This window comes from Schistocerca piceifrons, chromosome 9, assembly GCF_021461385.2.
Source record: "Schistocerca piceifrons isolate TAMUIC-IGC-003096 chromosome 9, iqSchPice1.1, whole genome shotgun sequence".
NCBI classification, from domain to species: Eukaryota; Metazoa; Arthropoda; class Insecta; order Orthoptera; family Acrididae; genus Schistocerca; species Schistocerca piceifrons.
This window is the reverse complement of record NC_060146.1, coordinates 199,689,481-199,818,849: the sequence shown is the minus strand read 5'-3', so window position 1 is coordinate 199,818,849 and position 129,369 is coordinate 199,689,481. Positions and strand designations below refer to the sequence as shown.

At 40.9% G+C, this 129,369-nt stretch overlaps 1 protein-coding gene across 5 annotated transcripts; it reads left to right on the top strand.

The window, feature by feature from the left end:
• Positions 1 to 17,869: 17,869 nt before the first annotated feature.
• LOC124717114 (zinc finger protein 239-like) lies at positions 17,870 to 75,242 on the top strand. Of its 5 annotated transcripts, none has more exons than XR_007005710.1 (6): positions 18,079 to 18,233; positions 30,122 to 30,184; positions 37,506 to 37,574; positions 46,585 to 46,634; positions 52,885 to 53,248; positions 53,459 to 54,073. XR_007005710.1 is itself a non-coding variant. In XM_047243835.1 (6 exons), exons 1-5 carry the CDS (start codon positions 18,231 to 18,233, stop codon positions 53,610 to 53,612), a joined length of 339 nt encoding a protein of 112 aa, XP_047099791.1. In that variant the 5' UTR covers positions 18,079 to 18,230; the 3' UTR covers positions 53,613 to 53,658; positions 53,720 to 54,073. The 5 variants fall into 5 exon arrangements, 4 of the variants coding, with proteins under 4 accessions (XP_047099788.1, XP_047099791.1, XP_047099787.1 ...); XM_047243835.1 differs by lacking the exon at positions 52,885 to 53,248 and having other exon boundaries at positions 53,459 to 53,658; positions 53,720 to 54,073; XM_047243832.1 differs by lacking the exons at positions 18,079 to 18,233; positions 52,885 to 53,248; positions 53,459 to 54,073 and adding exons at positions 17,870 to 18,050; positions 74,096 to 75,242.
• Positions 75,243 to 129,369: the final 54,127 nt, after the last annotated feature.

The window sequence follows — 129,369 nt, the reverse complement described above, 5'->3', positions numbered from 1 at the left end:
CCTACTTGTAGTACTCTTCTGGTTGGTGTGCGTAAAGGGTGGAAAGACATTCGTAAACAATCGAACATTATCATATAGAATGTACTGAAGTTTTTTAATGATCTGGCCGACAATGAAGAAGAGAGAAATAACTTAAATTTTGCGCAAATTCGTAAACTTACTGATAAAGCGTGTGGTGACTCCAAGTCAACTGTAGGCTGTATTAACAAATCTGTGTCATTGGCACAATCTCCAGACATGAATGAGTGTTTCGATTCTCCAGGAAAGGGAAACGAACGTGAACAGAAATCAACCGACTTTGACGATTTTAACAAAGAGCTCGTGCATAGAACTGTAGTTGGATATTACAACAGAGTATCCAAATGCTAAAAAAATACAGGTTGACCTCTGTGAAAAAATTAATTACTCAGGCTCAGAGGCCTCCGTTCTTCGTCTTCTCCGCTCCCTTGTTTTCCAATTCAAGAAGTGTAATGACAGACGGAAATTATGGAACACAGAGACATTGCGGCAGCAAGAGCAAAGTTTTTGCGTACAATGCCCTTCTTGTGTGCTGTAGACACCAGGCCTGAAACGTAGTTGGATGAAACTTGGGTTTCACAGAACCACACCAATAAGTATATATGGCACGACTCCAAAGGAAACGGCGATTTGAAAGTGCCTACTGGTAGAGGTGGCCGATTAATCATCGTCCACGCTGATTCATTAATCACAGGCTTCATGCCAGAAGCCAAACTTGTTTTTCGTGGTGGGAAAAGTTCTTTCCAATCCGATTACCATGCAGAAATGAATGGAGAAGTTCCTAAGAATTGGTTTATTCGACTGTTGTATGCTCTGGAAGAAGGGTCAATTATCGTGATGGATAAGGCCAACTACCACTCCATTCAGGTAGAAAAGCTGCCACATTCAATTTGGCGCAAGGTAGATTTTATGGAGTGGTTAAAGAGAAAGAATGTTTCATTTTAAGTCGATGAAACGAACGCTGAACTCCTGTCCAAGGAAGAAATCGTAGGTGCCAAAAATACTTGCGAGTTAGATCAACTGGCAAACGAAATGGGACACAAAGTGGTACGTCTACCATCGTATCACTACCAGTATAATCCCATTGAATTGATATGGACCCAATTAAAGCGAGAGGTAGCGAAAAGAAATACTACTGTCAAACTTGCTGACACAGAGAAGCTAAGACACAAAGCTCTTGACAATGTTACTCAGCAGGACTGGGAGAGGTGAGTAAAACACGCTGAAGCATTGCAGGAAACTGATTTCTTTAACCCGGGGTTTAGGAGACACCATAGTGGAATCTGTGATTATACCCCTGGCTGAAAGAAGCGACAGTGAACCTGAAGACACGGAGCCAGAAGATCCTTCAGTTTAGAAAAGTGCCTTCTATGCAAAAAGCTGACTTGATTTAAATGTTTGTCTATTCATTTCAGTTATAGATGACATACTGCGAATGTTTTTCCCCTCCAGTAGACGTCTGATAAATTTATCACAAGTGGTGGCGATTAGTTTATTAGACAGTAACTGTCAATTAAAATAAGATTGCCAATTCTGCATTAATTAACAACAGTTTTTCCTAAAAACCTATATCGAATGTCTTTACATTCGGATATAATCGTAATGTATTCGGTTTACTTGTACATTCGAAATTTAACCCCTTGTTTTCATAGAAGGATTTACTGGCTGTTTCGTAGTAAGGGTAATGCAGTTCATACCGTATATATAAACAGCGCAGTTAACATCAGAACAATCCCAGCCCCTATTCTGATTCTCCGAGAAGAGCATAGAAATCTGTGATAATTGACGACATTTACAAAAAGCCAGAATGTAGAATTGTATTACTTTAGTATGACAGAGGATAGTATCCTCTGGCTAGAGAAATACAGGGTAATGTCCGTGATAAAATTGGTTATTCTGGCCAGTTACTTCAATGCACTGCCTTCTCCACCCACTTGGTTTTTAATTCGGGAACTGTAATGATGGAGCCGGCCGCGGTGGTCTAGCGGTTCAGGCGCTCAGTCCGGAACCGCGCGACTGCTACGGTCGCAGGTTCGAATCCTGCCTCGGGCATGGATGTGTGTGATATCCTTAGGTTTGTTAGGTTTGAGTAGTTCTGAGTTCTAGGGGACTGATGACCACAGATGTTAAGTCCCATAGTGCTCAGAGCCATTTGAACCATTTTTTTGTAATGATGGACGAAATTTGTAACACAAGCCAGGGACATTGCAGTAGTAAGAGCGACGTTTTTGTGTACCAAGCACGTATTACGTTCTGAGAACAACAGGCTTACAGCAAATTTAGATAAAACTTGGGCTTCACAAAACCTTTAGAACAATTTTTTTGCTCGACTTCACTGAAAATGCTTCAAACCCATTTACTTTTTGGTAGCGTACATTGACGTTTTGAGTTATGGATGCAATCATGAAGGATATATATTAGCAGACAGTAAAATATTTTCGGAAATTAGGGAATATTTTTGATCATATTAAAGCGAGCTGTCCGAAGAAAACTTGGCGGCGGCCTTCAGCGACTCGCGCGCTGCTGCGCACCGAATATCGCAGAAGTAGTTTGCCTCTGTACGTGATACGATACAATAATGTCTGAAATGTTACCAAAAATAATTTTGTAGTTTTCTTAAAAACTTTCTCGCGGGATGTTTCTTCGTAGTCCTACAGAACCGATATTCATCAGCGACTACATTTTTCGCTACGCACTCGGTTCAGTTTCACACATCTTATAATATTTTATTTTTTATCTCTGAATGCTTTTACGTTAGTGAAATAAAAGACGCAACATATGCATCTGTAAACTCTGAGGATGTTCTTTTTTTTCAGTCCAATTACATTAGTGATTCTGTTACTACCACAGGTTGAAGTAAAAAATTATTCTCTTCCAAAATTTCTTGTAACGTTAGTTTTTATTTATTTCCTAGCAGCTAGTGAGAATTTTCATTTGGAAAGTACTCCATCATATTCTAGACTAAAAATAGAGTTGAGTTGCCCAATATTTTTTTTGAATTTTTATGAACATTTGAAATTACCACTATAAAAAATCTGGCAATGCTGTAAGATGGCGAGATGACCTTGAAGCCCTATTCTCGTGCCAGACACTATAGCAATACCCTGAAACATTCCTCCTGAAATCTCAGAACTGTTCCATCTTTCTTCTAACTCAGATTCTGAGTATGCTCTTGAACCACCCGATAAACTAGGAGTACTTCTGACGGATTTCCTGAAATGTTAAAGTGGATACACATTTTGTTTCGTAATCTGCAATAACCATTATAACAGAAATACGAGAGTCGCTGTTTTTAGCTCGCCTTTTTTGTGATTTCAGCGTCATCCGTTTCCAACAACTGCTCTGCCATTTAGAAATTCGTCATTCTTCAGCTTTCGAACTGAACATTTTTGCATTCTCCAGTGAACATGCACTGCCATCTTCATATCATAGTCTGAATGCGCACTTTGTTCCTATAAATCTCACAGGCGTCACAGTGAATATTTTAATTCATACCCAGCACAACAATACATTGAAATTGAGAATATCAAAATGACTCTGTAGTGTGCTAGGATTCATCAAAAGAAGCTGCTTATGGATCAAGTAGGATAATTTGGCCGTATGAGCACAGGGAAACTGCCCGTGTGCTATACGCGTTCAAATTACTCACCTCTGGATCGAGAACTTATGGAAGGCTTTCTGCGTTTGTGTCCGGACTGCATCTGTTCCTGTTCAGTTTCAGCTCGCAGTTGATTTCTAATGTTATCTTAGTCTGAAGTATTGATATTTGTAGAAATTATCTTATCTCACTACCGATATAGAAAACATCGCTCGTGCGTAGGTGAGCTTGCCCTTGTCTTACGAGATATCCAACAAACCATGGATTAAGGGCAATAACAAGCAGATGTCATATTTCTAGATTTCCGGAAAACATTTGACATGGTACCCCACTGCAGATTGTTAACGAAGGTACGAGTATATGGAATAGGTGCCCAAATATGTGGGTGACTCGAAGACTTCTTAAGTAACAGAACTCAGTGTGTTGTTGTCGATGGCGAGTGATCAGCAGAGACAAGGGCAACGCCAGGTGTGCCCCTGGGAAGTGTGACAGGACCGCTATTATTTTTTGTATACATAAGTTATCTGATGGACGGGAGTGGCAGCAGTCTGCAGTTCAGTCCGGAAACGGTATGTCAATCTGGCGAGATCGTCGTGAGCAATCTATTGCATAACAGGTACTTTTTAGCTGCCTTTTTCTCTTTTGGTAATTTATTGTACAGTTTTATTCCTTGGTAGATAATGCTGTTTTGAGATTTATGTTTATTTTTTTCTTGGTAAATGTCAGTTGAGTCTATCTCTTGCTGCATGGTCATGGACAGAGCTGTTTGTGCAGTAATTACCAATGTTATTTTTGATGTGTACAACTGACTGATAAATGTATTCACATGGAGCAGTTAAAATCCCCAGTGTTCTGAACAGATCTTTGCAATGAGCTCGACTAATATTTTTGGTTATTATTCTGACTAGTAGATCCTGGCCATGGAAGCCTATGCTATTATTTTATCTTAGATGTCATAAGTTTTAAGATAGTCTGTCAGCTGTTCCTAAACAAGATACTCCAAAGCTTTGTACTTTGAGTAATATGTTGACAGTCCTCTATTCGTCAGGTGATTTTGGGTTAGCATACTGCAGTACTGGTCAAATTAAACTTTTCTTCCACTCAGTAGGATATGTACCATTGACAAGAGAGAGAGAGAGAGAGTGAAGTTGTCTGTGAGAAATGGAATAATAGTACTGATAACGTTTTCAATTATGCCTATTCTCACTCCATCGTTACCTATGACAGTCACATGTAAAGCTGATCGAAAACGCTCGTCATTGTCATCGAACCTATACTTTGCGCCTGTGTATTTGAGTGTCATTTTTCATAGTCATAGTTGCAGGAAAGAAGTGGCAATGAAAACATTGTTTAAAAGACCTACTCCACTGAAAAGAATTAGGGGACCACGTGTATCAACGCCTGGTCTGTTATAACTACTTCGATATAGGCAGTACCGTTTGTTCACTTTAAGTTGGCGATTGGCGCTGTGGCTTTCGTGAACGGCTGTGCCGCTGCATTACGACTGCCGAGCGAGAGGAGAGATGAGGGGAAGGCAGCGTCGGCTATTTGTAGCACTGCTGCCACAGCCGCCCGCGTTTTGTTCTTGACACGAAATCGGAGGCAGCACTCGCAGAAATATTGCCCGTTTGAGTGACACTTGCGTGAGACCAGAAATCCCTAATTTGTTGACATATTCATGCTCGAGAGCTTTACCTACAAATTGTGTATTCTTTATTTATCGAAAACAATGGAAAAGAAAGTAGGTGAATGTGCAGCCTACGACAATATGAACTGAAAGAAAAAAAAATGATTTTTGGTATTTGTTTGCGTATTGTATTTATTAAAGGCAGCACAGAAGTAATGTTTACAAAATGTAATGAATTGTGCCTGAAAGGACTTTCAAACTGATGTTCACTAAATATCACTGTCAGTTGTGTTTGATTCAAGATCATCATCACGGCTTGAGGATGTGGCATTAATGATAACTTCATCGATGGCCATTTCCATTATTCCATCTCGTGTCCAATACTCCTGCTCCAGCTGCCGAACATTCCTGAAATAAGCTTGCCAGTCGTGTGCAGTAACTGAAAGGAAAAATGGTTCAAATGGCTCTGAGCACTATGGGACTTAACGTCTGAGGTCATCAGTCCCCTAGAACTAAGAACTACTTAAACCTAAGAACATCACATACATCCATGCCCGAGGCAGGATTCGAACCTGCGACCGTAGCGCCGCTCGGCCACTTCGGCCGGCAACTGAAAGGAAAGCGGCGATAACAAGGTTCTGCAATATTTCCTTCGACATGTGACCAGCGACATTGTTCTCCATCAAATCGTGTTTATTTTGGCCTATGCCACCTCTTTCGGATTCAGATTTCAGTTTTAGGGCGGTAGAGGCACTACTTTTTGGCCTCTGATCTCAGCGATTTTATCCGCAACGTACACTTTCCGGACTGGTTTGTTTTCCTTTATTGTAGATTCAGGCTTCCTCACTGAGTCGCTGCAGTTTATTTGCCCAAATGGCTCTCAGCACGATAGGGCTCAACTTCTGAGGTCATCAGTCCCCCAGAACTTAGAACTACTTAAACCTAACTAACCTAAGGACATCACACACATCCATGCCCGAGGCAGGATTCGAACCTGCGACCTTAGCAGTCGCGTGGTTCCCGACTGTAGCGCCTAGAACCGCTCGGCCACACAGGCCGGCTAATTTCCCCATTTTGCAACCAGTCTAACATCGCAATCTGTAAACCATATTTATTAGGCATTCTGTAGAACTCGCTGCTATTGTATGGCGCATTATCCATACAATCACAGAATTGCGTGTAATTTACGAACCACCGTATCTGCAAACCCCACCCCCCCCCCTCCCCCCTCCCCTCGGCCCTTCTAGTCGACGTCCACTAGTTGCGTCAATTTCAAGAAGTTCGCAAGTTAGTGGAAACGCTTTCGTGCATGAAACGTTCTGACAAAACTGTATGCCAATCGAGTTCTCAGGTTCGAGTCTCGGTCCGGCACACAGTTTTAATTTGTCAGAAAGGTGAAAATTCGTTCTAGTTTCTTGCATTTTGCTGCAAGTACTTGCCCAATTTGGCTTTTAGCGGAAGTTCTTCTCAAACTTACAGAAGACCGGTGCGAAAATATTGTCGAAAAGGAGAATGACGCAAAGACAATGGGCCGAAAGAAATGTACCGTTGGAGTCCCTAAACGCACATAATTGACACCATCAATCAAGGAAATGTGAAATGAGTTTACCAGTCAGTTCGTTTTACCTAACGGGAAACTAGGTTGGCAGTTCGTCTTTAAATTTTAGCTGATTTTTTTAATGTTAAAGTAAACATAGATGCGCTACGTTTGTGATAAAAGCAGTAAATACTGCTTGCAAAAATTGAAGAGTAATTAAAACGCAGTCTTGGTGAGACATCGGCCCTCAGTTTTGTTTTCTGTTATCGAGTATTTGATTATACAATGGACAAAAGATGTTCGAAATTTGCATTCGACATCCTCAAAGTTTTTAATTTGAATGAAATCCTCTGATTTTAGTTAGTTGAATTCTGTTTCTTAATACCATAAATATGCACTCCTCTAATATTTTTCTATTTTTTTATTTTTGTTTTTAGTCACTAGCTTCATTCATTAATAATAATTATAATGCCACAACAGTGGCGACCGCTCTGGTTTTAAGAATAACTGCACTACTGTAACAAAGACTTGCACAAGTTCCTCAAATAAATTTACTCCAGTAGCTTGAAGAAGTAAAGTTGAGTAAGTTTTTGCTCTAATGTAAACACCTCAGCTAGTACTTACAGCTCGTGGGCGCAAGACTTCTGTACCACTTTGCATCTAGGGGCAGCTTGACGTTGGCAGTGCTCGGAGACAAATGAATATCTTTCAAGTAGTGTTGATTTTATCCGGTTCTGGCAGCACTAGTGAAATCTTCAAGTTATCGTGGCCAAACAGTACATGTGGCCTTATTACATGGCTTGAAATCTTCACTTTCATTGTAGGCAACAATTAAAATCGCTCGCCATCTATTGGCTGTGTTGTGTATTACAGTAACAGTTGGCTCCTCAAAACGAGGTCGGTACCGGTGTCGCAGTGTTTTCTAGGGAGACACAGAGACTGCAGTTGTCATTTCTGGACGTTTTACTCGACCAAGCTCATGCAATGCGGCATCTTAATGCAGTGCAAGTTGCAAGGGCAGCCTTTTTGATTCGATGTGTCTCCATAGGTTGTGGACAAGCTACAGCAAGACAGGTCAGTACACAAGGTGAGCTGGACAAGCTACAGGAAGACAGGTCAGTACACAAGGTGAGCTGGACAAGATCGCTGAAGCATTACAACCCCACGTGAAGACTCCATGTCTGGCCATCTCTTCGTTGCATCGTCGTACAGCACTGCAAGGCGATCCCAGATGAAGTACTGGAACTGCTGTGTCCGATCAGATTGTAATGAGCAGGTCTCGAGAAAGAACCTTGCGACCCAGATGTCCTGTTGACACGGTAACATCTTGAAGCTCCCCTTCTACATCTACATCTACATGGTTACTCTGCAATTCACACGTAAGTGCCTGGCAGAGGGTTCATCGAACCATTTTCATACTACTCCTCTACCATTCCACTCTCTAATGGCGCGTGGGAAAAAGGAACAACTAAATCTTTCCGTTCGAGCTCTGATTTGTCTTATTTTATTATGATGATCATTTCTCCCTATGTAGGTGGGTGTCAACAAAATATTCGGAAGAGAAAGTTGGTGATTGAAATTTCATGAATAGATCTCGCCGCAAAGAAGACCGCCTTTGTCTCCGTGACTGCCACGCCAACTCGCGTATCATATCAGTGACACTCTCACCCCTGTTGCGCGATAACACGAAACGCGCTGCCCTTCTTTGCACTTTTCCGATGTCCTCCGTCAATCCTACCTGGTAAGGATTCCACACCGCGCAGCAATATTCCAGCAGAGGACGGACAAGTGTAATGTAGGCTGTCTCTTTTGTGGGTTTGTCACATCTTCTAAGTGTTCTGCCAACAAAACGCATTCTTCGTTTCGCCTTCCGCACAGTATTATCTATGTGGTCTTTCCAATTTAAGTTGCTCGTAATTGTAATTCCTAGGTATTTAGTCGAATTGACAGCCCTTAGATTTGTGTGATTTATCGTATACCCAAAATTTATCGGATTTCTTTTAGCACCCATGTGGATGACCTCGCGCTTTTATTTGTTTAGTGCCAACTGCCACTTTTCGGACCATACAGAAATTCGCTCTAGATCATTTTGAAATTGGAATTGATCGTCTGATTATTTTACTAGACGGTAAATGACAGCGTCATCTGCAAACAATCTAAGGGGGCTGCTCAGATTATCACCTAGATCATTTATGTAAATCAGGAACAGCAGAGAGCCTATGACACTACCTTGCGGAACACCAGATATCACTTCTGTTCTACTCGATGATTTACCGTCTATCACTACGAACTGTGACCTCGCTGAGAGGAAATCACGAATCCAGTCCCACAACTGAGACGATACTTCATATGCACGCAATTTGATTAATAGTCGGTATCAAAAGCCTTCTGCAAATCTAGGAATATGGAATCGATTACTTCATGGGAATAAAGAGCTAGCTGTGTTGCACAAGAACGATATTTTCTGAATCTGTGTTGGTTATGTATCAATAAGTCATTTTCTACGAGGTGATTCGTAATGTTCGAGTACAGTATACGCTCCAAAATCCTACTGCAAATTTTCAGCGATATGGATCTGTACTTCAATGGGTTACTCCTATTTCCTTTCTTGAATATCGGTGTGACCCGTGCTACTTTCCAGTCTTTAGGTACAGACCTTTCGTCAAGTGAGCGGTTGTATATGATTGCTAAGAAAGGCGCTATCGTGAAACTTCCTGACAGATTAAAACTGTGTGCCGGACCAAGACTAGGACTCGGGACCTTTGCCATTCCGCGGGCAAGTGCTCTACCAGCTGAGCTACCCAAGCACGACTCACGACCCGTCCTCACAGCTTCAGTTCCGCGGGCAAGTGCTCTACTAAGTGAGCTACCCAAGCACGACTCACGACCCGTCCTCACAGCTTCAGTTCTGCCAGTACCTCGTCTCCTAGCTCAGTTGGTAGAGCACTTGCCTGCGGAAGGCAAAGGTCGGGAGATCGAGTCTCGGTCCGGCACACAGTTTTAATCTGTCAGGAATTTTCATATCAGCGCACAGTCCGCTGCAGAGTGAAAATTTCATTCAGGCGCTATTGTGTCTGTATACTCTGAAAACAACTTGATTGGTATACCATCTGGACCGGAAGACTTATTTATTTAGTCCTTCAAATCCTACATGTATAGAATATATACAAGGATATTGGACATGGTTAGATATTTACAAGATAAAATACAGATTTTACTGCAATCCTAAGGACTAGATATTGAAGTAATTTAGCAAAGAGTCATACATACAACAAACATTAGAGGCAACATACAAAGTAGAATATTCATAATGCACCTTTATTTTTGTTGTTTGGCTTCTATGTACTCTGTCAGACTGTAAAAGCAATGATCAATTAAATATGCCTTTACTTCAGCCTTAAAATTACAGAGTTTACCTGCTGATTTAATATGGTTAGGCAGATTATTGTAAATCTTTATACCAGTATGTAGTGTACCTTTTTGGCACCTGTTTCATATGAAGGTCAGATTTTTGCCTTGTATTGTATGCATGTATATCTTCATTTTTAATAAGATATCTGGGTGTCTATCGATATAGTGTGTGATGAAAACTGATATTTGGTAGATAAAAATGCAAGGAAGAGGGAGAACTGACAGTTTTTTGAATATGGGTCTGCATGATTTTGTATTGTTTACCCCTTCAACAATTCTTAATATTCTCTTTTGCATCCTGAAAAGTTTAATATTTGTTGTTGCATTGTCCCAGAAGATTATGCCATATTTAATTACAGAATGCACATAGGAGTAGTATACATTTAACAGGCTGGCTTTGCTGCAACAAGTTTTTTTAAGATCCTTATAATGTAGCACGTTTTGGTTAGTTTTCTTTGCCTTTCTTAAGTGTTTTAAGTTGTTTCACAACACCTAAGGTATCTACTTTTGTGTCACTCATGCTAACAGCTGTTCTGGTTTCGAATTCTGGAATATTTACTTCGTCTTCTGTCGTGAAGGAATTACGGAAAACTGTTTTCAGTAACTCCGCCTTCAGTTCTGCCATCGCCATGTCAACTGGCAACTTCGTCACCGGCATAACGTGTTATTCACAGACGAGTCCAGGCGTCTGTAACGCAAGGTGATGGCTGTGTTCGTGTGCGGAGACCCGTGGTGAGCGGTACCTGCCAAATGACAGATTTCCAAGGTTCTGCGATGACGTGGGGAGGCTTCAGTGTTGATGGCCGTATGATGCCGTTGTCCATGGTAGCCGTGACGCCAGGCAGCACATCGAACAGCTCCTGTTGGACCAGGTGGTGACTGACGTATGTGGTGGTGGCCCTGAACTCCTTCTAATGCCAGGGTGAATGGGACGGGCGTCAGAAGAGATGTCTCGCGAAGCCTGGACATTGAAGCAGCGGAATGGCTGGCGGTGAGTCCCGATCAAAACCCCATCGTACACATGTTGGACGTGCTTGATAAATGTGTTCGTGGTTGTACTGTTCCATCACAGAAACACTAAGAACTCTAATGGGGCCCAATTGCCAAATGGGAACGGATGCCACAGGATGACAATGATGTAATGATGTTTGCCTGTGTACTTAATTCGTGAAAGATAAAGTTATAATATACCCAGTTTTCAATAATTGCTCAATGGAGTATGGCAGATGCCCAAGGTCATGTTCCACAATTCTCTTGAGTAGTGTATACAGGGTGGTCCATTGATCGTGACCGGGCCAAATATCTCACGAAACAAGCGTCAAACGAAAAAAAATACAAACAATGAAAGTAGTCTAGCTTGAAGGGGGAAACCAGATGGCGCTAAGGTTGGCCCGCTAGAAGTCGCTGCCATAGGTCAAACGGATATCAACTACGTTTTTTAAAATAGGAAACCCCCATTTTATTACATATTCGTGTAGTACATAAAGAAATATGAATGTTTTAGTTGGACCACTTTTTTCGCTTTGTGATAGATGGCGTTGTAATAGTCACAAACATGTGGCTCACAATTTTAGACCAACAGTTGGTAACTGGTAGGTTATTTAAATTAAAATACAGAACGTAGGTACGTTTGAACATTACATTTCGGTTGTTCCAATGTGATACATGTACCTTCGTGAACTTATCATTTCTGAGAACGCATGCTGTTACAGCGTGACTACCTGTAAATACCACATTAATGCAATAAATGCTCAACATGATGTCCGTCAACATCAATGCATTTGGCAGTACGTGTAACGACATTCATCTCAACAGCGAGTAGTTCGCCTTCCGTAACGTTCGCACATGCATTGACAATGCGCTGACGCATGTTGTCAGGCGTTATCGGTGTATCACGATGGCAAATATCCTTCAACTTTCCCGACAGAAAGAAATCCGGGGACGTCAGATCCGGTGAACGTGCGAGCCATTGTATGGTGCTTCGACGACCAATCCACCTGTCATGAAACACGCTATTCAATACCGCTTCAACTGCACGCGAGCTATGTGCCGGTGCCGGACATCCATCATCTTGGAAGTACATCGCCATTCTGTCATGCAGTGAAACATCTTGTAGTAACATCGGTAGAACATTACGTAGGAAATCAGCATACATTGCACCATTTAGATCGCCATTGATAGAATGGGGGCCAATTATCCTTCCTCCCATTATGCCGCACCATACATTAACCCGCCAAAGTCGCTGATGTTCCACTTGTCGCAGCCACCGTGGATTTTCCGTTGCCAATAGTGCATATTATGCCGGTTTAAGTTACAGCTGTTGGTGAATGACGCTTCGTCGCTAAATAGAACGTTTACAAAAAATCTGTCATCGTCCGGTAATTTCTTTTGTACCCAGTGGCAGAACTGTACACGACGTTCAAAGTCGTGAGGAATGTTGTGAAACAAAACTTTAATTCAAGCAAAATGCTGAATTTGAAATGTTCGATGGGATACATGTCGAGTGATATGAGTGGTCAAATCATTAGCTCGAATTGCCCAGAATATTCTTCAAACCAATCGCGAACAATTGTGGCCCCATGATATGACGTCATTGTTCGGATACATGAGGACCATGAATGGCTGCAAATTGTCTCCAAGTAGCCGAAGATAAACGTTTTCAGTCAATAATCGGTTCAGTTGGACCAGAGGATCCAGTCCATTCCTTGTAAGCACAACCCACACCATTATGGAGCCACCGTCAGCTTGCACACTGCCTCGATGACAACTTGGGTCCGTGGTTTCGTGTGGTCTGTGCCACACACGAACCCTACCATCAGCTCTTAACAACTCAAATCGGGACTCATTTGACCAAGCCATGGTTTTCAAGTCGTCTAGGGTCCAACCGATATGGCCACGCGCTCAGCAGAGGCGCTACAGGCGATGTCTTGTTAGTAAAGGCACTTGCTCGGTTGTCTGCTGCCATAGCCCATTAACGTCAAATTTTGATGATGATTATGTTTGGTTTGTGGGGCACTCAACTACGCAGTCATCAGCGCCCCTACTAAGTCCCAATTTTTACACAGTCCCATTTTTTTACACAGTCAAATCTAGCCACTGTCACGAATGATGAGGATGATGATGATGAAATGACGAGAACAACACAAACACCCAGTTCCCGGGCAGAGAAAATCTCCAGCCCGGCCAGGAATCGAGCCCAGGACCCCGTGATCCAGAATCAGCTCAAATTGTGACGCATTGTCCTAACGGATGCGTTCGTCGTACATCCTACATTGCTTTCTACGGCTGATGACGATTGTGAGGTCCCACACTCGGAGGAGCGTAGGGGAGGATGCAGGAGACCCGCACTGCCGACTAGGCAAGGTCCTAGTGGAGGTGGTTTGCTATTGCCTTCCTCCGACCATAGTGGGGATGACTGATGATGACGATGAAGACGACACAACAACACCCACACACCTCGAGGCAGGGAAAATGCCTGACCCAGCCGGGAATTGAACTTGGGACCCCGTGCGTGGGAAGCGAGAACGCTACCGCGAGACCATTTCGCACTAATGTTACTTGTCTGTTCGCAGTGACAGCTCTATGCGAATGCCGCTGATCTCGGTCGTTAAGTGAAGGTCGTCGGCCACTGCTTTGTCCATGGTGAGAGGTAATGCCTGAAATTTCGTACTCTTTGCACACTCTTGACACTGTGGTCTTAGAATAATGATTTCTCTGAAGATTTCCGGAACTGAAAGTCGCACACTTCTAGCTCCGACTACAATTCGGCGTTCAAATTCTGTTAATTGCCGTCAGCGGCCATAATCACATTGGAAACCTTTTCACATGAATCATCTAAGTACAAATAACGGCCTCGGCAATGCACGGCCCTTTTATACTTTATGTACACGATGTTGTTGTGGTCTTCAGTCCTGAGACTGGTTTCATGCAGCTCTCCATGCTACTCTATTCTGTGCAAGCTTCTTCATCTCCCAGTACCTAATTCAACCTATATCCTTCTGAATCTGTGTAGTGTATTCATCTCTTGGTCTCCCTCTACGATTTTTACCCTCCATGCTGCCCTCCAATACTCAATTGGTGATCCCTTGATGCCTCACAATATGACCTACCAACCTATCCCTTCTTCTTGTCAAGTTGTGCCACAAATTTCTCTTCTCTCCAATTCTATTTAATACCTCCTCATTAGTTATGTGATCTACCCATCTAATCTTCAGCATTGTTCTGTAGCACCACATTTCGAAAGCTTCTATTCTCTTCTTGTCCAAACTATTTATCGTCCATGTTTCACTTCCATACATGGCTACACTCCATACAAATACTTTCAGAAACGGCTTCCTGACACTTTAATCTATACGCGATGTTAACAAATTTCTCTTCTTCAGAAACGCTTTCCTTGCCATTGTCAGTCTAAATTTTATATCCTCTCTACTTCGACCATAATCAGTTATTTTGCTCCCCAAATAGCAAAACTCATTTACTACTTTAAGTGTCTCTTCCTAATCTAATTCCCGCAGCATCGCCCGATTTTATTCGACTACATTCCATTACCCTCGTTTTGCTTTTGTTGATGTTCATCTTATATCCTCCTTTCAAGACACTGTCCATTCCGTTCAACTGCTCTTCCAAGTCCTTTGCTGTCTCTGACAGAATCACAATGTCATCGGCAAACCTGAAAGTTTTTATTTCTTCTACATGGATTTTAATTCCTACTCCGAATTTTTCTTTTGTTTCCTTTACTGCTTGCTCAATATACAGATTGAATAACATCGGAGATAAGCTACAACCCTGTCTCACTCCCTTCCCAACCACTGCTTCCCTTTCAAGCCCCTCGACTCTTATAACTGCCTTCTGGTTTCTGTGCAAATTGTAAATAGCGTTTCGTTCCCTGTATTTTACCTTCAGAATTTGAAAGACAGTATTCTAGTCAACATTATCAAAAGCTTTCTCTAAGTCTACAAATGCTAGAAACGTAGGTTTGCGTTTCCTTAATCTAAGATAAGTCGTAAGGTCAGTATTGCCTCACGTGTTCCAACATTTCTACGGAATCCAAACTGATGTTCACGATACTAGCGCCATTTGTATATGTACATATCGGCATCCCGTGACTCTTGTCACCTCAGTGTATACCTCTTAACGAGTACATTACGACACCATTTTAAATTTTTAAATTCGGTCAATATAGACGCAAAGTATCGAAGATGAAAATTTTGTTGTTCCTGGAAGCTGTTAGACAGGGAACGGCAGTTGGTTTTGGTTCCCGAGACACAAATTTGTCTGGAGTGTAGCGTGAAGCCTCCTATGTTGCCTAATGGCACTTTCACAATCAGATAAATTTTAATTTCTTTTTTCTATGCCGAGCCCATAGTCTTCACCCCGTCGAGATCGAGGTACGTGAAAGCGTGGCCACACAACACTATCCGTCATTGCTACCAATATTTGTTGACAATGTCCGCTCTTTACACTAATTTGAGTCTATAGTCGGGTTATACTAATCTTTTGAAGTCTCGTTCTTTAAGTTTATGTTCAAAATTATTATTGTCGGCTTGCAGTTGCCGCCAAAGATACTCGGTAACAGTTACTAGGCGGCCGATTCGTGTTCCAAAATGAATTGATATCTTCGATTAGCGTAGCACCGTGTTTTCTCCGTTGAAAACTATTCCCTTTAACATTAATGTGGAATAAACTCTCATTCTGATGATGGAAGCTGTTGAATTGAGTTAAAATTTGTACCGCAGCCAGCGCTCAGACTCACGTCTTTCCGCTTACAACGCAGAAATGCTAACCATTACACCACTGGAGTACTGTGGTCAGCATTGCTGCACCAACTACCCAAGTCCAACTCTCTACCCAACACAAACTTCATATTTTCAACTTTTTTCCCCATTTCCAGAAGGCTTTCGACACCGTTCCTCACAAGTGTCTTCTAACCAAACTGTGTGGCTATGGAATATCGTCTCAGTTGTGCCACTGGATTCGTGATTTCATGTCAGAAAGGTCACAATTCGTAGTAATAGACGGAAAGTCATCGAGTAAAACACAAGTAATATCCGACGTTCCCCAAGGAAGTGTTATAGGCCCTCTATTGTTCCTGGTCTATATTAACGACATAGGCGACAATCTCAGTAGCCGTCTTAAATTGTTTGCAGATGTTGCTGTCATTTACCGTCTTGTAAACTCATCAGATGACCAAAACGAATTGCAAAATGGTTTAGATACGATATCTCTGTGGTGCGAAAAGTGGCAATTGACCCTGAATAAAGAAAAGTGTGAAGTTATTCACATGAGTACTAAAAGAAATCCGCTAAATTTTGATTACGCGATAAGTCACACTAACCTGAAGGCTGTAAATTCATCTAAATACTTAGGAATTACAATTACAAATACCGTAAATAGGAACGAACACACAGATAATGTTGTAGGTAGAGCCAGCGGAAGAATGCGATTCATTGGCAGAACACTTAGAAGGTGCAACAGGTCTACTAAAGAGACAGCTTACACTACGCTTGTCCGCCCTATTCTGGAGTACTGCTGTGCGGTGTGGGATCCGCATCAGATGGAAGACATCGAAAAAGTTCAAAGAAGGGCAGCTCATTTTGTATTATCGAGAAATAGGGGAGATAGTGCCACAGACATGATACGTGAATTGGAGTGGCAATCATTAAAACAAAGGCGTTTTTCGTTGCGACAGGATCTTCTCATGGAATTTCAATGACCAATTTGCTCCACCAATTGCAAAAACATTCTGTTGGCACCCACCTACACACGGAGAAATGACCATCACGATAAAAAAAGAGAAGTCACGCACAGAAAATTTTAGTTGTAGGTATTGGCGTTTTGGTATCGTCACCTGTAGTTGACCTATATAGGTCAAGGGACGTGTCCGATTCCTGCATATTTTTGTTGGTTTAGCGGAATGTCGCAATTTTTTCGTTTTTGATCGTCATTTTTTTTTGGACCGTGGTGTGTGCTTTTTATTTATTTTTTACTGTTATATTTAGCTTGTCCTCACCTTAGAACCCCTGATTTCCCGCGGTTGCCCCGTTAGTTTGATTGTATTTTAGGGGGAGATGTTATTGTCTTATTTATAATTATTTTCGTGATTGTTGCCGTGTGTATGTAGTGACGTCATAAGCGTCATATTGGATACGCTTAGTATAGACATTTCCTCCATATTGATGACGTCATGGGTTAAAGCAATGGCTGGGATCAGACACTTCTGTAATCCTCAAATTTCTTCACAGAACCAGGCAGCGCAAAAAAACTTTTTAGTAGCTATTTGTTCGAATATGTGTGCGTAGAGAATACTTCAAAAGGTGAATATGTTCATTCATTTCATGAAGAATCCAGCAACAGTGTACAAACCGTAGATCCTGTTAACACACACTACACCTAATGTAAAAGAATATAATGATAACACTTGTGTTAAATCATTTAGTACGTGCTTCTGTGTGTACATCTTTTCCTGAGAAACTTCAGTTCTGTCGCGCTATGATACGTACTGTGCTAAAGGATGTTATCTTGAAAATCAAAATTCGTTTCGCCCGCTATTGAAACCAAAACATCATTCTTATTGGCTACAAAAATCAGCTATCCGTCATTTTCACCTGTCACAGCTGGCGGAGACGTTACCAACATGCGCCGCCAGAGATCACTGAAATTCAAATGTGAGCACCATGTGTCAACTGAGATTTCACGGAAGAGTTCTGTAGCTAAGAATCTGTTTACTGTCTAGCAGAGTGCGTATTTTCTGCGCGTCTGAGTTGGTTATCTTAGTTACTAATTTCTGGGCAAAAGTATAGAATAGGACCAGTGGCGTACTTACGTGTTTCGTGTAGGAATGTTGTCTCGCATGCCACGAGGTAAACTGGAACAAAAGAATGTGTATCAGCTGTCTGTGTTTCTGTATTCTGTATAATAAGCGCATAGTGTAAACGTAGTTAACTACTACTGTATATATCTATGTACTTCTCCCCCGCTGATTCGAAAGACGCATAGCAGAAAAATGAACTGAACTGTTCGTCGGAACGTTCACGCTTTAAATGGTTAGTTGTATCGTAACGACAATTATCGTAATCCTTATTTATTCGAGCCATGTGATCAGATATTACACAGTGTGCTACAAATGCCGGACAAAATGTGCTAGTATTTTCATAGTGCATTTGCTTCCCTGAATAGTTAATGTGTTGCAGTTAATCACAACCAGCGCACTCACTGAACTACAGTGACACAGTAAATAAGACTTCATGTCTTTTCAAAATTACAAATTGTCATCTATAGCCTCTATACTGTGCTTGTGGAGAACTTATTGGACAGCTTAAGGTCATTCTGGAATGCTCCATTTGAACAAAATTATATTTGGCGTGTATTACTTGCAGGTTAATTATAGTGTAATGTGAATTTTATTATTTTTCTTTAGTTAGCATTCGGTTGGCACTATGTAGTTCTTTTTAAAATAATTTTAATTCCTCAGAATATACAAGAGTTACATTTAGATGTACTTTTCTTTCCAATTGATACACAGTGAGGAGATCCTCTAAGACGTAGAACATGTCAGAGAACAAAAACTCACAATAAATATTTCCAAAATAGGACCAAATATGCTAATGTACCTTCCACAGATCCCACATGAAATTTCTCTTATGGATTTGGAATCAGTCGAGAAAAATTCTTAAGCATATTTACATGTAAAAGGATATAAAACTTTTCACCAAATGTTAAAATTTCAATACACTTGAAGAGTGTGATAATTCTTATGCTATTGTAGCCACACATCACCAAATAAAATAAATAAATAAAACATTTTATAGTGTGTATTTACAATGATAGCATTACTGCACAAAATTTGTACAGAAGTTGGACTGTATGCAGTATTGACATATGCTATAAATAATAATACACCCATCAATCCATTCTGCTAAGAAATTCATCAAGTGAGAAAGTGTTAGAATCTTCAGCTTTATGAAAATGGTTTTTGTGAGTCTCGAGGTTTGCTTCAATTTAAAATCCTTGTGGCTGTCTCCTGGATTCTAAAACTGCCAATGGCAGCTGGAGAATTACTGCAGAATGTCACACCATATCTCAGATGATTGTGTATGTTTGCATAATATGGACTTAGCTAGGAATTAATTTCCCTAGCTTTCACTTTTCATAGAAAACATTGTATATAATAATATGCAAAATGTGTCGTGTATAAAAACTGCATAGGCAAATTTGGTATCGGAAAAGTGTCATAGAACAATATATCAATATTACACTAATCTGTGTGTAGGTTGTATGAAACTCCTGCGGGCATCTCACAAATGTGAAGCTTTAAGAGCTAACTAAAATAGGGTATCTTGTATTATTCCAGATCTTTAAACTGAAAATGTGTTAGAAGGATCCTATGTTCGTCAAAATACTACTACTTGTTTATTTTATATTCACTGGATTTAGATTTATTTGACTTAAGATGCATACTGTTGTTCTTGTCACTATCTCCTGCTGGTATAAATGTTATTTTAATGAATGTTATCTGCAAATTTTTGTTGCTTGTTGGGTTCTCACGGTGTGAAAACTCTTATGACCTAAGTTTGGAACATGCAGTTCTTCACTGAATAAGTTAAATGAGAGAAAAAAATTGTATTCCTTAAGGCAGGTTCTTCAAAAAAATATGCTATGATTACCAAGGTGCAGGTGTGCATAAAAACATGTCACTCCTTGGCAAAACCATGGATGAACCAGCAAATGGGCATCTGATCCAAACCATGCTTGATCCGTGAAACATCACCAATACTCTGCACTTGTGCATGGATCAGATGCCCATCTGCTGGTTCATCCATTGTTTTACTGAGGAGTGATATATTTTTATGCACAGTTGCACCTTGGAAGTCATGGCATGTGAAGTATTAGTTTTATATTGCCATTCATTTCGTAATGGTATTTTTCATTGATGACTTTTGAAGTATTTTCTTTTTGCTTCTTTATGTTGCCTAATATGCAATATAATACTATATCTTCTGTCATCCATAAAATTCCATTCTGTGTATTTTGTGACTTTCCCCCAAGACATCTTAGCCAGTTTTGTTATTTTCTGTGCTGCTGTGTGTGGTTATTTCCTTTCATCTCTCTGTTTCGTTCTGTTTTTGAATGATTCTCTCCATGCATTACTCTTCTTCTTGACTGCTTCCCATTCCATCACACATAGCTTTTTTGTCTTGATTGTTTCTTCTACTGCCTTGACTAAGGCCTGTTTTAATCTCATCCATTCTTCCTCCACTTCTTTCCACTCATCTTTAGGAAGCTGTGTTCTGATTTTTTCCTTATATAAGGCATGGGTTTCTCAATATTTAATTTTCTAGTATTTTATGTTTGCTGTCTTTTTCCCCCATATTTATTATTTCCGAAGTTCCTCAATGCCCCTACAAATAGTCTGTGGTCACTGTTGACATGAATACTTGGTATCACTTTCACTTCCATTGGGTGGCTTCAAATTATTACTAGATTGTCTGTTATGGATTTCTGTTGCAAATTCCTACTGTATTCAGTAAACTTGTGACTATCTCTTTTTTGATACCATCCAGTAGCAATGACCCATTTATTTCTCAGACATCACCTTCATCTTTTTTGTGATCTTCTCTAAGGCTTCCTACAACTGTTTTATATCCTTTTCTATCACTCCAAACTCTTGCATTTAAGTCTCCTCTAATCCCAGTCATGTTAGATGTTACAGCCTCCTTGACTTTAGTGAAAAGTTCTTCCTTTTCATCTATCATTGTTGTGGGGCATAAACCGGGATTATGTCAAGGGTATTTCCTTCCATCATCTTAGCTTCAATTACACTATCACATCCATTTTCCACATTAAGTCCTTAGTTCATCAGCCCTTTAACCACTGTTGTTATGACACCATTTCTTCTTTTTTCTCTTCCTGGCCACCACATTTTGTATTCTTTTTCCAGTGCCTTGCTCCCATGCCCCTTTATCTTACTTCACTTAGTACCATTATCAGTATGTCCCTCTCTGCCATAATCCATGTGATTTACTGAATTCTTGCATCATTTTCTAAGAATACAGGATTAGTCCCATTTCTTATCATTTTTCTTCAGATACATCAATCTTCCATCACAGCCATGTTTGCTGTTATACATGACAGGTATATTCAAAGTCTTTGGCACTTTTGATATTGGATTTGATCTGAAGCTTGTTTGATTTTTGAAAGCGGTGATGGTACCACTGGCTTTCTAGGCCTATTGTTGATCTCTGTGTTAATATTTTGTTGTGCACTAATTGCCCAGTGCCTGACGTATTTCCTCATGTGAGTGACATCTGTGGTTTACCCGTCAGTTCTCAGGAGGTTGGCTGCAGTGGTTTCCCACTGGGCAATGGGATCACCTCATCTCTGTGCCATAATTTGGAGATCTATTAGTCATGTACACAGGGTGTTCCAAAAAGGACTTAAAAAATTTAAAAATTCATATAAATTTATTGAAAGAAGATATAGAGCTGGGTTTAGTGTTATTTTGTAGGGAAACTCCTAAAGTTTTTTTTAACCTTAAACTAAAGATGTATGTGGCTTCCATTGGTTACCCTGCACACATCCCCTCGGAAGTCAGTCTTTCCAAACTTGCTGTAGCATTGCAGGTGTAACTTGCTCGGTGGCAGTGTAAATTCTTGTCTAAGTTCAGGTAGTGAAGCTGGCACCAGAGGTACAAACATGATATTCTTGATGAAACCCTATTAAAAAAAAATCGAGTGGTGTAAGATCTGGGGAACAGGGGGGCCGTGCGATTGGCACATCGCAGCCAATCCATTGACCTGGAAAGCAGTCACTGAGAAAATTCTGTACATCAGCCAGGTAGTGGCGTGGTGCGCCTTCTTGCTTGAAGTTAACGTTTCATTCTTGGTCCTCCTCATTGGTCTGTGGTATCAAAAATTGGGAAATACGGAAGCGTCCGATCCCGCCCGTCTGCTTTGACCCATGACTTCACAAATATGGCGTAAACAAAAACAAACACACACACTTTCCACAAGAAGCCTATTGACACTAACGGGACAAGCGCGGGAAATGGGATGTTTTGGGTGGGGGGGGGGGGGGGGGGGCAAACTAAATATAAACAAATTTAGACACCTTGTGTAGCTAAAACGTGTAAGTGAAGACAGCCATGCATGAATACCCACCCACCTCCCCAGGGGTCGTAACCCCTGCAACCCATAGAAGATAAAGATGCTTCAGTAGCTGATTAGTGTTTTTTGTCTTTTAAAAAAAAAAAAAACTCACGGGATGGAACGAACAGATCAGAAAGATAAATATAATAAACTAAAACAGAAATTGGAGGAAATGGATAATTAAAATAAGTAATAAGTGTTTTTAAATTAAAAAAAAAAATCCTCACGAGATAGAACAAATAGATCAGAAAAGTAAATAAAATAAGATAAAACAGAACTGGGGACAGCCACACTCAAACCAAACTCCGCGCCGTCATGACGTCACACACGACAACACCCTTATGTCACAGGTCAAAGCCGACGCGTGGGATCGGACGCTTCTGTCGACCCAAAAATTGTTGTAAGTATCCCATTGATGGTGCTTGGATGACCTGATGATTTCCCATGTCTTACTTAGCACTCTGTTTCTACAAAACATTTATGCCACTCATAAATTGTAGGCCTACTAGGAGGATCTTTAGCATACCTGGTACAGAAATTACGCTGAAATTTTGTCACTTACTTCGATTCTTCAAACCAAAACACACGGCTAGCACACTCGGGTCCAGTGAAGGCAGCCTTCTTTAATGCAACTGCCACTAACAACCTTGTGGTGTGATTCAGTACTAGCGAACTATGTGAAACAAAACTTGTTGTATTTCCCTACAAATTGACACTACAATCATTTCTGTACGTAGTATGAATTAATTTATATGATTTTTCAAAGTTGTAAAGTCCTTTCTGAAACACCCTATACTTGTACTGCTGTGGTGGCTCATGGCTTTGTGTTTATCCTAGCTGTCATAATCTGTTCACTATACTGTCTATAGAAGTTCACAAATTTAGATGTACTTCTGCGCAACATCAAATAATTTACCTTGTTACTCTCACATTGGCAATTTCTGTTGTTTCAGGTTGCCAAGATGTAATATCTTTGGTTACACATGTATATGAAGACAATTTGCTTGGTATCTTAAATTTTCTGTTTTGTTGATTGGTGTTATGCAGTAGTAGTAACAATCCCTTTATACCTGCTATTTCTTGTTTGATTTTAACACATCCTTTCCAGCTGCAGTTTATTTTGGGTAAGAAAGAAACCAATGAATTTCTCTTGCGAGAGATGCTGAAATGTTTATATGAATTGATGTGGTGATTTTTTTTACTTCTGTGCACCAGTTGGTAAAACTGGAATTCTTATAGGACCACTTTATTGTCTGCCTGTTAAGAACCCTTTTTCTCAGGAACAGGTAGATGCATCTAGTTGAAATTTGTCACGTACTAAGTCCTACAGTCCATTGCTGGTGTCAGAAGTTTAACCTTCAAATTTAATACAATCAAAAGGTATGGCTAGTTATGTTACTTGTTTCAGTGCTCACAGGTTCACTCAGCAAAACCTGCAGGGTGCTTCCGGTTGACCTAAAATGCTGATATTTGGCAGGAAGCGAGGTTCACAATAGAAGCAAAGGAAAAAATCCAGAGATGGTTCATTTGTAAATATATTGTACAAAAAATATTTTTTGTCATTTGTTATTCAACTGTCTGTCGTGTTAAGGCCCCTTTTTCTCAGAAATGGGTAGACATATATCTTGCCTGTATCGATAAAAGGCAAAAATCGTTGAGATACTAGATTCCTGGGATGGGTGAACTTTCTATGTAAATAATTAAGTTTGTACAATACCCTTCACCCTTCGTGCACACACACACACACACACACACACACACACACACACACACACACACACACTCTCTCTCTCTCTCTCTCTCTCTCTCTCTCTCTCTCTCTCTCTCTCTCTCTCTCTCTTCTCTTTCTCTACCAGTTTTTTTTTAATTATATATTTTAAGTTACAAGAAGTAAAATACTTAGTACTTTGATAAGTTGCAAATTGCAAACTTCAGAACTGTCCCCATCATTCCTATTTCTTTTCTGTAAGTAACTTTAAAGACTTGTGTCTTCAAATTCTAGAAAAAATTATCTTTAAGCTTACATATCAGTGAAGGAGTGGGGCTGCATGAAATATTTCGTGAGAAAAACTATACGTATTACAATGGCATTAAACATTTCCTCCTTTTTTTTTTTTTTTTGACACAATGTTTTAAAGACTCCTTTTCCTTTGTTCCATAGAATTCTCAGAGATGTGAAGAAAATACATAATCTGTTCTTGAGTATACTGCTAAAGTTAACCATTTCAGTTGATTACAGTAATAACTATAAATAAAGACAAACAGCTTTTGTTATAATACTACTGGCCATTAAAATTGCTACACCAAGAAGAAATGCAGATGATACACGGGTATTCATTGGACAAATATATTATACAACAACTGACATGTGATTACATTTTCACACAATTTGGGTGCATAGATCCTAAGAAATCAGTACCCAGAACAACCACCACTGGCCGTAATAACGGCCTTGATACACCTGGGCATTGAGTCAAACAGAGCTCGGATGGCGTGTACAGGTACAGCTGCCCATGCAGCTTCAACACGACACCACAGTTAATCAAGAGTAGTGACTGGCGCATTGTGACGAGCCAGTTGTTCGGCCACCATTGACCAGACATTTCCAATAGGTGAGAGATCTGGAGAATGTGCTGGCCTGTGCAATAGTCGAACATTTTCTGTATCCAGAAAGGCCCATACAGGACCTGCAACATGCAGACGTGCATTATCCTGCTGAAACATAGGGTTTCGCAGGGATCGAATGAAGGGTGGAGCCATGGGTCGTAACACATCTGAAATGTAACGTCCACTGTTCAAATTTCCGTCAATGCGAACAAGAGGTGACCAAGACGTGTAACCAATGGCGCTCCATACAGTCACGCCGGGTGATATGCCAGTATGGCGATGATGAATACATGCTTCCAATGTGCCTTCACCGCGAAGTCCCCAAACATGGATGCGACCATCATGATGCTGTAAACAGAACCTGGATTCATCTGAAAAAATGACATTTTGCCATTCGTGCACCCAGGTTCGTCGTTGAGAACACCATCGCAGGCACTCCTGTCTGTGATGCAGCATCAAGGTTAACCGCAGTCATAGTCTCCGAGCTGATAGTCCATACTGCTGCAAACGTCGTCGAACTGTTCGTGCAGATGGTAGGTTGTTGTCTCACAAATGTCCCCATCTGTTGACTCAGGGATCGAGACGTGGCTGCATGATCCATTACAGCCATGCGGATAAGATGCCTGTCATCTCGATTGCTAGTGATACGATGCCGTTGGGATCCAGCACAGCGTTCTGTATTACCCTCCTGAACCCATCGATTCCATATACTGGTAACAGTCATTGGATCTCGATCAACGCGAGCAGCAATGTCGCGATACAATAAACTGCAATTGCGATAGGCTACAGTCCAACCTTTATCAAAGTCGGAAATGTGATGGTACGCATTTCTCCTACTTACACGAGGCATCGCAACAACGTTTCACCAGGCAACGCTGGTCAACTGCTGTTTCTGTATGAGAAATCGGTTGGAAACTTTCCTCGTGTCAGCACGTTGTAGGTGTTGCCACTGGCGCCAACCTTGTGTGAATGCTCTGAATAGTTAATCATTTGCATATCACAGCATCTTCTTCCTGTCTGTTAAATTTCGCGTCTGTAGCACGTCATCTTCCTGGTGTAGCAATTTTAATGACCAGTAGTGTATTTAGAAGTGCTTGCTGTGCTCTGTATATATTTTTAAAAATCTGCAGTTTTGCATGTTACATTATTAACAACACTTACGTCTATTATTAAATTTATGATTGTGTAGGTTTATCAAGTGAAAATTTTGACTGGATTGAGTATTTCTTGATAGAGGACAGAGCATGTGATCTTAGATGGAGAGTAAAAGTAACTGGGTGTGCCCCAAGGAAGCATGTTGCTACCCTTAATTGATTACCATGCAGACAATGTTAATAGTAACCGCGGTGTTTTCATGGGTGATGCTGTTACTTGTGGTGAAGTACTGGCTGAAAAAGCTGCACAAATATTCAGTTAGATCTTGATAAGTTTTGAAAATTATGCAAAGGTTGACCAGTTGCTTTAAATGTTCAGAAATGTAAAATTGCGCACTCCACAAAATGAGGAAACACAGTATCATATGACTACAGTATCAGTAGAGTCACAATTGGAATCAGTCCACTCTTACAAATATTTGGGTATAACAATTTGTAGAGATATGAAATGCAACAGTCACATAGGTTAAAATGTAGGTAAAACAGATATCAGACATTGGTTCATTGAAAAATACTGGAAAAATGAAATCCATCTACAAAGAAAATCTCTTTCAAATCACATGTGTGACCCATTCTAAAATGCTGCTCAAGTGCCTGGGATTTGAACCAGCCATGATTACCGGGCAATATTGAACGAGTACAAAGAAGGGCAGTACAAATGGACACAGGTTTGTTTGACCCATGGGAGAGTGTCACAAAGGTTGTGAAAAAACTCGCTTGGCAGCACTTGAAGATAGATGCAAACTACCCCAACAAAGTGAGTCTACAATAGTAATGTAGGTTAAATACCATCTTCAGTGACTGTAATGGTTCTTCCCTTACAACAATGTTAGCTGGAAGTGTGTGGCAGAACATCCAGAGGATGACCAGTGCTAAGCCAGTGTATTCATTAATAGTTTTGCTGACTGTTCTAAGTATTTGTAAGGCTTGTGCCCACTGCACCAGTCCTCCACGGTCCTGATCATCTGACCAATATATGATGTGCCACAGCTGCAAGGAACACAATAGATACTTGCCTTATGCAAACAAAGATCATTCTTTAGAGAACCCAAAAGGGCACTAGTCATAGATGGTGGTTGAATAACACATTTAACATCATCTTTCTGCAGAGTATGACCAATCCTGGGGGATACCCTCCACCATGTACTATACGGTGGTTTGCTGATTATGTGTTCATTTAGATGTATCATATTCCTTGTAGTTGTGGCATGTCATATTTGGTCAGATCATTAGGACCGTAAAGGATGATATATTGATCAGAAGTGTCACTCACTCTTAAACAGCGGAACAAATCTGCTATTTCAGAACACTGCCTTGCCACCAGTCATCCTACAGAATACATACCTACCATCTTTAGTTCTAAGTGTGACTAAGGCAAAGAGTCCAGGAGTAGTAACAGATGAAAATCTAAACTGGGTTGAGAAAGCAACTGCAATGTGGAAGAGGACATCAGGATCTCTCCATTCCCCTCAAAAATCTAAAAAGCTCTTCCCTCTTGATCTGAAAAAAGAAACTTCTGCAAATACTTACACTTCCAATCACTGACTACAGTGATGACGTCCTGCAAAGTCATTCACAGAGAAGCTGACAGTGCCTGAAACTGCTTATGAATGCCCGTGTTCAATGTAAATGTTGTGTTCAACTCTTTCATTATATTTCACCATCATATGCACAGGAGTTCTGGCAATGTGCAGCCAAGTGCAGAGATTTCCATACACTCTGTCTTCTGTACTGTCTTATCAGCATACACTGTCCCTCACATATTTCCTTGACCTTAATGCTCTTGTCTGAACAACATGCCAGAAACACCCATTCTCATCAGGGCTAAATCCTTTCTGTCACACTCCATCAATGAGCCATTTTCTCCTCGAAGTCCTTTTCAGTAGCAAGAACCTGTCCCTGGAATAACTCCCTCATTATACTAGAGAGCTGAATAACATTTCCAGTTTAAAAAGACAGTTAATGACATATCTACTGAAGCAATAATAATGACTATCGTTATCTCTGTACGCACATGTTACCCCTTTACTTCATTGTTTCCAACCAGATCCTCATTTCCCAGTGTTTTTAGCTGGTGGCATCTTCTTAAATTTCCCTTCCCTGGAACTCAATATATCAGAAAATGTGTATTTTGTACATCTGTAAATAGTTTTTATATCTGCCATTAATCGTTGTTGTTGTTGTTGTTATTGTTATTGTAGTTATCATCATCATCATCATCATCATCATCGTTTGTGGCAGCAGCAGCAATAGCATAGAAATACTGCCAGTACTACTGTAACTTTATTAGTTCTTAGTCATTATTATTTATTTACATTGCCTCTACAGACACTCAAGACAGTTCATTATATTGGTCATATTAAAACTATCATTATTTCTTACATAACTATGATGTAAAAAAAGGGAATGTATTTAAGAGAGGATGGGAAGGTCCTAATCTAGCCAAGTTAAAAAATAAAAAAAATGTAACACAGATATCCTGGCAATTACTTCCAGCTATTGGGATAGAGTTATTAAGTAAGCAGAGTTGATGCTACCTCACACATTAGTTGTTAGTATTCACTATCGATAACTTCAGATGTTGATCATGTTTGTTGCGTGATGACATTAGTATTTATGGTGTGCATGTTGCCGTTCATCATATGGTCTGCATACATGGATTTTAAATTTACTTGCACAATGCCCTCTCATTACATTAGTGTCTTGAAAATGACAGGGTGTGCTTCTGTTGACATTTTGGTGTTTGTTGAAGATGTCACCTGGTTGCATTCTCGAGAGTTATTTGAACATTTTATACAGAGGAAGAAACTTGTTTTGAGGTTCAAACAACTTATGGGAATTCAGCCAGGTAATATTAACAGCGACCGCCGATATTTCGGCATTTTCAAGGCAAACTGCTGCAGACAGACAATGTACAGGTAAATTTAAAACCTCCCTCACATTGTTTTGAGGTGTAAGTGGTTATACCCAACATGAAAATAAAAACACATTTCATGCAGTGAAGTGCAGCTTACTAAAATTGGACTTAGGTGTAGAAAGAAATGAAGTAGAAAAAATCTGAGTGATAATAGAGATTTAATACAGTTTATTAGCAATAGTAATAATTGAAAATGGTAGCTTCTTTATGAAATTGACAGACATATTTGTTAGAAAAATCATTGTTACCATGACCACTGAAGGTGCTGAAAAGTAATGTGAAACATGTTTGGTCTAAATAAGACTTTAATTACAATCACCAAAGACAGTATGTAATTGATACTACTTGTAGAAATATCCTGAGGACAAGAGCAGCCTAACCACAGTGTGCACAAAGACATTGAAGCAATCACTCTTCCTGTGCTCCATGTGTGAATGGAACAGGAAGAATCGCTAATAACTGGTACACTTGGGAGTATCCTCTGCTATGCACAGTACAGTGAAGATATGTATGTAGATGTAGATTAAGAGAAAGTCTGCTATTTTAGACTATTCAGTGAATATTAGATCTTTTGTGGCTTCATAAGGTAAGTAATCGCCATTGAAGAACAGAAGATATTTGATGCTGTATCATGAAAGGTTATATCCAGTGAACTTGGTTTCCTCCAATGTTTTACAGATTTTTACTCTAGGTGTTGAGATAATAATTTAGAAAATGAGTAGCCAACAAGGTATTCCTTTCATTTTGACTTGAATTTATGAAATATCTGTATTTTCGTGTCTTAGGAAACTAAGGGCAACTTAAAAAAGATCTAAATTCTTTCAAACAGAAAATAGTTCCAGTAAACTTATAGTTGGTCCCCTATTCACTGTATCTATATATGTATAGAACAATTAATGTTTCAAAGACTGTCTTAATTGTCAGCTTCCACCAAACAGTAATAAACTGGGTGAAGCTTTAGTCAAACAAAATAAAAAGCACTGCTTCAAGTACATCCTGGAATTCCATGGTACATAAATCTAGAACTTTTCACCTACTTTACTTATGGCTCATGATTTGGCCTTGGATTGCTCTCGATAGTTCCTTCACATATGGTGTTTCTTTTTCAGATGGCGGCACCAGAAAAACATCAAAATTCTTTCTGTGGTGCAACCTCTGTCAAACAAGAGCCAGTAAGTAATATAACATGAGCAATTATGTTGCTTCAAACAGTAAGTCAAGAATAAAACTGGCAAGAATGTTATTAAGAAAGTTAAAAGAATAAGTCTTATTAAATCAGGTTATCATTTAGCACAATCACATAATATTTCAAACATAAATTGTTGATTGAGGCTGTCACCAGCCATCGTCAGATATTTTGTTACTCAGACCGATTTTCTCACCTGTAAGCTGTATCCTGTAGAACTTGCTTATCTTTTGAGAATATAGTAAAAGTTTAACTTTTTTTAATTGTTTTAACTCTTAACAGTTATACTATGTGAATTTAACCTACTTGTTTGTGAGTTTGCTTTGTCTTTAAAATCAGCACACAGATGTAAACCACTTGATGTCATGTTGAGGATGGTAGGACCAGATTCTTGCCGAAAACAAATTTGGATTTAGTCCCCTGTAGGTCAGGTTTATAGGTTGAGCGTAGACCAAGTAGCACCCATGGGAGAGCTTCCTACCAGAGACAATCATCGCATCGAAGGGCCGTCTGGAGGGTGCGGTGACACCTCTCTGCCAACTCATTGCTTTGTGGGTGATAGGTGGTAGTGTGTATTTTTTTAATACTGCAGATATTGCAGAGGATGGTGAAAAGGGAGGATTCGAAGTGTCGACCCTGATCGGTGGTGATAGTGGTCGGGCACCCGAAACGAGCGACCCGTGAGCCAATGAAAGCCTTGGCTACTGTCTCGGCAGCAATGTTAGGGAGAGGGACAGCCTCGACCCAGCGAGACAAACAGTCGATAGTTAAGATATATGGCCCTCCAAAGGAGGAAGAGGCCCGATCAGATCAATATGTACACGATGGAATCGTCCTGCGGGAATGTCGAACTTGCCCAGAGGCAGGCAGGTGTGGTGGCTGATCTTGTTGCGCTGGCAAGCGATGCAGCTGTGTGCCCAGTCCCATTTGATATTCTTCCAAACAAAATGTTCTGACACCAGACGTGTGGTGGCTCAAACGCCCGGGTGGGCTAGGTTATGCAGTGCATCGAAAACCTGTCGGTGCAGCCTGGGTGGGAGCAAAGGCCGTAGGGTGCCAGTCGAAGAATCACATCACACCTCGTCGAAAAAGCCAGGAAATGTAGCCTTTGTGAAAACAAGTGATGTTTGTGGGTCTAATAGGAGAACCTGAGAATCTTCGTCAGAAGCTTAGAGGGAGACCAGCTCGGAAAGATCAACAATGCGGGAAACAGCACTGATCCATGAGAAGAAATCCGCAGCAATGTTATCTGCACCCTTGATGTAACGGACATCCGTTTTGAATTGAGAAACCAGGTCAAAGTGGCGGTAACGTCGAGGGGGTGGGTTGCAGTACGCTTCTGCCTGTGGTTTGTGATCAGTGAGGACGAAAAATGAATGTCTCTAGACGTCAGTGTGGAAAGGTTTGATTGCCTCGTAAACAGCAAGCAGCTCTCTAATGAATACAGAATATTTTCTCTGAGCCATAGATAGATTGTTGGAGAAGAGAAGAAATGAAGGGGAGAAATCGTGTTGTCCTTGCGTTGTTGCAACACTGCCCCCATCGCAATGTCACTGGCGGCCATAGTGATGAATAACTTTGCCGAGGGGTCGGGGTGGACGAGTGTCACAGCGTGAGCTAAAGAAGTCTTCAGAGCCTTGAAGGCCTCTAGCATTGGAGCAGTCCAAGAGAGGGGTTTGATACCTGAAGTTTGTTTGCCTGATAGCGCGTCCATCAGGGGTGCCTGAACAGTGGCGGTGGAAGCCAGATGGCGATGATAGTAATTGATGGTGCCGGGGAAACGGCATAGCTCTTTGTAAGTAGCTGGGGGCAGCAGAGATGTGATAGCCTGCACACGAGATTTGGGAGGCTGTATTCCATCAGCAGAGACGGTGTAACCTAGGAGACTCACACCTGGCGCAACTGAAACTTGTCTTTGTTCACCTCGACACCATTGGAGTTCAAGGTCTGGAGGACTGTAGACAGATGATTTTCATGTTCCTCCACTGAGCTGCTGAAAACAAGAATGTCGTCCAGATAAGCAAAGCGAAACTTGAACTGTCGCAAGATAGTCAATGAAACATTGCCACGTTTGTGCCGCATTTTTTAGGCCAAACAGTATGAAGTGGTATTGGAATAAACCGATCGGCATGATAATAGCTGTCTTAGGAATGTCTTCTGGCGTCATGGGAATCTGGTGGTAGGCGCGTTTACAGTCGATAACAATGGAAATTGTGGCGCCCGATAACATACGAGTGAAGTCATTGATGTTTGGCACTGGGTAATTGCCCATGACAGTATGAGCATTTAAGTGTCTGTAATCGCCATATATTTGAAAAGATCTGTCATGTTTGGGGACGAGGTGGATTGGTGAAGACCAGTTGCTGTGTGAAGGCGAGAGTTTGAGCTAGGCTCAGCCGAGCAATCTTGTTTATGTGGCAGCACCGTGGACTCCAGTTGCAGAAGTGAGGTACGAGCCACGACAAGCTTGCTGTAAGTGGATGCGATGCATTGTTTTAGTTTCTCGTTGTCCTGGCAGAGTTGCGTCGCCGAGTCTTATTCTGACAGTTGGTCGGTAATACAGGTCACAATGTTGCCCACGAGGGTGGAGCATTCGCGTATGATATCGTATGTTGCGGTGGAAACAGAATGTTGGACATAGGTGCATGTGCATGGTATGTGAGTGTTCGTAGTGTGGTGGAGCAGTGAACCCTGTATGACGTTCGGATATAGTTCGTAATGAGACAAAAAATCCATACTGAGGATCTATTCATCAATGTCGGCAATGTAGAATGTCCATGGAAGATGTAGAGGAGGAGATGGGGTCACTGTAACCTTTACTGTGCCTGAGGTAGGTAACATAGTTAACATGGACGCGTTGACAGCGCGTAGAAGTAACTTCGTCTGTGAAGAAGTGGGTGGAGCCATCGAAGTAGGTATGATCACATGTCAGCACCAGCGTCAACCACAAAAGCTAGACCTGACGCAATGTCAGTCACATAGAGACGACCACTCGGCCGGGCGAACGAGTGAACAGTAAGAGGACGCCTTTTAGATTACCTGCAGGACTCGGCGTCTCTTAGTTCCTGCGGTTGGCATTTGGGTGTTGGCATGGCAACCTGCACTTCTTGGCATCGTCGCCAAACACTTTGTGGTACCAGCAGAAAGGGTGAGGAGGAGGTGGAGACTGCGACAGCGGGGTCGGCTTGTCCTCATTGATTTGTTCCAGTACATAGACCAGGACGTAAGGGGTGTGGGCGATCCTGGAGTGCTCAACAGCAGAGAGAGTGAGCTGACACTGCCAGGAGAAGTAGACGAGGTGAAGGCGTGGTGAGCCCTGCCTCTGGCGGCCAAAGGTTGGTATGTGGGGGCGGCTGTGCCGGCAAATGGTGTGGAATGAACCAGCTGATGTTGTCGCAGCAGTGAATACAACTGGTCAGTGATGCATAAGCGGGGGCCGATGGACTCGAACGAGTGTGGTAACAGATGGATCTGTAGATTGGTAGGTAGTCTGGCTGACCACACAGCCCCTAGCATGGCGTCGGGCACGGTATGCTCGTTCACGAGAAATCAAAGGCAGTGCCAGAGTTGTGAGGGAGTGTGTTCCCCCAGGTGCTCTTTGTAGAGAATCTTGATTATTAACTCTTGTGGTGAGCAGGCAAGTCGTTCCATTATAGTCTTCTTTGCAAACTCGTATTTTGGTGCAGGCGGTGGCGAAAGGAGCAGGTCACAAATCAAATCTGACTGGTCGTGGAGGTGTGTGACGAGGCAGAGAAACTTTGAGTTGTCATCAGACACACGATGTAACTCGAACAGATGCTCGACGAGTGTGAACCACGATGCCGGGTTGTCTTCATATAAGGGCGGTAGCTTCAGCATGCTGCCAGGAGGGGGTGACAACGGTGGCTTCGGTGTCTCCTGGGGTAGCGGCTGAACTGAGGTTAAGTCAGAGGCCGGCATGGTAGACCTGGTTTTAAACCAGGTGAGTGAATCCGTAGTAGTAACCGTGGAAACAGGTGGATGAGTGACACATGAGGGGGGGGGGGGGGCCCAGAAACTAGACCGTGAGTGACGAGTGCTGGATAGAAACGACCCAATTCCAGAACAGTGCAAGAGACCGTCGTGGCAGACACAGGCAGTGCTGTGGGAGCGGCAGGCAATTGAGCGACCGGAAACGGGGACCCCTGCAAGTGAGGGGGGGGGGGGGGGTTGAGAACGCCACACGTGTGGAAACTATCTGATGCATAGCATGCCTGTAGTGCATGTGGCAGGCCACTGAAGTGAGGTAAGGGGTCCATGTTACGTGGAACACTGAATTGCGCATGTAAATTAGACACAACTGGAACACCACGTGTGCAGAACGGATCCGGCGCGTTTTGCGAGATATCGGTGTGTTTATCAATGGATTCGTTGATCAGTGATCATCAATCCTTGCTTTTTCTACAATTCCCATAAGGATAGCAAGCTGAAACCATTTTCTAATTTCAGGTCCTGTAAGGTTGACAAATTTGGCATTATTTGTATCCTGTTTCCTTCTATTGCAATTTTGACTGTAGTAATTGTTGGGCTTCGTTGCTAATATAGTCAAATAGATCATTCCCAGTATATAATTCTACGATATTCTTGACACTCTGTGTATCTTTGGGAAATATGTTCAGACCCGGAGATCTTTCAAATTTATTATTGGTCCTCAGTAAATCAAAGTCTGACCACTGTGCACTGTCTTCTTCATCTGATTCATCTGAATCAGTTGGCAAGTGTAGAATTTGCCGATTTCTTCTTGGATGTATTTCAGTAGCTTCCGACGATTCTGCTTCAGTTTCATTTTTTTTTTATATCCAATGTCTTCTTCTTAATTGGCCAAGTTGTCCGGAACGTCAGACAAGATGTCCACTTATTCATCATAAATAACCGTATCGTCCCTTTCGTCTGCTACGATGAAAGGGCACAAGTACTTATATGTAACTTATTGTTACCTAAACAAATCACCAACAGAATGCAAAAGATACTAAAGTGCTGTCACCGGCCAGTGCGCGATACTATGCTCACGACACCACTGAGGTGTCACTGGCCATTGACCGCTATTTTGGGTACAACACCATTGTGGTATCACCGGATGGCATAAGGTTAAGAAGAAAGATCTTTCTTTCTTTCTTTATATCCCCATTTACAGCTGTATTTAGTGTTGTTGTAATGGCCTTATGAAGACTAATTCTGTGCTCTAAATTGAGGTGAAAAGTTTGATTGTGTTTGTCACCAGCAGATTAAGATGTTGATTCCACAATTCCTCTCTGATTAATTACTCAAGATAATTTTCGTATAATGCATTTAGAACAATTTCAAACAATTCCCTGTCCCTAACCACTTGAAGCTTCTAGTATACAGCTGGTAAGTTGAAATCTTCACCTAAATCTATAACATGAGTAGGAAATTTACACAAAATATTGTCCAAGTTTGCCCTCAAATGTTCCGCTACTACTTCTCCAGAGGCAGGGGGATTGTAAGAGCACCTAATGACTGTGTTTGAACCTCCATTAACACTTATCTTTACACAAATCATTTCTCATTCAGAATCTGTACTAACCTGGATGGATATTATCATATTTTCTTTATGGCTATAACCCTACCTCCACTAGCAGTGTTCAACATGTCTTTGTGATATACATTACAGTCGGTGTTTGCTGTTTCATTGCTATTGACACTGTGTTTAGGCCAGGTTTCTGTACCTAGTATTTTGTGGAAATTGTTACCATTTAGAAAGGAGACTAGTTCTAGGACCTTTCCATTGACGCTCCTGCAGTTAATTGATATTATATTAACGTTTTCTTTCTCCAGTCTGCTACGAAGAGTGCGACTCTTTAACTGTGCAAGGCTGTGTTCAAGTGTAATGCCTCTTAATTTTTTTTATTCTGTTCTCAATATCACTTGAAGTATTAAGTGTCTTGCACATCACTCTGTTGATTTCCTACTTCATTGATGTAAGCTGCAACCTTCTGCTAGTAGAGGCTTCCAAATTGTGGCTTGTAACAAGGCAGTGTGTAACATAACTACATCAGTGGGTAAGAAACAGAGTGCTGTAATCAAGTCTGTAACAGGAGTCACATATGAGACATCATCTGCTTCAGTGTGGCTAAGCCAGACCACAAATGAGCACTGACATCTGAAGCCCTGGGTTCACTGTCATCAATCAGCCTCCACACAGTCCTGACTTAGCCCCATGTGATTTTCATCTGTTTCCAAAACTTAAATATCAACTTCAAGGACCTCACTTTGATAGTGATGAAGCGGTGCAAGCAGAGGTGAGGTTGTGGCTCTGATAACAAAGTCAAACATTCTATAGTGATGGTAACAACAAAATGGTCTCTTGTTGGGAGAAATGCGTTCAGCACCAGAGTGACTGAATTGAGAAATAAATATGTAGACATGAAGAATAAAGATGTAAAATGTTAATGATGATAGTTATGTTTCAAATGTGTGAGAGTTTTCACATACTGAATTCGGAGGCATTACTTTTCAGTACACCCTCATAGTATCTTACTGGACCTATGGAGGGATTTCTCTATCCTAAAAAAGACACATATTTGCCCCACACATACTCTGCAGTCCAAGTAGCTGCTTCATGCATGTGATGCCTGTCTGACCTAAAAAGGGGGACGTTTTCCTACAGTTATTCTAGTTGCAGTTTCTTCCTCAGTGATATTTATGAAAACAGCTGTGGCATATGAAACTGTGATTGATAAAATAATGTTGTTATCTCACCAGGCTTAGAGAACTGTGCATGATTTCAAAAATCATAATTTCCAGTTGCATTAAACAAATATTGTCTAATAATAAAAGTGATTCCAAACTGTATCAAAGTGAATATGAAGAATATTACTGCAGCTGCACAGCAAACATAGGACAAAAATGTGAAATTCTTACAAGAAATCCTTGGTGCCATCTGATGATGAGCCCAGGCCTAAAACTATGAGTAATTATGGTGAAATAAATCATTCATTCAGAAATTGTGGCAGGTTGCAATTTTAGCTTCAGTGATATGGACATTGCCTGATACCAGTAAAAACTGTATAGAAATGCCACCGAACCTGCAATATGAAGGACTGGTTACAGCCCCTCTGCTCAGCTCATTTAATTTCAGTGCATTTAATTCATTTTTAGTGTTAGTTTGTCACAGTTCTCGCAATAAGTGGGAAATTGGGCTTTGAGCCCCAGCCTAGCACAGATTTGGAATTGAAATGAAATAATCATTTGTATTGTGTAGACTGATTTCATCTGTGTTTCTTATACTTATACCTTACCTAGTGACTTAATTTTTTTTTAATTTTTAGATGGAAGCTGGCCCATTGGCATCTCCTGAGCTAGAGTTCGAGTACATATCTGTTCAAGAAGAAAACTCGGTAAGTACTAAGATTCATCTGTCTTTACATAAAAATTTATTTTCTGCGAGCCACTTAGCACAGTATGATGGAAGGAACTTCATATATCTGTTAACCACTCCTTTGCATTTGCATCTACACCCTTACTCTGCAAATCACTGTGAAATGCATGGCAGAGAGTGCTTCCTATTGTATCAGGTATTAGGGCTTCTTCCTGTTCCATTCAAATGTGGAGCAGGGGAAGAATGGTTTCTTCAGCACCTCTGTACACACTGTAATTGATCTAATCTCATCTTTATGGTCGCTATGGGAACAGTGCTAGTGAGGTTGTATTATATTTCTAGACTCATCACTGGAAGTTGGCTCTTGAACGAAGGTAAGAAGGCTTTCAAGTTATACACAAACCATCTTCAAATACCTGCCACTTCAGTTTCTTCAGCACGTCCGTAACTCACTCTCATGGAGCAGACAAACCCATTGTTGTTTGTCTGTCTTTCTGACTTTTAACAGTCCCTTCTTCTCAGAAATGAGTAAGTGTACCAAGTTCAAATTTCCCCCCAGGGGACCCACAACTCTTTTGTGGATACATATGTAGCGAGCACGGGACCCCGAGTTAATGTGGCCCTCCTTCCTTTCCGGGCTGCATACCTTCCTTTTCCGCATCCTTCCCCATCCCCCATCTTCATCCTCCCCCCTCCACACCTCCGCCTCTTTCCTTCCCTTTCTCCCCCTCTGGGAGTATGTTTTGTGCCTACGTCCGGAGACGGATGCTCGAAAATGTAACACATTCTTTGCTTTCTCTGCTTGCAAGTCTTCGTCCTTCCTTTGTCCTTCTCTTTTCCTTACCTCTTCTCTTTACCCTTTTCTCCGCTGCGGTGTTTGAGACCTCTCTTCTTTCCTTTCCCTTTCTTTGTTTTTCCCTTTCTCTTTTTTCCTCCCTGTGCGTGTCTGAAGGCCGAACCATGCATTTCCATGCGTAGCTGGTGACGGGGTAACGCATAATTCCCTGCCCCGGGTAGACAGGTAGGACACATACGTACCCCCTGGTAACGGCCAGGCCCAGGGAGGGGTGATTACCCGAGCTGACACCTTCCGAAAGTGCCGATTGATCCCTCCATCTGTTTCTCGGGAGGTGTGATCTGAGGTGTGAACAATCACCTAAGGTGGGAGTGCCCTCAGAGAGAGCCCCCACAAGGGAGGAGCGTGCCATCGGAGATGCCGGTAATCATGGGGGATACTTCCGCAATGGTTTCCTCATCTTCTACTATGTCTGCTCACAAGCGTAAGTTCAATGAGTCTCAGCCACAGACAGTTCTTCCATCGTTGCCACAGTTCCTTGTTGTTCCTCGGTCTGACAAAGGTCACAACTTCTCCACGGTCAACCTTTTCATTATTCAGAAAGGTGTTGACGCAATTGCAGGTCCTGTAATGTCTTGTTCCAGATTACGAAATCGCACCTTGTTGTTAGAAATGGTCAGTGCTCTACAGGCACAAAAATTGCTGCGTACTTCACTGCTACACACCTTCCCTGTCCGGGTGGAAGTGCACTGCACTTTAAATTCCTCACGTGGGGTCGTTTATGCACGCTCCCTTGACGGATTGTCCGACGAGGAAATTCGACACTACCTGTCTGACCAGGACGTAACGGCTGTTCCTAGTGTCATGAAAAGGGTAGACATGAACATCGTTCCAACCCATACTGTCTTCTTGACATTTGACAGAGTTGAACTCCCATTGAACATAAAAGCGGGCTATGAGATAATTTCCGTACGCCCTTACATCCCAAACCCTACGCGTTGCTATCGGTGTCAGCGGTTCAATAATACCAGCCAGTCCTGTTCCAATTCGGCCAAATGTGTTACGTGTGGCAAGGATGCCCACTAGGGTGCTTGTCCACCTCCATCCCCTCGTTGCATCAACTGTATGGGTGACCACGCTGCTTCCTCTAGAGATTGCCCCATTTTTAAAGACGAAAAGCTCATTCAGGAAATCAGAGTGAAAGAAAAGGTGTCGACCTCTGCTGCTCGAAAATTATTCACCAGTCGAAAGCCCAATGTGCCTCAGACAGGTCAATACAGCACTGTCCTTGCCTCTCCTCGGCCAACAAAGGAGGCGGCCATGCAGACTTGTGATCTCACCTTTAGTGCCACGGTCGTCAGATCGGCCAGTGCAAAGATCACCCATTCAACCTCCCCACTTTCGCCTGCTCACTCTATGGCTCACCCTTCATTGGGTTCTGCTAAATCTCGAGCCCAAAAGTCAGACACCCGGACTTCGAAAAAAGAGCCTACTCGTGAAGATTTTTTACGTACCCCAACTTCACAACCATCGGTTCCTCCTTCATCTAAACATCCTGTTTCCAAGAAGGCTAATAAGAAACCAAGTTCCTCTCCTTCTTCACCACGGCGTGTCTCCTCTACAGCACCACCTGGTGGTAGCCACCCTCGGCCGTCTTCTGTGTCGCCGAGGTGCACTGCTGGCGGCCGATCAACTGGCCGATCGCTGGTGGCAGGAGCTGCTCCTGAACAACCTATGGATCAGGATCTTCTGCCTTTGGCTGAATGCCGTTCCACGCTGTCGGTTGCAAGCTCTGAGCAGTCGTTGAGTTGAGGGCAACCTTGGTCACATTCTTCCATTTTCTGTCCACCCTATGTCCATTATCCATTGGAATATCCACGGCATTTGAGCCAATCGGGATGAATTGTCGATCCTCTTACTCTCCGGTCATCTTCTGTCTTCAGGAAACAAAGGTGTTTCCCCATGACCGCTTTGTTTTCCCCCATTTTCACTCAGTCCGATTTGATCTCCCCTCTCTTGAAGGCACTCCAGCACATGGAGGACTCATGATTCTTCTCCATGATACTCTCCATTATCACCCAATCCCCTTAAACACTTCCTTCCAAGCTGTCACTGTCCGTCTTTCCCTTTCTGGATACACCTTCTCTCTTTGTACTGTATACATTCCATCGTCCACACCAATGGCACGAGCTGATCTCCTTCATCTTCTTGGTCAGTTTCCACCCCCCTATTTGCTGGTTGGGGATTCAGTGCCCACCACCCGCTTTGGGGATCTCCACATCCTTGTCCGCGTGGCTCACTATTGATAGATGTCTCCCACTAAGTGGATCTTGTTTGCCTCAACACTGGGGAACCTACATTTTTGTCTGCCTCCACGACAAATTTCTCTCATTTGGACCTTTCAGCCGGTACTGTTCCGCTAGCTCGGCGCTTCGAATGGTTCGCCCTTGCTGATACACACTCGAGTGACCACTTTCCACGTGTCCTTCGATTGCAGCCACAACTGCCATATATGCGCCCATGACACTGGAAGTTTGCCCAAGCTGATTGGACACTTTTTTCGTCTCTAGCGACATTCGATGACCGTCACTTTCCTAGCGTCAACAATGTGGTCACTCATATCACAGACATTATTCTAACAGGTGCGGAACGTTCAATACCTCGCACCTCCGAATTGCCCCGGCGCCCCCCAGTTCCTTGGTGGAACGAGGCATGCCGTGACGCAATACGTGAGCGGCGGCGTGCTCTCCGCGTTTTCCACCACCATCCTACTTTGGCCAACTGTATCCACTATAAGCAGTGCCGTCACATCATCCGCAATAGCAAGGAGTCAAGCTTGGACTTCTTTACTAGCTCATTTAACACCTTCGCTCCCTCCTCGGAATTTTGGAGTCTGATTCAACAGTTATCTGGCGCGCCTAGTTTCTCCCCGGTCTATGGGCTCACTGTCGCGCATGATACATTAGTGGACCCTGTCGCAATTTCTAACTCATTGGGTCAACACTTTGCTGAGATTTTGAGCTCTTCAAATTACCTGCCAGAGTTTCTCCCGAAGAAACATGCAGCGGAAGTGCAACCACTTGCTTCCTTCGCTCAAAATCGCAAAAGCTATAATACTGTTTTCGCCATGTGGGAACTCCAACATGCACTCTCTTCTTCTCGCTCCTCCGCCCCAGGACCGCATGGTATCCACATCCAAATGTTGCTGCATTTATCATACCATAGTCTGCATTACCTCCTTCACCTTTATAATCGAATTTGGACCGACAGTACTTTTCCCAGACGATGGCGGGAAGCTATCGTTGTTCCTGTTCCGAAACCTGGAAAGGACAAACATCTCCCGTCTAGCTATTGCCCCATTTCTCTCATGAGTAGTGTATGTAAGGTTTTGGAGTGTATGGTGAATTGCCATTTAGCTTGGTGGTTGGAGTCCCACAGTCTTTTAACACCTGCCCAATGCGGTTTCCGAAAACATCGTTCTGCAGTTGACCATCTTGTTACTCTCTCCACTTATCATGAACAATTTTCTCGGACAGGCATCCTCCGCACACTGTTCTCTTGGGGCTTTCAAGGTCGGCTGCCCCTTTTTCTTCGCGAATTTATGGCGGAGCGCACATTTAGAGTGCGGGTGAACACTACTCTCTCCCGTACTTACTCCCAAGAAAACGGGGTACCCCAGGGCTCTGTGCTAAGTGTTGTACTGTTTGCCATTGCCATAAATCCAATTATGGATTGTCTCCTTCCTGATGTCTCGGGCTCCCTCTTTGTGGACGATTTTGCAATCTACTACAGCTCTCAATGGACCAGCCTTCTTGAACGACGTCTTCAAGGGTGTCTCGATCGCCTCCCCTCTTCCGTGTAGGATTGTTGAGGATAGGAATGACTGAAAAACATTAACTCAAAGAAGAGAGAGCTGTAGAGAGATGTGATTGTAGAAGAAGATGGAGATTAGGATACACACAATAATAGTTAAGGTGGATGTGTGTGGGTACTTTACTGAGATGAAGAGTTTGGAACAGGAGATGAAATTGTGGCTGGTTGCATCTAATAAATTTGAAGACTCCTGATGAAAAATATGCTTTTTATTTTGGACTTAAATTTCATTGTAATGATTCACCATCATCCATCCAGGATTAGGACTGAAGTATGATCCAATTCTGTGAGTCACTCCATTGCTTGCACAGTCAGCCTGAACAGCTTTTCCCACAGGAACCATGTATTTTCATGTTGGGCAACACCACTGTAAAATGTTCAAGCCAACTTGAGTGATTAGATGACACTTCTTTTGCTTTTTGGGACTTAACATATCTTTTGACATTCATTTAAAATGTTGGGACACTGTTCTTATTATCTTTGCAAATGGTTCATTATTATTATTATTATTATTATTATTATTATTATTATTATTATTATTTCTTTACTTTCTCAGACGTTAAGTCTGGTTAAAAATAGAAAGTGACACGGACCTTGATCAAGCGTGACTTCCTTTTAACTGTACGGTATATGTTACATTGTATTTAGGAACTTTCGGGTTATTGAACACGTATCAATAACTGCGGATTTCTGTAGTTGTATATATACGTTTGGATGTAGCTGTATTGCGTTGATGTACTGGTGGATATTGTGTGGTATGGCTCCTGTAGTTGATAGTATAATCGGTATAATGTCAACTTTATCCTGATGCCACATGTCCTTGACTTCCTCAGCCAATTGGATGTATTTTTCAATTTTTTCTCCTGTTTTCTTCTGTATATTTGTTGTATTGGGTATGGATATTTCGATTAGTTGTGTTAATTTCTTCTTTCTATTGGTGAGTATGATGTCAGGTTTGTTATGTGGTGTTGTTTTATCTGTTATAATGGTTCTGTTCCAGTATAATTTGTATTCATCATTCTCCAGTACATTTTGTGGTGCATACTTGTATGTGGGAACGTGTTGTTTTATTAGTTTATGTTTTATGGCAAGTTGTTGATGTATTATTTTTGCTACATTGTCATGTCTTCTGGGGTATTCTGTATTTGCTAGTATTGTACATCCACTTGTGATGTGATCTACTGTTTCTATTTGTCGTTTGCAAAGTCTGGATTTATCTGTTGTGGTATTGGGATCTTTAATAATATGCTTGCTGTAATATCTGGTGTTTATTGTTTGATCCTGTATTGCAGTCATGAATCCTTCCGTCTCACTGTATATATTGCCTTTTCTTAGCCATGTGTTGGATGCGTCTTGATCGATGTGTGGCTGTGTTAGAAGATGCGGGTGCTTGCCATGTAGTGTTTTCTTTTTCCAATTTACTTTCTTCGTATCTGTTGATGTTATGTGATCTAAAGGATTGTAGAAGTGGTTATGAAATTGCAGTGGTGTAGCCAATGTATTTATATGAGTGATTGCTTTTTGTTTTTTGCTAGTTTCTGCTCGTTCTATAAAGAATTTTCTTAAATTGTCTACCTGTCCATAATGTAGGTTTTTTATGTCGATGAATCCCCTTCCTCCTTCCTTTCTGCTTAATGTGAATCTTTCTGTTGCTGAATGTATGTGATGTATTCTATATTTGTGGCATTGTGATCGTGTAAGTGTATTGAGTGCTTCTAGGTCTGTGTTACTCCATTTCACTACTCCAAATGAGTAGGTCAATATTGGTATAGCATAAGTATTTATAGCTTTTGTCTTGTTTCTTGCTGTCAATTCTGTTTTCAGTATTTTTGTTAGTCTTTGTCTATATTTTCTTTTAGTTCTTCTTTAATATTTGTATTATCTATTCCTATTTTTTGTCTGTATCCTAGATATTTATAGGCATCTGTTTTTTCCATCGCTTCTATGGAGTCGCTGTGGTTATCCAATATGTAATCTTCTTGTTTAGTGTGTTTTCCCTTGACTATGCTATTTTTCTTACATTTGTCTGTTCCAAAAGCCATATTTATATCATTGCTGAATACTTCTGTTATCTTTAGTAATTGGTTGAGTTGTTGATTGGTTGCTGCCAGTAGTTTTAGATCATCCATGTATAGCAGATGTGTGATTTTGTGTGGGTATGTTCCAGTAATATTGTATCCATAATTTGTATTATTTAGCATGTTGGATAGTGAGTTCAGAGCAAGGCAGAACCACAAAGGACTTAATGAGTCTCCTTGATATATTCCACGCTTAATCTGTTTTGGCTGTGATGTGATATTATTTGAATTTGTTTGGATATTAAGTGTGGTTTTCCAATTTTTCATTACTATGTTTAGGAACTGTATCAATTTAGGATCTACTTTGTATATTTCCAATATTTGTTGTAATCATGAGTGGGGTACACTATCAAAAGCTTTTTGGTAATCAATGTATGCATAGTGTAGTGACCTTTGTTTAGTTTTAGCTTGATATGTCACCTCTGCATCTATTATCAGTTGCTCTTTACATCCTCGTGCTCCTTTGCAACAGCCTTTTTGTTCTTCATTTATAATTTTGTTCTGTGTTGTATGTGTCATTAATTTCTGTGTAATGACTGAAGTTAATATTTTGTATATTGTTGGTAGGCATGTTATGGGGCAATATTTAGCTAGGTTTGCTGTGTCTGCTTGATCTTTAGGTTTCAGATAAGTTATTCTATGTGTAAGTGTATCAGGGAATGTGTATGGGTCTGCAATGTAACTGTTAAATAATTTAGTTAGATGTGAATGTGTTGAGGTGAATTTCTTTAGCCAGAAATTTGCTATTATATCTTTTCCAGGGGCTTTCCAATTGTGAGTAGAATTAATTGCTTGGGTGACTTCATGTTGCAAAATTATCACTTCAGGCATTTGTGGTATCATCTTGTACATATCTGTTTCTGCTTGTATCCACCGTGCATGCCTGTTATGTTGTACCGGGTTTGACCATATGTTGCTCCAGAAGTGTTCCATGTCTTCTATGTTTGGTGGATTGTCTATTTTGATGTGTGTGTTATCTATTGTCTGGTAAAATTTCTTTTGGTTTGTGTTGAATGTCTGGTTTTGTTTCCTTCTATTTTCACTTTTTTTGTATCTTCTAAGTCATTTGGCCAATGCTTGTAATTTCTGCTTCTTTTCATCTAATTGCTCTATCACTTCTTGTTGTGAGATTTTACCTAACCTTTTTCATTTTTTTTTCTGACGTTTCATTTCTTATAAATTGTGTTAGCTGTCCGATTCTTTTCTCAGTCTTTCTATTCTGATCTGTAGCCTGTGTTGCCATGCTGGTTTTGTGGGTTTCTTCTGTGTGTTGGTTGGTTCTGATCTCTGCCTAGTGTGTATATTTAGTGTAGTCAGTGCTCCTATATAAACCAGTAGTTGTAACTCTTCCATAGTTGTGTTTTCATTTATTTTGTTGTGTACGATTGTGTTGATAGTTTTTATTGTTGTTTCGACTTGTGGGTTATTTGGCGGTCTATGCAAGAATGGTCTAATGTCTGTATTTGTGTCTTTGTATTCTATATATGTCAGCTGAAATTTTTCTTCTATATCTAACATGTGTGTCACTTCGTGTTCTATTTGTGCTTGTTCTGGTGGCTGTCTTAAGATTTCGTTTTCCTCTGACTGTTTAATTGATGCGTGTTGTTCTTTGTTTGTTTGCTCTGGGATGTTTGAGTCCATTACTGTATTTTCTTCTTCTTCTGATTGCACATTATTTTGTTCCAGTATTTGTTGTACTTGTTGTTTGATGTTTTCTAATTCTGACTGGGGTATCCTGTTATTTTTGATTATTACACAGATCTGATCAGCTAGTCGTTGTTCTGTTAAAAATTTTAATTCTGGGTATCTGGTAATAAATGTTGTATATACTTGCGATCTGTATCCAGTTGTGTTGGTTCCTAGGCTTGTTGCTTAGTAATAACAGAACATGAGGTGTCGATTAACTTCATCTGACCATCTCATCCTCTGTCTTTGTTTTCCTTCTAGGGTGGTTGCAGGAAGCATATCCTGCAAAACACCTCTGTTTGGATTTGGATCATTTTCCAGTTGGCTAGCAGTGTTGTTACCATTGTGGGCGGGCGTAGGGTTCAAGCGTCGTCCCCGACCATGACGGCGCTTGTCCGAGGCTTCTTTAGTTCTGTCCTGAACCAACTAATCACACTAAAAGGGGGGTTAGCCCTATTAGTGGTTTGTTCTTTTCGTCGCCTTTTACGACTGGCAGAACATACCGGAGGCCTATTCTTTTCCCGGGCCTCCACGGGAACTATTATTATTATTATTAATATTATTATTAATATTAATACTCTTAATCCTTCTTCCAGGAACTCAAACATGAGGCGGAGTCAACAAATAGTGGCAGTGAACCAGAAAGGTATTGTACACTTTTTTGTATCTCTCCTTTTTCATTTTGTGCATGGGTGCTTTTGTAGCTTGTAAGTGCTGCAGCAGAAGATACCACAATACTCAAGTGTACGTGGAATAGAAAATGCTGGTTTCTGACACTGGTAAGGTTCACATGCTTGATTTGGCCGTCATACATTGTGGAAATGTAACACCTGTGGCCAGAATGCTACTGCAGCACCAGAATGGGAGATGCAAAAGATGAGGGTGTGTTAGGTCTGGATCATGGAACAGAGTGTACAACCCTGATCTCTGCATCTCATCATGAAATTCTCAAAACCAACCTCTAAATATTCAGAACTGTTCCATGTGACCCTCCAAACAGCCAACACACATTTCATGTGCGAAGTAGGTGCCAGATTGTAGTTATTTGACCCACTCCTAGACCATGAAAATTTCAATGGGTAAACTGGGAAATATTCTCCAAGAAACTTGGTGGTAAGTTTCTATGGGATCAAATTGCTGAGGTCATTGGTCTGTAGGCTTACACACTACTTACTCTAACTCAAACTAACTTACACTAAGGACAATACTTATATTCCCATGTCCAAGGGAGGACTCGAACCTCGAATGGGGGCAGCCGCGCAGACCATGGCAGGGTGTGTCAAACCACATGGCTACCCCGCATGGCTCCAAGAAATTTGATAATGTAATCCGATGGATCCAGCTTAACCTGTAAATTGAGACAGATCTGGTAGTGCTGTAATCTTGACTGAAAAGAAATGTGTGCCGATTGGTTACCATAAGAAATATATTGTAGGGTGGAACCATGAATGTAAAGAACATTATAAATCATACATGACGGATGATTATCCTGGTCTAGCTCATGAACTGATGCGAAAAATGTATGAATCAGGAAGGGAGAAATGGCTCAAAACAACAAAGAGTTGAATTTGAAGAAATCAAGATGTCAGTCGTGGAGCTTGCTAAGAAGTTATGTGGAAGCAGCCCACCAACTTGGGTAGGTTACTCAGTGACACCAGGCCTGACAGGATTGTTTAACTCTCAAAAGCCCCAAAAGACAGAGCACTCTCAAAAAATAAAAAAGGACTTCAGTAACATTTGGCAAATAACGTCAGCCGATACACAGTTCTATCAGGACTTCACACTAGGGGAACCAGAAACAGCTCTCCACTCTCCAGGATGTAAAGACAGGCAAATTACTTGGTGTTGATGGGTTAAACCCTGAATTTCTAGCTTGTTCTTGGAAGAGGACAAGGGTATGACTGACAAGATTTTTTTACGAGGATCCTAAAATCAGGATGTCTACCAAATGCTTTCATAATTTTAAAGTTATCGCTATCCTGAATAGAAATCTTCTGATAATTTAGAAAATTAATTCCAATAGTAATCCTCAGTTGTTACTACCAACTTTTGAAAAGACTGCCATTAAACAGGATAGGCACAAGAATCTGGAAAACATCCCTGTACAACAAGCAGGTTTCAAACCAAACAGGAGACGCATGGACAAGGTACTAGGCTTCAAAGCACAAATCATAGCTGTATTTTAGAAACAACCAAAGATATCTATAGTCTTCACGACTTCATTGCTACTTATGATACATTGTAGTAGAAAGGGGGGCTCATATAAGTTGGTCAGAGTCATCCCCTGCCAAATCACATCAAGACTAATTAATAACATGCTTTCAGACAGATGCTTCAGAGTAGTCTAGGGTAATCCTATAACCAAAGAAAAGAAAAGAAATTATATACTGGACTACCTCAGGGGTCAGTATTTTCTCCCGTAATTTTCAATCTTTATATTTCTGACAGCCATGAACTCACTGCCGAGAAGTTTGGATATGCTAAATACGTAACACTTGCAGTTCAGTACTAGGAGTTCAAAACTGCTGAAAACATCCTAACTGATGATCTCAATGAATTACATAAGTATTTCACCATGTAAGAGACTCATATTCAATCTTTCTAAATCCAAAGTCAGGATTTCCCCTTAAACAACAGAGCAGCAGATGATAAACTGGAGATCTATGAGTGGCACAGTGCATTCCTACCAAAGTCACCCAGGTTATCTAGGAATGGCTCTTGATAGGACACTCCCCTTCAAGAACCATCCCAAAAATACTTCTTGGAAATTAAGCACATGGAACAATCTTGTTTAGGAACTCTGCAGTACTAACTGGGGAACATTATCAAATGTGCTTTGAATTTCTGCAAGCAGCATAGTGTTTTCTGTAGCTCAATATTGTGCTCTGATGTTGTTAAACAGCCCTTATGTAAATAAGATAGACATTCAACTCAAGACAACCTTGAGAATCATCTCTGGGTGTGCAAGAATTACTCCACTATTTTGGCTTCCAGCACTCAGCCTTATAACCCCTCCACTGTTAATGAGACAAGAAACCCTGTTGAAAGGATATTTCAAAATAATGAATAACCTTCAACTTACCATCCATGAAGATGTTCCAGGGTTGGCAACAAGCTAACTTCATTCCAAAAATCCACCTCTGTGATTGGGGCCAACAGCTTGCTGATAGCAACTACACCATTGACAGCAAATAATATGAAACCTGGAATGCCCAAAGACCGACATCTGCAGAGACCCAAGTGCTTTGAACTCCCATGGCATGAGTGGAAGAATTTAAATTGCATTCAGACAGGACCCAGATATTGTGCACAAAACCTGCACAAATGGGGTAAGTAAGCAGCCAATCCTAAGCTGTGACTGTGGAGCATGTAACGATTCCTTCTGGAACATTGTTGAGTAGTGCAAATTGAGAGCTTATCTGGGTGATCCAAAGAACTTTTTCATGGCTACACCCTCAAGCCTTGATTGGACAAGGAGACTCAAAATCAGCATTTAACAACAGTTTTTTAATGGATCATTTATGTTTATTTCTTTACATATTTTTATTTATTCTTGTCTGTGTTTCATGTGTAATTCTGTTCGCTAAATAAACTTGAGTAGGTGCTAAACATCCGTGCATGTATTCCTGTTCCAACAACAGCGTTCCTGTAATTATGGCTGGGGGAACATGCATGCTTTAAAATTACTCACATGAACCTCTGGTGAAACTTTGAATCACCATGAAGGTTTTGCGGACAAGGCAGTGGATACAGCAGGTTATCTTTTGGAGGTAGGTGGATGACATTTATTTAGAGCGACCCCAGTGGGAAGAGAAACTTCAATTCTTGTACCAACTGAATTCCATTCACGGAAACGTAAAATTTGCCTTGGGCTGGAAAAAGAGGTATGGCTCCCATTCCTGGATGTCTTGGTTTTTATTAAAACATACAGCACCCTGAGACATAGTGTCTCTTGCAGGCTGACTAATGTAAATGTTCATCTGCAAGCAGGCCGCTGTTATCACATCTACAGACTAATATTGTATTCCTGATACACTTGCTCAAGGAGCGCATATTATTGCTAATAAAGACCATCTACAGGAAAACTACCACATAAAACATTTTTCAGACAATGGTTGTCCACCACAGTCGATTTGCAGGGATTTGCAATTAAATTCAAAGCTGAGTGCCCTGCCTCAAGACGCTAAGAGGGAAGCTCAAGTTCCTGGCCTCCCTAACAGTTAAAGGCAAACTGCCTCCTACAAAAATATATAAATTTGTGTAATGATTGATCCAAAAGTAAGAAATAAAATAGATTACAGAAATATTTGACATGTCTTTGGATTATGTTCGAAATCATGTACAGCAAATGAGGTACTGATTAAGAATTTGAAGGATTCTCTATTGTAAAAAGTTTGAAACTAAAAAATTGTTGGAACCTTTTTGTACCTTTGGCTGTAGATGATTGAAATGTGTTGAGGCCACACAGCAGCAGACTGCACGGTCTACATAATCCACCTGACAAATATCCTGCACAACTCTTTAAAATTCTAAGATTCTAAGTTAAACATTGAACTTCAAATTCTAAATTGCTGTGAATTGCTAGTTCATATGCTGCACATAATTTAGAGCACCATTCAATAATGCAGTAAATGTTTCTCTCATCTGTTTTACTTCTTCCTTTTTAGATACATAAGTTCATAAAACATTTGACAGTTTTTTATCTATTTTCAAATTTTATTCAGAAAGCTTGATATTTTTGACACCTCATTTTGCTCTCATTAGGTCTTCTGCTCTCAAAGTGTCCTAAATTTAGTACCCAATTGGAAGGAAACTAGTTTGACCATTAAATATCCTGCCAATACAACTTTTATGCACAAAATAGCTATGCTTTGAAAATGTGAACTTCTTGACACTTCATTTACATAACTAGTAGCAGCTGCTCATGAAATAATTGTTTTGCCTAATCACCAAAAAAAGTTTTTCTTAAGTATCCTGATTACATTCAAGTATTTAAATATGTTTTTGCAAAGCTATACCTCACACTAGTCACTTTGATACTCTATTTGTCCATTTCCTGCTATTTGCTTGGCTAGGAAAATTTTTACAGAAACCAATTTATAGGAAAGATTGTTTTTGCACTGCTTAAACATGGAACCAATAAAATGGGCCACATTCTCTCTAAACAAAGTCATGGCTATTTTTCTGCCATTACCAAAGATAGCCACACTCATTGACACTGTAAATAACAGCTAGATTCTGTGAAAGGCAGGGTTGTATAAGATTCTCTGTCAGTATGGTTTATCAGATATTGGACGTAATTTACATACAATTCAAGAACATTGCATGGAACATCGATGCTGTATCACACTGCTACAGTGTGATAAATCTTCTTTATTTGAGCACAGTAAACAGGAAAGCCATACAGTGAACTGTGAGAACATGCAGATTTCAACATCTGTGTCATCCTTCTGAGATTCAGTTTTCAGGACAGGTATTACGAGACATTTGATGAATGTTTTAGTTAATGATGATTATGGTTTTAACCTTGACAAAATGCAAAATGTGGCACTGGCATTAGTTAACTCTTGTAGGCAACACTGCTGTCACCCTGTTGATTGAATTATGAAACAGTGTCCTTCATGGTGAGCATCATGGCAGCATGTACATCTGCTGCCCATGTGATATTTCTTCCACAAGTGATTTGATGTGTACTCATAAAACTCATATATACTTGGCTCACAGTACTGGTGTGTAACATGGATGGGAGCACTTCACATCAGTCTTTCTGTCTCACTTCAAAGATGACTGGACTGTTTTCAGCAGACCAAATTTCGTTAGAACTGAATTGTCAAAGTTTTATGGATATCTGGTAAAATTGTTCATTTAGTGCGACCAGAAAATGCGTATGTTAATGTGGACTGTACTCTTCACAGTCTATAGTCATTTATAAGTTAACTTTAAGGGCCAACTGCACCAATGTCGATTAGAAGTTAACCGCGGTCAAGTCAGCATTTAACCCTGATTAACTCAATATTCGGCTGCACCGACCTCGATCAAAGTAAATCGAGGGATTTGATTGTGATTAAAGTTAACTGAGCTCAAAGGGTCGCTTATCTTGAATTGATCACGGTTAACTTATTGTAAACACGTAACGTGGCAGAGCGTTTTGATGTTTTAATGGCATAGAAAACGAGGAAATGCTATACCTTCAACATATAAATCATCACAACCATGTTGATGTATTTTTGAAAAGGGGAAATCCTTTCAAAGATTATGGTGACCGGAAACTTGAAGAGAGGTTTCGTTTTTCAAAAGAAACAGTGTGGTGGTTATTGGATCAAATCCGCAATAGGTTAGAATTTTCAACTTACCGAAATAATCTCATCTCGCCCATGAACAGACTTCTGATGACATTAAGGGCAGCATACGCAACTGGAGCATATTAATATAGTAATTGGTGACAGTGCTAATATACATTCTACAACGGCACAAAGAATTATAAGTGAAGTGTCGGGAATCATAGCAACAATGTCTCGTCAATACATAGTGTTTCCTTCTCGAGCGGAAGTACACTCTGTGATGGATGGTTTCAACACACTGGCTGGATTTCCTGGAGTCATTGGTACAGTGGATTGACTCATATAAGGATTCAGGCACCTGGGGGACAGAATGCAGAACTTTTCCGCAATAGGAAATCATATTTCTCCTTTAATTGTCAAACAATCAGCAACCACAATTTAAGAATGCGGGACATTGTGGCTTGGTGGCCTGGCTCTGTGCACAATAGTATAATATTTCGTATTTGCGCTCAAAGGGCACAGTTTGAAAATGGAGAAATACCAGTCGGTCACTTACTAGGTGATAGTGGCTGTGCATACAGACCTCACTTATTGACACTACTTTCAAATCCACAGAGTGCAGCAGAGCACCAATATAATAGGTCTCACATTACAACAAGGAACACTGTGGAGAGACTGTATGGTTTGTGGAAAACGAGATTCCCCATTTTATCTATGGGAATGAGGTGTAATCCACAAAAGACAATGGCAATTATCATGGGTACGGCTGCTTTGCATAATATTACAAGGAGCACAAGCAAGGAAAAGCCACCAGAAGATATGGAAATTATGCGGCTGCTGCTGAGGCTGTTGCATAGCAAGAGGGGCCCCAATGTTGACAATAATGAGCCAATGGCTCCCGGTCAACAAATGTATCGTGATGACACATTACCAGGACGAGCAGTTCGTCGCACTATCATTGATGAACATTTTCACTGAGGTAAACTGTTACTTAATACATGTATGTAATTATTTTTATTTGAAATTATTATAGTGCACAAATAACGAAATGTTTAAAAAACATTTACATTACATTTGGTGGAATTCTTCCACTTCCAATATTTTATTTTTTCTTTTAGTGCCAAAATTTTAAGATTTTTTTTTTTTTAATCCTCATTTCTTTCATATGTTCTCTCTTCATAATTTCCAGCTGCTGCTGGAGTATTTCCACCATCTTCTGCATCACACTGTCCAGTACAGAGGAGGAAGTTGGTTTAGGTCTCGGTGGCAGCCTTTCTGATTACATGTTTCTTGTGTTCCTGCACTTGAAGGTTTGGAGAAGGGTTGTTGAACATTCTCCATAACAACCTGTGCTGGGATCAGGCTTTCGCCAGCTTCAGAAGCAATTACAGTTCCATTACTGTTTATGGTACTGCTGACATCACCAACTGCTGCATCATCTGCTACATCTACATTTAGATCCATTATTACACTGTACTGTGCATCCGAACTGAAGGTATTTTCCAGTGGCTTCAATGATGAGCCAACTATTTCCAGTAGTTTTGCCTTGTGTGGACTCTTTTTAGGTAGTGGTACTGCCTCCCCGCCTCCTGTTTTATAGATTTGAATCTTCTCATCAGCCAAATCCTTCTGCAACCTCCTCTTCATATTCTCGTAACATGTTTTAGGCCTTTCAGGCCTTCTTTTTGTTACACCTGAAATGGATATATTTTGTAGTAGCTGATATCATTTTTGTTGTGTGTATCTTGAATTGTTATTCAATATTAATCTAAGTGCCATGAAAAACTGTGTTTTAATGTGCATTAGTAACAGATATTTATTGATTTGTGATTCAAATAAAATTTAATCTTACCTGGAGTTGAAATAAATTGTATTGCTATATTTTCCCATGCATCCAGTTTTTCCCTAACTGTGCAACCATCCGTTTTTTTTACACTCTAATATACTTGAATTGGAGGCAACCAACTCCAAAAGCATGTATTCTTCGAATTTGGAAAAATTCGGCGTCCTTTTCTTGTTCTCCATAGTGCAGTAACAACGCTTATGTTAAGCCAACAATATAAAAAGCGCGCGTAAGTACCACAGACCAAGGCGGTTACAACACCCTTGCCACAGGCAGACAACGAATATCATTATCTTTGCATGTATATCGGCATTTTCCTTTGTAACACGTGGAGTTAACCGTAGTCAAACTCCCGATTAGCTAACCGTATTTTGGTAATCGGCATTTAACGTTGATGCAGCACAGAGACAACTTAGTTGCGATTAAGTTATAACCGTGATCACGGGACGCTCGGTTATCTTGCTGTATAATCGGCGTTCGTGCAATCGGCCCAAAATGCTGCTGAGTTTTAATGACACAACATATCTACAAAAATCATCTTGCCTGATGGATACAGCAAGACTTGCACTGTTGAAGTATATATTGTCCTGATATGCACAGTTCATGATACTTGCTTGACACTTAGTTCCTGTTGACAATGGTGAGTGCAATTGTCACATTACAGATGAATTTACTCTCTACACCATGGTAAGAGATGAATGTTTAGCCACTCGTGAAATATCATTTAGAGTATACTTTTTGTTGCATTGATATTGGCACAAAAGTGTGCTATTGTCAGTGCTATTTTGTTTTTATACTTGACCACAGTTCCCAAGGTGTGGGAACTCACTATACTAATAAAACAATTTTCCAGTAATATAAACATATGCAGCGAAACATGGTCACATACAACGTCCACCATTTTGTCACATTTTCCGTCAAGCAAAATTTCTGAGAAACACGTCAAACACGATTTACGCTTGACAAACACGTCAAATAGCACCGTTCGCGGTCAGATATTTTGAAAGCGTCATTAAGTTTGATGACAAAATTTTTGATCGTTTACGGGAGTCTTAACACTTAGAAATAAAAACAACTAGATGATAGGTTGAGATGATCAATATCTTCAAGACTCAGGAACCAATCACATGCACACTATTCGATTCAGTGCTACAGCATGGTCAACTGCACCTACCGCTGTCGTTTTATGCAACCCGCAATTTACTAGCTAACCTTCAAAAACCATACGCAAGATTTTCAAACACTCTCGCTCGTTTTGCACAAACTATTAGTCTCGCAGAAAAAATGAACTGGACATTGTCAGCAATTGATGCAGTTAAATTTTGTTGTGGGATCCGTTTTCTCTCGAGGCCACAGTTTTTTGAGTTATTCAAGAAAAAGGTGCGAAAGTGACCTCCAGACGCAGCCCCACTTCGACATTAAGCCCCCACCGGTCAGGATTTCTTGTATGTTGTTCATGGCTCTCACTCTTAGCAGTGTGCCAAAGTTGGGGACTACACGAACTATCCCGCTATTCGACCTTTTTTGGGCTCTACTGATTGTTCTATTACGCCACCATTACAGTCCGCTAGTTCATTAACATTATTACTGTAAACGTATCCTTGAGTCCTTGAGGATAATGAAAGAAAAATGACTTTTTTAAACGGTACGCTAAAACTAATTAAGCTGTCAATTTGAGCCAAATGGAACCCTTACAAGCACAGTAGTCTGTGGGCCTGACAAATACATTGATGTAATTGTTTATTTTATGTCGTTAAAATTCACAAAATTGTCAGGTAAAATTGATACAAACGTCAGTTTTACAATGTGTAAGTCCTCGACTAAGTCGGTGGCGTAGTAAGGTTAGCCAGTGAAGACCAGGGGCAGTTAAACTTTTTTACTTAAGAGCTAATGTTGACACTGTACAGCGATACTTCGGGCCGCATATGAAAGGGTGGGGGAGGGGGCGGGGGGCGGAGGCGTTGGTAAAGAGAAACTCAATTTTCATCAAACCATGCTTATTGATAGCTCGCCACTTAACACATATTGTGTCTATGTATTATAAGGTACCATACCAAATATTCTTAACTGAAAAAGAAAATACTCTATTAGAAATACATGTTTTGTACGTATTACATATCAGGGTTTAGCAGCCAGTTGTATCTTTTTTTTCTCTTATTGGTGTGAACACCTTGGCCACCTTTCCTAACGATTAGTGTGGCCGCTTTCCCCAATCGGAAGAAACTATTTAACTGAAAAAAAAAGTATGGTGTCACCGCCAGACACCACACTTGCTAGGTGGTAGCCTTTAAATCGGCCGCGGTCCGTTAGTATACGTCGGACCCGCGTGTCGCCACTATCAGTGATTGGAGACCGAGCACCGCCACACGGCAGGTCTAGAGAGACTTCCTAGCACTCGCCCCAGTTGTACAGCCGACTTTGCTAGCGATGGTTCACTGACAAAAGATGCTCTCATTTGCCGAGACGATAGTTGGCATAGCTTTCAGCTACGTCATTTGCTACGACCTAGCAAGGCGCCATTATCATTTGCTATTTATCTTGTGACGCATGTACCGTCAGACCGATGTTCACCAATTATGGATTAAAGTTAAGTATTCCAGAAGCTACGTATTAATTTTGCTACTATAAAGACCTTGTCCTGTTCCAGACCTCACGCCATCCTGCGTGAGCTTAAACGCGTGCCCTTCGGCCTCCCGTCCTAATGGATTGGCTGTCTTACCAGTCCACAAAAAAAAGTATCTACATTTTTATTTCAAAAGACGTTGTTTAAATATTAGCATTGTAAAAAATTGTGACTCTCCGCACAATTGCGGTAACAAGAGTAATATAAATCACTTATCTTCATCAGACAACTCAACAACAACAAAAGTTTGTAGTAAAAACAAGGCAACAGGCTTCCTCTGTCAATCTTATTGACAACAACGGAGATGAACAATGAGGTGACAAAAGTCAAATCGTTCAAATGGCTCTGAGCACTATAGGACTTAACTTCTGATGTGATCAGCCCCCCACAACTTAGAACTACTTAAACCTAACTAACCTAAGGACAACACACACATCCATGCCCGAGGCACGATTCGAACCTGCGACCGTAGCGGTCGCGCGGTTCCAGACTGTAGCGCCTACAACCGCTCGGCCACTCCGGCCGGCGACAAAGGTCATGTGGTAGCGATATGCGCATATACAGATAGCGGTAGTGCTGCCTACATAAGGTATAAAAGAACAGTGCACTGGAGGAGCGTTAATTTCTACTCAACTGATCCCTGTGAGACGGTTTCTGGCGTGATTATGGTCGCGCAACAGGAATTAACAGGCATCAAACACTCAATGAGAGTTGGAGCTAGACATGTGGAACATTCCATTTCGGAAATCTTTAGGGAATTCAATACTCTGATATCCGCAGTGTCAAGAGTGTGCTGGGAATACCAAATTTTTAGGCACTGCCTCTCACCACGGACAACGCAGTGGCCAATGGTCTTCACTTCATGACCGAGAGCAGCCGCATTTGCTTAGATGTCAGTGCCAACAAATAACACTGTATGAAATAACAGCAATGAATGTGGGACGTGCGACGAACCTACCCCTTAGGACAGTGCGACGAAATTTGGCGTTAATGGGCTATGGCAGCAGACGACCAATGCGAATGCCTTTGCAAAAAGCACGACATCACTTGCAGCACCTCTCCTGGGCTCGTGGCATTTCGATTGGACCCTAGACGACTAGAAGACAGTGGTCTGGTCAGCTGAGCCCAAATTTCAGTAGGTAAAGAGTTGATGCTAGGGTTCGAGTGTGGTGCAGACCTCACAACACTACGGCCCAAGTTGCCAACAAGGCACTGTGCAAGCTGGTGGGGGCTCCATAAAGATGTGGTATATATTTACATGGACTGGACTGGGTTCTCTGGCCCAAATGAACTGGTCATTGACTGGAAATGGTTATTTTTGGCCACTTGGAGCCATGTGCAGCGATTCATGGACCTCAATTTTTATAGATGACAATGTCCAGTTGTTCACAATGGGTTTGAAAACATTCTGGACAGTTCGAGCAAATGATTGGCCATCCAGATTGCCCAACACGAATCCCACTGAACATTTAACTGACGTAGTAGAGAGGTGAGTGTGTGACAAAATCCTTCACCAACAACACTTTCCCAATTATGGATGGCTTTAGAGGTAGCATGGCTTAATATTTTTACAAGGGACTTCCATCAACTTGTTGAGTCCACACTATGTTGAATTGCTGCACTACGCCAGGCAAAAGGTGGTCTAATACGATATTAGGAGGTATCCCATGCCTTTTGTTGGGCAACGGCCTTGCCGCAGTGGATACGCCTGTTCCCGTGAGATCACCGAAGTTAAGCGCTGTCGGGTGTGGTCGGCACTTGGATGGGTGACTATCCAGGCCGCCATGCGCTGTTGCCATTTCTCGGGGTGCACTCAGCCTCGTGATGCCAATTGAGGAGCTACTCGACCGAATAGTAGCGGCTTCGGTCGAGAATACCATCATAACGACCGGGAGAGCGGTGTGCTGACCTCACGCCCCTCCTATCCACATCCTCAACTGAGGATGACACGGCGGTCGGATGCTTCCAGTAGGCCACTCGTGGCCTGAAGATGGAGTGCTAGTGCCATGACTTTTGTGGCTTCACTGTATAGATTCAATAAGGGGAACCTTTCTTCCTTGTAGCGAAATCTCTTTCAGAGGGGAAAAAAAACCAGTGAGCTTAATTTAATGTTATATTCTCATAAATACATTGTATGTTACTGTGCCGGCCGGGGTGGCCGAGCGGTTCTAGGCGCTACAGTCTGGAACCGCGTGACCGCTACGGTCGCAGGTTCGAATCCTGCATCGGGCATGGATGTGTGTGATGTCTTTAGGTTAGTTAGGTTTAAGTAGTTCTAAGTTCTAGGGGACTGATGACCATAGAAGTTAAGTCCCATAGTGCTCAGAGCCGTTTGACCCTTAAGTTACTATCCGGTATGAGCAACTGGAAATGTATGTGACTGCTGTCGAACAATTTAAAAGTTGCTGTAAATGGATTTGTGGGTTAGACTACTGTGAGCTGTGCCTGAGATTCTAAAAGTAGTCTTTAGTCTTACACCGTCCAATGGATCCCGTCTGCCATAGAATCAATCTACTTATCAATATTTTTGAGATGCTGTATTCCACTGAAACTGACTCAAGTGGCATACGTATCTGCACTGGTAAGCTACTTGTGTCATGGACCAGTGCGCGAGTGTTCGTGTGTGTGGCGGCTCGATGGAAATGGATGTTCAAGTCCGGTTGACACAGGTCGGCGTCCGTCGATCGCGACAACTCCGATCTGTAACTGTTAAAACAAACTCCTCGCTTTGTTTGGTTAGTTTCAGATACTATCTCCCTTTAATAGATATCTGTGTATCTATGGAGCAGCACGCCGAAATGTATAAGCGGCTAATTGAAGCAATGGTGTTCGAAGGATGCCTGTCTTCTTTACTGCTACACACAGCGACTGCTCCACTCGGTACCGCAACAACTACCCTCATCTGTGATGAAAAATATTATTTTAAAGGCAAGAAAACATTTGATTAACTTTATAATTACACCCTGGACACGAAAAAAAAAACACATTTACAAAAAAACACAGAAGTTGCACAAAAGTAAAGAATAAAGATATTGACAGCAGAGCCATGGAGCAGCACATAAACATAGACCTCAATGAATTTTTTCTCTTTTCTATTAACACTTCCTCCAAAAGAAAAGAGTCATGAAATTATTGCTTTGTCTCTTGCATACCAATTTCTGAATATAGAAAATTAAATCGAACTCGTTGAAGGGGTTTAGTCAAAATATCTGCCAACTGGTTGTGTCCATCAATGTGTTCCAAGAAAATCTCACCATTCAGATATCTTTCACGAACATAGAAATGTCGGACCTCTATATGTTTAGAACGTCGATGATATTCTGGATTTTTTGCTAACTTCAATGCACTAGCATTGTCGATGTAAAGAACTGGAGGCTGCCCCGACATTTCCACTAATTCTGATAGCAGACGACGTAACCAAACTAACTCTTTCGCTCCTTCCATTCTTCCTTCTCGTTTGACTGCAATATTTCTGAAAAACAGTTTGGATCTTTGTATTCAAGTGCATCAACTTTTGTTGCCATACAAAATTCACCACTTTACATCGAGGTTGGTTTTCTTCGTTGTCTTTTATTCTTCAGTTTCTCTTCATTAGAAGATTCAGCAGCTTCTGCTTTTAGAAATTCTGTTAATTCTTTATTTTCATCAGATTCACTAGAACTCTTGAGTTTCTCTAGAATCGAGAGTGCCAATTTTTTCTTGAGTGTGACTTCCTCCAGAAGTGTACAGCCTAGGAGATTTACATTGGTCATCTTTAGATGAATTCGGGTCATTATATTCTTCCTGAGGGACTTCCAATTCAACATGATCACTATGTAAATCACAAACAATTTCTGGCTTAAATTTCACATCGTGACTCAACACCACTTTTCTTTTAGATGGAAGCCAAACTCTAAACCCATCCTTGTCATTAACACATCCAACAAGTCGTCCAAATTCTGCCTTATCATCAAACTTGGAACGGAATTGTTTGTTAATGTGAACGTAGCAGTCTGTGCCAAAAATTCTGAGATGATGAAGTCGTCCTACTGGTCGATTAAACCATAGTTCATAAGGGGTTTTATTTTGAACTGAAGATTTTCCAGTACGATTTATTAGGTAGACTGCTGTGTTACATGCCTCTGCCCACAACCCTTTAGGTAATTTACTCGGATTTAGCATTGACCGGCCAGCTTCAACAATGGTCCTATTTTCCCGTTCAGTCACACCATTTTGTTCAGGATTGTAAGGAGGAGGAATCAGAAACTCTATTCCCCTGTCTGCAAACAGTTCACTGACATTCTTACTGTTAAATTCTTTGTCACCATCACATCTAAATTGTTTGACAACATGTCCATTAGTTCGTGCTTCATTTAAAAACTGCTTAAGCACAGTACACACTTCACTTTTGTGTCTTAAAAAGAAAATTCGACGAAATTTACTAAAATCGTCTTTGAAACATACATAATAGTGCTTACCTCCAAAAGATTTCGTGCTCATTGGTCCATTGACATCCCCGTGGATTAATTCACCAGTACTGGTAGAGCGTATTGTTCGTTGAATGGCAGCCTATGCATCTTTCCAACCGCACAGCCGTCACAAAATTCACTGTTGGCACCTTCCACATTAATGTTCATTCCTTTTAAAATATTCTTCACATGTTGTTTATTTTGATGACCAAACCTTTCATGGTACAGTTGCAATGTTTCGGATGAAGTCATCAAGTTCACATGATTCATTTTTGCATTTCTAACAACACGCATGTTCAACACATAACGTCAATTTTTCACATAACCTGTCGTAAGAATATTGCCATTGGCGTGTCTTCGAACACAGACATTATTATAACTAAAATTAGTACTGTAGCCTCTGCAGGCAATGGCTCTCACAAAGAACAGATTAGCACTTGCATCAGGGACGTACAAAACTTGTCCACTCTAGCATTGTACCATTTATTGTTACGTCGAATTTAGATGTAAACTGTTCCTTGACCGTACGCACACATTTTGACATCTTGTTTTCCCAATGCAATTACTTGAGGAGCATCAAATTCACTATACGAAACAAAATACTGTTCGTTGGGGGTGATATGATTTGTAGCGCCACTGTCGCAATACCATTTATTTGGGTCACTGTGATTACTGGTACACACACCCATAGCGTATGAAGTAAATGCAGCGTGTTCACTTTCTCGCTTCTTCTCTCTTCTTTTATTGCTGTCACGAGTGTTCTGTGGACACACTGCTGCCCAGTGACCTAATTGTTTGCATATACAGGGTGATTCAAAAAGAATACCACAACTTTAGGAATTTAAAACTCTGCAACGACAAAAGGCAGAGCTAAGCACTATCTGTCGGTGAATTAAGGGAGCTATAAAGTTTCATTTAGTTGTACATTTGTTCGCTTGAGGCGCTGTTGACTAGGCGTCAGCGTCAGTTGATGCTAAGATAGCGACCGCTCAACAGAAAGCTTTTTATGTTATTGAGTACGGCAGAAGTGAATCGACGACAGTTGTTCAGCGTGCATTTCGAACGAAGTATGGTGTTAAACCTCCTGATAGGTGGTGTATTAAACGTTGGTATAAACAATTTACAGAGCATGGGTGTTTGTGCAAAGGGAAAAGTTCTGGACGGCCGAGAACGAGTGATGAAAATGTAGCACGCATCCAGCAAGCATTTGTTCGCAGCCCAGGAAAATCGACTCGCAGAGATAGCAGAGAGCTGCAAATTCCACAATCAACTGTATGGAGAGTCCTACGAAAAAGGTTAGTTATGAAACCTGAACGTCAACTACCCGAGGCGATGGATCGGCCGCCAGGCAGCCCGTGACAGAGCACTTCATCACTGGCCTCCAAGAAGCCCTGATCTTACCGCCTGCGATTTTTTCTTATGGGGGTATGTTAAGGATATGGTGTTTCAGCCACCTCTCCCAGCCACCATTGATGATTTGAAACGAGAAATAACAGCAGCTATCCAAACTGTTACGCCTGATATGCTACAGAGTGTGTGGAACGAGTTGGAGTATCGGGTTGATATTGCTCGTGTGTCTGGAGGGGGCCATATTGAACATCTCTGAACTTGTTTTTGAGTGAAAAAAAACCTTTTTAAATACTCTTTGTAATGATGTATAACAGAAGGTTATATTATGTTTCTTTCATTAAATACACATTTTTAAAGTTGTGGTATTCTTTTTGAATCACCCAGTATTACACGGAAACTTCTGTTGTAATTGTGACTTCGTCATCTTTGTTTGCTGATTACTTGTTTGCAGTTTTCTTGTTTTAGAAACGACGAAAGCTGCACTTCCATTAATGTCTTGTTCACGCAGTTCAATAGTACAGAGTTTTTCATTCAATAAATTCAAGCTTTGCTTTTCTTTCGGTATCGTATCCCATAGATCCTTAAAATTGTCGTAGTCTTTTTCCCAGTGTAGACAAAATTCGACCATTTAAGATTCTTTCAGATAGCGTATTTTCTTCGTGTTTTGCTAATTCATCGTTCAGGTCCACAACTAACTTTTGCAGTTTGGCCACATGTGCACTAATATCTTCCGTTTCAACTCGTTTAACACGGAAAAATGTTTCAATCAACATATTCAAACGCTGAGTACTGCTACGTTAAAATCGAACGCGTAATTTGTCCCAGATTTCTTTAGCATTCTTGCACGTTAAGAAGAGTTCTGCAACAGGTTTACTTAGCGCACTTGCTATAAGACTCGCTGCCTTTGCGTCGTCCTTGTGCCATTCCACATACGCTTCTTTTTGTGCACTTGTCGCAACTCTACACGTTCACGCGTACCGTTAATAATATCTTCTAGTCCATATGAACGCAACACCACAGAAATATGCCATTACCATTTGGCCCAATGCTCAGGTCCTTCAAGCTTATCAATGCTGACCTTATGGGTCTAGTTTAGCAGGGGATACAATCCGTCGGCTTTGACCAATGACGTCAGAATTCGCCAGAGATCATGTATTACAAAGATGAAAAAGCTGAGAAGAATGTCCAGAAACGAAGGAATGCAAGAGAGAAAAGCTGTACTTCACATTTATAGGGGCTGTAACAACAACAACAACAACGCTGTACTATTATACAAATAATATTTTTTTAAATTTTTCGATAAATTAGTGTAATCGATGTTCCGATTTCATTTTTTTTTGTTTCATGCCATTATGTTAAAGAAACAGTAAACAATTTTCAATGTGAATATTAATGTTTGCCGGCCGCGGTGGTCTCGCGGTTCTAGGCGCGCCGTCCGGAACCGCGCGACTGCCACGGTCGCAGGTTCGAATCCTGCCTCGGGCTTGGATGTGCGTGATGTCCTTAGGTTAGTTAGGTTTAAGTAGTTCTAAGTTCTAGGGGACTGATGACCTAAGATGTTAAGTCCCATAGTGCTCAGAGCCATTTGAACCATTTTTTTATTATTGTTTATGTCAAATTTCAAGCAATATTGTAATAGAATTGAAGTGTAACAAATGTTGAATTTATTGTAACATGTTTAAAATTGTAATTGTGCGTCTGGTCCATACGTAGGCAATGTATTAGGATATGTAGAGTGCAAAACCTCGGGTGAATACCCGGCTTGTAAGGGAGTGGTAAAAGGTGGATGGCAGGCGAGCGCGGGAAAATGCACACGGGCGTTGCACGGTATAACGGGCTCAGCAGTAGTAGTCGGAGTTGGGCATTGGTCTGAGCAACACGTTCTGGATCGAGGAGGCTCTCCTGAAAGACGTGGTTTCATTGAGCCTCGGATATGCCGTTCCAACGCCCATACAGCATGGCAAAATTCCTTAGGCACTAAATGGAAAAGTATTGCGACGCTAAGAAGAAGTAAAGTGCCGATACATCAAGAGCCATTGCTGTGATTGTATGTGTGCTCTGTGCCTCGCCATCTCGCAGCCTGCCAACCGCCACATCGGTACAAACAGGTTGAAACTTTTAGTACTGTATTGGTGTGGACCAGTGTTACTTTTGTTCCATACTATTCAATAACAACTTAAATTTTATCAGAAATGTCCTATCATTTAATTATTCTCGCAACTAACCTAGACAGGGTCCTTTCCAAATGTTGTGCAATCCGAGTATCCCAAGATGAGAAATTAAAGTTTGTGTTAATAATAATTACCTGCAGACCTAGCTATGTTAGAATGATGTTTAAAGAATTTTTTTGTTAATGAACTAATAGACGAATAACAAAGGTCTGACAAAGTGGGAAGATTATTTTTGATATTGATTTAGTAATGAAACTTAATTATTTTGAGGCAGATATAATGGTATTTAAATGAGCAGGAAATAAGATAAAAAGAGTAGTAAATCATATATTGGAAATCTTGAGGGCATAATGATTTCAGTAATTAATTGTTTTAATACAGTGATCATAACAGTTTCAGGCCCCCCCCCTTTTTTTATTCATTTGAATTCTGAAGTATTCTAAACTGACTTGACCAGCAAAGTCAAAGCCAAAATAGAAACCAAAATTTATCAGTGTTTTACCTTCATCAAAATTGACTTCGTGTGTGTTTCGAAAGTGCTATTTCTAGGGTAACCTATGCCCGATTTTAATCAGATCAATAGACAGTACGAAGTTTTGTAGTAAACATATAGTGTAATGTTATGTATTTATGGTTTACCCATATTAGTACAGAAAGTGAAATTATCAGTTCAATAGATTTTCTGGTTCTAAAATTTACCATATTATGCAGTGTTACTACGTGTTGTTTTGTATGAACGTACATCAACTTGTACAGGGAAGAAACTCAGTTAATGCCTAATTAGGCTGGCGACCGTTTTATTAACAAATTGGTAGCATTTTCTGTGTTGTTTCTTGTCCGTCCTAACGTGTAGTTGCACTTCGGACTTGCTTGACGTATCATTGTTATTACTGAGTGGGTGTAAGTCTGATTTGCCTCCTTTTAGGTATACGCGGTCAATATCTATACAAAAATCCTGTCTCGTAAGGTGAATCCCACTCACTTACTGTAGTACAGGCTTTAATGAGTATCGTGTGCCCCACGCGCGCGTTACAGGGCCAGTAGTATTTTCACGTTAACGATATCACGTGTTTCTATCTTAGTATTTCTCCGCAAAATACAATGGAAAGAAATGAATGAAATACATTACTAGCAAAGAATACATCACGTTACATGTATGTCAGTTGTATCTCGAAACTATTTCGAACTGTATTGCTTAAGTGCAGTACAGGATACAAGTTCAGCGTAAGTGGATTTCTTACTTTCAACTAGCATTGTTGTCCTGTTGTTCACTTGAACTATGTATCCCCTGCTTCACTAAACCGTAAATGAAGCACCCGACACAAATTGAAAGCTCATTCGAAGTGTGTTGCTTAAGTACAGTACGGAATACGATTTCTTCATTTTCACTAGCATTACTGTCCAGTTCTTCACTTGAACGATGTATCCTCCGCTTCAGTAAACCCTAAGTGGAACACGGGATACAAATTGTAGATGTGTTGTTTATCTCGTCTCCGCTATTACTAACAGTCTTTTCTTACGTACATATCAATACTACTGATGACAGAAGGACCTACGTATGTAATATATGTATACCAGACTGCTGTTGACCTCGATATATGTACACTGGTAACGAAAAGGTGGAAATAGACGTACGTTACATTTGCAACCTGTACCTCAATTGTACTACACGGAGACAAGAAGATGACACATGTACAATTTGCATCCCGTACTTCACTATGGGGTACAGTTTTCTTGTTGCCTTGGACGCTAATAGTATCCCATTCGTTACTTGAGCTATATAGCTATACGCAACATTTGTATCTTGCTCGCCAATTGACATATATAGTGTCAGTGTAAAGGCGAAGTGAAGGACGGGATACAAATTTTAGTTGTGTCGTGGGTTTCGCCTTTAATATAGCAAGTACAATTCGAAAATGTCGTACTGATACTAGTGCTGGGAAACGAAAGAAGATCGACAGCTGAGAAATTTCTATTACGTACTTCACAACACGAAAATACACATATTGGAGGAATAAAACAGTGAAATTTGTCAAAATTGTGAAATACAGTAAAAGAAGCAAATGGAAATGTGAACTTACCACACGGAAATATCGAGGAATAACCGAAGCTCGCCTAGACAGATAGTAACGAAAATTACATACCTACAAACAGCCAAATCCATTTCTATAAACGAAAATAAGACACTAAAAGTTGTTCTACAATAACAAACTAATACTCCAAATTACCTCAATATTATTACGAATAATTATTTTAATGTACAATGAAAGCGCTTATCCGGAACACAGAACTGTTTTATTATCTATGCCTCGAAGTGAAGATATTAATATCTATGACTAATGTCTGACGTCATTGGTCAAAGCCGACGGGTTGTATACCCTGCTTCACTAGACCCGACCTTATAATCGCCGCTAGCAATCATGTTTCTTTAAGATATACGCTCATTTCAAATATTGTTTTAATTAAACTATGTTGTTTGCCTTTACACGCGTACTGGGCCCATAACCTGATGAAAAATATTATTTTAAAGGCAAGAAAACGTTTTATTAACTTTATAATTACACCATGGATACGAAAAAAACATTTACTAAAAACACAGAAGCTACACAAAAGCAAAGAATAAAGATATTGACAGCAGAGTCATGGAGCAGCACATAAACATAGACTTCAATGAATTTTTTTCTTTTCTTTTAACGATCTGAAACAATAAACCAAATATCCTTCGCGTTTTCGCGACGGACTTACAAGCTTACGCGAAACTTGATAACGGTAGCTTTTATGGCCTGTTTGCAAATGAATGTTCAAACGTAGATAATATGATATCTCTAATTGTTATAAGCTCTACCATTCAAGCCGATGCCACATTACAGTCTTGCGAGGATGTTGATTTGTGAAGTATTATAGCGTCGTTAGTGCGTCGCTACGGTGCTAATGCAACAACTCCTACGTCATAAATCCAGAGATAATGTATTCTCTAAATGAAATACAGAAACCGTCGTAATATAATGTTCAATTACTGTTCCCTGTTGATAATGTCACTCAATCACCTTTAGCTTCGACGTTCTATAAAGAAAATAATTATTCACAGTTACACAATAAAGTTCAATTAAATGATGTAGACGACACGACACGAAGTATTAAAGTAATATCTTAATTTATTGAACTTCTGAACTATCTAACCACTGCACTGGAAAGCACACCGATCTGTCAAGGAACTGAAACTACGATTTACATCAGCAATTCTGACATTGACTGCAGCTTCCGACAACACGGCGTACCTGCGAATTCTTCATGATTGCGTGTATATGTTTCCTACTGAAGTTTATTTGTAGAGTTTATGTCGGCGTCTGGTACATTGCTGTGTCCTTCAATGTTCGTGACGATCACAGATCACGACGACTAAGTCCCAAAATTGATTAAGTATCACACGAGTTACTTTTCCCTCGCGTATAATATCTGTTCCGTTGTCCGGGTAAACGGTAAATGTTCTATCACCGTTCTTCAGAACTATGACTAATACGTCACGACCATACTTGAATTAACATCTCCATTGAAGTTTTTCATTGTAGTCACAGCGAACTTACAGCTCGATGCGGCTACAACTCTTTTCTGGGATAAATGTTATCTCTGATCACTTTATCTCGTCTGGGTTTTAACCTTCATAAAGCATATATTTTGAATTCTTTATTTAGAGTTGCATACTTCATAGATGAAGTGATCATCTGATAGTGTTTTATTTAGTTCTTTCCGTGGAATAGATGTTGTTAGTTCCCTAGTATTTCTGTTGCTCAAACTTTCAATAGTGTTAATATTTTGTCGCCAGTAGCTAGGTCAGGATAACTAATTTTTATATCTTTTGCTGTCAAAAGGGATGTCATTAGGGGCTCTATATTTGGGGTGTTGTACCAGGGAAAGCAAGTGCAAAGGGTGGGTGTCTGCTATCCGATAGTAGTAAAAACATGCAGTGAATAATGGTACACATTAGGGAAATAGCATCACTAGATAGAAAGGACCACTGTGTACAATTAGGGAGCAAGTCTGTGTGTATCATTCCTGAAATTGAAGAGGGTGCTCTTGTTCCCATTAAACGAACACACTGCAACCAGTTTCAAACTGTGCCGTGTGTATTTGGCACCAGTGATGCTTGCTGCCTACGGTTCAAGTGATTGGAAAGTTGAGGAGCCTGTTTTCCTTCTTTTTTTTTCAGATTGTCAGTGAGCTACCGTTCAAATATTATGTCAACTCTAAGGGAGGGCAAAGAAGGAAAAATTAATGGTATATAGTGTGGAGTCCTGAGCAGCACAAAACACAAAAAAGTATGTGATTATCTGATATGTAAATAAGCACTGACAGAAAAACAGTCACAGCACCAAAAAATAATTAATGTTGAGCAATGAAATTTTGGGACTACCTTTGTGTAGGTAATATACGTAATATGTTGCAAGATCACTGGTTAATGTAAGCATGAGATAAACCATTGAAAATGTGAAATGCTGGTACATCGAGAACTCCAGAATGAGATTTTCACTCTGCAGCGGAGTGTGCGCTGATGTGAAACTTCCTGGCAGATTAAAACTGTGCGCCCGACCGAGACTCGTAAAACTGTGTGCCCGACCGAGACTCGAACTCGGGACCTTCGCCTTTCGCGGGCAAGTGCTCTACCAGCGCACACTCCGCTGCAGAGTGAAAATCTCATTCTAGAAACATCCCTCAGGCTGTGGCTAAGCCATGTCTCCGCAGTATCCTTTCTTTCAGGAGTGCTAGTTCTGCAAGGTTCGCAGGAGAGCTTCTGTAAAGTTTGGAAGGTAGGAGACGAGATACTGGCAGAAGTAAAGCTGTGAGGACCGGGCGTGAGTCGTGCTTCGGCAGCTCAGTTGGTAGAGCACCTGCCCGCGAAAGGCAAAGGTCCCGAGTTCGAGTCTCGGTCGGGCACACAGTTTTAATCTGCCAGGAAGTTTCACATCGAGAACTGGTGTAACTTCCAGAATGTTGAATGCAAACATGTAAACGTGCATGCATTGTGTTGTACAGGTGCTGGATGCTAGTTTTTGGGATGGAGTTCCATGCCTGTTGCACCTGACCCATCAATGTAGGGACAGTTGATGCAGTTTGTGGGTGACGCTGGAGTTGTGTCTCATGATGTCCCGTTTGCCAGACTGGAGACAGATCTGATGATCGAGCAAGCCTGAGAAACATGTCAACACATTGTAGAGCACATTGGGTTTCAACAGCGGTCTGTGGGCGAGGTTTATCCTGTTGGAAAACACCATCTGGTATGCTGTTCATGAATGACAGCACAACAGGTCCAATCACCAGATTAATGTACAAATTTCCAGTGGGGTGTCTGGGACAACTGTGAGAGTGCTCATGCTGTCACATGAAATTTCACTGTGGACCGTACCTCCATGTGTAGCTGCAGTGTGTCTAGGACACAGACAGGTTGGTTATAGGCCCTCAATCGGCCCGCTCCTAACCAACACATGGCCATCACTAGTAGTGAGGCAGAACCAGCTCTCACTAGAAAACGCAAGAGACCTCCCACCTGCCGTCCAATGAGCTCACTCTTGACACTAGTGAAGTTGAAAATGGCGGTGGTTTGGGGTCATTGCAGTGCACACTGCAGGGCGTTTGTCTCGGAGCTGTCCTTGCTGTAACTGATCTGTGACAGTTCGTTGTGTCACTGCGCAGCTAAGAGCTGCTCAAATTGCCGCTGCAGATGCAGTACAATGCAGCAGAGTCATATGCTGAAAACGATGGTTGTCCCCTCTTAGTAGTGCCACATGGCTGTCTGGAGCCCAGTCTCCTTGTAGCCATACATTTTTGCGACCACCGCTGCCAACAATCCTGTACAGTGGCTACATTCCTCCCAAGTTTTTCTGCAATACCGCCGAAGAAACATCCAGCTTCTCATAGCCCTATTACATGATCCCGTTCAATCTCAGCGATGCGTTGTAATGGCATCTTTGTCTCGTTAAAGGCATTCTTGACTAACGTGACAGTCATTCTATGTCATAGAATAGATAGTGTTGACATAAAAAGACAGATGGACAGTAGAGTTAGAGAAACGATTTAGCAGAGAAGAATAAAGCGTGGATAACGATGCTACATATCCAGGGTCCCTGTGCTCAGCTAGCACATAACTCAAAAACTGCGTAGACCCACTGTATCTCACACAGTGTATGAGTCCCAAAGAGGGTTTTGTTAATTTTACTATTATAGTTCAGCACAAAATCATCTAATAAGCAATCACAACACAGTCGTTATATAGTGCAATAAATGTTTATTGTAACATAGACTACAGCATAAACACTGACGATCGTTACAGCATGTATTTAAAGCAAACGTGATTTCGTGCAACTGACACGAAATTTGAATAGATTTCAGATGTAGGAACATGCATACCAACTTTCATTTGTCACACAACTCCTCCTTGGTGTTGCGATTTTTTTCCGCCAGTGTATATACTTGTTAGTCTTTCTGTGGTGTCAGTAGATATTAGGAGATGCGTGTAAAAACTGAAGCACCATATCCTAATAAAAGAAAAATTACCAAGTGTAAAAAATTTTAAAAAATCTTACATTGGCAAATTGCTTGGTCTTCATTGAGATAGTCACATTGTGTCATAGAATAGAGGGTGTTGACATGAAAAAGGCAGATGAGCAGTAGAGTTAGGGAAACGATTTAGCCAAGAAGAATGAAGAATGGATAACGATACTACATATCCAGGGGCTGTGTGCTCACCTAGCACATAACTCATTAACTGTGTAGACCCATTGTATCTCACACAGTGTGTGAGCCCCAAAGAAGGTTTTGTTAATTTTACTATTATATTTCAGCACAAAATCGTGTAACAAGCAATCGCAGCACAGTCATAATATAGTACAATAAATGTTTATTGCAGCATAGGCCAAGGCATAAACATTGTGTCAACAAGTGAATGTGATACAGCGTAAGTACTGTGATAATGGTTTATTTGCCAAAATAATGTTTTTAAATTCTCCCTCAGGAGCATATTTGGAGCATATTTTTGTTCTTTTTCTGTCACACTTTACTTCATCTGATGTGATATTCCTCGTTCTCCTAGTTAACCATCCTTTGATGCTTCTTACTCCCAATGACATTCTCATCTTTTTTTTTACTTTTGCATTTTCTGGCCACTGTCTCCCTTAATTCAATAGCCAAATAAAAATTGTGCGTGTTTTCAACAGTAGCAAATATTATTTTCCATTTTCATACTATTTTTCGTAAACATAATTGACAGCAAAAACTGAATACTTTTTTCTTTAGAATGAAAAATTTCAAATAAATTAACATCATTTTCTATGTGTATATTTGGTCCTTTCCAGTTAACTTTAAATTGTTTACAGAATTTATTCAAATACACTATCGAAAATGAAAAGAGTTATGTCACGAAGCACCAGTCTGATATTTATTGAATTTCCTGGAACTGTTAAGCCCACTACAGCTATTAAATGATTAAACTTTCTTTCCCCAATTGTTAGTTTGAAGTGCACTCCCCCTAGGCATGTACACATTCTGTATTCGTTCTGCCATCAATACTACTGGCTGGAGGCTTGTATCAAAGCCTTTGCATAATATTGCATCATCTCGTGTTAATCTGCTGGTATATGCCATTTAGTTCTCTGGTCATGAGGACTATGACAGCAGGATTCACCGTTCTTGTCACATACTTGCGAGCATTCAGCCTCCGTTTGAAAATTATCTAAAAGATCCTGTTGCCATACTCATGAGCTCCATGCATTGTGATTGCAGTCGATGGAGAGATACATTTCTCGAGAACTGCTAGTTCTTGTGATGTTTCACCAATCGCCTACAGGTACACTGACATAGATCTGACTGCCACAGACAGAAGTTAGCTTCATCTCTGGACACCAAACCATACTTTTCCATGTGCCAGCTGCCTCTTGTTTATATCATGCTTGACTCTTATTGTCTGTGGTGTGGTATCAGAGATAATCAGTGCATGGCTACTGAAACTCTACATTTAACCAAATCCTAGAGCGGCCTTTTTCTAGCCACACATTGTCATATATAAATTCTTTCCAGGAATCGTCAATATCTACACAGCCCTCTCTTAGGACAGCCTCTGTTAAGTAGTCCACCCCTCTGTGAACTTTTTATCCACTGTGCACAGTCACGGTGACTCAATTTACGACGGTTGTCCAGAAAGTAAGCGCCAATCGGTCGCTAAATGGAAACCATAGTGAAATCATAAACATTTTATTTGCAAGAGTTAGCTACACTTTCTAGATACTTCTCTACATAGTCGCCGCTCCAACTTAGACTTTTGTCGGAGCGTTATACCAAATTTCCTACACCATCATCATAGGAGGCAGCCGCCTGTGCTTTCTGATAATTGTCTACTCTAGTCTATAGCGCGTAGCCTGTGCCCAAGTGTTGTCTTCGTATCTAGCGTTTCATGTGAACAGAGATGATACTCAGGATGAGCCAATTAGGGCTGTGTTGTGGGTTATTGAACACTTCCCATCAAAAAGGCTGCAGGAGCGTCTTTAGTGCTCCTGCAGAATGCAGCTGAGAATTACCATGAAGAAGGGAGTGTGTGGCAGTTGTGTTAGGTGGGCTGCATTCATTAAGGCGAAGCCTCTCAGTGGGCCCTCCTACTTGGTGGGAGACATCGTTGTTCTAGGCACCTTTACTCGCTCACAGTGCGCTCACAACTGAAAAGAGCATCTTGATGTGATAGTCGGTCATACTTAGAGACACTACCTAACACATCTGTGCAAAGCTTCATCGGGTTTTCACTGTGGTGTCCACCGATCGGAACTTACTTTCTGGACAACCCTCGTATCATAGTGTAAGGAAAGTCGATTAGTTGTTTTTTTGGCTGGTGTGTTCTGTGTGGTAGAAACAGGTATGAAAACAGGCAATATATCACAACATCTCAATGACCTACAAAAAATGATGTGGCTTAGAATGCTCATGTAGTTGATATAGTTTACATAATACAGTTGTATGGTCCCTGTCAGTTAATTTCTTATGTCTGCTGGAGTATTGATTGTGTCTTTATTTATCCTGGTGTTCCTCTTTTGTAATAATCCCACTGTCAGTTTGCCTACATTTAAAATCTGGGAAATTCTGTCTAATTTGCAACACTTTGGCTCCAAGAAATGTCTCATACGAACGTAGTTCTCACCGTTGTGTCTTCAAAGTACCCTACAAAACTCCATTAATTGTTCACTTAGTGCTCTGAATATATAATCTAGCCTGCCATACATTAATTTCAGGGGAAACCTTTTGAGACATTAGACAACTAAGCATATGTTAAGATAATTTTGATACAGTTTCTCATATTAATGGTTGCATATTTATGATATGACATTCTGACATAGTTTTCTCAACTTTTCTGCAGTGCTGTTCCTGTTGCCATGGAGAATGACAGGAGTACTGATGACAGCGGTGATTGGGTTACCAACATTTCACCAGCTGCAGGAAAAGACGGCAATATTCAATGTACCACCAAGCAGGATGCATTCTGTGGAAGTGAAAGTGATACAGGGTGTCTTGTGCACAGGTGTGACGTCTGCAAGAAGGTGTTTGCACAGTTGGAGGACCTGAAGAAGCATTCACGCATGAAGAGATGTAAACTACTTCATTTGTGCAGTGTGTGTCACAAGACGTTCACAAGGAGTAGTAGTTTGAAGATGCATTTCCATGTGCACACAGGTGAACGCCCATACACTTGTTCCATTTGCAGCAAGACATTCACAAACAGTGGCACACTATTGCAGCATTCACGGTTGCACACAGGCGAACGTCCGTACGTGTGTGAGATTTGCAACAAGACATTCACACAAATCTCTCACCTGAAGCAGCATGCAGCTGTGCACACCATTGAACACTCATACACCTGTGATATTTGCAACAAGACGTTCACAAGAAGTAGTCATCTTAAGCTGCATTTGCAGTTGCACACTGGTGAACGTCCATACATCTGTCTCATTTGCAACAAGACATTCACACAAAGTAATCACCTCAAACAGCATTCACAGGTGCACTCCGGCGAATCTGCATATAGCTGTGGCATTTGCGACAAGACGTTCACACAAAATAGTCACCTTAATCGGCATTTGAAGCTGCACGCTGGTGAACGCCCATATATCTGTGGCGTTTGCAGCAAGACATTCACACAAAGTTATCATCTGAAGCGGCATTCACAGAGGCACACTCACAAGGTACCCTAAAATTATCGTATGTATCCTAAGAGATTCAGGAGCATCAGAAACTTGAAGGAACACTCATGGCAGTCTCATCTAAGGACACCTTAAACACTTCAGTTTTCAGACTAAGGAACGCTCATATAATTTTGATGCAATTCCATAGAGATATGCACTGCACCCTACACTGGAGAAAAATGCAAAGGACATGTCAAAACCATCTGAAAAATACATTTGTAACTGCACAATAGTGAATACTGTTGATAATACCATCATATCATAAGAAACTGAATACCTGAAACTTCATAAAAAAAACCTGTATGGTATCGCACATATACTGTAATTCATGTCTGTCGGTCTATAGGTTCATGATGGTAGTGATAAAGTTTTCATTATCACATGTAAAATATAGTGTTCCATAATTAATGTGTTAATTGTTCGCATGTACATACCTGCAGCACTGGTAGACACTGAAATCCTTGCCCACAGTGCAACAGCATGCCACTACAGCAACTGAAACAAAATGGAGTAGCCCATCTTCACCTTATCAACAAGTCACACCATTTTGTTGTCACTCTTCTCCCAACATGCTGTAGTATTTTGGCATGGCGATTGCAATTCATACCACAATTGTATACAGGGTGGTTCATTGATAGTGACCGTGCCAAATATCTCACGAAATAAGCATCAAACGGAAAAACTACAAAGAACGAAACTCGTCTAGTTTGAAGGGGGAAACCAAATGGCGCTATGGTTGACCCGCCAGATGGCGCTGCCGTAGGTCAAACGGATATCAACTGTGTGTTTTAAAATAGGAACCCCCATTTTTATTACATATTCGTGTAGTACGTAAAGAAATATGAATGTTTTAGTTGGGCCACTTTTTTCGCTTTGTGATAGATGGCACTGTAATAGTCACAAACGTATAAGTACATGGTATCACGTGACATTCCACCAGTGCGGACGGTATTTGCTTCATGATACATTACCCGTGTTAAAATGGACCGTTTACCAATTGCAGAAAAGGTCGATATCGTGTTGATGTATGACTATTGTGATCAAAATGCCTAATGGGCGTGTGCTATGTATACTGCTCGGTATCCCGGATGACATCATCCAAGTGTCCGGACCGTTCGCCGGATAATTATGTTATTTAAGGAAACAGGAAGTGTTCAGCCACATGTGGAACGTCAACCACGACCTGCAATAAATGATGATGCCCAAGTAGGTACTTTAGCTGCTGTCGCGGCTAATCCGCACATCAGTAGCAGACAAATTGCACGAGATCGGGAATCTCAAAAACGTCGGTGTTGAGAATGCTACATCAACATCGATTGCACCCGTACCATATTTCTATGCACCAGGAATTGCATAGCGACGACTTTGAACATCGTGTACCGTTCTGCCACTGGGCACAAGAGAAATTACGGAACAATGACAGATTTTTTGCACGTGTTCTATTTCACCAACAGCGTTAACATAAACCAGCATAATGTGCACTATTGGGCAACGGAAAATCCACGATGGCTGCGACAAGTGGAACATCAGCGACCTTGGCGGGTTAATGTATGGTGTGGCATTATGGGAGGAAGAATAATTGGCCCCCATTTTATCGATGGCTTTCTAAATGGTGCAATGTATGCTGATTTCCTACGAAATGTTCTATCGATGTTACTACAAGATGTTTCACTGCATGACAGAATGGCGATGTTCTTCCAACATGGTGGATGTCCGGCACATAGCTCGCGTGCAGTTGAAGCCGTTTTGAATAGCGTGTTTCATGACAGGTGGATTGGTCATCGAAACACCATACCACGGTCCGCACGTTCACCGGATCTGGCGTCCCCGGATTTCTTTCTGTGGGGAAAGTTGAAGATATTTGCTATCGTGATCCACCGACAACATGCATCAGCGCATTTTCAATGCATGTGCGAACATTATGGACGGCGAACTGCTCGCTGTTGAGAGGAATGTCGTTACACGTATTGCCAAATGCATTGAGGTTGATGGACATCATTTTGAGCATTTATTGCATTAATGTGGTATTTACAGGTAATCACGCTGTAACAGCATGCGTTCTCAGAAATGATAAGTTCACAAAGGTACATGTATCACATTGGAACAACCGAAATAAAATGTTCAAACGTACCTACGTTCTGTATTTTAAATTAAAAAACCCACCTGTTACCAACTGTTCGCATAAACTTGTGAGCCATATGTTTGTGACTATTACAGCTCCATCTATCACAAAGCGAAAAAAGTGGTCCAACTAAAACATTCATATTTCTGTACATACTACATGAATATATAATAAAAAATGGGGTTTCCTATTTTAAAAAAACGCAGTTGATATCCGTTTGACCTATGGCAGCGGTATCTAGCGAGCCAACCATAGCGCTATCTGGTTTCCCCCTTCAAGCTAGGCAAGTTTCGTTCTTTTTAGTTTTTTCGTTTGACGCTTATTTCGTGAGATATTTGGCCCGGTCGCGATCAGTGGACCACCCTGTGTATGTACAAACATACACACAAATAATTAATAATCCAGCTTCATTTTTTCAATGTAATAATTAAAATTTTATCACAACTCATTCCAACTTGGGCTGGTATTGTGGATAAAGGAGACTTTTTGTGGCACCCTTTCGGCAATTCAACATTCCCCATTATCAAAGTAGCTTGAGCCTTATACAGGCTGAAGGAAAACTCTCGCACTCAAACTTCACAGTACAATTCCTCACTTACTAGCAATACATAAAGGTCTTTCACATGTCTGCACATGTTTCTGACAGTAAATGGACGTTAAAGATTGGCAATCTGGCAACAGTGTAATCACATGTACGGCAACTCAGCATATAGTAGTGCTGTGCAGTTAGTACAGTGGATAGCGTTTTTGGTTAGTGTGCAGGAGGTCAAGGATTCAGTTCGGGATCGAGGTGTGTTTGTTTCTATTTGCTAAATGTAATCTATGTAGCACACATTATCTGGCGTCTTAATCGTCATATAATGATCATGTGGGTCGTCTTCAAAACATTGGCACTTATGTACTATGAACACAGAAGTGGAAGTACAATAGTTTTCATTGGTCTGCTTGTAAAGAAGCCTTTTGCACATTGTGGATGCAAATTTTTTCAAAGCATTGTGTCTACTGGATTCAAAACCTCTTTTCTGTGTACTCTCCCCAAATGCTGCCATCAATTAGTAACAACTAATATTCTTGCCACATTCAGATCCATTACAGTCCTTTAGGACCTTATGTCACCAGCAGAGCTAGCAATGTGCTTTGCAAATAATTTACAAAGTCTGTTACCATTTGTGTGTAATATCACCGTGGAACCAATAATTATGCCTTTCAGCACTGAGTCTGATAAGTGCATGATGTTTAGTATCTTCATGCATTATTATTATTATTGTTGTTGTTGTCTTCAGTCCTGAGACTGGTTTGATGCAGCTCTCCATGCTACTCTATCCTGTGCAAGCTTCTTCATCTCCCAGTACTTACTGCAACCTACATCCTTCTGAATCTGTTTAGTGTATTCATCTCTTGGTCTCCCTCTACGATTTTTACCCTCCACGCTGCCCTCCAATGCTAAATTGGCGATCCCTTGATGCCTCATAACATGTCCTCCAAACCGATCCCTTCTTCTAGTCAAGTTGTGCCACAAACTCCTCTTCTCCCCAGTTCTATTCAATACCTCCTCATTAGTTATGTGATCTACCCATCTAATCTTCAGCATTCTTCTGTAGCACCACATTTCGAAAGCTTCTATTCTCTTCTTGTCCAAACTATTTATCGTCCATGTTTCACTTCCATACATGGCTAAACTCCATACAAATACTTTCAGAAACGACTTCCTGACACTTAAATCTATACTCGATGTTAACAAATTTCTCTTCTTCAGAAACGCTTTCCTTGCCATTGCCAGTCTACATTTTATATCCTCTCTACATCGACCATTATCAGTTATTTTGCTCCCCAAATAGCAAAACTCCTTTACTACTTTAAGTGTCTCATTTCCTAATCTAATTCCCTCAGCATCACCCGACTTAATTCGACTACATTCCATTATCCTCGCTTTGCTTTTATTGATGTTCAACTTATACCCTCCTTTCAAGACACTGTCCATTCTGTTCAACTGCTCTTCCAAGTCCTTTGCTGTCTCTGACAGAATTACAATGTCATCGACGAACTTCAACGTTTTTATTTCTTCTCCATGGATTTTAATACCTACTCCGAATTTTTCTTTTGTTTCCTTTACTGCTTGCTCAATATACAGATTGAATAAGATCGGGGAGAGGCTACAACCCTGTGTCACTCCCTTCCCAACCGCTGCTTCCCTTTCATGTCCCTCGACTCTTATAACTGCCATCTGGTTTCTGTACAAATTGTAAATAGCCTTTCGCTCCCTGTATTTTACCTCTGCCACCTTTAGAATTTGAAAGAGAGTATTCGAGTCAACATTGTCAAAAGCTTTCTCTAAGTCTACAAATGCTAGAAATGTAGGTTTGCCTTTCCGTAATCTATTTTCTAAGATAAGTCGTAGGGTCAGTATTGCCTCACGTGTTCCAGTGTTTCTGCGGAATCCAAACTGATCTTCCCCGAGGTCCGCTTCTACCAGTTCTTCCATTCGCCTGTAAAGAATTCGCGTTAGTATTTTGCAGCTGTGACTTATTAAACTGATAGTTCGGTAATTTTCACATCTGTCAACACCTACTTTCTTTGGGATTGGTATTATTATATTCTTCTTGAAGTCTGAGGGTATTTCGCCTGTCTCATACATCTTGCTCACCAGATGGTAGAGTTTTGTCAGGACTGGCTCTCCCAAGGCCGTCAGTAGTTCCAATGGAATGTTGTCTACTCCCGGGGCCTTGTTTCGACTCAGGTCTTTCAGTGTTCTGTCAAACTCTTCACGCAGTATCATATCTCCCATTTCATCTTCATCTACATCCTCTTCCATATCCATAATATTGTCCTCAAGTACATCGCCCTTGTATAGACCTTCTATATACTCCTTCCACCTTTCTGCTTTCCCTTCTTTGCTTAGAACTGGGTTCCCATCTGAGCTCTTGATATTCATACAAGTGGCTCTCTTTTCTCCAAAGGTCTCTTTAATTTTCCTGTAGGCAGTGTCTATCTTACCCCTAGTAAGATAACCCTCTACATCCTTACATTTGTCCTCTAACCATCCCTGCTTAGCCATTTTGCACTTCCTGTCGATCTCATTTTTGAGACTTTTGTGTTCCCTTTTGCCTGATTTATTTGCTACATTTTTATATTTTCTCCTTTCATCAATTAAATTCAATATTTCTTCTGTTTCCCAAGGATTTCTACTAGCCCTCGTCTTTTTACCAACTTGATCGTCTGCTGGCTTCACTACTTCATCTCTCAGAGCTACCCATTCTTCTTCTACTATATTTCTTGCCCCCATTCCTGTCAATTGTTCCCTTATGCTCTCCCTGAAACTCTCTACAACCTCTCGTTCTTTCAGTTTATCCAGGTCCCATCTCCTTAAATTCCCTCATTTTGCAATTTCTTCAATTTTAATCTACAGTTCATAACCAATAGATTGTGGTCAGAGTCCACATCTGCCCCTGGAAATGTCTTACAAACCTGGTTCTTAAATCTCTTACTATTATATAATCTATCTGATACCTTATAGTATCTCCAGAGCTCTTCCATGTATACAACCTTCTTGAAGCAAGTGTTACCTATGATTAAGTTATGCTAGTCTATGAAAAATGACGTCATAAGTTACCACAGATGATGTGTTGCACATATATATGAAGGCTGAGTACAGAGAAAACCTGTCCTAGACACATACCAGGTATATTCATATTTCGAATGTAAAGTTACATACATCGCTGTTTCCTCAGTAGGAAGTCCAAGTATCCTATTCTTCAGTTGATCAATATATACCTCTACTGAAGGATAGTATAATAGTGCTGTGAAAGCAAAAGAAAAAGCGGCATACATAACACTGGCATGGAATACCTCAGTTGAAATATATAGTTTGTATCCTGTATTTCAGTTGATACTAATTGACCTATATACGTCAACTGAAGTACAGGAACCTATGTACATCAACTGAGGTATTCCATGGCTATGTTACATGCGTCACTTTTTCTTTTGATTTTGCTAGCACTGCATCCTATCCTCCAATTGGGCTATATAGATCAAATAGGAGGGCAATAGTATACTAGCGACGACGAAAAAAGCAACAAACGTAAAAATTTTATCCTGTAGGATACTAGCGCTAGCGAAGGCGAAAAACACAACCAACATAAAATTTGTATATCGAACTTCTGTTGATCTGTATACGTCAACTGAAGAATAGGATTCAAATTTCATAGTTCATCTCAGGAACAGGATGCCAGCGTTATATATTTCACTTTTTTTGCTTTTCCTAGTACTGGTATCCTGTTCAGTTGTGCTACTTAGTGCAGGATATGAATCAACTCCAGAGGAAATAGTTAGTGGGAAAACTCCCTATCAGACAAAGGTATCAGTCAAAATTTGTAGACAAATTATTTAAAATTACAAGCGACAAACAGAATACAAATTCTATTAATTAATAACACAATCATTTATTTTCATTCACGATTTTAAGGTTTTGATACAGAAGATAACCGATTTGTTATCTACAGCTCGAAAGTAAACAAGTAATATGAATGATTAAAATATGACGGAATTGGTCAAAGCCGATGAGTTGTATCCCATTCTTCAGTTGACCCGCAAATATTTTAGCACGAAATCAGGAACTAATAAAACAAAATAATGAAACAGGGGTTTAAAACCTTACATCACTATACTGTACAAACTGAAATTCGACTTGTGATGGGAATTGGTGTATCAGGCAAAAATTTCATGTTAGTAAGAGAAATTTATTCAAAATCAACATAAACTGCAATCACTGTTTTCACTAGTTACTGAGAAAACCAACGATAGAGTTTAATGTCTGCACGATTAGGAGTTTCAACACATGAAGGTAACACGACCAACTAGTCGCCCGTAGCACTTCAACGAATGACATCATCTGCACGTCACGGCTCAAAGCTTACAGGTGGAATCGGACCCTTCGCTTGACTCGAATTAAGATCATCCTATATTAATTCGGTTCAGATGTAAACAGGTCCTTTTTTCGCCATAGAGCATTCCTTACTCATCTACTGCACGAACTGTTGTTTTAATTCTGCTTCTTGAGTCGGCATTTCTAGATGCATTACAATTCTGAGGTAATGAGCTTCAATTTTATTTGGCACTTCGTAACGCACTTTCGTACGAATGTGTTCTTTAATCACAGCCTTAAATATGTTTCCCCTTCACTACCCACGAAAGCTTTTCTTCCATTAACGAAGTGTACATTTCTTCTTCCTTTTCAGTGCACAACTTGAAAAGATGCTTCAGCATTTTTTGTTGAGTTTTAGTTTGTGGGATTCGCATTTTTGTCAGGACTGTTTAGATCACAACAGACATTAGTTTAACTAGATGGTTTCCTATTTACATCTAGTTTGTGGGCGAGAGTACAAGCGTGTTTTGTGTATTTGGGAAGTTATTTACATATTTAAAAACACAGCATATGTTTGTCTTAATTTTTTGTATTGTTTCCTACTCACATTGAACTGCATCCTTCTGCAATGTTTCGTTGCTGACTACCAGTTAATTGTTTGCCGAAACCACTTGTAGTACGCAGCGAGCTGTCTGCATGTTTGTTGATGCCTTGAGAGCTCCAATGCACTACACTTCGTTTGTTACTTATTTACGCTTTTTTGTGGAAGTCCATGTCATTACCTTGTTCATAAATTTCGGTTGTTTCTTTCGAGTAAATTTTCCTCGGTGAAAGTAAAATGTAAACTAAAGATTAAGCTGTATGTACGCGCTATTAATTTCAATTAATCGATTAATCGTAATTATTCTGGTAATCGACTTTGTGTATGTTCGATATTTCTTTCACCTCAATTTAATATTACATAAGTGATCATCGTTCCGAGTAATTCTTCCAAATTTTCCTTTTTTTTAAAAAAAAAACCTGTTTAGTTTTGATTTGCTATGTATAGCTTGGTTATGGAAAGAAATCGGACTGAAGCGTAGTGTAGCGAAGTCTTGAGTTATGCATCAAGTCAGAAATAAATAATGGAATGACTGTATTTGAAAATGAATGTCTCCATGATATAGTTTCACCAAAGTCTGTTACATCTGTCATAATGTACACTACTGGCCATTAAAATTGCTACACCACGAAGATGTGCTACAGACGCGAAATTTAACCGACAGGAAGAAGATGCTGTGATAAGCAAATGATTGGCTTTTCAGAGCATTCACACAAGGTTGGCGCCGGTGGCGACACATACAACGTGCTGACATGAAAAAAGTTTCCAACCGATTTCTCATACACAAGCAGCAGTTGATCGGCGTTGCCTGGTGAAACACTGTTGTGATGCCTCGTGTAAGGAGGAGAAATGCGTACCATCACGTCTCCGACTAAAGGTCGGATTGTAGCCTATCGCGATTGCGGTTTATCGTATAGCGACATTGCTGCTCGCGTTGGTCGAGATCAAATGACTGTTAGCAGAATATGGAATCGGTGGGTTCAGGAGGGTAATACGGAACGCCGTGCTGGAGCCAAACGACCTCGTATCACTAGCAGTCGAGATGACAGGCATCTTTTCCGCATGGCTGTAACGGATCGTGCAGTCACGTCTCGCTCCCTGAGTCAACAGATGGGGACGTTTGCAAGACAACAACCATCTGCACGAACAGTTCGATGACTTTTGCAGCAGCATGGACTATCAGCTCGGAACCAAGGCTGCGATTACCCTTGACGCTGCATCACAGACAGGAGCGCCTGCGATGTTGCGCTGAACGACGAACTTGGGTGCACGAATGGCAAAACGTCATTTTTTCGGATGAATCCAGGTTCTGTTTACAGCATCATGATGGTTGCATCCGTGTCTGGCGACATCGCGGTGAACGCACGTTGGAAGCGTGTATTCGTCATCGCCATACTGGCGTATCATCTGGTGTGATGGTATGGGGTGCCACTGGTTACACGTCTCGGTCACTTCTTGTTCGCATTGACAGCACTTCGAACAGTGACGTTACATTTCATATGTGTTACGACCCGTGGCTCTACCCTTCGTTCTGTCCCTGCTAAACCGTACATTTCAGCAGGATAATGCACGACCGCATGTTGCAGGTCTTGTACGGGCCTTTCTGGATACAGAAAATGATGGACTGCTGCGCTGGCCACCACATTCTCCAGATCTCTCACCAACTGAAAACGTCTGGTCAATGGTGGCCGAGCAACTGGCTCGTCACAATACGCCAGTCACTAGTCTTGGTGAACTGTGGTATCGTGTTGAAGCTGCATGCTCAGCTGTACCTGTACACGCCATCCAAGCTCTGTTTGACTCAATGCCCAACCGTATCAAGGCCGTTTTAAGGCCAGAGGTGGTTGTTCTGGGTACTGATTTCTCAGTATCTATGCTCCCAAATTGCGTGAAAATGTAATCACGTCAGTTCGAGTATAATATATTTGTCCAATAAATACCCTTTTATCATCTGCATTTCTTCTTGGTGTAGCAATTTTAATGGCCAGTAGCGTATAAATGAAAGTGTATACCGTATATTACAACACTTTATATATACGTCTGTGTGTACTATTTTCTAATAGTCTCGTGATTGGCGATTGCTGAAGTGACAAATACATTATCGGAATAGAATCACTTGTATAATCTCCGGATAAGTCCAGGCACAGCTAACCGAGGAATAGCCTAACCACGGGTTAACTTGGAGTGCATTTTGTACGACGACAATTTATTCCCTGATTAGTTATCCCAGAAAAGCACTCCCGTCCAGTCAAGACACAGTGTAATAAAATAATAAATACAGTTACAACACTCTTTGGTGCGAAAGTTGTTACCGTTTGACAGCCGGAGCGACCGTAGCGTCCTAAGCCGTGGTAAAGCAGTCACATCCTTCGTAAAAATGTTTGGTTTTAATTATCGCCTACTTAATTAACGGAAAAGTTGTTGTGTTTTCGTGTTTCGTGCGTTAGTAAGTTACCACGATACATGCATTATGGTGAAATACATCTAAAACCAGGAGAAATCGCTTTGATTCAGTGATATAAGCTACAACTCATTCATAAAGAAATACATTCGAATATGCCTAAATATGCAGCTTATGCCGCTGAAAGCAAGAAAAATTAACATATTTCATCATGAGAAGCATATATTTCTGTTGTCATCTGTTTGTTATTGTCATAGGCACTTTCCTTGACACTTAATAATTTTTTATTGAGTCCAAATGATTTGCGCTTTCTGACGTTTAACTGGACTTGCTAACTGGCGAATATTTCCTTAAATGTAATTACTTCTGCTTCAAAAGCGAATGTGTTGTCGATTCTTTCAGTTTGTGGCTGATTCAGCAACAATTGTGGAATTGGTTTCCCTGCGTTGAGAAACATTTTCATTGTTTTTGACTATTTATTATCACGTCTCTGTGGTTTTCCCTTTAGCTACAGTTTTGGGGGATTATTTTATACGGTAAATAATGTAGATATTACATTCCATGTAGGTTTCCTATATTCCAATCCAGTGATTTGGCTGAAAGTATACTGAACAGAATGCGGCTTTGTTGGATAGGTGTAAGACGTCTTTCTGTAAAAGTTCAGGTCTTCTGGTGTTAACTAACAATCTTTTTATTAGAGAAAACGACATTATTCAGTAAATGTCAGTACATTACAAGAGAATTGCAAGGAAATTGTTCTTCAGTGTCCCGTTTGGAACTTCCAGGGTCCTTAGGAAACCAAATAATCATAAATGTGGTGTAATTTTTTTAGTTAAGCCTAGTTTACACGATGACATTGTGTTGCGCCACTACTTGTGTGGAATGAGTTGCACACAGGTGCTTTCATATATGACTGTAGACAGGGCGACACCAGTATACACTTCAGTTTCATCGTTTTGTGGGTCCCTGAGTCGTGTCTGAAATGAAAGTTTTGGCGGCTGAACGTCACATGAGTTGTGTTGGAGTTAAAGATTGTTGTATGGAATCGCTGCATAAGAAAACAATAAGAAACGTGTTTCGATTCGTGACTGGATGAAGAAAAGACGTCAGTTCGGTTGCTCAGCATCCTTGCTGAAATAATTTATAATGGAAGATCCAAGAAGTTCTTTTAATTATTTTAGAATGTCACCAGAACTGCTCACGTTTCTTCTGAATAGAATTAATTGTGCAATAAGGAATAAAGGTACTTTAATACATGAGGCACTGTCGCCAGAATTGAAATTACATATCATATTACGTGCATTACAATCGAGAACAATCGGCATGCTATAAGATAACGGTTTTTGTTGGTAATGATGTTATTTCATTAACACCAATAATTATTAACATTAACAGTAATAATTACTAACATTAGGAACAATAATTATTCGAAGCAGGCCACATTAAGAAGAGGATGGTTTGCAAACTACTCTCTTGAAGGTAGATCTGTACAGTGGCAATATTTCAAAATTCTAACATGTGAATGGGGAGCAATGCAGCGACGTTTTAAATAGATGAATACTGAATAAAGAATGCAGCTTCTTGAATTTGTGTGGCCTTCCCTCCTGTCAACAATATTCCTTAACAAAGAGTTGGCCAACTCGAACGATGGGATTTTAGTCTTGTAGACGAGAGCATTGCCACAGCTAGAATTACACTTGCTTGTATTTTTCTTAATTCAGTTGTATATGTGCTCCTTAACTCAATAAATTTTGCCCTGCAGCTCAGATATGTTATGATCGCACATGACGGTCTCAGCGGCAGCAATATGTTGCTTATTTTTGTAATCAGCGTCACTGAAATCCCACAAACACCTTTGCAAAGCATAGATATCCTAAAAGCGAACATTATTCTCCGTTCCCCACTTCATATTTCAGTTGTCTACACTCTACGAACACACATAACCTCAAAACTCACGCAACTAGTGTCGCCAAAGTTGAAACACGCCGAAAGTGTTCAGTTTCACCAACGAGTTGCGCAAAACGTGCGACGCACATATGCAGTAGCCGGTAGCGCAGTTGCCTGCAAACTAGTGTCGTCGTGTAAACTAGGCTTTAGTGTTGATTTTTATAGCACTACATACACTTCTTATTGTAAAAAATCTATCTTGAAAATCAATATAAACGTTAGTATTCACACTCAACTGATATCATATTCATTAGTGATCCTTGCTGGCCACTTGGGGCGCTGCTACTGCTGAGGGTAGCAAAATGTTATGTTAGACTGTGTTTACACTGGCAACAACTAACGAGGACTTTCTTAATATCGAACAGTGTTATGATGCCAAAATCTTTACTGGAGAAAGCAACGTTTAGGCCACAGCACAGAGGCCTTCTTCTGGGTCTAGCCAAAACATTGGTTTCTCCAGTAAAGTTTTTTGCATCATGACATGGTTTGATACTCAGAAAACTTTTGTGGCATTAAAAGGAGAACGTAATAATACCTTATCAGAATAATTTTCCAGCAGGTGGATAGTATATAATAAAATAAAGTACATATCTTCCGAAATTTAAACTGCACACATGTCAGTCACCTACTGGGAACACAATCCACTCATAATACACTGTAGGGACTTTGGTTTGTGAGTAGTAAGAAAATGAAAACATAAAATACACGTAACACCAAAGTATTTGCTGAACTGATATAAGTGTAAAATTACGGCATAAACCGACGACATCAAGGTAGGAACTGCACAGACGTGCAGCTCAGTGCAGAGTGTCCACTTATGTAAACTGTCACCAGGTAGCGCTAGTGTACCAATACATCATTTAAGTTACACAAAAATCTTTTTCCTTTAACATACTCTGTGAATCCAGAGTTCACAGAAGAAATTTTGTATAACAAAGGAAAATTTTATTGGCATCGCCACAAAATACTAATGACTGGAAATTCTACGTCTGCTCTAACTTACCCAAAACAATGTTATAATGAGTTACTGACAGAATAATACTTGCATTACACTTTATAAGAGGAGCGAGATAACAACCCCTCCACAGGTGTGCCCCAGGGCACTGTCCTCTCCGCTCTCCTCTATCTACTGTACACGGCAGATATGCCCTCACCCTCCCCCCCTCCAATACAACCCCTGCAGTATGCCAATGACACTGCCCTACTTGCCCTCACTCCTACCCTTCATTGGTCCCAACGCCTTATCCAGCATCACCTTGAGCTTTTTGCCGCATGGTGCAACCAGTGGCTCCTGAAAATCAATTCTTCCGTACTTTATTAACAGACCAAAAGTACGGTAAATTCGAATGTCCATGGTGTTTGTTTCAGGGTAACATTACTAATCGTTAACGAGATATCATATTTTGAAAAGTTCCAACACTGACACTTGCACAATGGCTGTGGTAGCACAAGCTAAAGAACAACACAAGTGCATACACTAATTATATGGATTCTCACCAGTAACGAGACGACTGACCATCATTGGCTGTATTCCACATGACAACCAGCTGCGGCAATACACATTTCCAGTCTGGTATGGAATGACTGCTACACATGTGTTAGCAATTCAGCAGAGATGTCTGAATAGGCTGCAGTAATATGTAATTACATATCATCAGATGTATTTGGTGTGTCCTTGTAGACAGCATCTTTCAGCTTTCCCCAGAGAAGAAAGTCTACAGGCATCAAACCCAGGGAATGGGCTAGTGAAGGTACAGGTCTTCTCCATCGTATCCAACGATCTGGAAACAATTCTTGAAGACATTCTGTAGTACTTCCTTCACTACAGGCTGGATAGCCATCATGTTGGCCCACAGGTTCCTCGTATTCTGCAGAGGAATGTCTTATAGCATCTGTGGAAGATGGTCTATTAGGAAGCTGCGATACTTGTGGACGTTCATTGTTCTGTCTATGAAAAATGGGCCTATGAGCTGATGATTCATTACCCCACACCACACATTTACACTACATAGATGCTGATGTTCTACCTGACAATTGGAATTGTCATCAGACTAATAGTGCACGTTTCGATAGTGTACATGGCCATGATTGGTAAATGTGGCTTCATCACTAAAGAAGATATATAATACTGAAGTATCCTATTATAATGCCCATGTACAGAAGTTAACATGATTCTCATAATCTTTCCGTAAAGCTCTTGATGGAGCGACATGTGAGTAGAACACTTGCCTGACTCATACCACTTGCTTGTGCGACTGAGCAGGTGCTAATGAGCGGATCAGCTGCAACAGCAGCAAGAACAATAACTTTCCCCTCTTCTGTCATCACTTGTTTCCTCTCATTACATTCTGTAGGTGTTACACGACCACTTTCATGTAACTGGGTGAAGAGTTTGATAAATAATTGTCGAGATGTTTGATATCCGTTTGGATATCTTGCTGCATACCACCACATAATAACAAACTGTATTCTATCTACACACACCACACATCAAGAGTGTGAAAATTTTTTCTGCATTGGTAAATCCCATCATCCACTCATGACCTATTGCTTGGACTGTCACACACCAACAGATTAGCAGGTCATAATGCTCTCAAGGAACACAAAAGCACACTGTAAGCAAATGTAACAACTTCATATCTAGCAACTATGGAGGCTGAATGGCCCAAACAAGTGTCAGTGTGGAATCTTTTGAAAATACAATATTTCTCACTAATGATTCAACTAGAATCCTGCAATAATCACCACTGACACTCTAATTTACCCTCCTTTTAATTTGTTAATGCCAATAGCCATTGCATGTTTGCATAAAAAATACACTTTGTGAGTATTATTACAATATGTTTACTGGCTAATAATACGAGTCCCAGATACCAATCCATTCTGTGAAAACGCACATCAGTTACATTTTCCATGTCCGCAATATTTGTGGTGCAAGTTTTAGGTGATTCACCCTGTTTAAGCCCTTGCAAAGGCACCCCTATGGTACTAGAGTGTGTTAAAGCAATAGAAAATGGGGACATCTTAGCAAAATTCTGATGCTTTCAACCAAGGATACTGTAGGTATAAGATTTATCACATCACTACAGAGTATACACCAATAGAAAGAGAGAGAGAGAGAGACACAGAAAGAGAGAGAGGACTGAGCAGTATCTGCAACTGCAACAGCATAAATGTGTTTCCAGCAGGGTAGCCAAACCCTCTAACACTTATGTGATAAGTAGGTGTTGGACGTTACGATTTAACCACAAATCCACATCCTTTCTGGTTCTCACATATCTTTGGAGGTCTGACAGTGCCCCATCTATGACATTATCATTGATGACAAAGCACAAATCAGCTAATATCGTAGTCAAATTCAGATCCTGATGCCTCCAAGAGGAGAAGGCTGTAGACAGGATATTACTAAATCTTCTCTTTTTCTTGTTCTCTTGCAAGGCAATGATTGGGACAATTCATTCGAAAAATGCCCATAGTCCCTATTTGTGGTATTTTCGTCTTATAACCGTCTGCTGGGTAATTTGTGAAGGGACCAAACATTTAAGATAGGATACGTGATAATTATATCTCACACCTATTAATCCAACTAGGTACAGGTCTCACACTGACGCGAGAATCCTGTAATATGGTTCTATATGGTTGGTGGCCATACTTCGCAGCAGTGAATCTTTTGTTGCTTATGGAAATGCTATAACACACCTCTTACTAAACAGAATAATTTTTCCAAAAACGAATATGTGATGCCGAACTTGTTACTGGCAGGAATGATCAACATACTACTATTACATGAATTCAAACTGGATAATGCTCTTTTCATGAAAACGCTATTGAGAATAGACATTCACAGCCAATGTAAGACAGGAGAGATTAACACTCGTACAGCCGGATTTTTTCCTCTTTCTCTAACTTTTCATACACTGTTCTTGGTTGCTTCTTTCCGAAACTTGAATTGCTCTTTTAATTCTTCAGTTTTCTTTCTATTTCACTTAGCTTTTTTAACAACATCTTCATCATACTTTGTAAACGTTTATTAAGGAATAAAAACGTTAATTAAACATGTTTAACGTTTGTGTTAAGCATTTATGTTTATGTTCGAAGTTTACATTTATGTTTAAATTTATGTTGTTATGAAATGTTGTATTTTATTTATGAAATTGCCATAATTCGGTTTTCTAGTCATGTCTGTCGTAAAGAATCCCAACACATCATTCCAACATTTACTACACATTTCTTTAAAATTGTTGTTGTTGTGGTCTTCAGTCCTGAGACTGGTTTGATGCAGCTCTCATACAGTAAAGCTGCATGCCCTCGGGAAAAATTGCGGCTGTAGTTTCCCCTTGCTTTCAGCCTTCACAGTACCACAACAGCAAGGCCGTTTTGGTTAATGTTACAAGTCCAGATCAGTCAATCATCCAGACTGTTGCCCCTGCAACTACTGAAAAGGCTGCTGCCCCTCTTCAGAAACCACACGTTTGTCTGGCCTCTCAACAGATACCCCTCCCTTGTGGTTGCACCTACGGTACGGCTATCTGTATCGTTGAGGCACGCAAGCCTCCCCACCAATGGCAAGGTCCATGGTTCATGGGGGGAGGTCTTTAAAATTATCAAACATCAAATCTCCTCAAAAAAAACTCATGATAAATATGATTTAAATTTGTACCATCTTGTCTAAAGATATTTTACAAATTTAGATTGTCTCTGCCTAACTGTTTAGGTATTTTTGAATAAGTCTGAGTTAAGCAAAAGCAATCTATTCCTTTATACCTAACTCTAGTAAAATAATCTCTAAAGATATCTTGATTTTCGAGAATGAAGTCATCAAATACAACAACTGAATTTTCTTTGCATTCATTTAATGGTATGATTTATTCATTAAATTAAAATAACAATTTTTTAATTAATTTTATCTTCAATGTTTTCACATCTTTTTATAAATTCTTGATATTTTGGTTGATTTAAGCTTTTAAAGTAAACATACAGATGATTAATTTTATTCCAGTTCAACCAGCCAGTAGCTAGATTATAATTGTCATTCATTAATGTAGTGTTTCCACGTCCACTCAGTCCAATTATTGCACATCAAACATAATTTGGTAAAAGCATACCATGTCTGTTTTTCAACTTCTTCTCTGGAAGTCTTATTTTTGGCTTCCAATCAGTTTTGCTCAGTTATAAAAAACTTTTTTAGTAGTAAATGAGTAGATTATTTCAACTGAGTGGTAAGCCATCTGTTCTGAAAAAACGATTAACTGTGCCAATATGAGATACTTATACTAAAGTTTCACTAGTCAGCTTTTATTCAACTTTTTTAACTCCAAATATTACATCGAAAAATAATAAACTTTACTGTGATAGCGAGACAATAGAAATTCCTGTAGATCAGTATAGTTTGAAAATTTTTTTTAAAAATTATTTATTCGACAAAGCCTAATATTCACATTAAAGCAGATGAAATTCTAAACAGAATTGTTATCAAAAGTGATGTAAAATTGTATATAGATATAGTAGACAGCATTGGAAGTTTGCTTGATTTTAGTAATCAAGTTGTTGAGTCTAAAGAAAAAACTGTAGCTAAAGATGTTCCTAAAATTATTCTGTTTGAATTGATCAATATAAATTTCAATCTCGCTGATGGAATGTTTGTAAAGCATACTGATCATTTTCAGAAAGAAACTGATATTATCACTTCATTCAAGCCTAATGCAGAATTTGGTGGATCAATAATTCACAAACCACATTATCCTATAAATATTCCTATTTTTGATCCTAATCAAGACTTAGGAATAACTGTAACTGATGAAAACGATAATTTAATTGACTTTAGTAGTGCTACTGTAATAGTTGAATTAGAAATGTCTTAATTAATTTTTTCCTTTATAAATCATGAATAAAATTGAGAGTTATCAGTTTTGGTCCTTCCCTGTGAATGAGAAAACTAAAAATAATTTGAATGCTCCAAATAAGGATACAGAGATTGAAATAAATAATGGCGACGTGTGGCTTCATCCAAATCATGCATAATTGTACATGAATTTCAGTATTATTGGAACTGATGGAACAGATTATCCAACATACGATGGGAAATCAAACAAGTGGTTAATCGATAATTACGTAGCAAAACTGTTTGACTTCATAACAGTAAAAAAGGGAATAATATTTTATCTAGAATTGAACATCCTTTTATTTCCTCATCAGTTTTACTACATCTGACTTCATCTGTTACTGGCAAAATAAACTTAGAGGGACATATTCTTAACACTGGAAAAATAAAGAGTAAGAGAAATGAAGTCCTTCACCTGTTGTCAATGCTTGGTGGATTTTTTAAGGATTACAAAATAATTATATGGGAAGGAGGTTTAACTGTAATTTTTACGTGCAGTTCGACTTCTGGAGACGCAATTCTTCGCTGGGCTGACAGAAATGATGATGGAATTGAAATAAAAGACACTCTTCCAAAAGAAGGTAAAATTGCTGTAGACTCTATGATGATTCGTGTTCCTATTGTTAAATATGAACCAAATAACGAGCTTGAACAACGAAAAAATATTCTGAAAAATCCGAAAATTCCGATCTCTTTTTATGAACTTCAAACTGAAGAAGTTGCTGGACTGAGTAGAAAGAACAAGTTAGATATCATGAATTACTATTATACTGTCGAGATTGATATGTCATATTTCGTATTTGTTATATTTCAGACAAATCCTAGAAATAATCAATTAGTTGACTATTCATTATTCGATCACGTTAAACTACAGCATATATATTTGAAAAACGGTAGAAACGAAATTTTCCCACAGGAGATGTGGAATATTAATCCACCAAATGATTTTCTAAAAGCATATGACGCATTTCTCGATTTTAAACGAATTACTCTATGTTGTGACTGACAATCCTCAATTTTTCACAAAATCAACTTTTATTAATGTAAGTTCACAAGGTTGATGACTGAACGTACAAATGAAAGGTAACAATAAAGAAAAAAGTCTCCTAATTGAGGCAACAAAAGTTCACTTCTAATTTTCCACAAAGGCTCATGGTAACACTCTCACACACTAGTAACAGTCCAATTCCGAGACGAAGACGCAATCTGCAATGGTCGCAGTACACGACGTCGGCATCCGGCGTGAACTGAACTTCGGGCCTGGTTCTAGCCCCTAAATACCTGTCTCCAGCCAATCAGGTTTTAGCGTAGTGATACTTCCTGCAGGCCGTGGCTCCAGTTCCCCCTGCAGGAAGTAGTGCTCGGCATGTCTGTTTCCATTATCTTGTATGTAAATAGCCGGTGTTTACCATGGTGCTTTTGGGTACACCTTGGGCATAGACAACCTCGTCCTCTATGGTGTTATATGGGTCGCCGGCCCTCAGGAGCTACCTTGTCTCCAGTATAACACTCTACTAAAATCAGATGTCGATATCAGACCATTTAGTTTCATAACGAATTATCTGATTTATGTAATCAATATGACTCGTAGAAGGAATGATGTAACTACCCAGAAAACGACTATGAAACTTTGTGCAACTTTTAACGATAAACTTCCGAATGATACACTTGCTTATGTAGTTATATATGGTAAGAAGAATCTTACATACAGTGCACAACATGGAATACTTACTGAAAATTTTTAATTATGTAAATGAATAAAAAACTAGAAAAAGTTATAGAGACACTGGCGTCGTCGTTTTCGGAAAGTAAAAAGTGAAAGTGAATAATTTACCTTTGTTAACCGATTTAATTTCTTACGTTCACCTAGGGAAATGAGTCACGAAATAAAGAACTCAGAAATCGTTTGGTGAACGAAAAAATGAGGTAAATAGCTAAAATCGGTGGAGTTATTAAAAAATTGAGGTATTGAGCTAAAGCTCAAAATTCGGAGGGAATGATTTAAATAGACTGAATTTAAAAAATCGGTTTAGTTAATTAGAAAATGCAGTATTGAGCTAGTGAGTGAGTTAGTGAGCTGGAACCTACAAAACATATCTACTCTAATTAATATGGGTCAGAGCTTTGTCTATGATAGAGTGTAGCTTTTTAAATTGAGGGCATTTTGATATGCATTTGTACTAAAGTTCTCGTCATTTAGGAAGGCGGCCCCATTTTCAGCCATTCTGCGTATCCCTGACCATTAACTGCTAGGAGCCAATAAGATTCTTTCTCTCACGGAGCGGCTAGCCGCGAGCGACAGACTAGACTGCGAGAATCTTTCTCCCGCACGCTGCGCTTTTGCCGAATTTCGCGAAAATGGAGTTTGATTCACAGTGCTACTTTCTTGTAGCAGTGTAGCTGTGAACATGTATCTGTAAACGTATTGGTGTGATTTCCAAATGAATTTGTCAGGTGATGGCAATAAACTTGAAGTTTCTCATAGGCAATGTTACTGGAGTATCGTCTTCATTGTGCGACCGGGATTCGTGATTTCCTGTCAGGAAGGTCAGAATATGTGGTAATCGATAGAGAATCATCGAGTAAAACAGAAGTGATATGTGGCGTTTGCAAGGCAGTGTTGTAGGCCTTATGCTGTTTCTGATCTAATAAATGATTTAAGGGACAATCTGAGCAGCCCTCTTAGACTGTTTGCAGATGATGCTGTGATTAACAGTCTTATCGAGTCATAAGATGATGAAAACAAATTACAAACAGACATAGACAAGATATCTGTGTGGTGAGAAAAGTGGCAGTTGACTCTAAATAATGAAAGGTCTTAAGTCATCCACATGAATAGTAAAACAAATCTGCTAAATTTCGGTTTACAGGATGAAACACACAAATCTAAAGGTTGTAAATTCTACTAAACGCTTAGGGATTACAGTTACGAATAACTTAAATTGCAACGATCACATGGATAATGTTGTGTCAGAAGTAAACCAAAGACTGCGATTTATTGGTACAACACTTAGAAAATGCAACATGTCTATTAAACAGACTGCTTACACCACGCTTTCGCCTTCTTCTGGAGTATTGCTGTGCGTTGTCGGATCCACAGCATGTGGGATTGATCGAAGAAGTTCAAAGAAGGGCAGCTCGTTTTGTATTATAGTGAAAATAGGAGAGAGACTGCACAGATATGATACGCCAACTGGGATGACAATAATTAAAACCAAGGCTTTTTTCGTTGTTGCAGAATCTTCTCATTAAATTTCAGTCGCCAACTTTCTCCTCAGATTGTGAAAATATTTTGTTGGCGCCCACCTACATAGGGAGGAATGATCATCACAATAAAATAAGAGAAATTAGAGCTCGCAAGGGAAAAGATTAATGTGTTTGTGTTTCCCGTTTGCTGTTCGAGAGTGGAACGGTAGAGAAATAGCTTGAAAGTGGTCCGATGAACCATCTGCCAAACACTTAATTATGAATTGCAGCGTAATCATGTAGATGATTCGCAAGCAGGTCTAGGAGGTTTATGTCCGGCATTTGCAACTTTTTCAAATGTGAATCTGAAAGCGATACTTCTATTTTTGACTTTCTGAAGACTGTAGAACGCACTGCAGAAGCACGTGACAGCAAGAGAATTACACAGAGAATAGTAAATAAAAGTGTCGGAGCTGTAGAAATCTCAGGAAAATTTATTTTCGTGTCGCTTGGAAAGCATCGAAATCGCAAGAAACCTGTAACACAAATAGATGGCTTTGACAACGATATTTTTGAAATGCAGATAAGAGGGGAATATCTGACATCACAAAACATCGTTACAGTTATGCCTGAGCAATTTGGCATCGAAGGTAGCGCTTCGTCAATGCAAAGAATTTAGAAAGACATTGGTTTCAAATCTGTTAAGAAAAGAGTTTTTAATTGAAAGAAGTGACATAGTAGCAGCACGAACCACGTTCATTATATAGATGCACAATACAAGAGGAGGAGGCAGTTTTTCAGTGTATGACTCTGATAAAACACGGGTGAACGAGAATCATTCCACGAATTCTTGCTGGAAAATGAGTGATGGTACTGGCGGTTATAAAGTTCGCATAGGAAAATGTTCTTGGGTACTTATTCTGCATGCTGGCCCTTCTTCTAACTTGGTTGCTAACAGTAAACTTGTATTTAGGTGTAAGAGAAACAGTACTGTGTACCATTCGAAGATAACCGCTGTCACGTTCAAGAAGTGGTTCGCTGAACAATTCTTGCCCTACCTGGCTTCGAAGTCGGTCGTCGATTACAATGACCGACTTCGAAGCAAGGTAGGGCAAGAATTGTTCAGTGAACCACTTCTTGAACGTGACAGCGGTTATCTCGCGAGTAATTAGAGCACGCAACAGGGCGGGAAAAGCTAAACTTCTCCTTGGGCAATACGTTGAAATTATCGTCTGACTGCTTCGTACCATTCAGTTGTTACAGAGAAAAGACCTAGTACAAACACTGGGAAAGGGGATCTTGTGCTCTGGCTGATAAATAAAAATATCAGTATAATCCCATAGAATTAATTTGTGCACAGGATACAAGCTGCGTGGGGAAAGCAACAAAACACTCAAGATAACAGAGACTGAAACGCTTGTGCGCGAAGCAATAGACGGCAGCCCCCTTCGGCGTGAGAACACTACGTGAGGCACGCTGAAAAGTTACAGAAATAAGACTTTGACAGGTAGGTGAAGATGGATAAATACTTTGAACCTATCATCCTAAATTTACAATCAGATAGTGTGGACGTGATATTACGATGTAGACGTCTTGGTTTTAAAGACTAATGGTTTAAAATGTTTCCGTCAACGTATCAGTTGCATACATAGTAACGAGAACTTCTTAGCTTTTACTGATTAGGAATGTGTAGCCTACGAAGCAGTCAGACGATAATTTCAACGTATTGCCCAAGGAGAAGTTTAGCTTTTCCCGCCCTGTTGCGTGCTCTAATTACTCGCGAGAATGCGGCCGGATAAATTTGTAAAGAACTCCAATACTTCGACAAGTAAACCTGTGTCATTTTCAATTCATGAGTTGGAAAGTGCCTTAAAATGAAAGCGAGGATTACCTGTCAAGATGTCGGTGGTAAGCCCCGCGGGATTAGTCGAGCGGTCTCAGACGCTGCAGTCATGGACTGTGCGGCTGGTCCCGGCGGAGTTTTGAGTCCTCCCTCGGGCATGTGTGTGTCAGGGTGCGATTTGTGTTTTTACCAGTGGGGGGGAAGTCTTAGGGGGTTAGTAGAATTATATATGTTACTAGCTTGTACCGTGGCGTTACGCATGGTTAAACAGCTATTTATAAAAAGATGTTAATGCTGAAACTCACTATTCACGCGTATGCACATCAGAAAAGCCATCCCTTGTTATATCTTTAAAAGTACATTATAGGTAAAGCTTATTTAGAAAATCATCTACATACAGGTACACGAGAGGAATTCAAAAAGTAGAGGCACACTTGTGAAAAGCTGTACTTATTCTGATGATAGAAAACTGAAACATATTAATAATATTAATAGTAAGACTTATTAAAAACTTTCAGTGTTCGGCTCCACAAATTTAAATTATACGTAAAGTTTTACTCCAGTGCGTGGGAAATAAACATCCCAGGTTGGGATGCATAAACTAAAACCAGAGGAGGGGATGGTCTGATGCAGAGGGGGGGGGGGGGGGGGGTAAATCCCCCCATCCCCCCCTGCAAATCGCACACTGGGGTGTGTGTGCTTGTTCTTAGGATAATTTAGGTCAAGTAGTGGATAAGCTTAGGGACTGATGACCTTAGCAGTTAAGTCCCATAAGATTTCACACACATTTGAACATCTTTTTTTTTTTTTTTCTTTTTGTCGGTGTTATTCCACGTTATCCGTCAGCATTCCCTCGAGTTCTTCACACAACATGGTTAATTATTTGCTTGTTCAGTGGATCATAAATACGTGCTTCCAATATAATGTCGATTGAATTAGCTTAAACTTATTATACGTGTTGCCACCGAAACATACGTTAATATTCTAACAGTTTTTACGATAGTCTTTTGCACTATTCTATGTTTGTGCATATTGATTTACGTTGAAGTGTAGTGAGCCACACCCACATATGCATATTACACACATTTAAAACCATTATATGGAGTAGAAGCAGTTGTCAAAAAAATAAACCGGGTGATCGAAAAGTCAGTATAAATTTGAAAACTGAATAAATCACGGAATAATGTAGATAGAGAGGTACAAATTGACACACATGCTTGGAGTGACATGCGGTTTTATTACAACAAAAAAATGGTAGTGTTTATATATGAGATCATGCAAGTGACATAAGAAATATTTAAAATGTAAGACACTGGAACTAGTATTCAAGGTGTTTAGTCGAATAATACATAGACATCATGGAATCAATACTTCAGAAAAATATGCATTATATTTAGGACTAGAAATATATCTTAAACTGGTAGCATTATTTAGTTGTATACTGGTAATAGTAGGGACTGGTAATAATTTTTTTTGTGCCAACAATGCATTGTGCTGGGATCGATGGTCAATTGCTGGGGCGTGAAAATATTTGCTTTTTACTTATTGCTGGAAATAAAGATTAATAACGTCATTCGTCATGAGTCAGCTGTAGCAATGTTATGAAACAAGTAGAGTATATGTAGTCACATTCATGAACGATACACACAACTGGGTAAAAAATGCAAGTATTAGAACAGGTTCCATAACTAAGTGCATATAGTATATTAATATCATGAAAAGCTTCTCTTGGAAAAAATATAAAGTGGATTACTGAGCTGAAAGAACAAATGTATATTATGCTGAAAAGTAGTAAACTTCGAATAAACAGGTAATGATATGTGTACTTAATATGTATGTACTCTAGCTGTCTTCCCCAAAACATTCAGTCATTATACTATGTGACATAAGACATACTGTCAAAATGAACTGCAACAAATACTTAAATAACTACATGTTGTTGTTGTTGTGGTCTTCAGTCCTCAGACTGGTTTGATGCAGCTCTCCATGCTACTCTATCCTGTGCAAACTGCTTCATCTCCCAGTACGTACTGCAGCCTACATCCTTCTGAATCTGTGTATTAATCTCTTGGTCCCTCTCTACGATTTTTACCCTCCACGCTGCCGTCCAGTACTAAATTGGTAATCCCTCGATGCCTCAGAACGTGTCCCACCAACCGATCCCTTCTTCTAGTCAAGCTGTGCCACAAACTCCTCCCCAATCCTATTCAATACCTCCTCATTAGTTATGTGATCTACCCATCTAATCTTCAGCATTCTTCTGTAGCACCACATTTCGAAATCTTCTATTCTCTTCTTGTCCAAACTGTTAATCGACCATGTTTCACTTCCATACATGGCTACACTCCATACAAATACTTTCAGAAACGACTTCCTGTCACTTAAATTTATAATCGATGTTAACAAATTTCTCGTCTTCATAAAGGCTTTCCTTGCCATTTCTAGTCTACATTTTATATCCTCTCTACTTCGACGATCATCAGTTATTTTGCTCCCCACATAGCAAAACTCCTTTACTACTTTAAGTGTCTCATTTCCTAATCTACTTCCCTCAGCATCACCCGACTTAATTCGACTACATTCCATTATCCTCATTTTGCTTTTGTTGATGTTCATCTTATATCCTTCCTTCAAGACACTGTCCATACCGTTCAACTGCTCTTCCAAGTCCCTTTCTGTCTCTGACAGAATTACAATGTCATCGGCGAACCTTAAAGTTTTTATTTCCTCTCCATGGATTTTAATACCTACTCCGAACTTTTCTTTTGTTTCCTTTACTGCTTGCTCAATATACAGATTGAATAACATTGGGGAGAGGCTACAACCCTGTCTCACTCCCTTCCTAACCACTGCTTCCCTTTCATGCCCCTCGACTCTTAAAACTGCCATCTGGTTTCTGTACAAATTGTAAATAGCCTTTCGCTCCCTGTATTTTACCCCTACCACCCTCAGAATTTGAAAGGGAGTATTCCAGTCAACGTTGTCAAAAGCTTTCTCTAAGTCTACAAATGCTAGAAATGTAGGTTTGCCTTTCCTTAATCTAGCTTCTAAGATAAGTCGTAGGGTCAGTATTGCCTCACGTGTTCCCATATTTCTACGGAATCCAAACTGATCTTCCCCAAGGTCAGCTTCTATCAGTTATTCCATTCGTCTGTAAAGAATTCGCGTTAGTGTTTTGCAGCCGTGACTTATTAAACTGATTGTTCGGTAATTTTCATATCTGTCAACGCCTGCTTTCTTTGGAATTGGAATTATTATATTCTTCTTGAAGTCTGAGGGTATTTCACCTGTCTCGTACATTTTGCTCACCAGATGGTAGAGTTTTGTCATGGCTGGCTCTCCCAAGGCTGTCAGTGGTTCTAATGGAATGTTGTCTACTCTCGGGGCCTTGCTTCGACTCAGGTCTTTCAGTGCTCTATCAAACTCTTCACGCAGTATCATATCTCCCATTTCATCTTCATCTATATCCTCTTCCCTTTCTATAATATTGCCCTCAAGTATATCGCCCTTGTATAGACCTTCTATATACTCCTTCCACCTTTCTGCTTTCCCTTCTTTGCTTAGAACTGGGTTTCCATCTGAGCTCTTGATATTCATACAAGTGGTTCTCTTTTCTCCAAAGGTCTGTTTAATTTTCCTGTAGGCAGTATCTATCTTACCCCTAGTGAGATACGCCTCTACATCCTTACATTTGTCCTCTAGCCATCCATGCTTAGTCTTTTTGCACTTCTTGTCGATCTCATTTTTGAGACGTTTGTATTCCTTTTTGCCTGCTTCATTTACTGCATTTTTATATTTTCTCCTTTCATCAATTAAATTCAACATTTCTTCTGTCACCCAAGGATTTCTACTAGCCCTCGTCTTTTTACCTACTTGATCCTCTGCTGCCTTGACTAATTCGGCCCTCAAAGGTACCCATTCTTCTTCTACTGTATTTCTTTCCCTCATTCTTGTCAATTGTTCCCTTATGCTCTCCCTGAAACTCTGTACAACCTCTGGTTTAGTCAGTTTATCGAGGTCCCATCTCCTTAAATTCCCACCTCTTTGGAGTTTCTTCAGTTTTAATTTACAGTTCATAACCAGTAGATTGTGGTCAGAGTCCACATCTGCCCCTGTAAATGTCCTACAATTTAAAACCTGGTTCCTAAATCTCTGTCTTACCATTATATAATCTATCTGAAACCTGTCAGTATCTCCAGGCTTCTTCCATGTATACAATCTTCTTTTATGATTCTTCAACCAAGTGTTAACTATGATTACGTTGTGCTCAGTGCAAAATTCTACCAGGCGGCTTCCTCTTTCATTTCTTAGCCCCAATCCATATTCACCTACTACGTTTCTTTCTCTTCCTTTACCTACTACCGAATTCCAGTCACCCATGACTATTAAATTTTCGTCTCCCTTCCCTATCTGAATAATTTCTTTTATATCATCATACATTTCTTCAATTTCTTCGTCATCTGCAGAGCTAGTTGGCATATAGACTTGTACTACTGTTGTAGGCGTGGGCTTCATGTCTATCTTGTCCACAATAATGCGTTCACTATGTTGTTTGTAGTAGCTTACCCAAACTCCTATTTTTTATTCATTATTAAACCTACTCCTGCATTTCCCCTATTTCATTTTGTGTTTATAACCCTGTGTTTATAACCGACCAAAAGTCTTGTTCCTCCTGCCACCAAACTTATCAGGAGAAAGAAAACTGGCGTTCTACGGATCGGAGTGTGGAAAGTCAGATCCCTTAAATAACTACATAGAATTTCTTAACTAATAGAAAATGTATAAACTTCATCATTATCATCATCTGCAAAGAAAAACTTCATTTTTCATATTACCATAACTACATAATTATCATCATCTACAAAGAAAAACTTCATTATTCATATTACCATGTTGTTGTTGTTGTGGTCTTCAGTCGTGAGACTGGTTTGATGCAGCTCTCCATGCTACTCTATCCTGTGCAAGCTTTTTCATCTCCCAGTACCTACTGCAACCTACATCCTTCTGAATCTGCTTAGTGTATTCATCTCTTGGTCTCCCTCTACGATTTTTACCCTCCACGCTGCCCTCCAATACTAAATTGGTGATCCCTTGATGCCTCAGAACATGTCCTACCAACTGATCCCTTCTTCTGGTCAAGTTGTGCCACAAACTTCTCTTCTCCCCAATCCTATTCAATGCTTCCTCATTAGTTATGTCATCTACCCATCTAATCTTCAGCATTCTTCTGTAGCACCACATTTCGAAAGCTTCTATTCTCTTCTTGTCCAAACTATTTATCGTCCATGTTTCACTTCCATACATGGCTACACTCCATACGAATACTTTCAGAAATGACTTCCTGACACTTAAATCTATACTGGATGTTAACAAATTTCTCTTCTTCAGAAACGCTTTCCTTGCCATTGCCAGCCTACATTTTATATCCTCTCTACTTCGACCATCATCAGTTATTTTGCTCCCCAAATAGCAAAACTCCTTTACTACTTTAAGTGCCTCATTTCCTAATCTAATTCCCTCAGCATCACCCGACTTAATTAGACTACATTCCATTATCCTTGTTTTGCTTTTGTTTATGTTCATCTTATATCCTCCTTTCAAGACACTGTCCATTCCATTCAACTGCTCTTCCAAGTCCTTTGCTGTCTCTGACAGAATTACAATGTCATCGGCGAACCTCAAAGTTTTTATTTCTTCTCCATGAATTTTAATACCTACTCCGAATTTTTCTTTTGTTTCCTTTACTGCTTGCTCAATATACAGATTGAACAACATCGGGGAGAGGCTACAACCCTGTCTTACTCCCTTCCCAACCACTGCTTCCCTTTCATGTCCCTCGACTCTTATAACTGCCATCTGGTTTCTGTACAAATTGTAAATAGCCTTTCGCTCCCTGTATTTTACCCCTGCCACCTTTAGAATTTGAAAGAGAGTATTCGAGTCAACATTGTCAAAAGCTTTCTCTAAGTCTACAAATGCTAGAAACGTAGGTTTGCCTTTCCTTAATCTTTCTTCTAAGATAAGTCGTAAGGTCAGTATTGCCTCACGTGTTCCAGTGTTTCTACGGAATCCAAACTGATCTTCCCCGAGGTTGGCTTCTACTAGTTTTTCCATTCGTCTGTAAAGAATTCGTGTTAGTATTTTGCAGCTGTGACTTATTAAGCTGATAGTTCGGTAATTTTCACATCTGTCAACACCTGCTTTCTTTGGGATTGGAATTATTATATTCTTCTTGAAGTCTGTGGGTATTTCGCCTTTCTCATACATCTTGCTCACCAGATGGTAGAGTTTTGTCAGGACTGGCTCTCCCACGGCCGTCAGTAGTTCCAATGGAATATTGTCTACTCCGGGGGCCTTGTTTCGACTCAGGTCTTTCAGTGCTCTGTCAAACTCTTCACGCAGTATCATATCTCCCATTTCATCTTCATCTACATCCTCTTCCATTTCCATAATATTGTCCTCAAGTACATCGCCCTTGTATAGACCCTCTATATACTCCTTCCACCTTTCTGCTTTCCCTTCTTTGCTTAGAACTGGGTTTCCATCTGAGGTCTTGATATTCATACAAGTCGTTCTCTTATCTCCAAAGGTCTCTTTAATTTTCCTGTAGGCGGTATCTATCTTACCCCTAGTGAGATAGGCCTCTACATCCTTACATTTGTCCTCTAGCCATCCCTGCTTAGCCATTTTGCACTTCCTGTCGATCTCATTTTTGAGACGTTTGTATTCCTTTTTGCCTGTTTCACTTACTGCATTTTTATATTTTCTCCTTTCATCAATTAAATTCAATATTTCTTCTGTTACCCAAGGATTTCTACTAGCCCTCGTCTTTTTACCTACTTGATCCTCTGCTGCCTTCACTACTTCATCCCTCAAAGGTACCCATTCTTCTTCTACTGTATTTATTTCCCCCATTCCTGTCAATTGCTCCCTTATGCTCTCCCTGAATCTCTGTACAACCTCTGGTTCTTTTAGTTTATCCAGGTCCCATCTCCTTAAATTCCCACCTTTTTGCAGTTTCTTCAGTTTTAATCTACAGGTCATAACCAATAGATTGTGGTCAGAGTCCACATCTGCCCCTGGAAATGCCTTACAATTTAAAACCTGGTTCCTAAATCTCTGTCTTACCATTATATAATCTATCTGATACCTTTTAGTATCGCCAGGGTTCTTCCATGTATACAACCTTCTTTCATGATTCTTAAACCAAGTGTTAGTTATGATTATGTTGTGCTCTGTGCAAAATTCGACCAGGCGGCTTCCTCTTTCATTTCTGTCCCCCAATCCATATTCACCTACTATGTTTCCTTCTCTCCCTTTTCCTACACTCGAATTCCAGTCACCCATGACTATTAAATTTTCGTCTCCCTTCACAATCTGAATAATTTCTTTTATTTCATCATACATTTCTTCAATTTCTTCGTCATCTGCAGAGCTAGTTGGCATATAAACTTGTACTACTTTAGTAGGCGTGGGCTTCGTATCTATCTTGGCCACAATAATGCGTTCACTATGCTGTTTGTAGTAGCTTACCCGCATTCCTATTTTCCTATTCATTATTAAACCTACTCCTGCATTACCCCTATTTGATTTTGTGTTTATAACCCTGTAGTCACCTGACCAGAAGTCTTGTTCCTCCTGCCACCGAACTTCACTAATTCCCACTATATCTAACTTCAACCTATCCATTTCCCTTTTTAAATTTTCTAACCTACCTGCCCGATTAAGGGATCTGACATTCCACGCTCCGATCTGTAGAACGCCAGTTTTCTTTCTCCTGATAACGACATCTTCTTGAGTAGTCCCCGCCCGGAGATCCGAATGGGGGACTATTTTACCTCCGGAATATTTTACCCAAGAGGACGCCATCATCATGTAATCATACAGTAAAGCTGCATGCCCTCGGGAAGAATTACGGCTGTAGTTTCCCCTTGCTTTCAGCCGTTCGCAGTACCAGCACAGCAAGGCCGTTTTGGTTATTGTTACAAGGCCAGATCAGTCAATCATCCAGACTGTTGCCCTTGCAACTACTGAAAGGGCTGCTGCCCCTCTTCAGGAACCACATGTTTGTCTGGCCTCTCAACAGATACCCCTCCGTTGTGGTTGCAGCTACGGTACGGCCATCTGTATCGCTGAGGCACGCAAGCCTCCCCACCAACGGCAAGATCCATGGTTCATGGGGGGGGCATATTACCATATTCTTCATATAACTATTCATAATCATTTATTGTCATCTGCAAAAAATAGATACTTCATTATTCATTATTCATATTCATATTACCATTTTCCTCATACAAATATTCATTATCATTCAAAACTTCATATATTATAGAGTTTCTTACTTCTAGCATATTTCATCACTAAAATTAACATGTGTAGTTGTGTCTGACAGCCTGCAATAATCGACTCGTATTCTGAAAGAAAAATAATTAGTCAAGACTGCTATTATACAGTGTGTATAGTATATTCTTGTTAATTCTGATCCATTTACTCTTCATGACAAAGTATTGCATCTTCTTTCTTTCTTTCTAGTGGTAAACTTTCCGTTTCATAGAAAAGCAATGTGGTTGTATAATTTATTTCCTTTACATGGTATTGCTTTCTGAAAATGATGAATATGGATTAATATCTTGCATTTAAATCACATACCCATTAAATGAAAACTTGTTTCTAGTGATATAACTAATCTAGTGATATAACTAGTGATATAACTATGCTGTAGCATAGCATGACAGAAAACTTATAAGGTCAAAAACATAGACAGTTTTCAAGTGCAAAAATGTACACACAATATCATAACGTAGTAGCAAAAAAATCTAGAATAGTCAAGATATTGAGATATCATAAGGCAAAATGTCAAAGTCAACTGGTGTTTGTTATATCTTCAAGATTTCATAGTGCATATAGACAAAAATTCTACTTTCGGTAGGAAAACAATCATATATACATAAAAATGAAAAATGTGCACTGTCTGATATATAATGACAAGAAAAGTGCCCTGCTAGCCTTACCTTGCCGGGCACTTGCCAAGAAAAAATATAATCATCATCAGTAAGTGGTCATATAAATATCTGGAAATGGCATTACATTGTGATAAATCATGAAGTATGTTCATTCAGTAAAGGGTTTAATATTGAAAAAATGGTGATTGCACTTGGTTTTTCTGGTTCTCAGAGTTTCGACATGTACTACATTGGGGTGAGAAATGCTGCGAATTCTATATGGACCTGCGTTTGAAGCTCACATTTACTACATCTACTTTTTCCTCTGTTGGATAAATAATGTGAGCATACTAATATCTTCTGTCCAATGTGAAAGTCACGGCGTGTACAAACCTGTTTTTGCAGTCTTCTCCGTCGCTCTGCGGCACGTTGGATGTTGTTGAGCGCAATGTCAACTATTTCATGGTGGCGTAGTCGACGAGATGTAGGAAAAGATACTAATTCTTTAATTTTGTTGGGTGGTTCAACGTTTTTCAATATAACTGTCGGAGATAACATAGTAGATTCATTTGGTAGGGAGTCAATTACATCCTGGAACGAGAGTATGTGTGTGTCCCAATCAATATGTTTTTTATGGCAGTATATTCTACATAGTTTACCTATTTCTTGCATCAGTCGTTTAGAAGGGTTCGAAGAAGCGTGATACCTGGATATATACACTCCTGGAAATGGAAAAAAGAACACATTGACACCGGTGTGTCAGACCCACCATACTTGCTCCGGACACTGCGAGAGGGCTGTACAAGCAATGATCACACGCACCGCACAGTGGACACACCAGGAACCGCGGTGTTGGCCGTCGAATGGCGCTAGCTGCGCAGCATTTGTGCACCGCCGCCGTCAGTGTCAGCCAGTTTGCCGTGGCATACGGAGCTCCATCGCAGTCTTTAACACTGGTAGCATGCCGCGACAGCGTGGACGTGAACCGTATGTGCAGTTGACGGACTTTGAGCGAGGGCGTATAGTGGGCATGCGGGAGGCCGGGTGGACGTACCGCCGAATTGCTCAACACGTGGGGCGTGAGGTCTCCACAGTACATCGATGTTGTCGCCAGTGGTCGGCGGAAGGTGCACGTGCCCGTCGACCTGGGACCGGACCGCAGCGACGCACGGATGCACGCCAAGACCGTAGGATCCTACGCAGTGCCGTAGGGGACCGCACCGCCACTTCCCAGCAAATTAGGGACACTGTTGCTCCTGGGGTATCGGCGAGGACCATTCGCAACCGTCTCCATGAAGCTGGGCTACGGTCCCGCACACCGTTAAGCCGTCTTCCGCTCACGCCCCAACATCGTGCAGCCCGCCTCCAGTGGTGTCGCGACAGGCGTGAATGGAGGGACGAATGGAGACGTGTCGTCTTCAGCGATGAGAGTCGCTTCTGCCTTGGTGCCAATGATGGTCGTATGCGTGTTTGGCGCCGTGCAGGTGAGCGCCACAATCAGGACTGCATACGACCGAGGCACACAGGGCCAACACCCGGCATCATGGTGTGGGGAGCGATCTCCTACACTGGCCGTACACCACTGGTGATCGTCGAGGGGACACTGAATAGTGCACGGTACATCCAAACCGTCATCGAACCCATCGTTCTACCATTCCTAGACCGGCAAGGGAACTTGCTGTTCCAACAGGACAATGCACGTCCCCATGTATCCCGTGCCACCCAACGTGCTCTAGAAGGTGTAAGTCAACTACCCTGGCCAGCAAGATCTCCGGATCTGTCCCCCATTGAGCATGTTTGGGACTGGATGAAGCGTCGTCTCACGCGGTCTGCACGTCCAGCACGAACGCTGGTCCAACTGAGGCGCCAGGTGGAAATGGCATAGCAAGCCGTTCCACAGGACTACATCCAGCATCTCTACGATCGTCTCCATGGGAGAATAGCAGCCTGCATTGCTGCGAAAGGTGGATATACACTGTACTAGTGCCGACATTGTGCATGCTCTGTTGCCTGTGCCTATGTGCCTGTGGTTCTGTCAGTGTGATCATGTGATGTATCTGACCCCAGGAATGTGTCAATAAAGTTTCCCCTTCCTGGGACAATGAATTCACGGTGTTCTTATTTCAATTTCCAGGAGTGTAGATCGAAGAAATGTTTCTAGCTCGTAACATACGTGTCAATATCGCAGATCAATATTGTGGTCCATTGTCGGAAATTACTTTCAATACATGTGCTACATGAAATTAAAAATGTTTTACAAATGCATTCGAAATAGATTTAGCAGCAGCTTTGCGTAACGGAGTGAAGGTAACAAATTTCGAAGTGAGTTTAACAGCGACAACGATGTAACAAAATCCTCTATTAGATCTGGGAATCAGACCAAAAATGTCTACAGCGGCCATATGTCCCAATTTAATGGGTACAATGGGATGCAACGGAGGAATATGTGAAGTTGTGTCTGATTTAGCTCTGTGGCAGATTTTACATGACGCTAAAACTCGTCGAATACGTTTCTCCATGTTGGCAAAATAACAGTTCTGTCTCAGTACAAGAAAACATTTTCTGGACCCATAATGTGCGTAACTTAAATGAGTATACCAAATTAATTTGTTAACAAGTTCGTCAGAAATGCATAATAACCAGTTGTTTCTGTCAGGGTGAGAGTGGCGAAATAGAATGTTCTTACGTACAGTATAATGGTTTCTAATGGTAACATTATTCCTATCTTCCCAAAGGTGTTTAATGTCTTTCCATACGTTGTCTTTGCTCTGCTCTTGTGCTATGTCTCTTAATGACGACGAAATGAAATTTTCAAATGGAACTTGTTGAATATACAGGGTGTTACAAAATGGTACGGCCAAACTTTCAGGAAACATTCCTCACACACAAATAAAGAAAAGATGTTATGTAGACATGTGTCCGGAAACGCTTAATTTCCATGTTAGAGCTCATTTTAGTTTCGTCAGTGTGTACTGTACTTCCTCGATTCACCGTCAGTTGGCCCAATTGAAGGAAGATAATGTTGACTTCGGTGCTTGTGTTGACATGCGACTCATTATTCTACAGGACTAGTATCAAGCACATCAGTACGTAGCATCAACAGGTTAGTGTTCATCACGAACGTGGTTTTGCAGTCAGGGCAATGTTTACAAATGCGGAGTTGGCAGATGCCCATTTGATGTATGGATTAGCACAGGGCAATAGTCGTGGCGCGGTACGTTTGTATCGAGACGGATTTCCAGAACGAAAGTGTCCCGACAGGAAGACGTTTGAAGCAATTGATCGGCGTCTTAGGGAGCACGCAACATTCCAGCCTATGACTCGCGACTGGGGAAGACCTAGAACAACGAGGACACCTGCAACGGACAAGGCAATTCTTCGTGCAGTTTACGATAACCCTAATGTCAGCGTCAGAGAAGTTGCTGCTGAATAAGGTAACGTTGACCACGTCACTGTATGGAGAGTGCTACGGGAGAACCAGTTGTTTCCGTACCATGTACAGCGTGTGCAGGCACTATCAGCAGCTGATTGGCCTCCACGGGTACACTTCTGCGAATGGTTCATCCAACAATGTGTCAATCCTCATTTCAGTGCAAATGTTCTCTTTACGGATGAGGCTTCATTCCAAAGTGATCAAATTATAAATTTTCACAATCGACATGTGTGGGCTGACGAGAATCCGCACGCAATTGTGCAATCACGTCATCAACACAGATTTTCTGTGAACGTTTGGGCAGGCATTGTTGGTGATGTCTCCATTGGGCCCCATGTTCTTCCACCTACGCTCAATGGAGCACGTTATCATGATTTCATGCGGGATACTCTACCTGTACTGCTAGAACATGTGCCTTTACAAGTACGACACAACATGTGGTTCATGCACGATGGAGCTCCTGCACATTTCAGTCGAAGTGTTCGTACACTTCTCAACAACAGATTCGGTGACCGATGGATTGGTAGAGGCGGACCAATTCCATGGCCTCCACACTCTCCTGACCTCAACCCTCTTGACTTTCATTTATGGGGGCATTTGAAAGCTCTTGTCTACGCAACCCCGGTACCAAATGTAGAGACTCTTCGTGCTCGTATTGTGGACGGCTGTGATACAATACGCCATTCTCCAGGGCTGCATCAGCGCACCAGGGATTCCATGCGACGGAGGGTGGATGCATGTATCCTCGCTAACGGAGGACAATTTGAACAATTCCTGTAACAAAGTGTTTGAAGTCACTCTGGTACGTTCTGTTGCTGTGTGTTTCCATTCCATGATTAATGTGATTTGAAGAGAAGTAATAAAATGAGCTCTAACATGGAAAGTAAGCGTTTCCGGACACATGTCCACATAACATATTTTCTTTCTTTGTGTGTGAGGAATGTTTCCTGAAAGTTTGACCGTACCTTTTTGTAACACCCTGTATATGACGCTAAAATTTGCTTTGCAGAAGTTGGTTAGGATGTCTTGCTGATTGTTGCTGAGAGAACGGAATAGTGCGTCTGCTACAACATTTTGTGTACCGGGAATGTGAACAACTGTAAAATTAAATTCCTGTAAATAAAGTTTCCATCTGCTTAATCTGTCATGTGTAAATCTATCGGAAAGTAAAAACTGAATAGTTCTATGATCTGTGTAAACGGTAGTATGTCTTCCATAAAGAAAATGCCTAAATCTGGTAAATGCCCATGCAACACATAATGTTTCAAGTTCTGTAACAGAATAATTGCGTTCAGCAGGTGACAGAATGCGACTTGCAAAGGTGATGTTTTTAATTACTGTAGTACCGTCTTCTTCAATTTCCTGAAAAATGTGTATGCTTAAAGCGGTGTTAGAACTGTCGGTGGCAATGGAAAAATTTCTGGTAGGATCTGGGTGTGATAAAAGTGGTGCATCAACAAGGCATGTTTCAGATTAATCATTTCAGACTACTGGTTTTTCATGTAAAAGTGTGTCTCGGATGTCGTAAAAAGTAATAATATTTTCGTGAACAAGATTCTGTGTGTCAAAAGTATTGATTACGTTGCTGGAAGATGCAACCTGTACTATATCTAGTCAAATTCTTTCTGACGTGCTGTTATTTACGGGAGGATGTTGTGGCATTTCGACTCTTTGCACTGTTCTGTTATTTCTTCCTGACGTATTAGGTTCGGAATGATACCGACTGTCTGGTTCATTCATGATAATCTGTTGTTGCGGATGATTCTGCTGCTGGTAAGACCGACTGTTACGCTGAAAACTGTGCTCATTACTTTTACGTCTGTCATAATAATCATAGCTATATGGCGCATTGCGATAGGAACTGAAATGATGTGTTTTCTGTACGTAGTGATTTCCTTGTTGCTGTGCGTTACTATTTGGTGAGGCCAACGCTATACGTGTAGACGGCGAAACATTAAAGCTTGGTTGGCTTTGCACATTGCATTATTGGTTAGGTATGCTAACCGACTGGTTTTGTTGTTGTTGTGAGAAAAACCTCTATTGTTACCAAAATGTGTTTGCGATTGCTGATAATTTTCGTCAAAATTTTGTCTCTTATCAAAATTAGGCTGGTATTTCTTGTCATTTCGGGAGTGTCTAATGAAAACTGTCACTTTCGGTAAAACTTGTCGTATCAGGTTTTCTTTACTCATTCCTAATCCTAGATAGATCGATAGTTGGAGAGCTGTTTTGATAGATGTGTAGGATAGTAAAAGAGAAGGCAGCAGTGCAGAAAACTAAAAAGGAAATAGCACTACTACGGCTCGGGGCCCTGTGCACGCTACGGCACATATTCATTGAAGTGTAATGAATCCTCTGAGGTCACTTACGCGCTGCATATAAATTTTAGTTTCTGCATTACAAGCAATGCCGGTGAAAATGCAAAAGTATATCGTTGTATCCAATCCAAAGGGTGAATCTGTGTTCTGTCATTCTTAAATACCTTAAATTTTCTCACGGATAGAAATTATCGTCTCTTATGTCTGAGCAGGTTCAGGATTACATGAGAATCTGTTTGTCTGTGATTGTTCGGAATCTAAATCACGTACTCTCTGTAAATTACCTAAGTTATACTGGCTGTGTGAGTGTGACAAATGTTCAAGATGTGGCATATGCTGTGACGTGTTACAGGCTGAAACATTTTTCATTTCTGTCACTTCTTGCTGTAAAGATGACAATTTTCTACGTAATGTATTATTGGACGAACCTATCTCGCTGATTGTCTGCTGTATGTTTTGGAATTCGGGTGTTTGATTAAACGAAACTGGTGGCGTATTGTCTGATTTGGTGTCATTGTTATTTTCGATAACATCAATAAGACTGGGCAATTCATCGATTTTTTTTCAGTCAGTGCTTTTACCTGATCGTCATTTTTAGTGTCACAAACATTAATTTGTTTTTGGATTTTACATGTGGTTTTGTTCAATTTCTTAACGTCTGCTTTAATGGCATCAGGATCCTGTACTAATTCTAATTGATGAAGTCTGTTGGCCACTGTCTGAAAGTCTACTGTGTGTGTGTGTGTGTGTGTGTGTGTGTGTGTGTGTGTGTGTGAGTCTGTTTTTGTTTTAAGATCGGAGATTTCATCATGCAATTCGGTGTTCAACTGTTTGATAGTATTGATTTCGTCTGATACTGTAGCAATGTTGTTGTCTACGTATGTTTTTGCTTTCGTAAGCAACTTACGCTTATCTTCCTGTCTCTGTGCAGTAATTGTTTCCATGACTTGTTTCTTTACTTTGTTCTGTTCCTGTATGAATTTACGGTAACGCGTCTCACTGTTTTGTAAGTGGTGATTAAAACGTTCGTCAATTTGGCTGTTCTGTTGTTCCAATTTCTCGCGACTTTCGCATCCGGTGTGCATGAAAGTTCTGCTGACATTAATTTAAACTCGTCGCGTAACTGTGTTGTGTTTTCAGAACATTGTTTAGCGACTGCAGTAATTTCATCTCTTAAGTAATTTCGTTGTGGCTGCATGTATATTACTTAATTCTTGTGCAACAGATCTAATTTCTTCACTACTGTTCCTAGCACAAGCCTTAATTTCCTCACGTAATTGTTCTTTAGTGTAATGACATTGCATGGCAATGGCTGTAATCTGTTCATTAACCTGTTTAATGTCCTCATTAATTTGTTTGATCGACCTGTCGTGTTTTTCATTCGACTGTTTGAAACTTTCATTAAGTTGTTTGTTCGATTCATTAAGGTTGTCGTGTTTTTCATTCAACTGTTTGAGATTTTCATTAAGTTGTTTGTAATTGTTGTCTTGTTCATCATTCGACTGTTTCAGATTTTCATTAAGTTGTTCGTTAAGTTTTAGCAATAATGCCACAACTTGATCCATGCCAAAATTAGCAATTCTATTTTCCGTGCTGTGTGATGGTGTATCTGCATGTGTCACGTTTTGTGTAACCATCTGGTCATTATCTGACTCATGAAAAGATTTGCTAATTGGATGTGCACTGTGGCTCACTACATCAGAATCAAATAAATCTGATGTATTTTGACTTCATTGTTCATTTTCGTTAGAAACATTTATCTGTTCACTGTGTAAATTTTGCAAATCAGTTGTGTCAAACTGGGCTGCGTTCATTGAATCGGAACGTGCCGTGTCATCAATTGTTAAATTTACTATGGACATAATTGAATTTGTTTGCTCATCATTAGGATTAAAATCATTACTAGTGGTCGGTACGCACTGATTATCTGTAATTAGAGGATTATCATTATGACACTGAGTGTCGCTAGTATTATCAGTCAAATTATTCAAGTCGGTTTTTTCACTCATTGTGCATCGCGATGTACTTTTAGCAGCTTTTCGCGGCCTTTTCACAAGTCAAAGGTAAGCACAAAATCAAACAAAGACAAAGCAAAAATGGAACAAATACAATAACAACAAAGAGCAATGAATTGCCGATGATCTGTGAAAGAAAGAGTGACAAATTAGTAAATGCGTTGCGCCAGATGCAAACTACATTTATATAACTGACTACTTCTCAGAAATTCACAAAAAAATTCGATCCTGGCCGGTTGTCGACAAGTGTAACCTCCCAACAGTAAAAAATATAATTATATAATTCACATTCAGTGTAACTACCTAACAGTTTATTATTCCGTAACCTCGCAATAATAACGTGAATAACCTCCCAATAAAAAATGTGACTCACTTATAACCTTTCAATAATTAACTGACTGTGAATTCAAACTGGTAAATTTGGACGTCAGCAATGCTGCGTCATGGCCCTGAGAGATCATACTGAATAAATTGAAAATTCTTACCTCAATAAGGTTGCTGAATAACACGTATATATCTGCTCCTATAAGAAATTTTTCTGGCACAGCCCAGTGCAATGCTGGCCGATAGATTTGTCATGTATAAAAAGAAACAACTGATTTTTCATTACAATAATCAGGATGACCATGGATTGGAGAAATTAGTAAATTCTTTAAATTGAGATGAATGATTGTCAAAAGTTAATTTTTATAAGAAAGATTATTATTAAGAGATTTTTTTTTAAAAACATCTACATGGAGCATGTTATAACAATAGTACATATGCGCGAGGCTGCTTTCACCTTATACTACATCGCTCAGGCACCGCCATCGCTCCCCACGACCGGCCCAGCCAACTCCATACACACGACTGCTAGCAACTACTTACTCCAACTGCTACACAGTTCCTACTGCATACAACACTGCTCTCTGGTCTGAGATTCTCTTATAGCTTACATATCGCAGGCAGCGTGTGAGCATTCCATCGAAATTACATCTGCCCGAGTGTGCTAGCAACTAATTCCTCTTACAATGTGAATGGGTAAGCGCACAAGCCGACCTCGTCTGTAGACTGACAGAGACCACCGACAGTGGAAGAGGGTCGTAATGTGCAATAGGCAGCCATCTATCCAGACCATCACACAGGAATTCCAAACTGCATCAAGATACCCAGCAAGTACTATGACAGTTAGGTGGGATGTGACAAAACTTGGATTTCATGGTCGAGCCATGCATCACGCCAGTAAATACCAAACCGCACCTCGCTTGGTGTAAGGAGCGTAAACATTGGACGACTGAGCAGTGGAAAAACGTTGTATGGAGTGACGAATCACGGTACACAATGTGGCGATCCGATGGCAGGGTGTGGGTATGGCCAATGCCCAGTGAACATCATCTGCCAGCGTGTGTAGTGCCAACAGTTAATTTCGGAGGCGGCGCTGTTATAGATAGAGTGGTCGTGTTTTTAACGGAGGGGACTTGCACCCATTGTTTTGCGTGGCACTATCACAGCACAGGCCTACATTGGTGTTTTGAGCACCTTCTTGCTTTCCACTGTTGAAGAGCAATTCGTGGATGGCGATTGCATCTTTCAGCACGATCGAGCACCTGTTCACAATGCACAGCCTGTGGCGGAGTTGTTACTCGACAATAACGTCCCTGTAATGGAGTGGCCTGCACAGAGTCCTGACCTGAATCCTATAGAACACTTTTGGGATGTTTTGGATCTCCGACTTCGTGCCAGGCCTCACCGACCGACATCGATACCTCTCCCCAGTGCAACACTCCGCGAAGAATGGGCTGCCATTCCCCAAGAAACCTTCCAGCACCTGACTGAATATATGCCCGTGAGAGTGGAAGCTGTCGTCAAGGCTAAGGGTGAGCCAACACCATACTGAATTCCAGCATTACGGATGGAGGGCGCCACGAACTTGTAAGTCATTTGTAAGTAGCCTGTTTATGTGTTTGTATGTTGGCAGTGGTGTGTAGTGCTCTGCATTAATGACTCTGACAGTGCTGTGCGCCCTCTGTAAGAGACTCTGTGGCTGGTCGGACTAGCTCTTGGAGGTGAACAGCCAGCAGTGATGGAAGTTGGAAGTGAGCCGGCAGCAGTGATGGAGGTTAGAGGTCAATAATTAGCAGTTCTGGAGTTTTGCAGTATTAGCACGAGTGAAGAGTCTGAATGTGTATCCTCCATGGAGGTTTATTACTGATGATTATATAATTTTTTGAACTGTTTGGCACATGATTAAGTTAAAATCTGCTATATACAGTTTGCTTTGTAACAAAATCTTAATTTATTTGTGTAATCAATCTCTTATCAGTGGAACAATTCCAGACTGGCTAACATATGCTGCAGTTAAGCCTCTTTGCAAGAAGGGGATAAAGAGATCGATCAATTTCTCTTTTGCCAGCTTTCTCAAAAATGTTGGGAAAGGTTGTGTTCAAGTGGCTCCTAAAGCATCTCACTGCAAATAATATATTGTCCAATTCACAGTTTGGATTTCTTAAGGGCTCTGATATAGAGAATACTATTTACACTTACAGTGAGAAGGTACTTAATTCATTAGATAGTAAATTAAAGGCTACTGGCCTTTGACTGTGTGAACCATAACATTCACTTAAGTAAATTAGAATATTATGGTGTCACCGGAAAAGCTGCGAAATGGTTTGAGTCTTATCTATGTAACAGGAAACAAAGGGTGTCGCTGCGAAATACCTGTGCAGTAAGAAGTCAGTCTTTATCTGACTGGGAATTAATTACATGTTGTGTTCCGCGAGGTCCCACCTTGGGTCCATTGCTTTTTCTTGTGTACATTAATGATCTCACATCTGTTACATTGCCAGATTATAAGTTTGTTTTGTTTGCAGATGCTACAAACATTGCAATAAGTAGCAAGTCAAGTACAGATTTAGAAATAGCTGCTACTCAAATTTTCACTGACTTTAATAAGTGGTTTAAAGCAAATGCACTGTCATTAAACTTTGAGATGACCCGCTAGATGCCTTTCAGAATCTGTAGGGATTTCCTTCCAGCATGCGTATAACATATGAAGACATGCAGATGAAAGAGGATGACAGTGTTAAACTCGATAATAAATTCAGTTGGGAAGGGCATACCACAGAACTGCTTAAGCATCTAAACAAGTCTGTATTTGCAGTGAGAATGATGTCACATGTAGGAGATATAAATACAAAAAAAATTGCATACTTTGCTTACTTTCATTCTATTATGTCATATGGGATTATTTTCTGTGGCAACTCATCAAACTGAGCAAAAGTTTTTAGGGTGCAAAAGTCTGTGATAAGAATCATTTCAGGTTTAAATTAAATAATATTTATGTAGAAACCTGTTCAAGGAACTTTGTATTCTAACCACAGCTTCTTAGTATATTTATTCCATAATGAAATTTGTTGCATGTAATACATCTCTATTTCCAACCAATATCTCAATTAATAGTATCAATACTAGGAATAAGAACAATCTACAAATAGACCTAAAATCACTTACCTTGGTCCAAAAAGAGGTCCAATATTCAGGAATACACATTTTAAATAATATGCCAGCAACCAATAAAAACTTGGTTTCAAATAGAGCACAGTTTCAGCAGAGCTACACTTTTTGATAGACAACGCCTTCTACTCCATAGATGAATATCTTAACAGAGACTGTTAAGCCAGCTTAAGTAAAATATCTGTTAGATTTCAGTTTTGGCTGCACTTGGTCACAACAGTTAAGATTAGGTATTTTGTGAATGATAAATTTATTAATAGTGCATAACAGTGTTTCATTCTGATAGTGTATTAATTGTGTAAATATTAGCTGTTCCAGTTTAGCTCATTGTATTCACTTATTTCGATAATCTCCTTACAAACTATCAGGGTAGTAAGTATTATATTGAAATTTTTATGTTTTTATGTTATACTCTCTGACATGTTCCACATCCATGAGAAGCATCACATGGGTCTATGGAACGAAAACTGAATCTAATCTAATCTAAAAGGATGCAGATCGAATATTACTTAATTATTGGATAGATATACAATATTTGTTAGACATTTATTCCCAGAATATCGCATTCTGTATCTAGTAAAGGCTGTAATTTCATTTCATATGAAGCTTACATTACATTGTGCAGAAACAAATTAGTTTTAACTTTCATAAAGAAATGCAAAGGTAACACATTAATAAATCTGAGCTGTTCCTTAATCAATAACAAAGTGGTTTAAAATTAAAAGCGTTTTGTTTATAAACATCATATCAAGGTAAGATAAAGTGTTGAATTTTAGTCCATGTGTTTACCAAACATCTTGCAGCATTTTCTGGAATTTATTACCAATTTCTAATTGCAAACTCCTAAAAGCTTTGCCAGAACATATTATTTGCAAACTATCAGTAACAGCAGAGTTAATTTTGATGTCACATAAACACTGAATCATTACTAAGATCGAACAGCTACTTTTTTCTGTTATACCATCAATTACTGGTTGACTAGCACATTAGGTGACCTTCCTGTCACCTAGATAAGTTTGATATAATCATGCAGTTAAGAAATGAGAATATCCTCTCACCAGCTAAAGATTGATACCTTGCTTAGGAAGTAGATACTCTTGTCGTTTGGGAGTAATGGAAACCAAAACTTTATTTGTGTGCTCCAAGTCTGACTTTCATAGGGAGGTAAGCACTCCTGTTCAGGGATAACAAAAATTGTAAACTGATCACCATGCTGTGGCAAGATTATAACAGGGACTTTCTGTCGTAGAACTTATATTTTCAGCAGGAATACATCACTGATGTCACATTATTTTTAGAACAGTAGCTTTTATTTTTGACACTACTGCTGGACATTGGGCTCAAACTGTTTCATTCTGTGGTGGTATAAAATAGTTCAGATATTGGTGAAAACATCTCATAGTTGGATATACCTCGTAGATTATATAATTGTCTGTCTTCCAGCACCTGATTGAACGTATGCCTGCGAGAGTGGAAGCTGTCATCAAGGCTATGGATGAGCCAACACCATATTGAATTCCAGCATTACCGATGGAGGGCGCCACGAACTTGTAAGTCATTTTCAGCCAGGTGTCCAGATACGTCTGATCACATAGTGTATGTGTATTGGGGTACAGTAATCCAAATTTAAACAGAGAAGTCATCTCACACAGTGTGTATTGTACAATATCACTAACATGACACCTGTAACATGTAATTTGCGGGTGGTACTCGTGAATTTATTTTTTTGTAGCGTCATCAGTGTGATTTTGCATTTAAAATTTGACTCACCTTTGGCTTTAACTGTGTGTTCTATTACAAGGTACAAATCAAAGTTACCATCTCCTCAGCAGTAGCAGACGAACCATTCTCCATTGAACATCTCCACTCGCAAGCAAGTGGAGTCAGCTGCCACTAAGAATCCATAATTTCTAGAAACAAGTAGGCCTCCAGCATCAGATCAAAGACCTTGTAAAGTGCACAAAATCAGGTATCGTTATTGCTTCAGAATATCCGAGGACTAAGGGGTAAGCTTAAGGAGTTGCTTATTTGTGTTGAAGAATTAGAGTTGAGCATACCAGTTGATATGATCTGCCTCTCTGAACATCATGTGATCACTGGTGTAGATACATTAAATGTTACAGAACTGAAGTTAGCTTCTTACTTCTGTAGCGAAAATATGGAGAAAGGAGGGGTTGCCACAATTGTCAGAAACTGTTTTGATTTCAAGAGTATTGATATTAATCAATTTTACTCAGAGCAGCACTTACAAGCTTGTGCAACAGAACTAGTATCTCATAACAAGTCCTTTATAATAGTAGGTGTATACAGATCACCTACAGGAAATTTTAACCTCTCCATAAAAAATCTGGAAGCTCTGCAGTAACACAGTCACTCAATTTAGTTCCTAATGGAACCTAACTCAAAGGAAGATGTGTCATTAATAGATTCAAAGTTTGTGTTTAAGTTTGCCACCCACATGGCCACTGAGCAGCTATTCAGTTTGCCTAGTGTTTGTAGTAGACCTCTTGTGGAATTGTCAGGCCTTGCTCCAGATACATGAGGGCCACTTACTCCATGCCCCACCTCCACTACAGTTTCCCCCTGCACCTCCCTAACTATACCCACCTACCCACCCACCTCCCCACCCACCTCCCCCTCCAGCCACACCTTCTCCTACACCTATACTAACACTGCCATTTAGAGTTATCTCTCCAAATCCACCTCCACCTTCACCTACACCCCCACCTCCACCTACAAATCCCCCTCCAACTCCACCTCCACCTCCACCTCCACCTCCAGCTACCAAACTATGATCACCACCTCCCCACCCACCTCCCCACCCTCCTCCCCATCCACCTCCCCATCCACCTCCACCTCCAGCCACACCTTCTCCTACACCTATACTGACACTTCCATTTACAGTTACGTCTCCAAATCCACCTCCACCTCCACCTACAAATCCACCTCCAAATCCACCTCCAACTCCACCTCCACCTCCAACTCCACCTCCAGCTCCACCTGCAGCTCCACCACCATTTCCAGCTGCATTTAAACTTATATCTCCATCTCCACACGGACCTCCTCCCCCGCAGTCACCTTCAGTCCAGTAGCTCTCGTTCAGCTGAACTACCACCCCTGCAAAAATATGCAAATTATTGCTCAGGCGAAAGGAAGAGAAGAAGAGCTACATTTCCACTCATTAGCTGAGGTTCTTGATAATATTTTCAAGCATTAAACTAGTAAATGTTTCATCAATTTTTGAAACGATATTTGTAAACTGAAGTGATGTAATCAATAATTGTATTCTTCTACAACATAAGAACTCATAGTATAGTTAACAGCAAAAATGAAAAAAATGAACCACTAGTTTTCACTGCACTAAGCTGAACACAGTAAGCAAAAGACGATAAGACTATTTTGGGGGAATACGCTACAAAAGGATGTGAAATGGACAATATGGGGCAATGGATTTATAGGAAAGGAGAAAAGTTGGGAAAAGGTAAGCTTTGCCATTGAGTGGGAAAGCAGTAGTCTGTTCTTTCCTGAAGGAAGGATAGAGCTCTGACAGGATTTTGTGGTAAGGTAGGGCTAAAGTTTCGTTGGGATTGGATATAGAGTGTAGAAAAGTGTAACAGTAGAAGCACAGATTCAAAAATCGTTCAAATGGCTCTGAGCACTATGGGACTTAACATCTATGGTCATCAGTCGCCTAGAACTTAGAACTACTTAAACCTAACTAACCTAAGGACATCACACAACACCCAGTCATCACGAGGCAGAGAAAATCCATGACCCCACCGGGAATCGAACCTGGGAACCCAGGCATGGGAAGCGAGAACGCTACCGCATGACCACGAGCTGCGGACAAAAGCACAGAGTAAGTGCGCTAATGATAAGGGATAATTGTTGTTGACATTTAGTTGGCGGTAAATGTTGGAAATGCTATGAGGTTTAGTATTGGAGAGCAGAGTGTGAAAGTTGATATATTCTTGTGAAGGAAGATTGAGCTTAATGTCCCATCAGCATCGAGATCTACATCTACATAGATACTTCGCAAGTCACTGTAAGGTTCCCCTTACCACTACCTGTCATTTCCCCTCCTGTTCCACTCGCAAAAAGAGCGAGGGAATAACGATTGTCTGCACGCCTCCATATGAGCCCTGACTTCTCATACGTTATCTTCATAGTCCTTACCCGAGATGTATGTTGGTGAGAGCAGAATCATTCAGCAGTCAGCTTCAAATGCCGATTCGCTAAATTTTCTCATTAGTGTTTCCCGAAAACAACACTACTGTCTCTCTAGGCATTCCCAATTGAATTCCTGAAGCATCTCTGTAACACCTTTGTTCGGACCTAGCAGTGCTCCTCTGAATTGCTTTGATGTCTTCCTTCAACCTGACCTGGTGCACATCCCACACACTCGAGCAGTGCTCAAGAAGAGGTCGCAGCAGCAGCGCTCCTCTGAATTGCTTTGATGTCTTCCTTAAATCTGACCTGGTGCAGATCCCACACACTCGAGCAGTACTCAAGAATAGGTCACAGCAGCAGCGCTCCTCTGAATTGCTTTGATGTCTTCCTTAAATCTGACCTGGTGCAGATCCCACACACTCGAGCAGTGCTCAAGAATAGGTCTCAGCAGCAGTTCTCCTCTTAATTGCTTTGTCTTCCTTTAATCTGACCTGGTGCAGATCCCACACACTCGAGCAGTACTCAAGACAAGGTCGCAAGAGCAGCGCTTCTCTGAATTCCTTTGATGTCTTCCTTTAATCTCACCTGGTGCAGATCCCACACACTCGAGCAGTGCTCAAGAATATGTCGCCTTAGCAGCGCTCCTCTGAATTGCTTTGATGTCTTCCTTTAATCTGACCTGGTGCAGATCCCACACACTCAAGCAGTGCTCAAGAATAGGTCTCAGCAGCAGTGCTCCTCTGAATTACTTTGATGTCTTCCTTTAATCTGACCTGGTGCAGATTCCACACACTCGAGCAGTGCTCAAGAATAGGTCGCAGCAGCAGCGCTCCTCTGAATTGCTTTGATGTCTTCCTTTAATCTGACCTGGTGCAGATCCCAAACACTCGAGCAGTGATCAAGAATAGGTCGCAGCAGCAGCAATCCTCCGAATTGCTTTGATGTCTTCCTTTAATCTGACCTGGTGCAGATCCCACACACTCGAGCAGTGCTCAACAATAGGTCTCAGCAGCAGTTCTCCTCTTAATTGCTTTGTCTTCCTTTAATCTGACCTGGTGCAGATCCCACACACTCGAGCAGTACTCAAGACAAGGTCGCAAGAGCAGCGCTTCTCTGAATTGCTTTGATGTCTTCCTTTAATCTCACCTGGTGCAGATCCCACACACTCGAGCAGTGCTCAAGAATAGGTCGCCTTAGCAGCGCTCCTCTGAATTGCTTTGATGTCTTCCTTTAATCTGACCTGGTGCAGATCCCACACACTCAAGCAGTGCTCAAGAATAGGTCTCAGCAGCAGTGCTCCTCTGAATTACTTTGATGTCTTCCTTTAATCTGACCTGGTGCAGATCACACACACTCGAGCAGTACTCAAGAGTAGGTCGCAGGGAGAGCGCTCCTCTGATTTGCTTTGATGTCTTCCTTTAATCCGACCTGGTGCAGATCCCATACATTCGAGGAGTGCTCAAGAATAGGTCTCAGCAGCAGTGCTCCTCTGAATTGCTTTGATGTCTTCCTTTAATCTGACCTGGTGCAGATCCCACACACTCGAGCAGTCCTCAAGAATAGGTCGCAGCAGCAGCAATCCTCCGAATTGCTTTGATGTCTTCCTTTAATATGACCTGGTGCAGATCACACACACTCGAGCAGTGCTCAAGAATAGGTCGCAGCAGCAGCGCTCCTCTGAAATGCTTTGATATCTTCCTTTAATCTGCCCTGGTGCAGATCCCACACACTCGAGCAGTGCTCAACAATAGGTCGCAGCAGCAGCAATCCTCCGAATTGCATTGATGTCTTCCTTTAATCTGACCTGGTCCAGATCCCACACACTCGAGCAGTACTCTAGAATAGGTCACAGCAGCAGCGCTCCTCTGAATTGCTTTGATGTCTTCCTTTAATTTGACCTGGTGCAGATCCCACACACTCAAGCAGTGCTCAGGGATAGGTCGCAGCAGCAGCGCTCCTCTGAATTGCTTTGATGTCCTCCTTTCATCTGACCTGGTGCAGATCCCACAAACTCGAGCAGTGCTTAAGAATAGGTCGCAGCAGCAGCGCTCCTCTGAAATGCTTTGATGTCTTCCTTTAATCTGACCTGGTGCAGATCCCACACACTCGAGCAGTGCTCAACAATAGGTCTCAGCAGCAGTTCTCCTCTTAATTGCTTTGTCTTCCTTTAATCTGACCCGGTGCAGATCCCACACACTCGAGCAGTACTCAAGAATAGGTCGCAGCAGCAGCGCTCCTCTGAATTGCTTTGATGTCTTTTTTTAATCAGACCTGGTGCAGATCCCACACAGTCGAGCAGTGCTCAAGAATAGGTCGCAGCAGCAGCAATCCTCCGAATTGCTTTGATATCTTCCTTTAATCTCACCTGGTGCAGATCCCACACACTCGAGCAGTGCTCAAGATTAGGTCGCAGTAGCAGCACTCCTCTGAATTGCTTTGATGTCTTCCTTTAATCTGACCTGGTGCAGATCCCACACACTCGAGCAGTGCTCAAGAATAGGTCCCAGCAGCAGCAATCCTAGGAATTGCTTTGATGTCTTCCTTTAATCCGACCTGGTGCAGATCCCACACACTCGAGCAGCGCTCAAGAAAAGTTCGCAGCAGCAGCGCTCCTCTGAATTGCTTTGATGTCTTCCTTTAATCTGACCTGGTGCAGATCCCACACACTCAAGCAGTGCTCAAGAATAGGTCTCAGCAGCAGTGCTCCTCTGAATTACTTTGATGTCTTCCTTTAATCTGACCTGGTGCAGATCCCACACACTCAAGCAGTGCTCAAGAATAGGTCTCAGCAGCAGTGCTCCTCTGAATTACTTTGATGTCTTCCTTTAATCTGACCTGGTGCAGATCCCACACACTCGAGCAGTGCTCAAGAATAGGTCGCAGCAGCAGCGCTCCTCTGAATTGCTTTGATGTCTTCCTTTAATCTGACCTGGTGCAGATCCCACACGCTCGAGCAGTACTCAAGAATAAATCACAGCAGCAGCGCTCCTCTGAATTGCTTTGATATCCTCCTTTAATCTGACCTGGTGCAGATACCACACACTCGAGCAGTGCTCAAGGATAGGTCGCAGCAGCAGCGCTCCTCTGAATTGCTTTGATGTCTTCCTTTAATCTGACCTGGTGCAGGTCCCACACACTGGAGCAGTACTCAAGAATAGGTCACAGCAGCAGCGCTCCTCTGAATTGCTTTGATGTCTTCCTTTAATCTGACCTGGTGCAGATCCCACACACTCGAGCAGTGCTCAAGAATAGGTCTCAGCAGCAGCAATCCTCCGAATTGCTTTGATGTCTTCCTTTAATCTGACCTGGTGCAGATCCCACACACTCGAGCAGTGCTCAAGATTAGGTCGCAGTATCAGCGCTCCTCTGAATTGCTTAGATGTCTTCCTTTAATCTGACCTGGTGCAGATCCCACACACTTGAGCAGTACTCAGGAATAGGTCACAGCAGCAGCGTTCCTCTGAATTGCTTTGATGTCTTCCTTTAATCTGACCTGGTGCAGATCCCACACAGTCGAGCAGTGCTCAAGAATAGGTCGCAGCAGCAGCAATCCTCCGAATTGCTTTGATGTCTTCCTTTAATGTGACCTGGTGCAGATCCCACACACTCGAGCAGTGCTCAAGATTAGGTCGCAGTAGCAGCGTTCCTCTGAATTGCTTTGATGTCTTCCTTTAATCTGACCTGGTGCAGATCCCACACACTCGAGCAGTACTCAAGAATAAATCACAGCAGCAGCGCTCCTCTGAATTGCTTTGATGTCTCCCTTTAATCTGACCTGGTGCAGATCCCACACACTCGAGCAGTACTCAAGAATAGGTCGCAGCAGCAGCGCTCCTCTGAATTGCTTTGATGTCTTCCTTTAATCTGACCTTGTGCAGATCCCACACACTCGAGCAGTGCTTAAGAATAGGTCGCAGCAGCAGCGCTCCTCTGAAATGCTTTGATGTCTTCCTTTAATCTGACCTGGTGCAGACCCCTCACACTCGAGCAGTGCTCATGAACAGGTCGCAGCAGCAGCGCTCCTCTGAATTGCTTTGATGTCTTCCTTTAATCTGACCTGGTGCAGATCCCACACACTCGAGCAGTACTCAAGAATAGGTCACAGCAGCAGCGCTCCTCTGAATTGCTTTGATGTCTTTATTTAATCAGACCTGGTGCAGATCCCACACAGTCGAGCAGTGCTCTAGAATAGGTCGCAGCAGCAGCAATCCTCCGAATTGCTTTGATGTCTTCCTTTAATCTCACCTGGTGCAGATCCCACACACTCGAGCAGTGCTCAAGATTAGGTCGCAGTAGCAGCACTCCTCTGAATTGCTTTGATGTCTTCCTTTAATCTGACCTGGTGCAGATCCCACACACTCGAGCAGTGCTCAAGAATAGGTCCCAGCAGCTGTAATCCTAGGAATTGCTTAGATGTCTTCCTTTAATCTGACCTGGTGCAGATCCCACACACTCGAGCAGCGCTCAAGAAAAGTTCGCAGCAGCAGCGCTCCTCTGAATTGCTTTGATATCTTCCTTTAATCCTACCTGGTGCAGATCCCACACACTCGAGCAGTGCTCCAGAATAGGTCACAGCAGCAGCGCTCCTCTGAATTGCTTTGATGTCTTCCTTTAATCCGACCTGGTGCAGATCCCACACACTCGAGCAGCGCTCAAGAAAAGTTCGCAGCAGCAGCGCTCCTCTGAATTGCTTTGATGTCTTCCTTTAATCTGACCTGGTGCAGATCCCACACACTCGAGCAGTGCTCAAGAATAGGTCACAGCAGCAGCGCTCCTCTGAATTGCATTGATGTCTTCCTTTAATCTGACCTGCTGCAGATCCCACACACTCGAGCAGTGCTCAAGAATAGGTCACAGCAGCAGCGCTCCTCTGAATTGCTTTGATGTCTTCCTTTAATGTGACCTGGTGCAGATCCCACATACTCGAGCAGTACTCAAGAATAGGTCACAGCAGCAGCGCTCCTCTGAATTGCTTTGATGTCTTCCTTTAATCTGACCTGGTGCAGATACCACACACTCGAGCAGAGCTCAAGAATAGGTCCCGGCAGCAGCGCTCCTCTGAATTGCTTTGATATCTTCCTTTAATCTGACCTGGTGCAGATCCCACACACTCAAACAGTGCTCAACAATAGGTCACAGCAGCAGCGCTTCTCTGAATTGCTTTGATGTCTTCCTTTAATCTGACCTGGTGCAGATCCCACACACTCGAGCAGTACTCAAGAATAGATCACAGCAGCAGCGCTCCTCTGAATTGCTTTGATATCTTCCTTTAATATGACCTGGTGCAGATCCCACACACTCGAGCAGTGCTCAAGAATAGGTTGCAGCAGCAGTGCTCCTCTGAAATGCTTTGATGTCTTCCTTTAATCTGACCTGGTGCAGATCCCACACACTCGCGCAGTGCTCAACAATAGGTCGCAGCAGCAGCAATCCTCCGAATTGCTTTGATGTCTTCCTTTAATCTGACCTGGTCCAGATCCCACACACTCGATCAGTACTCTAGAATAGGTCACAGCAGCAGCGCTCCTCTGAATTGCTTTGTTGTCATCCTTTAATCTGACCTGGTGCAGATCCCACACACTCGAGCAGTGCTCAGGGATAGGTCGCAGCAGCAGCGCTCCTCTGAATTGCTTTGATGTCCTCCTTTCATCTGACCTGGTGCAGATCCCACAAACTCGAGCAGTGCTTAAGAATAGGTCGCAGCAGCAGCGCTCCTCTGAAATGCTTTGATGTCTTCCTTTAATCTGACCTGGTGCAGATCGCACACACTCGAGCAGTGCTCATGATTAGGTCGCAGCAGCAGCGCTCCTCTGAATTGCTTTGATGTCTTCCTTTAATCTGACCTGGTGCAGATCCCACACACTCGAGCAGTACTCAAGAATAGGTCACAGCAGCAGCGCTCCTCTGAATTGCTTTGATGTCTTTTTTTAATCAGACCTGGTGCAGATCCCACACAGTCGAGCAGTGCTCAAGAATAGGTTGCAGCAGCAGCAATCCTCCGAATTGCTTTGATGTCTTCCTTTAATCTCACCTGGTGCAGATCCCACACACTCGAGCAGTGCTCAAGATTAGGTCGCAGTAGCAGCACTCCTCTGAATTGCTTTGATGTCTTCCTTTAATCTGACCTGGTGCAGATCCCACACACTCGAGCAGTGCTCAAGAATAGGTCCCAGCAGCAGCAATCCTAGGAATTGCTTAGATGTCTTCCTTTAATCTGACGTGGTGCAGATCCCACACACTCGAGCAGCGCTCAAGAAAAGTTCGCAGCAGCAGCGCTCCTCTGAATTGCTTTGATGTCTTCCTTTAATCTGACCTGGTGCAGATCCCACACAGTCGAGCAGTGCTCAAGAATAGGTCACAGCAGCAGCGCTCCTCTGAATAGCATTGATGCCTTCCTTTAATCTGACCTGCTGCAGGTCCCACACACTCGAGCAGTGCTCAAGAATAGGTCACAGCAGCAGCGCTCCTCTGAATTGCTTTGATGTCTTCCTTTAATCTGACCTGGTACAGATCCCACATACTCGAGCAGTACTCAAGAATAGGTCACAGCAGCAGTGCTCCTCTGAATTGCTTTGATGTCTTCCTTTAATCTGACCTGGTGCAGATCCCACACACTCGAGCAGAGCTCAAGAAAAGTTCGCAGCAGCAGCGCTCCTCTGAATTGCTTTGATATCTTCCTTTAATCTGACCTGGTGCAGATCCCACACACTCGAACAGTGCTCAACAATAGGTCACAGCAGCAGCGCTTCTCTGAATTGCTTTGATGTCTTCCTTTAATCTGACCTGGTGCAGATCCCTCACACTCGAGCAGTACTCAAGGATAGATGACAGCAGCAGCGCTCCTCTGAATTGCTTTGATATCTTCCTTTAATCTGACCTGGTGCAGAACCCACACACTCGAGCAGTGCTCAAGAAAAGTTCGCAGCAGCAGCGCTCCTCTGAATTGCTTTGATATCTTCCTTTAATCTGACCTGATGCAGATCCCACACACTCGAGCAGTGCTCAACAATAGGTCACAGCAGCAGCGCTCCTCTGAATTGCTTTGATATCTTCCTTTAATCTGACCTGGTGCAGATCGCACACACTCGAGCAGTGCTCAAGAATAGGTCGCAGCAGCAGCGCTCCTCTGAATTGATTTGATGTCTTCCTTTAATCTGACCTGGTGCAGATCCCACACACTCGAGCACTGCTCAAGGATAGGTCGCAGCAGCAGCGCTCCTCTGAATTGCTTTGATGTCT

Coding starts and splice junctions, on each gene's coding strand:
- LOC124717114 (XM_047243831.1), top strand. Junction 30,185..37,505: donor CCTCTGTCAAACAAGAGCCA/GTAAGTAATATA, acceptor TTTAATTTTTAG/ATGGAAGCTGGCCCATTGGC. Junction 37,575..46,584: donor CTGTTCAAGAAGAAAACTCG/GTAAGTACTAAG, acceptor TCCTTCTTCCAG/GAACTCAAACATGAGGCGGA.